Genomic DNA, 143,251 nt, shown 5'->3' on the forward strand with positions numbered 1-143,251 from the left:
ACGTCCCGAAAATTTACGAGGGTGCTCTGTGCATCGTGGCGATCATGTCGGCGGCTCTCGAAGTGTAATTCGAGTCGTTTCGGCCGGGTTCGAGGCACTTGTTATTTTCACAAAAAGTTATCGTTCGTTAAAGAAAATGGGGGGGCAAACGAACTTGAATCACTTCGTGTCACCTGCCGATATGATTGCCTAGAAGTTCCGCACATGCTCGTAAAATTTCGAGCGAAAAAATTTCTCTTCGTATCCGACCATTTTGTTCGGCCTAGGGTTTCGGTCCTGGTTGTGAAAAAATGAAACGTCCCGAAAATTTACGAGGGTGCTCTGTGCATCGTGGCGATCATGTCGGCGGGTCTCGAAGTGTAATTCGACTCGTTTCGGCCGGGATCGGGGCACTTGTTATTTTCACAAAAAGTTATCGTTCGTTAAAGTAAATGGGGGGGCAAAACAACTCGAATCAATTCGTGTCACCTGCCGATATGATTGCCTAGAAGTTCTGCACAAGCTCGTAAAATTTCGAGCGAAAAAATTTCACTTTGCATCCGACCATTTTGTTCGGCCTAGGATTTCGGTCCTGGTTGTGAAAAAATGAAACGTCCCGAAAATTTACGAGGGTGCTCTGTGCATCGTGGCGATCATGTCGGCGGGTCTCGAAGTATAATTCGAGTCGTTTCGGCCGGGTTCGGGGCACTTGTTATTTTCACAAAAAGTTATCGTTCGTTAAAGAAAATGGGGGGGCAAACGAACTTAAATCACTTCGTGTCACCTGCCGATATGATTGCCTAGAAGTTCCGCACATACTCGTAAAATTTCGAGCGAAAAAATTTCACTTCGCATCCGACCATTTTGTTCGGCCTAGGATTTCGGTCCTGGTTGTGAAAAAATGAAACGTCCCGAAAATTTACGAGGGTGCTCTGTGCATCGTGGCGATCATGTCGGCGGCTCTCGAAGTGTAATTCGAGTCGTTTCGGCCGGGTTCGAGGCACTTGTTATTTTCACAAAAAGTTATCGTTCGTTAAAGAAAATGGGGGGGCAAACGAACTTGAATCACTTCGTGTCACCTGCCGATATGATTGCCTAGAAGTTCCGCACATACTCGTAAAATTTCGAGCGAAAAAATTTCACTTCGTATCCGACCATTTTGTTCGGCCTAGGGTTTCGGTCCTGGTTGTGAAAAAATGAAACGTCCCGAAAATTTACGAGGGTGCTCTGTGCATCGTGGCGATCATGTCGGCGGGTCTCGAAGTGTAATTCGACTCGTTTCGGCCGGGATCGGGGCACTTGTTATTTTCACAAAAAGTTATCGTTCGTTAAAGTAAATGGGGGGGCAAAAGAACTCGAATCAATTCGTGTCACCTGCCGATATGATTGCCTAGAAGTTCTGCACAAGCTCGTAAAATTTCGAGCGAAAAAATTTCACTTTGCATCCGACCATTTTGTTCGGCCTAGGGTTTCAGTCCTGGTTGTGAAAAAATGAAACGTCCCGAAAATTTACGAGGGTGCTCTGTGCATCGTGGCGATCATGTCGGCGGGTCTCGAAGTGTAATTCGAGTCGTTTCGGCCGGGATCGGGGCACTTGTTATTTTCACAAAAAGTTATCGTTCGTTAAAGAAAATGGGGGGGCAAACGAACTTGAATCACTTCGTGTCACCTGCCGATATGATTGCCTTGAAGTTCCGCACATGCTCGTAAAATTTCGAGCGAAAAAATTTCACTTCGCCTCCGACCATTTTGTTCGGCCTAGGGTTTCGGTCCTGGTTGTGAAAAAATGAAACGTCCCGAAAATTTACGAGGGTGCTCTGTGCATCGTGGCGATCATGTCGGCGGGTCTCGAAGTGTAATTCGAGTCGTTTCGGCCGGGTTCGGGGCACTTGTTATTTTCACAAAAAGTTATCGTTCGTTAAAGAAAATGGGGGGGCAAACGAACTTGAATCACTTCGTGTCACCTGCCGATATGATTGCCTAGACGTTCCGCACATGCTCGTAAAATTTCGAGCGAAAAAATTTCACTTCGCATCCGACCATTTTGTTCGGCCTAGGGTTTCGGTCCTGGTGGTGAAAAAATGAAACGTCCGCAAAATTTACGAGGGTGCTCTGTGCATCGTGGCGATCATGTCGGCGGGTCTCGAAGTGTAATTCGAGTCGTTTCGGCCGGGATCGGGGCACTTGTTATTTTCACAAAAAGTTATCGTTCGTTAAAGAAAATGGGGGGGCAAACGAACTTGAATCACTTTGTGTCACCTGCCGATATGATTGCCTAGAAGTTCCGCACATGCTCGTAAAATTTCGAGCGAAAAAATTTCACTTCGCCTACGACCATTTTGTTCGGCCTAGGGTTTCGGTCCTGGTTGTGAAAAAATGAAACGTCCCGAAAATTTACGAGGGTGCTCTGTGCATCGTGGCGATCATGTCGGCGGGTCTCGAAGTGTAATTCGAGTCGTTTCGGCCGGGTTCGAGGCACTTGTTATTTTCACAAAAAGTTATCGTTCGTTAAAGAAAATGGGGGGGCAAACGAACTTGAATCACTTCGTGTCCCCTGCCGATATGATTGCCTAGAAGTTCCGCACATGCTCGTAAAATTTCGAGCGAAAAAATTTCACTTCGCATCCGACCATTTTGTTCGGCCTAGGGTTTCGGTCCTGGTTGTGAAAAAATGAAACGTCCCGAAAATTTACGAGGGTGCTCTGTGCATCGTGGCGATCATGTCGGCGGGTCTCGAAGTGTAATTCGACTCGTTTCGGCCGGGATCGGGGCACTTGTTATTTTCACAAAAAGTTATCGTTCGTTAAAGTAAATGGGGGGGCAAAAGAACTCGAATCAATTCGTGTCACCTGCCGATATGATTGCCTAGAAGTTCTGCACAAGCTCGTAAAATTTCGAGCGAAAAAATTTCACTTTGCATCCGACCATTTTGTTCGGCCTAGGGTTTCAGTCCTGGTTGTGAAAAAATGAAACGTCCCGAAAATTTACGAGGGTGCTCTGTGCATCGTGGCGATCATGTCGGCGGGTCTCGAAGTGTAATTCGAGTCGTTTCGGCCGGGATCGGGGCACTTGTTATTTTCACAAAAAGTTATCGTTCGTTAAAGAAAATGGGGGGGCAAACGAACTTGAATCACTTCGTGTCACCTGCCGATATGATTGCCTTGAAGTTCCGCACATGCTCGTAAAATTTCGAGCGAAAAAATTTCACTTCGCCTCCGACCATTTTGTTCGGCCTAGGGTTTCGGTCCTGGTTGTGAAAAAATGAAACGTCCCGAAAATTTACGAGGGTGCTCTGTGCATCGTGGCGATCATGTCGGCGGGTCTCGAAGTGTAATTCGAGTCGTTTCGGCCGGGTTCGGGGCACTTGTTATTTTCACAAAAAGTTATCGTTCGTTAAAGAAAATGGGGGGGCAAACGAACTTGAATCACTTCGTGTCACCTGCCGATATGATTGCCTAGACGTTCCGCACATGCTCGTAAAATTTCGAGCGAAAAAATTTCACTTCGCATCCGACCATTTTGTTCGGCCTAGGGTTTCGGTCCTGGTGGTGAAAAAATGAAACGTCCTCAAAATTTACGAGGGTGCTCTGTGCATCGTGGCGATCATGTCGGCGGGTCTCGAAGTGTAATTCGAGTCGTTTCGGCCGGGATCGGGGCACTTGTTATTTTCACAAAAAGTTATCGTTCGTTAAAGAAAATGGGGGGGCAAACGAACTTGAATCACTTTGTGTCACCTGCCGATATGATTGCCTAGAAGTTCCGCACATGCTCGTAAAATTTCGAGCGAAAAAATTTCACTTCGCCTACGACCATTTTGTTCGGCCTAGGGTTTCGGTCCTGGTTGTGAAAAAATGAAACGTCCCGAAAATTTACGAGGGTGCTCTGTGCATCGTGGCGATCATGTCGGCGGGTCTCGAAGTGTAATTCGAGTCGTTTCGGCCGGGTTCGAGGCACTTGTTATTTTCACAAAAATTTATCGTTCGTTAAAGAAAATGGGGGGGCAAACGAACTTGAATCACTTCGTGTCCCCTGCCGATATGATTGCCTAGAAGTTCCGCACATGCTCGTAAAATTTCGAGCGAAAAAATTTCACTTCGCATCCGACCATTTTGTTCGGCCTAGGGTTTCGGTCCTGGTTGTGAAAAAATGAAACGTCCCGAAAATTTACGAGGGTGCTCTGTGCATCGTGGCGATCATGTCGGCGGGTCTCGAAGTGTAATTCGAGTCGTTTCGGCCGGGATCGGGGCACTTGTTATTTTCACAAAAAGTTATCGTTCGTTAAAGTAAATGGGGGGGCAAAAGAACTCGAATCAATTCGTGTCACCTGCCGATATGATTGCCTAGAAGTTCTGCACAAGCTCGTAAAATTTCGAGCGAAAAAATTTCACTTCGCATCCGACCATTTTTTTCGGCCTAGGGTTTCGGTCCTGGTTGTGAAAAAATGAAACGTCCCGAAAATTTACGAGGGTGCTCTGTGCATCGTGGCGATCATGTCGGCGGCTCTCGAAGTGTAATTCGAGTCGTTTCGGCCGGGTTCGAGGCACTTGTTATTTTCACAAAAAGTTATCGTTCGTTAAAGAAAATGGGGGGGCAAACGAACTTGAATCACTTCGTGTCACCTGCCGATATGATTGCCTAGAAGTTCCGCACATGCTCGTAAAATTTCGAGCGAAAAAATTTCTCTTCGTATCCGACCATTTTGTTCGGCCTAGGGTTTCGGTCCTGGTTGTGAAAAAATGAAACGTCCCGAAAATTTACGAGGGTGCTCTGTGCATCGTGGCGATCATGTCGGCGGGTCTCGAAGTGTAATTCGACTCGTTTCGGCCGGGATCGGGGCACTTGTTATTTTCACAAAAAGTTATCGTTCGTTAAAGTAAATGGGGGGGCAAAACAACTCGAATCAATTCGTGTCACCTGCCGATATGATTGCCTAGAAGTTCTGCACAAGCTCGTAAAATTTCGAGCGAAAAAATTTCACTTTGCATCCGACCATTTTGTTCGGCCTAGGATTTCGGTCCTGGTTGTGAAAAAATGAAACGTCCCGAAAATTTACGAGGGTGCTCTGTGCATCGTGGCGATCATGTCGGCGGGTCTCGAAGTATAATTCGAGTCGTTTCGGCCGGGTTCGGGGCACTTGTTATTTTCACAAAAAGTTATCGTTCGTTAAAGAAAATGGGGGGGCAAACGAACTTAAATCACTTCGTGTCACCTGCCGATATGATTGCCTAGAAGTTCCGCACATGCTCGTAAAATTTCGAGCGAAAAAATTTCACTTCGCATCCGACCATTTTGTTCGGCCTAGGGTTTCGGTCCTGGTTGTGAAAAAATGAAACGTCCCGAAACTTTACGAGGGTGCTCTGTGCATCGTGGCGATCATGTCGGCGGGTCTCGAAGTGTAATTCGAGTCGTTTCGGCCGGGATCGGGGCACTTGTTATTTTCACAAAAAGTTATCGTTCGTTAAAGAAAATGGGGGGGCAAACGAACTTGAATCACTTCGTGTCACCTGCCGATATGATTGCCTTGAAGTTCCGCACATGCTCGTAAAATTTCGAGCGAAAAAATTTCACTTCGCCTCCGACCATTTTGTTCGGCCTAGGGTTTCGGTCCTGGTTGTGAAAAAATGAAACGTCCCGAAAATTTACGAGGGTGCTCTGTGCATCGTGGCGATCATGTCGGCGGCTCTCGAAGTGTAATTCGAGTCGTTTCGGCCGGGTTCGGGGCACTTGTTATTTTCACAAAAAGTTATCGTTTGTTAAAGAAAATGGGGGGGCAAACGAACTTGAATCACTTCGTGTCCCCTGCCGATATGATTGCCTAGAAGTTCCGCACATGCTCGTAAAATTTTGAGCGAAAAAATTTCACTTCGCATCCGACCATTTTGTTCGGCCTAGGGTTTCGGTCCTGGTTGTGAAAAAATGAAACGTCCCGAAAATTTACGAGGGTGCTCTGTGCATCGTGGCGATCATGTCGGCGGGTCTCGAAGTGTAATTCGAGTCGTTTCGGCCGGGATCGGGGCACTTGTTATTTTCACAAAAAGTTATCGTTCGTTAAAGTAAATGGGGGGGCAAAAGAACTCGAATCAATTCGTGTCACCTGCCGATATGATTGCCTAGAAGTTCTGCACAAGCTCGTAAAATTTCGAGCGAAAAAATTTCACTTTGCATCCGACCATTTTGTTCGGCCTAGGGTTTCGGTCCTGGTTGTGAAAAAATAAAACGTCCCGAAAATTTACGAGGGTGCTCTGTGCATCGTGGCGATCATGTCGGCGGCTCTCGAAGTGTAATTCGAGTCGTTTCGGCCGGGTTCGGGGCACTTGTTATTTTCACAAAAAGTTATCGTTCGTTAAAGAAAATGGGGGGGCAAACGAACTTGAATCACTTCGTGTCACCTGCCGATATGATTGCCTAGAAGTTCCGCACATGCTCGTAAAATTTCGAGCGAAAAAATTTCACTTCGCATCCGACCATTTTGTTCGGCCTAGGGTTTCGGTCCTGGTTGTGAAAAAATGAAACGTCCCGAAAATTTACGAGGGTGCTCTGTGCATCGTGGTGATCATGTCGGCGGGTCTCGAAGTGTAATTCGAGTCGTTTCGGCCGGGTTCGGGGCACTTGTTATTTTCACAAAAAGTTATCGTTCGTTAAAGAAAATGGGGGGGCAAACGAACTTAAATCACTTCGTGTCACCTGCCGATATGATTGCCTAGAAGTTCCGCACATGCTCGTAAAATTTCGAGCGAAAAAATTTCACTTCGTATCCGACCATTTTGTTCGGCCTAAGGTTTCGGTCCTGGTTGTGAAAAAATGAAACGTCCCGAAAATTTACGAGGGTGCTCTGTGCATCGTGGCGATCATGTCGGCGGGTCTCGAAGTGTAATTCGAGTCGTTTCGGCCGGGATCGGGGCACTGGTTATTTTCACAAAAAGTTATCGTTCGTTAAAGTAAATGGGGGGGCAAAACAACTCGAATCAATTCGTGTCACCTGCCGATATGATTGCCTAGAAGTTCTGCACAAGCTCGTAAAATTTCGAGCGAAAAAATTTCACTTCGCATCCGACCATTTTGTTCGGCCTAGGGTTTCAGACCTGGTTGTGAAAAAATAAAACGTCCCGAAAATTTACGAGGGTGCTCTGTGCATCGTGGCGATCATGTCGGCGGCTCTCGAAGTGTAATTCGAGTCGTTTCGGCCGGGTTCGGGGCACTTGTTATTTTCACAAAAAGTTATCGTTCGTTAAAGAAAATGGGGGGGCAAACGAACTTGAATCACTTCGTGTCACCTGCCGATATGATTGCCTAGACGTTCCGCACATGCTCGTAAAATTTCGAGCGAAAAAATTTCACTTCGCATCCGACCATTTTGTTCGGCCTAGGGTTTCGGTCCTGGTGGTGAAAAAATGAAACGTCCTGAAAATTTACGAGGGTGCTCTGTGCATCGTGGCGATCATGTCGGCGGGTCTCGAAGTGTAATTCGAGTCGTTTCGGCCGGGATCGGGGCACTTGTTATTTTCACAAAAAGTTATCGTTCGTTAAAGAAAATGGGGGGGCAAACGAACTTGAATCACTTCGTGTCACCTGCCGATATGATTGCCTAGAAGTTCCGCACATGCTCGTAAAATTTCGAGCGAAAAAATTTCACTTCGCCTCCGACCATTTTGTTCGGCCTAGGGTTTCGGTCCTGGTTGTGAAAAAATGAAACGTCCCGAAAATTTACGAGGGTGCTCTGTGCATCGTGGCGATCATGTCGGCGGCTCTCGAAGTGTAATTCGAGTCGTTTCGGCCGGGTTCGGGGCACTTGTTATTTTCACAAAAAGTTATCGTTTGTTAAAGAAAATAGGGGGGCAAACGAACTTGAATCACTTCGTGTCCCCTGCCGATATGATTGCCTAGAAGTTCTGCACATGCTCGTAAAATTTTGAGCGAAAAAATTTCACTTCGCATCCGACCATTTTGTTCGGCCTAGGGTTTCGGTCCTGGTTGTGAAAAAATGAAACGTCCCGAAAATTTACGAGGGTGCTCTGTGCATCGTGGCGATCATGTCGGCGGGTCTCGAAGTGTAATTCGAGTCGTTTCGGCCGGGATCGGGGCACTTGTTATTTTCACAAAAAGTTATCGTTCGTTAAAGTAAATGGGGGGGCAAAAGAACTCGAATCAATTCGTGTCACCTGCCGATATGATTGCCTAGAAGTTCTGCACAAGCTCGTAAAATTTCGAGCGAAAAAATTTCACTTTGCATCCGACCATTTTGTTCGGCCTAGGGTTTCGGTCCTGGTTGTGAAAAAATAAATCGTCCCGAAAATTTACGAGGGTGCTCTGTGCATCGTGGCGATCATGTCGGCGGCTCTCGAAGTGTAATTCGAGTCGTTTCGGCCGGGTTCGGGGTACTTGTTATTTTCACAAAAAGTTATCGTTCGTTAAAGAAAATGGGGGGGCAAACGAACTTGAATCACTTCGTGTCACCTGCCGATATGATTGCATAGAAGTTCCGAACATGCTCGTAAAATTTCGAGCGAAAAAATTTCACTTCGCATCCGACCATTTTGTTCGGCCTAGGGTTTCGGTCCTGGTTGTGAAAAAATGAAACGTCCCGAAAATTTACGAGGGTGCTCTGTGCATCGTGGCGATCATGTCGGCGGGTCTCGAAGTGTAATTCGAGTCGTTTCGGCCGGGATCGGGGCACTTGTTATTTTCACAAAAAGTTATCGTTCGTTAAAGAAAATGGGGGGGCAAACGAACTTGAATCACTTCGTGTCACCTGCCGATATGATTGCCTAGAAGTTCCGCACATGCTCGTAAAATTTCGAGCCAAAAAATTTCACTTCGCCTCCGACCATTTTGTTCGGCCTAGGGTTTCGGTCCTGGTTGTGAAAAAATGAAACGTCCCGAAAATTTACGAGGGTGCTCTGTGCATCGTGGCGATCATGTCGGCGGCTCTCGAAGTGTAATTCGAGTCGTTTCGGCCGGGTTCGGGGCACTTGTTATTTTCACAAAAAGTTATCGTTCGTTAAAGAAAATGGGGGGGCAAAAGAACTTGAATCACTTCGTGTCACCTGCCGATATGATTGCCTAGAAGTTCCGCACATGCTCGTAAAATTTCGAGCGAAAAAATTTCACTTCGCATCCGACCATTTTGTTCGGCCTAGGGTTTCGGTCCTGGTTGTGAAAAAATGAAACGTCCCGAAAATTTACGAGGGTGCTCTGTGCATCGTGGCGATCATGTCGGCGGGTCTCGAAGTGTAATTCGAGTCGTTTCGGCCGGGTTCGGGGCACTTGTTATTTTCACAAAAAGTTATCGTTCGTAAAAGAAAATGGGGGGGCAAACGAACTTGAATCACTTCGTGTCACCTGCCGATATGATTGCCTAGAAGTTCCGCACATGCTCGTAAAATTTCGAGCGAAAAAATTTCACTTCGCCTCCGACCATTTTGTTCGGCCTAGGGTTTCGGTCCTGGTTGTGAAAAAATGAAACGTCCAGAAAATTTACGAGGGTGCTCTGTGCATCGTGGCGATCATGTCGGCGGGTCTCGAAGTGTAATTCGAGTCGTTTCGGCTGGGTTCGGGGCACTGGTTATTTTCACAAAAAGTTATCGTTCGTTAAAGTAAATGGGGGGGCAAAACAACTCGAATCAATTCGTGTCACCTGCCGATATGATTGCCTAGAAGTTCTGCACAAGCTCGTAAAATTTCGAGCGAAAAAATTTCACTTCGCATCCGACCATTTTGTTCGGCCTAGGGTTTCGGTCCTGGTTGTGAAAAAATGAAACGTCCCGAAAATTTACGAGGGTGCTCTGTGCATCGTGGCGATCATGTCGGCGGCTCTCGAAGTGTAATTCGAGTCGTTTCGGCCGGGATCGGGGCACTTGTTATTTTCACAAAAAGTTATCGTTCGTTAAAGAAAATGGGGGGGCAAACGAACTCGAATCACTTCGTGTCACCTGCCGATATGATTGCCTAGAAGTTCCGCACATGCTCGTAAAATTTCGAGCCAAAAAATTTCACTTCGCCTCCGACCATTTTGTTCGGCCTAGGGTTTCGGTCCTGGTTGTGAAAAAATGAAACGTCCCGAAAATTTACGAGGGTCCTCTGTGCATCGTGGCGATCATGTCGGCGGGTCTCGAAGTGTAATTCGAGTCGTTTCGGCCGGGTTCGGGGCACTTGTTATTTTCACAAAAAGTTATCATTCGTTAAAGAAAATGGGGGGGCAAACGAACTTGAATCACTTCGTGTCACCTGCCGATATGATTGCCTAGAAGTTCCGCACATGCTCGTAAAATTTCGAGCGAAAAAATTTCACTTCGCCTCCGACCATTTTGTTCGGCCTAGGGTTTCGGTCCTGGTTGTGAAAAAATGAAACGTCCCGAAAATTTACGAGGGTGCTCTGTGCATCGTGGCGATCATGTCGGCGGGTCTCGAAGTGTAATTCGAATCGTTTCGGCTGGGTTTGGGGCACTTGTTATTTTCACAAAAAGTTATCGTTCGTTAAAGTAAATGGGGGGGCAAAAGAACTCGAATCAATTCGTGTCACCTGCCGATATGATTGCCTAGAAGTTCTGCACAACCTCGTAAAATTTCGAGCGAAAAAATTTCACTTCGCATCCGACCATTTTGTTCGGCCTAGGGTTTCGGTCCTGGTTGTGAAAAAATGAAACATCCCGAAAATTTACGAGGGTGCTCTGTGCATCGTGGCGATCATGTCGGCGGGTCTCGAAGTGTAATTCGAGTCGTTTCGGCCGGGATCGGGGCACTTGTTATTTTCACAAAAAGTTATCGTTCGTTAAAGAAAATGGGGGGGCAAACGAACTTGAATCACTTCGTGTCACCTGCCGATATGATTGCCTAGAAGTTCCGCACATGCTCGTAAAATTTCGAGCGAAAAAATTTCACTTCGCCTCCGACCATTTTGTTCGGCCTAGGGTTTCGGTCCTGGTTGTGAAAAAATGAAACGTCCCGAAAATTTACGAGGGTACTCTGTGCATCGTGGCGATCATGTCGGCGGCTCTCGAAGTGTAATTCGAGTCGTTTCGGCCGGGTTCGGGGCACTTGTTATTTTCACAAAAAGTTATCGTTTGTTAAAGAAAATGGGGGGGCAAACGAACTTGAATCACTTCGTGTCCCCTGCCGATATGATTGCCTAGAAGTTCCGCACATGCTCGTAAAATTTTGAGCGAAAAAATTTCACTTCGCATCCGACCATTTTGTTCGGCCTAGGGTTTCGGTCCTGGTTGTGAAAAAATGAAACGTCCCGAAAATTTACGAGGGTGCTCTGTGCATCGTGGCGATCATGTCGGCGGGTCTCGAAGTGTAATTCGAGTCGTTTCGGCCGGGATCGGGGCACTTGTTATTTTCACAAAAAGTTATCGTTCGTTAAAGTAAATGGGGGGGCAAAAGAACTCGAATCAATTCGTGTCACCTGCCGATATGATTGCCTAGAAGTTCTGCACAAGCTCGTAAAATTTCGAGCGAAAAAATTTCACTTTGCATCCGACCATTTTGTTCGGCCTAGGGTTTCGGTCCTGGTTGTGAAAAAATAAAACGTCCCGAAAATTTACGAGGGTGCTCTGTGCATCGTGGCGATCATGTCGGCGGCTCTCGAAGTGTAATTCGAGTCGTTTCGGCCGGGTTCGGGGCACTTGTTATTTTCACAAAAACTTATCGTTCGTTAAAGAAAATGGGGGGGCAAACGAACTTGAATCACTTCGTGTCACCTGCCGATATGATTGCCTAGAAGTTCCGCACATGCTCGTAAAATTTCGAGCGAAAAAATTTCACTTCGCCTCCGACCATTTTGTTCGGCCTAGGGTTTCGGTCCTGGTTGTGAAAAAATGAAACGTCCCGAAAATTTACGAGGGTGCTCTGTGCATCGTGGCGATCATGTCGGCGGCTCTCGAAGTGTAATTCGAGTCGTTTCGGCCGGGTTCGGGGCACTTGTTATTTTCACAAAAAGTTATCGTTCGTTAAAGAAAATGGGGGGGCAAACGAACTTAAATCACTTCGTGTCAGCTGCCGATATGATTGCCTAGAAGTTCCGCACATGCTCGTAAAATTTCGAGCGAAAAAATTTCACTTCGTATCCGACCATTTTGTTCGGCCTAAGGTTTCGGTCCTGGTTGTGAAAAAATGAAACGTCCCGAAAATTTACGAGGGTGCTCTGTGCATCGTGGCGATCATGTCGGCGGGTCTCGAAGTGTAATTCGAGTCGTTTCGGCCGGGATCGGGGCACTGGTTATTTTCACAAAAAGTTATCGTTCGTTAAAGTAAATGGGGGGGCAAAACAACTCGAATCAATTCGTGTCACCTGCCGATATGATTGCCTAGAAGTTCTGCACAAGCTCGTAAAATTTCGAGCGAAAAAATTTCACTTCGCATCCGACCATTTTGTTCGGCCTAGGGTTTCGGACCTGGTTGTGAAAAAATAAAACGTCTCGAAAATTTACGAGGGTGCTCTGTGCATCGTGGCGATCATGTCGGCGGCTCTCGAAGTGTAATTCGAGTCGTTTCGGCCGGGTTCGGGGCACTTGTTATTTTCACAAAAAGTTATCGTTCGTTAAAGAAAATGGGGGGGCAAACGAACTTGAATCACTTCGTGTCACCTGCCGATATGATTGCCTAGACGTTCCGCACATGCTCGTAAAATTTCGAGCGAAAAAATTTCACTTCGCATCCGACCATTTTGTTCGGCCTAGGGTTTCGGTCCTGGTGGTGAAAAAATGAAACGTCCTGAAAATTTACGAGGGTGCTCTGTGCATCGTGGCGATCATGTCGGCGGGTCTCGAAGTGTAATTCGAGTCGTTTCGGCCGGGATCGGGGCACTTGTTATTTTCACAAAAAGTTATCGTTCGTTAAAGAAAATGGGGGGGCAAACGAACTTGAATCACTTCGTGTCACCTGCCGATATGATTGCCTAGAAGTTCCGCACATGCTCGTAAAATTTCGAGCGAAAAAATTTCACTTCGCCTCCGACCATTTTGTTCGGTCTAGGGTTTCGGTCCTGGTTGTGAAAAAATGAAACGTCCCGAAAATTTACGAGGGTGCTCTGTGCATCGTGGCGATCATGTCGGCGGCTCTCGAAGTGTAATTCGAGTCGTTTCGGCCGGGTTCGGGGCACTTGTTATTTTCACAAAAAGTTATCGTTTGTTAAAGAAAATAGGGGGGCAAACGAACTTGAATCACTTCGTGTCCCCTGCCGATATGATTGCCTAGAAGTTCCGCACATGCTCGTAAAATTTTGAGCGAAAAAATTTCACTTCGCATCCGACCATTTTGTTCGGCCTAGGGTTTCGGTCCTGGTTGTGAAAAAATGAAACGTCCCGAAAATTTACGAGGGTGCTCTGTGCATCGTGGCGATCATGTCGGCGGGTCTCGAAGTGTAATTCGAGTCGTTTCGGCCGGGATCGGGGCACTTGTTATTTGCACAAAAAGTTATCGTTCGTTAAAGTAAATGGGGGGGCAAAAGAACTCGAATCAATTCGTGTCACCTGCCGATATGATTGCCTAGAAGTTCTGCACAAGCTCGTAAAATTTCGAGCGAAAAAATTTCACTTTGCATCCGACCATTTTGTTCGGCCTAGGGTTTCGGTCCTGGTTGTGAAAAAATAAATCGTCCCGAAAATTTACGAGGGTGCTCTGTGCATCGTGGCGATCATGTCGGCGGCTCTCGAAGTGTAATTCGAGTCGTTTCGGCCGGGTTCGGGGTACTTGTTATTTTCACAAAAAGTTATCGTTCGTTAAAGAAAATGGGGGGGCAAACGAACTTGAATCACTTCGTGTCACCTGCCGATATGATTGCCTAGAAGTTCCGAACATGCTCGTAAAATTTCGAGCGAAAAAATTTCACTTCGCATCCGACCATTTTGTTCGGCCTAGGGTTTCGGTCCTGGTTGTGAAAAAATGAAACGTCCCGAAAATTTACGAGGGTGCTCTGTGCATCGTGGCGATCATGTCGGCGGGTCTCGAAGTGTAATTCGAGTCGTTTCGGCCGGGATCGGGGCACTTGTTATTTTCACAAAAAGTTATCGTTCGTTAAAGAAAATGGGGGGGCAAACGAACTTGAATCACTTCGTGTCACCTGCCGATATGATTGCCTAGAAGTTCCGCACATGCTCGTAAAATTTCGAGCCAAAAAATTTCACTTCGCCTCCGACCATTTTGTTCGGCCTAGGGTTTCGGTCCTGGTTGTGAAAAAATGAAACGTCCCGAAAATTTACGAGGGTGCTCTGTGCATCGTGGCGATCATGTCGGCGGCTCTCGAAGTGTAATTCGAGTCGTTTCGGCCGGGTTCGGGGCACTTGTTATTTTCACAAAAAGTTATCGTTCGTTAAAGAAAATGGGGGGGCAAAAGAACTTGAATCACTTCGTGTCACCTGCCGATATGATTGCCTAGAAGTTCCGCACATGCTCGTAAAATTTCGAGCGAAAAAATTTCACTTCGCATCCGACCATTTTGTTCGGCCTAGGGTTTCGGTCCTGGTTGTGAAAAAATGAAACGTCCCGAAAATTTACGAGGGTGCTCTGTGCATCGTGGCGATCATGTCGGCGGGTCTCGAAGTGTAATTCGAGTCGTTTCGGCCGGGTTCGGGGCACTTGTTATTTTCACAAAAAGTTATCGTTCGTTAAAGAAAATGGGGGGGCAAACGAACTTGAATCACTTCGTGTCACCTGCCGATATGATTGCCTAGAAGTTCCGCACATGCTCGTAAAATTTCGAGCGAAAAAATTTCACTTCGCCTCCGACCATTTTGTTCGGCCTAGGGTTTCGGTCCTGGTTGTGAAAAAATGAAACGTCCAGAAAATTTACGAGGGTGCTCTGTGCATCGTGGCGATCATGTCGGCGGGTCTCGAAGTGTAATTCGAGTCGTTTCGGCCGGGTTCGGGGCACTTGTTATTTTCACAAAAAGTTATCGTTCGTTAAAGTAAATGGGGGGGCAAAAGAACTCGAATCAATTCGTGTCACCTGCCGATATGATTGCCTAGAAGTTCTGCACAAGCTCGTAAAATTTCGAGCGAAAAAATTTCACTTCGCATCCGACCATTTTGTTCGGCCTAGGGTTTCGGTCCTGGTTGTGAAAAAATGAAACGTCCCGAAAATTTACGAGGGTGCTCTGTGCATCGTGGCGATCATGTCGGCGGCTCTCGAAGTGTAATTCGAGTCGTTTCGGCCGGGATCGGGGCACTTGTTATTTTCACAAAAAGTTATCGTTCGTTAAAGAAAATGGGGGGGCAAACGAACTTGAATCACTTCGTGTCACCTGCCGATATGATTGCCTAGAAGTTCCGCACATGCTCGTAAAATTTCGAGCCAAAAAATTTCACTTCGCCTCCGACCATTTTGTTCGGCCTAGGGTTTCGGTCCTGGTTGTGAAAAAATGAAACGTCCCGAAAATTTACGAGGGTGCTCTGTGCATCGTGGCGATCATGTCGGCGGGTCTCGAAGTGTAATTCGAGTCGTTTCGGCCGGGTTCGGGGCACTTGTTATTTTCACAAAAAGTTATCATTCGTTAAAGAAAATGGGGGGGCAAACGAACTTGAATCACTTCGTGTCACCTGCCGATATGATTGCCTAGAAGTTCCGCACATGCTCGTAAAATTTCGAGCGAAAAAATTTCACTTCGCCTCCGACCATTTTGTTCGGCCTAGGGTTTCGGTCCTGGTTGTGAAAAAATGAAACGTCCCGAAAATTTACGAGGGTGCTCTGTGCATCGTGGCGATCATGTCGGCGGGTCTCGAAGTGTAATTCGAGTCGTTTCGGCTGGGTTCGGGGCACTTGTTATTTTCACAAAAAGTTATCGTTCGTTAAAGTAAATGGGGGGGCAAAAGAACTCGAATCAATTCGTGTCACCTGCCGATATGATTGCCTAGAAGTTCCGCACATGCTCGTAAAATTTCGAGCGAAAAAATTTCACTTCGCATCCGACCATTTTGTTCGGCCTAGGGTTTCGGTCCTGGTTGTGAAAAAATGAAACGTCCCGAAAATTTACGAGGGTGCTCTGTGCATCGTGGCGATCATGTCGGCGGGTCTCGAAGTGTAATTCGAGTCGTTTCGGCCGGGATCGGGGCACTTGTTATTTTCACAAAAAGTTATCGTTCGTTAAAGTAAATGGGGGGGCAAACGAACTCGAATCACTTCGTGTCACCTGCCGATATGATTGCCTAGAAGTTCTGCACAAGCTCGTAAAATTTCGAGCGAAAAAATTTCACTTCGCATCCGACCATTTTGTTCGGCCTAGAGTTTCGGTCCTGGTTGTGAAAAAATGAAACGTCCCGAAAATTTACGAGGGTGCTCTGTGCATCGTGGCGATCATGTCGGCGGGTCTCGAAGTGTAATTCGAGTCGTTTCGGCCGGGATCGGGGCACTTGTTATTTTCACAAAAAGTTATCGTTCGTTAAAGTAAATGGGGGGGAAAAAGAACTCGAATCAATTCGTGTCACCTGCCGATATGATTGCCTAGAAGTTCTGCACAAGCTCGTAAAATTTCGAGCGAAAAAATTTCACTTCGCATCCGACCATTTTGTTCGGCCTAGGGTTTCGGTCCTGGTTGTGAAAAAATGAAACGTCCCGAAAATTTACGAGGGTGCTCTGTGCATCGTGGCGATCATGTCGGCGGCTCTCGAAGTGTAATTCGACTCGTTTCGGCCGGGTTCGGGGCACTTGTTATTTTCACAAAAAGTTATCGTTCGTTAAAGAAAATGGGGGGGCAAACGAACTTGAATCACTTCGTGTCACCTGCCGATATGATTGCCTAGAAGTTCCGCACATGCTCGTAAAATTTCGAGCGAAAAAATTTCACTTCGCATCCGACCATTTTGTTCGGCCTAGGGTTTCGGTCCTGGTTGTGAAAAAATGAAACGTCCCGAAAATTTACGAGGGTGCTCTGTGCATCGTGGCGATCATGTCGGCGGGTCTCGAAGTGTAATTCGAGTCGTTTCGGCCGGGTTCGGGGCACTTGTTATTTTCACAAAAAGTTATCGTTCGTTAAAGTAAATGGGGGGGCAAAAGAACTCGAATCAATTCGTGTCACCTGCCGATATGATTGCCTAGAAGTTCTGCACAAGCTCGTAAAATTTCGAGCGAAAAAATTTCACTTCGCATCCGACCATTTTGTTCGGCCTAGGGTTTCGGTCCTGGTTGTGAAAAAATGAAACGTCCCGAAAATTTACGAGGGTGCTCTGTGCATCGTGGCGATCATGTCGGCGGCTCTCGAAGTGTAATTCGAGTCGTTTCGGCCGGGATCGGGGCACTTGTTATTTTCACAAAAAGTTATCGTTCGTTAAAGAAAATGGGGGGGCAAACGAACTTGAATCACTTCGTGTCACCTGCCGATATGATTGCCTAGAAGTTCCGCACATGCTCGTAAAATTTCGAGCGAAAAAATTTCACTTCGCATCCGACCATTTTGTTCGGCCTAGGGTTTCGGTCCTGGTTGTGAAAAAATGAAACGTCCCGAAAATTTACGAGGGTGCTCTGTGCATCGTGGCGATCATGTCGGCGGGTCTCGAAGTGTAATTCGAGTCGTTTCGGCCGGGTTCGGGGCACTTGTTATTTTCACAAAAAGTTATCGTTCGTTAAAGAAAATGGGGGGGCAAACGAACTTGAATCACTTCGTGTCCCCTGCCGATATGATTGCCTAGAAGTTCCGCACATGCTCGTAAAATTTCGATTGAAAAAATTTCACTTCGCATCCGACCATTTTGTTCGGCCTAGGGTTTCGGTCCTGGTTGTGAAAAAATGAAACGTCCCGAAAATTTACGAGGGTGCTCTGTGCATCGTGGCGATCATGTCGGCGGCTCTCGAAGTGTAATTCGAGTCGTTTCGGCCGGGATCGGGGCACTTGTTATTTTCACAAAAAGTTATCGTTCGTTAAAGAAAATGGGGGGGCAAACGAACTTGAATCACTTCGTGTCACCTGCCGATATGATTGCCTACAAGTTCCGCACATGCTCGTAAAATTTCGAGCGAAAAAATTTCACTTCGCATCCGACCATTTTGTTCGGCCTAGGGTTTCGGTCCTGGTTGTGAAAAAATGAAACGTCCCGAAAATTTACGAGGGTGCTCTGTGCATCGTGGCGATCATGTCGGCGGGTCTCGAAGTGTAATTCGAGTCGTTTCGGCCGGGTTCGGGGCACTTGTTATTTTCACAAAAAGTTATCGTTCGTTAAAGAAAATGGGGGGGCAAACGAACTTGAATCACTTCGTGTCCCCTGCCGATATGATTGCCTAGAAGTTCCGCACATGCTCGTAAAATTTCGATCGAAAAAATTTCACTTCGCATCCGACCATTTTGTTCGGCCTAGGGTTTCGGTCCTGGTTGTGAAAAAATGAAACGTCCCGAAAATTTACGAGGGTGCTCTGTGCATCGTGGCGATCATGTCGGCGGGTCTCGAAGTGTAATTCGAGTCGTTTCGGCCGGGATCGGGGCACTTGTTATTTTCACAAAAAGTTATCGTTCGTTAAAGTAAATGGGGGGGCAAAAGAACTCGAATCAATTCGTGTCACCTGCCGATATGATTGCCTAGAAGTTCTGCACAAGCTCGTAAAATTTCGAGCGAAAAAATTTCACTTCGCATCCGACCATTTTGTTCGGCCTAGGGTTTCGGTCCTGGTTGTGAAAAAATGAAACGTCCCGAAAATTTACGAGGGTGCTCTGTGCATCGTGGCGATCATGTCGGCGGGTCTCGAAGTGTAATTCGACTCGTTTCGGCCGGGATCGGGGCACTTGTTATTTTCACAAAAAGTTATCGTTCGTTAAAGTAAATGGGGGGGGGGGGCAAACGAACTCGAATCACTTCGTGTCACCTGCCGATATGATTGCCTAGAAGTTCTGCACAAGCTCGTAAAATTTCGAGCGAAAAAATTTCACTTCGCATCCGACCATTTTGTTCGGCCTAGGGTTTCGGTCCTGGTTGTGAAAAAATGAAACGTCCCGAAAATTTACGAGGGTGCTCTGTGCATCGTGGCAATCATGTCGGCGGGTCTCGAAGTGTAATTCGAGTCGTTTCGGCCGGGTTCGGGGCACTTGTTATTTTCACAAAAAGTTATCGTTCGTTAAAGAAAATGGGGGGGCAAACGAACTTGAATCACTTCGTGTCACCTGCCGATATGATTGCCTAGAAGTTCCGCACATGCTCGTAAAATTTCGAGCGAAAAAATTTCACTTCGCATCCGACCATTTTGTTCGGCCTAGGGTTTCGGTCCTGGTTGTGAAAAAATGAAACGTCCCGAAAATTTACGAGGGTGCTCTGTGCATCGTGGCGATCATGTCGGCGGCTCTCGAAGTGTAATTCGAGTCGTTTCGGCCGGGTTCGGGGCACTTGTTATTTTCACAAAAAGTTATCGTTTGTTAAAGAAAATGGGGGGGCAAACGAACTTGAATCACTTCGTGTCCCCTGCCGATATGATTGCCTAGAATTTCCGCACATGCTCGTAAAATTTCGAGCGAAAAAATTTCACTTCGCATCCGACCATTTTGTTCGGCCTAGGGTTTCGGTCCTGGTTGTGAAAAAATGAAACGTCCCGAAAATTTACGAGGGTGCTCTGTGCATCGTGGCGATCATGTCGGCGGGTCTCGAAGTGTAATTCGAGTCGTTTCGGCCGGGATCGGGGCACTTGTTATTTTCACAAAAAGTTATCGTTCGTTAAAGTAAATGGGGGGGCAAAAGAACTCGAATCAATTCGTGTCACCTGCCGATATGATTGCCTAGAAGTTCTGCACAAGCTCGTAAAATTTCGAGCGAAATAATTTCACTTTGCATCCGACCATTTTGTTCGGCCTAGGGTTTCGGTCCTGGTTGTGAAAAAATGAAACGTCCCGAAAATTTACGAGGGTGCTCTGTGCATCGTGGCGATCATGTCGGCGGGTCTCGAAGTGTAATTCGAGTCGTTTCGGCCGGGATCGGGGCACTTGTTATTTTCAGAAAAAGTTATCGTTCGTTAAAGTAAATGGGGGGGCAAAAGAACTCGAATCAATTCGTGTCACCTGCCGATATGATTGCCTAGAAGTTCTGCACAAGCTCGTAAAATTTCGAGCGAAATAATTTCACTTTGCATCCGACCATTTTGTTCGGCCTAGGGTTTCGGTCCTGGTTGTGAAAAAATGAAACGTCCCGAAAATTTACGAGGGTGCTCTGTGCATCGTGGCGATCATGTCGGCGGCTCTCGAAGTGTAATTCGAGTCGTTTCGGCCGGGATCGGGGCACTTGTTATTTTCACAAAAAGTTATCGTTCGTTAAAGACAATGAGGGGGCAAACGAACTTGAATCACTTCGTGTCACCTGCCGATATGATTGCCTAGAAGTTCCGCACATGCTCGTAAAATTTCGAGCGAAAAAATTTCACTTCGCATCCGACCATTTTGTTCGGCCTAGGGTTTCGGTCCTGGTTGTGAAAAAATGAAACGTCCCGAAAATTTACGAGGGTGCTCTGTGCATCGTGGCGATCATGTCGGCGGGTCTCGAAGTGTAATTCGAGTCGTTTCGGCCGGGATCGGGGCACTTGTTATTTTCACAAAAAGTTATCGTTCGTTAAAGTAAATGGGGGGGCAAAAGAACTCGAATCAATTCGTGTCACCTGCCGATATGATTGCCTAGAAGTTCTGCACAAGCTCGTAAAGTTTCGAGCGAAAAAATTTCACTTCGCATCCGACCATTTTGTTCGGCCTAGGGTTTCGGTCCTGGTTGTGAAAAAATGAAACGTCCCGAAAATTTACGAGGGTGCTCTGTGCATCGTGGCGATCATGTCGGCGGGTCTCGAAGTGTAATTCGACTCGTTTCGGCCGGGATCGGGGCACTTGTTATTTTCACAAAAAGTTATCGTTCGTTAAAGTAAATGGGGGGGGGGGGCAAACGAACTCAAATCACTTCGTGTCACCTGCCGATATGATTGCCTAGAAGTTCTGCACAAGCTCGTAAAATTTCGAGCGAAAAAATTTCACTTCGCATCCGACCATTTTGTTCGGCCTAGGGTTTCGGTCCTGGTTGTGAAAAAATGAAACGTCCCGAAAATTTACGAGGGTGCTCTGTGCATCGTGGCGATCATGTCGGCGGGTCTCGAAGTGTAATTCGAGTCGTTTCGGCCGGGTTCGGGGCACTTGTTATTTTCACAAAAAGTTATCGTTTGTTAAAGAAAATGGGGGGGCAAACGAACTTGAATCACTTCGTGTCCCCTGCCGATATGATTGCCTAGAATTTCCGCACATGCTCGTAAAATTTCGAGCGAAAAAATTTCACTTCGCATCCGACCATTTTGTTCGGCCTAGGGTTTCGGTCCTGGTTGTGAAAAAATGAAACGTCCCGAAAATTTACGAGGGTGCTCTGTGCATCGTGGCGATCATGTCGGCGGGTCTCGAAGTGTAATTCGAGTCGTTTCGGCCGGGATCGGGGCACTTGTTATTTTCACAAAAAGTTATCGTTCGTTAAAGTAAATGGGGGGGCAAAAGAACTCGAATCAATTCGTGTCACCTGCCGATATGATTGCCTAGAAGTTCTGCACAAGCTCGTAAAATTTCGAGCGAAATAATTTCACTTTGCATCCGACCATTTTGTTCGGCCTAGGGTTTCGGTCCTGGTTGTGAAAAAATGAAACGTCCCGAAAATTTACGAGGGTGCTCTGTGCATCGTGGCGATCATGTCGGCGGGTCTCGAAGTGTAATTCGAGTCGTTTCGGCCGGGATCGGGGCACTTGTTATTTTCAGAAAAAGTTATCGTTCGTTAAAGTAAATGGGGGGGCAAAAGAACTCGAATCAATTCGTGTCACCTGCCGATATGATTGCCTAGAAGTTCTGCACAAGCTCGTAAAATTTCGAGCGAAATAATTTCACTTTGCATCCGACCATTTTGTTCGGCCTAGGGTTTCGGTCCTGGTTGTGAAAAAATGAAACGTCCCGAAAATTTACGAGGGTGCTCTGTGCATCGTGGCGATCATGTCGGCGGCTCTCGAAGTGTAATTCGAGTCGTTTCGGCCGGGATCGGGGCACTTGTTATTTTCACAAAAAGTTATCGTTCGTTAAAGAAAATGCGGGGGCAAACGAACTTGAATCACTTCGTGTCACCTGCCGATATGATTGCCTAAAAGTTCCGCACATGCTCGTAAAATTTCGAGCGAAAAAATTTCACTTCGCATCCGACCATTTTGTTCGGCCTAGGGTTTCGGTCCTGGTTGTGAAAAAATGAAACGTCCCGAAAATTTACGAGGGTGCTCTGTGCATCGTGGCGATCATGTCGGCGGGTCTCGAAGTGTAATTCGAGTCGTTTCGGCCGGGATCGGGGCACTTGTTATTTTCACAAAAAGTTATCGTTCGTTAAAGTAAATGGGGGGGCAAAAGAACTCGAATCAATTCGTGTCACCTGCCGATATGATTGCCTAGAAGTTCTGCACAAGCTCGTAAAGTTTCGAGCGAAAAAATTTCACTTCGCATCCGACCATTTTGTTCGGCCTAGGGTTTCGGTCCTGGTTGTGAAAAAATGAAACGTCCCGAAAATTTACGAGGGTGCTCTGTGCATCGTGGCGATCATGTCGGCGGGTCTCGAAGTGTAATTCGACTCGTTTCGGCCGGGATCGGGGCACTTGTTATTTTCACAAAAAGTTATCGTTCGTTAAAGTAAATGGGGGGGGGGGCAAACGAACTCAAATCACTTCGTGTCACCTGCCGATATGATTGCCTAGAAGTTCTGCACAAGCTCGTAAAATTTCGAGCGAAAAAATTTCACTTCGCATCCGACCATTTTGTTCGGCCTAGGGTTTCGGTCCTGGTTGTGAAAAAATGAAACGTCCCGAAAATTTACGAGGGTGCTCTGTGCATCGTGGCGATCATGTCGGCGGGTCTCGAAGTGTAATTCGAGTCGTTTCGGCCGGGTTCGGGGCACTTGTTATTTTCACAAAAAGTTATCGTTCGTTAAAGAAAATGGGGGGGCAAACGAACTTGAATCACTTCGTGTCACCTGTCGATATGATTGCCTAGAAGTTCCGCACATGCTCGTAAAATTTCGAGCGAAAAAATTTCACTTCGCATCCGACCATTTTGTTCGGCCTAGGGTTTCGGTCCTGGTTGTGAAAAAATGAAACGTCCCGAAAATTTACGAGGGTGCTCTGTGCATCGTGGCGATCATGTCGGCGGCTCTCGAAGTGTAATTCGAGTCGTTTCGGCCGGGTTCGGGGCACTTGTTATTTTCACAAAAAGTTATCGTTTGTTAAAGAAAATGGGGGGGCAAACGAACTTGAATCACTTCGTGTCCCCTGCCGATATGATTGCCTAGAATTTCCGCACATGCTCGTAAAATTTCGAGCGAAAAAATTTCACTTCGCATCCGACCATTTTGTTCGGCCTAGGGTTTCGGTCCTGGTTGTGAAAAAATGAAACGTCCCGAAAATTTACGAGGGTGCTCTGTGCATCGTGGCGATCATGTCGGCGGGTCTCGAAGTGTAATTCGAGTCGTTTCGGCCGGGATCGGGGCACTTGTTATTTTCAAAAAAAGTTATCGTTCGTTAAAGTAAATGGGGGGGCAAAAGAACTCGAATCAATTCGTGTCACCTGCCGATATGATTGCCTAGAAGTTCTGCACAAGCTCGTAAAATTTCGAGCGAAATAATTTCACTTTGCATCCGACCATTTTGTTCGGCCTAGGGTTTCGGTCCTGGTTGTGAAAAAATGAAACGTCCCGAAAATTTACGAGGGTGCTCTGTGCATCGTGGCGATCATGTCGGCGGGTCTCGAAGTGTAATTCGAGTCGTTTCGGCCGGGATCGGGGCACTTGTTATTTTCAGAAAAAGTTATCGTTCGTTAAAGTAAATGGGGGGGCAAAAGAACTCGAATCAATTCGTGTCACCTGCCGATATGATTGCCTAGAAGTTCTGCACAAGCTCGTAAAATTTCGAGCGAAATAATTTCACTTTGCATCCGACCATTTTGTTCGGCCTAGGGTTTCGGTCCTGGTTGTGAAAAAATGAAACGTCCCGAAAATTTACGAGGGTGCTCTGTGCATCGTGGCGATCATGTCGGCGGCTCTCGAAGTGTAATTCGAGTCGTTTCGGCCGGGATCGGGGCACTTGTTATTTTCACAAAAAGTGATCGTTCGTTAAAGAAAATGAGGGGGCAAACGAACTTGAATCACTTCGTGTCACCTGCCGATATGATTGCCTAGAAGTTCCGCACATGCTCGTAAAATTTCGAGCGAAAAAATTTCACTTCGCATCCGACCATTTTGTTCGGCCTAGGGTTTCGGTCCTGGTTGTGAAAAAATGAAACGTCCCGAAAATTTACGAGGGTGCTCTGTGCATCGTGGCGATCATGTCGGCGGGTCTCGAAGTGTAATTCGAGTCGTTTCGGCCGGGATCGGGGCACTTGTTATTTTCACAAAAAGTTATCGTTCGTTAAAGTAAATGGGGGGGCAAAAGAACTCGAATCAATTCGTGTCACCTGCCGATATGATTGCCTAGAAGTTCTGCACAAGCTCGTAAAGTTTCGAGCGAAAAAATTTCACTTCGCATCCGACCATTTTGTTCGGCCTAGGGTTTCGGTCCTGGTTGTGAAAAAATGAAACGTCCCGAAAATTTACGAGGGTGCTCTGTGCATCGTGGCGATCATGTCGGCGGCTCTCGAAGTGTAATTCGAGTCGTTTCGGCCGGGATCGGGGCACTTGTTATTTTCACAAAAAGTTATCGTTCGTTAAAGAAAATGAGGGGGCAAACGAACTTGAATCACTTCGTGTCACCTGCCGATATGATTGCCTAGAAGTTCCGCACATGCTCGTAAAATTTCGAGCGAAAAAATTTCACTTCGCATCCGACCATTTTGTTCGGCCTAGGGTTTCGGTCCTGGTTGTGAAAAAATAAAACGTCCCGAAAATTTACGAGGGTGCTCTGTGCATCGTGGCGATCATGTCGGCGGGTCTCGAAGTGTAATTCGAGTCGTTTCGGCCGGGATCGGGGCACTTGTTATTTTCACAAAAAGTTATCGTTCGTTAAAGTAAATGGGGGGGCAAACGAACTCGAATCACTTCGTGTCACCTGCCGATATGATTGCCTAGAAGTTCTGCACAAGCTCGTAAAATTTCGAGCGAAAAAATTTCACTTCGCATCCGACCATTTTGTTCGGCCTAGGGTTTCGGTCCTGGTTGTGAAAAAATGAAACGTCCCGAAAATTTACGAGGGTGCTCTGTGCATCGTGGCGATCATGTCGGCGGGTCTCGAAGTGTAATTCGAGTCGTTTCGGCCGGGATCGGGGCACTTGTTATTTTCACAAAAAGTTATCGTTCGTTAAAGTAAATGGGGGGGCAAAAGAACTCGAATCAATTCGTGTCACCTGCCGATATGATTGCCTAGAAGTTCTGTACAAGCTCGTAAAATTTCGAGCGAAAAAATTTCACTTCGCATCCGACCATTTTGTTCGGCCTAGGGTTTCGGTCCTGGTTGTGAAAAAATGAAACGTCCCGAAAATTTACGAGGGTGCTCTGTGCATCGTGGCGATCATGTCGGCGGGTCTCGAAGTGTAATTCGAGTCGTTTCGGCCGGGATCGGGGCACTTATTATTTTCACAAAAAGTTATCGTTCGTTAAAGAAAATCGGGGGGCAAACGAACTTGAATCACTTCGTGTCACCTGCCGATATGATTGCCTAGAAGTTCCGCACATGCTCGTAAAATTTCGAGCGAAAAAATTTCACTTCGCCTCCGACCATTTTGTTCGGCCTAGGGTTTCTGTCCTGGTTGTGAAAAAATGAAACGTCCAGAAAATTTACGAGGGTGCTCTGTGCATCGTGGCGATCATGTCGGCGGGTCTCGAAGTGTAATTCGAGTCGTTTCGGCCGGGATCGGGGCACTTGTTATTTTCACAAAAAGTTATCGTTCGTTAAAGTAAATGGGGGGGCGAAAGAACTCGAATCAATTCGTGTCACCTGCCGATATGATTGCCTAGAAGTTCTGCACAAGCTCGTAAAATTTCGAGCGAAAAAATTTCACTTCGCATCCGACCATTTTGTTCGGCCTAGGGTTTCGGTCCAGGTTGTGAAAAAATGAAACGTCCCGAAAATTTACGAGGGTGGTCTGTGCATCGTGGCGATCATGTCGGCGGGTCTCGAAGTGTAATTCGAGTCGTTTCGGCCAAGATCGGGGCACTAGTTATTTTCACAAAAAGTTATCGTTCGTTAAAGTAAATGGGGGGGCAAAAGAACTCGAATCAATTCGTGTCACCTGCCGATATGATTGCCTAGAAGTTCTGCACAAGCTCGTAGAATTTCGAGCAAAAAAATTTCACTTCGCATCCGACCATTTTGTTCGGCCTAGGGTTTCGGTCCTGGTTGTGAAAAAATGAAACGTCCTGAAAATTTACGAGGGTGCTCTGTGCATCGTGGCGATCATGTCGGCGGCTCTCGAAGTGTAATTCGAGTCGTTTCGGCCGGGATCGGGGCACTTGTTATTTTCACAAAAAGTTATCGTTCGTTAAAGAAAATGGGGGGGGCAAACGAACTTGAATCACTTCGTGTCACCTGCCGATATGATTGCCTAGAAGTTCCGCACATGCTCGTAAAATTTCGAGCGAAAAAATTTCACTTCGCATCCGACCATTTTGTTCGGCCTAGGGTTTCGGTCCTGGTTGTGAAAAAATGAAACGTCCCGAAAATTTACGAGGGTGCTCTGTGCATCGTGGCGATCATGTCGGCGGGTCTCGAAGTGTAATTCGAGTCGTTTCGGCCGGGATCGGGGCACTTGTTATTTTCACAAAAAGTTATCGTTCGTTAAAGAAAATGGGGGGGCAAACGAACTTGAATCACTTCGTGTCACCTGCCGATATGATTGCCTAGAAGTTCCGCACATGCTCGTAAAATTTCGAGCGAAAAAATTTCTCTTCGCATCCGACCATTTTGTTCGGCCTAGGGTTTCGGTCCTGGTTGTGAAAAAATGAAACGTCCCGAAAATTTACGAGGTGCTCTGTGCATCGTGGCGATCATGTCGGCGGGTCTCGAAGTGTAATTCGAGTCGTTTCGGCCGGGTTCGGGGCACTTGTTATTTTCACAAAAAGTTATCGTTCGTTAAAGAAAATGGGGGGGCAAACGAACTTGAATTACTTCGTGTCACCTGCCGATATGATTGCCTAGAAGTTCCGCACATGCTCGTAAAATTTCGAGCGAAAAAATTTCACTTCGCATCCGACCATTTTGTTCGGCCTAGGGTTTCGGTCCTGGTTGTGAAAAAATGAAACGTCCCGAAAATTTACGAGGGTGCTCTGTGCATCGTGGTGATCATGTCGGCGGGTCTCGAAGTGTAATTCGAGTCGTTTCGGCCGGGTTCGAGGCACTTGTTATTTTCACAAAAAGTTATCGTTCGTTAAAGAAAATGGGGGGGCAAACTAACTTCAAGCACTTCGTGTCACCTGCCGATATGATTGCCTAGAAGTTCCGCACATGCTCGTAAAATTTCGAGCGAAAAAATTTCACTTCGCCTCCGACCATTTTGTTCGGCCTAGGGTTTCGGTCCTGGTTGTGAAAAAATGAAACGTCCCAAAAATTTACGAGGGTGCTCTGTGCATCGTGGCGATCATGTCGGCGGGTCTCGAAGTGTAATTCGAGTCGTTTCGGCCGGGTTCGGGGCACTTGTTATTTTCACAAAAAGTTATCGTTCGTTAAAGTAAATGGGGGGGCAAAAGAACTCGAATCAATTCGTGTCACCTGCCGATATGATTGCCTAGAAGTTCTGCACAAGCTCGTAAAGTTTCGAGCGAAAAAATTTCACTTCGCATCCGACAATTTTGTTCGGCCTATGGTTTCGGTCCTGGTTGTGAAAAAATGAAACGTCCCGAAAATTTACGAGGGTGCTCTGTGCATCGTGGCTATCATGTCGGCGGGTCTCGAAGTGTAATTCGAGTCGTTTCGGCCGGGTTCGAGGCACTTGTTATTTTCACAAAAAGTTATCGTTCGTTAAAGAAAATGGGGGGGCAAACTAACTTCAATCACTTCGTGTCACCTGCCGATATGATTGCCTAGAAGTTCCGCACATGCTCGTAAAATTTCGAGCGAAAAAATTTCACTTCGCATCCGACCATTTTGTTCGGCCTAGGGTTTCGGTCCTGGTTGTGAAAAAATGAAACGTCCCGAAAATTTACGAGGGTGCTCTGTGCATCGTGGTGATCATGTCGGCGGGTCTCGAAGTGTAATTCGAGTCGTTTCGGCCGGGTTCGAGGCACTTGTTATTTTCACAAAAAGTTATCGTTCGTTAAAGAAAATGGGGGGGCAAACTAACTTCAATCACTTCGTGTCACCTGCCGATATGATTGCCTAGAAGTTCCGCACATGCTCGTAAAATTTCGAGCGAAAAAATTTCACTTCGCCTCCGACCATTTTGTTCGGCCTAGGGTTTCGGTCCTGGTTGTGAAAAAATGAAACGTCCCGAAAATTTACGAGGGTGCTCTGTGCATCGTGGCGATCATGTCGGCGGGTCTCAAAGTGTAATTCGAGTCGTTTCGGCCGGGTTCGGGGCACTTGTTATTTTCACAAAAAGTTATCGTTCGTTAAAGTAAATGGGGGGGCAAAAGAACTCGAATCAATTCGTGTCACCTGCCGATATGATTGCCTAGAAGTTCTGTACAAGCTCGTAAAATTTCGAGCGAAAAAATTTCACTTCGCATCCGACCATTTTGTTCGGCCTAGTGTTTCGGTCCTGGTTGTGAAAAAATGAAACGTCCCGAAAATTTACGAGGGTGCTCTGTGCATCGTGGCGATCATGTCGGCGGGTCTCGAAGTGTAATTCGAGTCGTTTCGGCCGGGATCGGGGCACTTGTTATTTTCACAAAAAGTTATCGTTCGTTAAAGAAAATCGGGGGGCAAACGAACTTGAATCACTTCGTGTCACCTGCCGATATGATTGCCTAGAAGTTCCGCACATGCTCGTAAAATTTCGAGCGAAAAAATTTCACTTCGCCTCCGACCATTTTGTTCGGCCTAGGGTTTCTGTCCTGGTTGTGAAAAAATGAAACGTCCAGAAAATTTACGAGGGTGCTCTGTGCATCGTGGCGATCATGTCGGCGGGTCTCGAAGTGTAATTCGACTCGTTTCGGCCGGGATCGGGGCACTTGTTATTTTCACAAAAAGTTATCGTTCGTTAAAGTAAATGGGGGGGCAAACGAGCTCGAATCACTTCGTGTCACCTGCCGATATGATTGCCTAGAAGTTCTGCACAAGCTCGTAAAATTTCGAGCGAAAAAATTTCACTTCGCATCCGACCATTTTGTTCGGCCTAGGGTTTCGGTCCTGGTTGTGAAAAAATGAAACGTCCCGAAAATTTACGAGGGTGCTCTGTGCATCGTGGCGATCAAGTCGGCGGGTCTCGAAGTGTAATTCGACTCGTTTCGGCCGGGATCGGGGCACTTGTTATTTTCACAAAAAGTTACCGTTCGTTAAAGTAAATGGGGGGGAAAAAGAACTCGAATCAATTCGTGTCACCTGCCGATATGATTGCCTAGAAGTTCTGCACAAGCTCGTAAAATTTCGAGCGAAAAAATTTCACTTCGCATCCGACCATTTTGTTCGGCCTAGGGTTTCGGTCCTGGTTGTGAAAAAATGAAACGTCCCGAAAATTTACGAGGGTGCTCTGTGCATCGTGGCGATCATGTCGGCGGGTCTCGAAGTGTAATTCGAGTCGTTTCGGCCAAGATCGGGGCACTTGTTATTTTCACAAAAAGTTATCGTTCGTTAAAGTAAATGGGGGGGCAAAAGAACTCGAATCAATTCGTGTCACCTGCCGATATGATTGCCTAGAAGTTCTGCACAAGCTCGTAAAATTTCGAGCGAAAAAATTTCACTTCGCATCCGACCATTTTGTTCGGCCTAGGGTTTCTGTCCTGGTTGTGAAAAAATGAAACGTCCCGAAAATTTACGAGGGTGCTCTGTGCATCGTGGCGATCATGTCGGCGGCTCTCGAAGTGTAATTCGAGTCGTTTCGGCCGGGATCGGGGCACTTGTTATTTTCACAAAAAGTTATCGTTCGTTAAAGAAAATGGTGGGGCAAACGAACTTGAATCACTTCGTGTCACCTGCCGATATGATTGCCTAGAAGTTCCGCACATGCTCGTAAAATTTCGAGCGAAAAAATTTCACTTCGCATCCGACCATTTTGTTCGGCCTAGGGTTTCGGTCCTGGTTGTGAAAAAATGAAACGTCCCGAAAATTTACGAGGGTGCTCTGTGCATCGTGGCGATCATGTCGGCGGGTCTCGAAGTGTAATTCGAGTCGTTTCGGCCGGGATCGGGGCACTTGTTATTTTCACAAAAAGTTATCGTTCGTTAAAGTAAATGGGGGGGCAAAAGAACTCGAATCAATTCGTGTCACCTGCCGATATGATTGCCTAGAAGTTCTGTACAAGCTCGTAAAATTTCGAGCGAAAAAATTTCACTTCGCATCCGACCATTTTGTTCGGCCTAGGGTTTCGGTCCTGGTTGTGAAAAAATGAAACGTCCCGAAAATTTACGAGGGTGCTCTGTGCATCGTGGCGATCATGTCGGCGGGTCTCGAAGTGTAATTCGAGTCGTTTCGGCCGGGTTCGAGGCACTTGTTATTTTTACAAAAAGTTATCGTTCGTTAAAGAAAATGGGGGGGCAAACGAACTTGAATTACTTCGTGTCACCTGCCGATATGATTGCCTAGAAGTTCCGCACATGCTCGTAAAATTTCGAGCGAAAAAATTTCACTTCGCATCCGACCATTTTGTTCGGCCTAGGGTTTCGGTCCTGGTTGTGAAAAAATGAAACGTCCCGAAAATTTACGAGGGTGCTCTGTGCATCGTGGTGATCATGTCGGCGGGTCTCGAAGTGTAATTCGAGTCGTTTCGGCCGGGTTCGAGGCACTTGTTATTTTCACAAAAAGTTATCGTTCGTTAAAGAAAATGGGGGGGCAAACTAACTTCAATCACTTCGTGTCACCTGCCGATATGATTGCCTAGAAGTTCCGCACATGCTCGTAAAATTTCGAGCGAAAAAATTTCACTTCGCCTCCGACCATTTTGTTCGGCCTAGGGTTTCGGTCCTGGTTGTGAAAAAATGAAACGTCCCGAAAATTTACGAGGGTGCTCTGTGCATCGTGGCGATCATGTCGGCGGGTCTCGAAGTGTAATTCGAGTCGTTTCGGCCGGGATCGGGGCACTTGTTATTTTCACAAAAAGTTATCGTTCGTTAAAGAAAATCGGGGGGCAAACAAACTTGAATCACTTCGTGTCACCTGCCGATATGATTGCCTAGAAGTTCCGCACATGCTCGTAAAATTTCGAGCGAAAAAATTTCACTTCGCCTCCGACCATTTTGTTCGGCCTAGGGTTTCTGTCCTGGTTGTGAAAAAATGAAACGTCCAGAAAATTTACGAGGGTGCTCTGTGCATCGTGGCGATCATGTCGGCGGGTCTCGAAGTGTAATTCGACTCGTTTCGGCCGGGATCGGGGCACTTGTTATTTTCACAAAAAGTTATCGTTCGTTAAAGTAAATGGGGGGGCAAACGAACTCGAATCACTTCGTGTCACCTGCCGATATGATTGCCTAGAAGTTCTGCACAAGCTCGTAAAATTTCGAGCGAAAAAATTTCACTTCGCATCCGACCATTTTGTTCGGCCTAGGGTTTCGGTCCTGGTTGTGAAAAAATGAAACGTCCCGAAAATTTACGAGGGTGCTCTGTGCATCGTGGCGATCATGTCGGCGGGTCTCGAAGTGTAATTCGACTCGTTTCGGCCGGGATCGGGGCACTTGTTATTTTCACAAAAAGTTATCGTTCGTTAAAGTAAATGGGGGGGAAAAAGAACTCGAATCAATTCGTGTCACCTGCCGATATGATTGCCTAGAAGTTCTGCACAAGCTCGTAAAATTTCGAGCGAAAAAATTTCACTTCGCATCCGACCATTTTGTTCGGCCTAGGGTTTCGGTCCTGGTTGTGAAAAAATGAAACGTCCCGAAAATTTACGAGGGTGCTCTGTGCATCGTGGCGATCATGTCGGCGGGTCTCGAAGTGTAATTCGAGTCGTTTCGGCCAAGATCGGGGCACTTGTTATTTTCACAAAAAGTTATCGTTCGTTAAAGTAAATGGGGGGGCAAAAGAACTCGAATCAATTCGTGTCACCTGCCGATATGATTGCCTAGAAGTTCTGCACAAGCTCGTAAAATTTCGAGCGAAAAAATTTCACTTCGCATCCGACCATTTTGTTCGGCCTAGGGTTTCTGTCCTGGTTGTGAAAAAATGAAACGTCCCGAAAATTTACGAGGGTGCTCTGTGCGTCGTGGCGATCATGTCGGCGGCTCTCGAAGTGTAATTCGAGTTGTTTCGGCTGGGTTCGAGGCACTTGTTATTTTCACAAAAAGTTATCGTTCGTTAAAGAAAATGGGGGGGCAAACGAACTTGAATCACTTCGTGTCACCTGCCGATATGATTGCCTAGAAGTTCCGCACATGCTCGTAAAATTTCGAGCGAAAAAATTTCACTTCGCATCCGACCATTTTGTTCGGCCTAGGGTTTCGGTCCTGGTTGTGAAAAAATGAAACGTCCCGAAAATTTACGAGGGTGCTCTGTGCATCGTGGCGATCATGTCGGCGGGTCTCGAAGTGTAATTCGAGTCGTTTCGGCCGGGATCGGGGCACTTGTTATTTTCACAAAAAGTTATCGTTCGTTAAAGTAAATGGGGGGGCAAAAGAACTCGAATCAATTCGTGTCACCTGCCGATATGATTGCCTAGAAGTTCTGTACAAGCTCGTAAAATTTCGAGCGAAAAAATTTCACTTCGCATCCGACCATTTTGTTCGGCCTAGGGTTTCGGTCCTGTTTGTGAAAAAATGAAACGTCCCGAAAATTTACGAGGGTCCTCTGTGCATCGTGGCGATCATGGCGGCGGCTCTCGAAGTGTAATTCGAGTCGTTTCGGCCGGGATCGGGGCACTTGTTATTTTCACAAAAAGTTATCGTTCGTTAAAGAAAATGGGGGGGCAAACGAACTTGAATCACTTCGTGTCACCTGCCGATATGATTGCCTAGAAGTTCCGCACATGCTCGTAAAATTTCGAGCGAAAAAATTTCCCTTCGCATCCGACCATTTTGTTCGGCCTAGGGTTTCGGTCCTGGTTGTGAAAAAATGAAACGTCCCGAAAATTTACGAGGGTGCTCTGTGCATCGTGGCGATCATGTCGGCGGGTCTCGAAGTGTAATTCGAGTCGTTTCGGCCGGGATCGGGGCACTTGTTATTTTCACAAAAAGTTATCGTTCGTTAAAGAAAATGGGGGGGCAAACGAACTTGAATCACTTCGTGTCACCTGCCGATATGATTGCCTAGAAGTTCCGCACATGCTCGTAAAATTTCGAGCAAAAAAATTTCTCTTCGCATCCGACCATTTTGTTCGGCCTAGGGTTTCGGTCCTGGTTGTGAAAAAATGAAACGTCCCGAAAATTTACGAGGTGCTCTGTGCATCGTGGCGATCATGTCGGCGGGTCTCGAAGTGTAATTCGAGTCGTTTCGGCCGGGTTCGAGGCACTTGTTATTTTTACAAAAAGTTATCGTTCGTTAAAGAAAATGGGGGGGCAAACGAACTTGAATTACTTCGTGTCACCTGCCGATATGATTGCCTAGAAGTTCCGCACATGCTCGTAAAATTTCGAGCGAAAAAATTTCACTTCGCATCCGACCATTTTGTTCGGCTTAGGGTTTCGGTCCTGGTTGTGAAAAAATGAAACGTCCCGAAAATTTACGAGGGTGCTCTGTGCATCGTGGTGATCATGTCGGCGGGTCTCGAAGTGTAATTCGAGTCGTTTCGGCCGGGTTCGAGGCACTTGTTATTTTCACAAAAAGTTATCGTTCGTTAAGGAAAATGGGGGGGCAAACTAACTTCAATCACTTCGTGTCACCTGCCGATATGATTGCCTAGAAGTTCCGCACATGCTCGTAAAATTTCGAGCGAAAAAATTTCACTTCGCATCCGACCATTTTGTTCGGCCTAGGGTTTCTGTCCTGGTTGTGAAAAAATGAAACGTCCCGAAAATTTACGAGGGTGCTCTGTGCGTCGTGGCGATCATGTCGGCGGCTCTCGAAGTGTAATTCGAGTTGTTTCGGCTGGGTTCGAGGCACTTGTTATTTTCACAAAAAGTTATCGTTCGTTAAAGAAAATGGGGGGGCAAACGAACTTGAATCACTTCGTGTCACCTGCCGATATGATTGCCTAGAAGTTCCGCACATGCTCGTAAAATTTCGAGCGAAAAAATTTCACTTCGCATCCGACCATTTTGTTCGGCCTAGGGTTTCGGTCCTGGTTGTGAAAAAATGAAACGTCCCGAAAATTTACGAGGGTGCTCTGTGCATCGTGGCGATCATGTCGGCGGGTCTCGAAGTGTAATTCGAGTCGTTTCGGCCGGGATCGGGGCACTTGTTATTTTCACAAAAAGTTATCGTTCGTTAAAGTAAATGGGGGGGCAAAAGAACTCGAATCAATTCGTGTCACCTGCCGATATGATTGCCTAGAAGTTCTGTACAAGCTCGTAAAATTTCGAGCGAAAAAATTTCACTTCGCATCCGACCATTTTGTTCGGCCTAGGGTTTCGGTCCTGTTTGTGAAAAAATGAAACGTCCCGAAAATTTACGAGGGTCCTCTGTGCATCGTGGCGATCATGGCGGCGGCTCTCGAAGTGTAATTCGAGTCGTTTCGGCCGGGATCGGGGCACTTGTTATTTTCACAAAAAGTTATCGTTCGTTAAAGAAAATGGGGGGGCAAACGAACTTGAATCACTTCGTGTCACCTGCCGATATGATTGCCTAGAAGTTCCGCACATGCTCGTAAAATTTCGAGCGAAAAAATTTCACTTCGCATCCGACCATTTTGTTCGGCCTAGGGTTTCGGTCCTGGTTGTGAAAAAATGAAACGTCCCGAAAATTTACGAGGGTGCTCTGTGCATCGTGGCGATCATGTCGGCGGGTCTCGAAGTGTAATTCGAGTCGTTTCGGCGGGGATCGGGGCACTTGTTATTTTCACAAACAGTTATCGTTCGTTAAAGTAAATGGGGGGGCAAAAGAACTCGAATCAATTCGTGTCACCTGCCGATATAATTGCCTAGAAGTTCTGCACAAGCTCGTAAAATTTCGAGCGAAAAAATTTCACTTCGCATCCGACCATTTTGTTCGGCCTAGGGTTTCGGTCCTGGTTGTGAAAAAATGAAACGTCCCGAAAATTTACGAGGGTGCTCTGTGCATCGTGGCGATCATGTCGGCGGCTCTCGAAGTGTAATTCGAGTCGTTTCGGCCGGGATCGGGGCACTTGTTATTTTCACAAAAAGTTATCGTTCGCTAAAGAAAATGGGGGGGCAAACGAACTTGAATCACTTCGTGTCACCTGCCGATATGATTGCCTAGAAGTTCCGCACATGCTCGTAAAATTTCGAGCGAAAAAATTTCCCTTCGCATCCGACCATTTTGTTCGGCCTAGGGTTTCGGTCCTGGTTGTGAAAAAATGAAACGTCCCGAAAATTTACGAGGGTGCTCTGTGCATCGTGGCGATCATGTCGGCGGGTCTCGATGTGTAATTCGAGTCGTTTCGGCCGGGATCGGGGCACTTGTTATTTTCACAAAAAGTTATCGTTCGTTAAAGAAAATGGGGGGGCAAACGAACTTGAATCACTTCGTGTCACCTGCCGATATGATTGCCTAGAAGTTCCGCACATGCTCGTAAAATTTCGAGCAAAAAAATTTCTCTTCGCATCCGACCATTTTGTTCGGCCTAGGGTTTCGGTCCTGGTTGTGAAAAAATGAAACGTCCCGAAAATTTACGAGGTGCTCTGTGCATCGTGGCGATCATGTCGGCGGGTCTCGAAGTGTAATTCGAGTCGTTTCGGCCGGGTTCGAGGCACTTGTTATTTTTACAAAAAGTTATCGTTCGTTAAAGAAAATGGGGGGGCAAACGAACTTGAATTACTTCGTGTCACCTGCCGATATGATTGCCTAGAAGTTCCGCACATGCTCGTAAAATTTCGAGCGAAAAAATTTCACTTCGCATCCGACCATTTTGTTCGGCTTAGGGTTTCGGTCCTGGTTGTGAAAAAATGAAACGTCCCGAAAATTTACGAGGGTGCTCTGTGCATCGTGGTGATCATGTCGGCGGGTCTCGAAGTGTAATTCGAGTCGTTTCGGCCGGGTTCGAGGCACTTGTTATTTTCACAAAAAGTTATCGTTCGTTAAGGAAAATGGGGGGGCAAACTAACTTCAATCACTTCGTGTCACCTGCCGATATGATTGCCTAGAAGTTCCGCACATGCTCGTAAAATTTCGAGCGAAAAAATTTCACTTCGCCTCCGACCATTTTGTTCGGCCTAGGGTTTCGGTCCTGGTTGTGAAAAAATGAAACGTCCCGAAAATTTACGAGGGTGCTCTGTGCATCGTGGCGATCATGTCGGCGGGTCTCGAAGTGTAATTCGAGTCGTTTCGGCCGGGATCGGGGCACTTGTTATTTTCACAAAAAGTTATCGGTCGTTAAAGAAAATCGGGGGGCAAACAAACTTGAATCACTTCGTGTCACCTGCCGATATGATTGCCTAGAAGTTCCGCACATGCTCGTAAAATTTCGAGCGAAAAAATTTCACTTCGCCTCCGACCATTTTGTTCGGCCTAGGGTTTCTGTCCTGGTTGTGAAAAAATGAAACGTCCAGAAAATTTACGAGGGTGCTCTGTGCATCGTGGCGATCATGTCGGCGGGTCTCGAAGTGTAATTCGACTCGTTTCGGCCGGGATCGGGGCACTTGTTATTTTCACAAAAAGTTATCGTTCGTTAAAGTAAATGGGGGGGCAAACGAACTCGAATCACTTCGTGTCACCTGCCGATATGATTGCCTAGAAGTTCTGCACAAGCTCGTAAAATTTCGAGCGAAAAAATTTCACTTCGCATCCGACCATTTTGTTCGGCCTAGGGTTTCGGTCCTGGTTGTGAAAAAATGAAACGTCCAGAAAATTTACGAGGGTGCTCTGTGCATCGTGGCGATCATGTCGGCGGGTCTCGAAGTGTAATTCGACTCGTTTCGGCCGGGATCGGGGCACTTGTTATTTTCACAAAAAGTTATCGTTCGTTAAAGTAAATGGGGGGGCAAACGAACTCGAATCACTTCGTGTCACCTGCCGATATGATTGCCTAGAAGTTCTGCACAAGCTCGTAAAATTTCGAGCGAAAAAATTTCACTTCGCATCCGACCATTTTGTTCGGCCTAGGGTTTCGGTCCTGGTTGTGAAAAAATGAAACGTCCCGAAAATTTACGAGGGTGCTCTGTGCGTCGTGGCGATCATGTCGGCGGCTCTCGAAGTGTAATTCGAGTTGTTTCGGCCGGGTTCGAGGCACTTGTTATTTTCACAAAAAGTTATCGTTCGTTAAAGAAAATGGGGGGGCAAACGAACTTGAATCACTTCGTGTCACCTGCCGATATGATTGCCTAGAAGTTCCGCACATGCTCGTAAAATTTCGAGCGAAAAAATTTCACTTCGCATCCGACCATTTTGTTCGGCCTAGGGTTTCGGTCCTGGTTGTGAAAAAATGAAACGTCCCGAAAATTTACGAGGGTGCTCTGTGCATCGTGGCGATCATGTCGGCGGGTCTCGAAGTGTAATTCGAGTCGTTTCGGCCGGGATCGGGGCACTTGTTATTTTCACAAAAAGTTATCGTTCGTTAAAGTAAATGGGGGGGCAAAAGAACTCGAATCAATTCGTGTCACCTGCCGATATGATTGCCTAGAAGTTCTGTACAAGCTCGTAAAATTTCGAGCGAAAAAATTTCACTTCGCATCCGACCATTTTGTTCGGCCTAGGGTTTCGGTCCTGGTTGTGAAAAAATGAAACGTCCCGAAAATTTACGAGGGTCCTCTGTGCATCGTGGCGATCATGTCGGCGGCTCTCGAAGTGTAATTCGAGTCGTTTCGGCCGGGATCGGGGCACTTGTTATTTTCACAAAAAGTTATCGTTCGTTAAAGAAAATGGGGGGGCAAACGAACTTGAATCACTTCGTGTCACCTGCCGATATGATTGCCTAGAAGTTCCGCACATGCTCGTAAAATTTCGAGCGAAAAAATTTCACTTCGCATCCGACCATTTTGTTCGGCCTAGGGTTTCGGTCCTGGTTGTGAAAAAATGAAACGTCCCGAAAATTTACGAGGGTGCTCTGTGCATCGTGGCGATCATGTCGGCGGGTCTCGAAGTGTAATTCGAGTCGTTTCGGCCGGGTTCGGGGCACTTGTTATTTTCACAAACAGTTATCGTTCGTTAAAGTAAATGGGGGGGCAAAAGAACTCGAATCAATTCGTGTCACCTGCCGATATGATTGCCTAGAAGTTCTGCACAAGCTCGTAAAATTTCGAGCGAAAAAATTTCACTTCGCATCCGACCATTTTGTTCGGCCTAGGGTTTCGGTCCTGGTTGTGAAAAAATGAAACGTCCCGAAAATTTACGAGGGTGCTCTGTGCATCGTGGCGATCATGTCGGCGGCTCTCGAAGTGTAATTCGAGTCGTTTCGGCCGGGATCGGGGCACTTGTTATTTTCACAAAAAGTTATCGTTCGTTAAAGAAAATCGGGGGGCAAACGAACTTGAATCACTTCGTGTCACCTGCCGATATGATTGCCTAGAAGTTCCGCACATGCTCGTAAAATTTCGAGCGAAAAAATTTCACTTCGCCTCCGACCATTTTGTTCGGCCTAGGGTTTCTGTCCTGGTTGTGAAAAAATGAAACGTCCAGAAAATTTACGAGGGTGCTCTGTGCATCGTGGCGATCATGTCGGCGGGTCTCGAAGTGTAATTCGACTCGTTTCGGCCGGGATCGGGGCACTTGTTATTTTCACAAAAAGTTATCGTTCGTTAAAGTAAATGGGGGGGCAAACGAACTCGAATCACTTCGTGTCACCTGCCGATATGATTGCCTAGAAGTTCTGCACAAGCTCGTAAAATTTCGAGCGAAAAAATTTCACTTCGCATCCGACCATTTTGTTCGGCCTAGGGTTTCGGTCCTGGTTGTGAAAAAATGAAACGTCCCGAAAATTTACGAGGTGCTCTGTGCATCGTGGCGATCATGTCGGCGGGTCTCGAAGTGTAATTCGAGTCGTTTCGGCCGGGTTCGAGGCACTTGTTATTTTTACAAAAAGTTATCGTTCGTTAAAGAAAATGGGGGGGCAAACGAACTTGAATTACTTCGTGTCACCTGCCGATATGATTGCCTAGAAGTTCCGCACATGCTCGTAAAATTTCGAGCGAAAAAATTTCACTTCGCATCCGACCATTTTGTTCGGCCTAGGGTTTCGGTCCTGGTTGTGAAAAAATGAAACGTCCCGAAAATTTACGAGGGTGCTCTGTGCATCGTGGTGATCATGTCGGCGGGTCTCGAAGTGTAATTCGAGTCGTTTCGGCCGGGTTCGAGGCACTTGTTATTTTCACAAAAAGTTATCGTTCGTTAAAGAAAATGGGGGGGCAAACTAACTTCAATCACTTCGTGTCACCTGCCGATATGATTGCCTAGAAGTTCCGCACATGCTCGTAAAATTTCGAGCGAAAAAATTTCACTTCGCCTCCGACCATTTTGTTCGGCCTAGGGTTTCGGTCCTGGTTGTGAAAAAATGAAACGTCCCGAAAATTTACGAGGGTGCTCTGTGCATCGTGGCGATCATGTCGGCGGGTCTCGAAGTGTAATTCGAGTCGTTTCGGCCGGGTTCGGGGCACTTGTTATTTTCACAAAAAGTTATCGTTCGTTAAAGAAAATCGGTGGGCAAACAAACTCGAATCAATTCGTGTCACCTGCCGATATGATTGCCTAGAAGTTCTGTACAAGCTCGTAAAATTTCGAGCGAAAAAATTTCACTTCGCCTCCGACCATTTTGTTCGGCCTAGGGTTTCTGTCCTGGTTGTGAAAAAATGAAACGTCCAGAAAATTTACGAGGGTGCTCTGTGCATCGTGGCGATCATGTCGGCGGGTCTCGAAGTGTAATTCGACTCGTTTCGGCCGGGATCGGGGCACTTGTTATTTTCACAAAAAGTTATCGTTCGTTAAAGTAAATGGGGGGGCAAACGAACTCGAATCACTTCGTGTCACCTGCCGATATGATTGCCTAGAAGTTCTGCACAAGCTCGTAAAATTTCGAGCGAAAAAATTTCACTTCGCATCCGACCATTTTGTTCGGCCTAGGGTTTCGGTCCTGGTTGTGAAAAAATGAAACGTCCCGAAAATTTACGAGGGTGCTCTGTGCATCGTGGCGATCATGTCGGCGGGTCTCGAAGTGTAATTCGACTAGTTTCGGCCGGGATCGGGGCACTTGTTATTTTCACAAAAAGTTATCGTTCGTTAAAGTAAATGGGGGGGCAAACGAACTCGAATCACTTCGTGTCACCTGCCGATATGATTGCCTAGAAGTTCTGCACAAGCTCGTAAAATTTCGAGCGAAAAAATTTCACTTCGCATCCGACCATTTTGTTCGGCCTAGGGTTTCGGTCCTGGTTGTGAAAAAATGAAACGTCCCGAAAATTTACGAGGGTGCTCTGTGCATCGTGGCGATCATGTCGGCGGGTCTCGAAGTGTAATTCGACTCGTTTCGGCCGGGATCGGGGCACTTGTTATTTTCACAAAAAGTTATCGTTCGTTAAAGTAAATGGGGGGGAAAAAGAACTCGAATCAATTCGTGTCACCTGCCGATATGATTGCCTAGAAGTTCTGCACAAGCTCGTAAAATTTCGAGCGAAAAAATTTCACTTCGCATCCGACCATTTTGTTCGGCCTAGGGTTTCGGTCCTGGTTGTGAAAAAATGAAACGTCCCGAAAATTTACGAGGGTGCTCTGTGCATCGTGGCGATCATGTCGGCGGGTCTCGAAGTGTAATTCGAGTCGTTTCGGCCGGGTTCGGGGCACTTGTTATTTTCACAAAAAGTTATCGTTCGTTAAAGAAAATGGGGGGGCAAACGAACTAGAATCACTTCGTGTCCCCTGCCGATATGATTGCCTAGAAGTTCCGCACATGCTCGTAAAATTTCGAGCGAAAAAATTTCACTTCGTATCCGACCATTTTGTTCGGCCTAGGGTTTCGGTCCTGGTTGTGAAAAAATGAAACGTCCCGAAAATTTACGAGGGTGCTCTGTGCATCGTGGCGATCATGTCGGCGGGTCTCGAAGTGTAATTCGAGTCGTTTCGGCCGGGTTCGGGGCACTTGTTATTTTCACAAAAAGTTATCGTTCGTTAAAGAAAATGGGGGGGCAAACGAACTTGAATCACTTCGTGTCACCTGCCGATATGATTGCCTAGAAGTTCCGCACATGCTCGTAAAATTTCGAGCGAAAAAATTTCACTTCGTATCCGACCATTTTGTTCGGCCTAGGGTTTCGGTCCTGGTTGTGAAAAAATGAAACGTCCCGAAAATTTACGAGGGTGCTCTGTGCATCGTGGCGATCATGTCGGCGGGTCTCGAAGTGTAATTCGACTCGTTTCGGCCGGGATCGGGGCACTTTTTATTTTCACAAAAAGTTATCGTTCGTTAAAGTAAATGGGGGGGCAAACGAACTCGAATCAATTCGTGTCACCTGCCGATATGATTGCCTAGAAGTTCTGCACAAGCTCGTAAAATTTCGAGCGAAAAAATTTCACTTCGCATCCGACCATTTTGTTCGGCCTAGGGTTTCGGTCCTGGTTGTGAAAAAATGAAACGTCCCGAAAATTTACGAGGGTGCTCTGTGCATCGTGGCGATCAAGTCGGCGGCTCTCGAAGTGTAATTCGAGTCGTTTCGGCCGGGTTCGGGGCACTTGTTATTTTCACAAAAAGTTATCGTTCGTTAAAGAAAATGGGGGGGCAAACGAACTTCAATCACTTCGTGTCACCTGCCGATATGATTGCCTAGAAGTTCCGCACATGCTCGTAAAATTTCGAGCGAAAAAATTTCACTTCGTATCCGACCATTTTGTTCGGCCTAGGGTTTCGGTCCTGGTTGTGAAAAAATGAAACGTCCCGAAAATTTACGAGGGTGCTCTGTGCATCGTGGCGATCATGTCGGCGGGTCTCGAAGTGTAATTCGAGTCGTTTCGGCCGGGTTCGGGGCACTTGTTATTTTCACAAAAAGTTATCGTTCGTTCAAGAAAATGGGGTGGCAAACGAACTAGAATCACTTCGTGTCCCCTGCCGATATGATTGCCTAGAAGTTCCGCACATGCTCGTAAAATTTCGAGCGAAAAAATTTCACTTCGCATCCGACCATTTTGTTCGGCCTAGGGTTTCGGTCCTGGTTGTGAAAAAATGAAACGTCCCGAAAATTTACGAGGGTGCTCTGTGCATCGTGGCGATCATGTCGGCGGGTCTCGAAGTGTAATTCGAGTCGTTTCGGCCGGGTTCGGGGCACTTGTTATTTTCAAAAAAAGTTATCGTTCGTTAAAGAAAATGGGGGGGCAAACGAACTTGAATCACTTCGTGTCACCTGCCGATATGATTGCCTAGAAGTTCCGCACATGCTCGTAAAATTTCGAGCGAAAAAATTTCACTTCGCATCCGACCATTTTGTTCGGCCTAGGGTTTCGGTCCTGGTTGTGAAAAAATGAAACGTCCCGAAAATTTACGAGGGTGCTCTGTGCATCGTGGCGATCATGTCGGCGGGTCTCGAAGTGTAATTCGAGTCGTTTCGGCCGGGTTCGGGGCACTTGTTATTTTCACAAAAAGTTATCGTTCGTTAAAGAAAATGGGGGGGCAAACGAACTTGAATTACTTCGTGTCACCTGCCGATATGATTGCCTAGAAGTTCCGCACATGCTCGTCAAAATTTCGAGCGAAAAAATTTCACTTCGCATCCGACCATTTTGTTCGGCCTAGGGTTTCGGTCCTGGTTGTGAAAAAATGAAACGTCCCGAAAATTTACGAGGGTGCTCTGTGCATCGTGGGGATCATGTCGGCGGGTCTCGAAGTGTAATTCGAGTCGTTTCGGCCGGGTTCGGGGCACTTGTTATTTTCACAAAAAGTTATCGTTCGTTAAAGAAAAAGGGGGGGCAAACGAACTTCAATCACTTCGTGTCACCTGCCGATATGATTGCCTAGAAGTTCTGCACAAACTCGTAAAATTTCGAGCGAAAAAATTTCACTTCGCATCCGACCATTTTGTTCGGCCTAAGGTTTCTGTCCTGGTTGTGAAAAAATAAAACGTCCCGAAAATTTACGAGGGTGCTCTGTGCATCGTGGCGATCATGTCGGCGGCTCTCGAAGTGTAATTCGAGTCGTTTCGGCCGGGTTCGAGGCACTTGTTATTTTCACAAAAAGTTATCGTTCGTTAAAGAAAATGGGGGGGCAAACGAACTTGAATCACTTCGTGTCACCTGCCGATATGATTGCCTAGAAGTTCCGCACATGCTCGTAAAATTTCGAGCGAAAAAATTTCAGTTCGCATCCGACCATTTCGTTCGGCCTAGGGTTTCGGTCCTGGTTGTGAAAAAATGAAACGTCCCGAAAATTTACGAGGGTGCTCTGTGCATCGTGGCGATCATGTCGGCGGGTCTCGAAGTGTAATTCGACTCGTTTCGGCCGGGATCGGGGCACTTGTTATTTTCACAAAAAGTTATCGTTCGTTAAAGTAAATGGGGGGGCAAACGAACTCGAATCAATTCGTGTCTCCTGCCGATATGATTGCCTAGAAGTTCTGCACAAGCTCGTAAAATTTCGAGCGAAAAAATTTCACTTCGCATCCGACCATTTTGTTCGGCCTAGGGTTTCTGTCCTGGTTGTGAAAAAATGAAACGTCCCGAAAATTTACGAGGGTGCTCTGTGCATCGTGGCGATCATGTCGGCGGGTCTCGAAGTGTAATTCGACTCGTTTCGGCCGGGATCGGGGCACTTGTTATTTTCACAAAAAGTTATCGTTCGTTAAAGTAAATGGGGGGGCAAACGAACTCGAATCAATTCGTGTCTCCTGCCGATATGATTGCCTAGAAGTTCTGCACAAGCTCGTAAAATTTCGAGCGAAAAAATTTCACTTCGCATCCGACCATTTTGTTCGGCCTAGGGTTTCTGTCCTGGTTGTGAAAAAATGAAACGTCCCGAAAATTTACAAGGGTGCTCTGTGCATCGTGGCGATCATGTCGGCGGGTCTCGAAGTGTAATTCGACTCGTTTCGGCCGGGATCGGGGCACTTGTTATTTTCACAAAAAGTTATCGTTCGTTAAAGAAAATGGGGGGGCAAACGAACTTCAATCACTTCGTGTCACCTGCCGATATGATTGCCTAGAAGTTCCGCACATGCTCGTAAAATTTCGAGCGAAAAAATTTCACTTCGTATCCGACCATTTTGTTCGGCCTAGGGTTTCGGTCCTGGTTGTGAAAAAATGAAACGTCCCGAAAATTTACGAGGGAGCTCTGTGCATCGTGGCGATCATGTCGGCGGGTCTCGAAGTGTAATTCGACTCGTTTCGGCCGGGATCGGGGCACTTGTTATTCTCACAAAAAGTTATCGGTCGTTAAAGAAAAAGGGGGGGCAAACGAACTTCAATCACTTCGTGTCACCTGCCGATATGATTGCCTATAAGTTCTGCACATGCTCGTAAAATTTCGAGCGAAAAAATTTCACTTCGCCTCCGACCATTTTGTTCGGCCTAGGGTTTCGGTCCTGGTTGTGAAAAAATGAAACGTCCCGAAAATTTACGAGGGTGCTCTGTGCATCGTGGCGATCATGTCGGCGGGTCTCGAAGTGTAATTCGAGTCGTTTCGGCCGGGTTCGGGGCACTTGTTATTTTCACAAAAAGTTATCGTTCGTTAAAGAAAATGGGGGGGCAAACGAACTTGAATCACTTCGTGTCACCTGCCGATATGATTGCCTAGAAGTTCCGCACATGCTCGTAAAATTTCGAGCGAAAAAATTTCACTTCGTATCCGACCATTTTGTTCGGCCTAGGGTTTCGGTCCTGGTTGTGAAAAAATGAAACGTCCCAAAAATTTACGAGGGTGCTCTGTGCATCGTGGCGATCATGTTGGCGGGTCTCGAAGTGTAATTCGACTCGTTTCGGCCGGGATCGGGGCACTTGTTATTTTCACAAAAAGTTATCGGTCGTTAAAGTAAATGGGGGGGCAAACGAACTCGAATCAATTCGTGTCACCTGCCGATATGATTGCCTAGAAGTTCTGCACAAGCTCGTAAAATTTCGAGCGAAAAAATTTCACTTCGCATCCGACCATTTTGTTCGGCCTAGGGTTTCGGTCCTGGTTGTGAAAAAATGAAACGTCCCGAAAATTTACGAGGGTGCTCTGTGCATCGTGGCGATCATGTCGGCGGGTCTCGAAGTGTAATTCGAGTCGTTTCGGCCGGGTTCGGGGCACTTGTTATTTTCACAAAAAGTTATCGTTCGTTAAAGAAAATGGGGGGGCAAACGAACTTGAATCACTTCGTGTCACCTGCCGATATGATTGCCTAGAAGTTCCGCACATGCTCGTCAAAATTTAGAGCGAAAAAATTTCACTTCGCATCCGACCATTTTGTTCGGCCTAGGGTTTCGGTCCTGGTTGTGAAAAAATGAAACGTCCCGAAAATTTACGAGGGTGCTCTGTGCATCGTGGGGATCATGTCGGCGGGTCTCGAAGTGTAATTCGAGTCGTTTCGGCCGGGTTCGGGGCACTTGTTATTTTCACAAAAAGTTATCGTTCGTTAAAGAAAAAGGGGGGGCAAACGAACTTCAATCACTTCGTGTCACCTGCCGATATGATTGCCTAGAAGTTCTGCACAAACTCGTAAAATTTCGAGCGAAAAAATTTCACTTCGCATCCGACCATTTTGTTCGGCCTAAGGTTTCTGTCCTGGTTGTGAAAAAATAAAACGTCCCGAAAATTTACGAGGGTGCTCTGTGCATCGTGGCGATCATGTCGGCGGCTCTCGAAGTGTAATTCGAGTCGTTTCGGCCGGGTTCGAGGCACTTGTTATTTTCACAAAAAGTTATCGTTCGTTAAAGAAAATGGGGGGGCAAACGAACTTGAATCACTTCGTGTCACCTGCCGATATGATTGCCTAGAAGTTCCGCACATGCTCGTAAAATTTCGAGCGAAAAAATTTCAGTTCGCATCCGACCATTTCGTTCGGCCTAGGGTTTCGGTCCTGGTTGTGAAAAAATGAAACGTCCCGAAAATTTACGAGGGTGCTCTGTGCATCGTGGCGATCATGTCGGCGGGTCTCGAAGTGTAATTCGACTCGTTTCGGCCGGGATCGGGGCACTTGTTATTTTCACAAAAAGTTATCGTTCGTTAAAGTAAATGGGGGGGCAAACGAACTCGAATCAATTCGTGTCTCCTGCCGATATGATTGCCTAGAAGTTCTGCACAAGCTCGTAAAATTTCGAGCGAAAAAATTTCACTTCGCATCCGACCATTTTGTTCGGCCTAGGGTTTCTGTCCTGGTTGTGAAAAAATGAAACGTCCCGAAAATTTACGAGGGTGCTCTGTGCATCGTGGCGATCATGTCGGCGGCTCTCGAAGTTTAATTCGAGTCGTTTCGGCCGGGTTCGGGGCACTTGTTATTTTCACAAAAAGTTATCGTTCGTTAAAGAAAATGGGGGGGCAAACGAACTTCAATCACTTCGTGTCACCTGCCGATATGATTGCCTAGAAGTTCCGCACATGCTCGTAAAATTTCGAGCGAAAGAATTTCAGTTCGCATCCGACCATTTTGTTCGGCCTAGGGTTTCGGTCCTGGTTGTGAAAAAATGAAACGTCCCGAAAATTTACGAGGGTGCTCTGTGCATCGTGGCGATCATGTCGGCGGGTCTCGAAGTGTAATTCGACTCGTTTCGGCCGGGATCGGGGCACTTGTTATTTTCACAAAAAGTTATCGTTCGTTAAAGTAAATGGGGGGGCAAACGAACTCGAATCAATTCGTGTCACCTGCCGATATGATTGCCTAGAAGTTCTGCACAAGCTCGTAAAATTTCGAGCGAAAAAATTTCACTTCGCATCCGACCATTTTGTTCGGCCTAGGGTTTCTGTCCTGGTTGTGAAAAAATGAAACGTCCCGAAAATTTACGAGGGTGCTCTGTGCATCGTGGCGATCATGTCGGCGGGTCTCGAAGTGTAATTCGACTCGTTTCGGCCGGGATCGGGGCACTTGTTATTTTCACAAAAAGTTATCGTTCGTTAAAGTAAATGGGGGGGCAAACGAACTCGAATCAATTCGTGTCACCTGCCGATATGATTGCCTAGAAGTTCTGCACAAGCTCGTAAAATTTCGAGCGAAAAAATTTCACTTCGCATCCGACCATTTTGTTCGGCCTAGGGTTTCTGTCCTGGTTGTGAAAAAATGAAACGTCCCGAAAATTTACGAGGGTGCTCTGTGCATCGTGGCGATCATGTCGGCGGGTCTCGAAGTGTAATTCGACTCGTTTCGGCCGGGATCGGGGCACTTGTTATTTTCACAAAAAGTTATCGTTCGTTAAAGAAAATGGGGGGGCAAACGAACTTCAATCACTTCGTGTCACCTGCCGATATGATTGCCTAGAAGTTCCGCACATGCTCGTAAAATTTCGAGCGAAAAAATTTCACTTCGTATCCGACCATTTTGTTCGGCCTAGGGTTTCGGTCCTGGTTGTGAAAAAATGAAACGTCCCAAAAATTTACGAGGGTGCTCTGTGCATCGTGGCGATCATGTCGGCGGGTCTCGAAGTGTAATTCGAGTCGTTTCGGCCGGGTTCGGGGCACTTGTTATTTTCACAAAAAGTTATCGTTCGTTAAAGAAAATGGGGGGGCAAACGAACTTGAATCACTTCGTGTCACCTGCCGATATGATTGCCTAGAAGTTCCGCACATGCTCGTAAAATTTCGAGCGAAAAAATTTCACTTCGCATCCGACCATTTTGTTCGGCCTAGGGTTTCGGTCCTGGTTGTGAAAAAATGAAACGTCCCGAAAATTTACGAGGGAGCTCTGTGCATCGTGGCGATCATGTCGGCGGGTCTCGAAGTGTAATTCGACTCGTTTCGGCCGGGATCGGGGCACTTGTTATTTTCACAAAAAGTTATCGTTCGTTAAAGAAAATGGGGGGGCAAACGAACTTGAATCACTTCGTGTCCCCTGCCGATATGATTGCCTAGAAGTTCCGCACTTGCTCGTAAAATTTCGAGCGAAAAAATTTCACTTCGCATCCGACCATTTTGTTCGGCCTAGGGTTTCTGTCCTGGTTGTGAAAAAATGAAACGTCCCGAAAATTTACGAGGGTGCTCTGTGCATCGTGGCGATCATGTCGGCGGGTCTCGAAGTGTAATTCGACTCGTTTCGGCCGGGATCGGGGCACTTGTTATTTTCACAAAAAGTTATCGTTCGTTAAAGTAAATGGGGGGGCAAACGAACTCGAATCAATTCGTGTCACCTGCCGATATGATTGCCTAGAAGTTCTGCACAAGCTCGTAAAATTTCGAGCGAAAAAATTTCACTTCGCATCCGACCATTTTGTTCGGCCTAGGGTTTCTGTCCTGGTTGTGAAAAAATGAAACGTCCCGAAAATTTACGAGGGTGCTCTGTGCATCGTGGCGATCATGTCGGCGGCTCTCGAAGTGTAATTCGAGTCGTTTCGGCCGGGTTCGAGGCACTTGTTATTTTCACAAAAAGTTATCGTTCGTTAAAGAAAATGGGGGGGCAAACGAACTTGAATCACTTCGTGTCACCTGCCGATATGATTGCCTAGAAGTTCCGCACATGCTCGTAAAATTTCGAGCGAAAAAATTTCAGTTCGCATCCGACCATTTCGTTCGGCCTAGGGTTTCGGTCCTGGTTGTGAAAAAATGAAACGTCCCGAAAATTTACGAGGGTGCTCTGTGCATCGTGGCGATCATGTCGGCGGGTCTCGAAGTGTAATTCGACTCGTTTCGGCCGGGATCGGGGCACTTGTTATTTTCACAAAAAGTTATCGTTCGTTAAAGTAAATGGGGGGGCAAACGAACTCGAATCAATTCGTGTCTCCTGCCGATATGATTGCCTAGAAGTTCTGCACAAGCTCGTAAAATTTCGAGCGAAAAAATTTCACTTCGCATCCGACCATTTTGTTCGGCCTAGGGTTTCTGTCCTGGTTGTGAAAAAATGAAACGTCCTGAAAATTTACGAGGGTGCTCTGTGCATCATGGCGATCATGTCGGCGGCTCTCGAAGTGTAATTCGAGTCGTTTCGGCCGGGTTCGAGGCACTTGTTATTTTCACAAAAAGTTATCGTTCGTTAAAGAAAATGGGGGGGCAAACGAACTTGAATCACTTTGTGTCACCTGCCGATATGATTGCCTAGAAGTTCCGCACATGCTCGTAAAATTTCGAGCGAAAAAATTTCACTTCGCATCCGACCATTTTGTTCGGCCTAGGGTTTCGGTCCTGGTTGTGAAAAAATGAAACGTCCCGAAAATTTACGAGGGTGCTCCGTGCATCGTGGCGATCATGTCGGCGGGTCTCGAAGTGTAATTCGAGTCGTTTCGGCCGGGTTCGGGGCACTTGTTATTTTCACAAAAAGTTATCGTTCGTTAAAGAAAATGGGGGGGCAAACGAACTTGAATTACTTCGTGTCACCTGCCGATATGATTGCCTAGAAGTTCCGCACATGCTCGTCAAAATTTCGAGCGAAAAAATTTCACTTCGCATCCGACCATTTTGTTCGGCCTAGGGTTTCGGTCCTGGTTGTGAAAAAATGAAACGTCCCGAAAATTTACGAGGGTGCTCTGTGCATCGTGGGGATCATGTCGGCGGGTCTCGAAGTGTAATTCGAGTCGTTTCGGCCGGGTTCGGGGCACTTGTTATTTTCACAAAAAGTTATCGTTCGTTAAAGAAAAAGGGGGGGCAAACGAACTTCAATCACTTCGTGTCACCTGCCGATATGATTGCCTATAAGTTCCGCACATGCTCGTAAAATTTCGAGCGAAAAAATTTCACTTCGCCTCCGACCATTTTGTTCGGCCTAGGGTTTCGGTCCTGGTTGTGAAAAAATGAAACGTCCCGAAAATTTACGAGGGTGCTCTGTGCATCGTGGCGATCATGTCGGCGGGTCTCGAAGTGTAATTCGAGTCGTTTCGGCCGGGTTCGGGGCACTTGTTATTTTCACAAAAAGTTATCGTTCGTTAAAGAAAATGGGGGGGCAAACGAACTTGAATCACTTCGTGTCACCTGCCGATATGATTGCCTAGAAGTTCCGCACATGCTCGTAAAATTTCGAGCGAAAAAATTTCACTTCGTATCCGACCATTTTGTTCGGCCTAGGGTTTCGGTCCTGGTTGTGAAAAAATGAAACGTCCCAAAAATTTACAAGGGTGCTCTGTGCATCGTGGCGATCATGTTGGCGGGTCTCGAAGTGTAATTCGACTCGTTTCGGCCGGGATCGGGGCACTTGTTATTTTCACAAAAAGTTATCGGTCGTTAAAGTAAATGGGGGGGCAAACGAACTCGAATCAATTCGTGTCACCTGCCGATATGATTGCCTAGAAGTTCTGCACAAGCTCGTAAAATTTCGAGCGAAAAAATTTCACTTCGCATCCGACCATTTTGTTCGGCCTAGGGTTTCGGTCCTGGTTGTGAAAAAATGAAACGTCCCGAAAATTTACGAGGGTGCTCTGTGCATCGTGGCGATCATGTTGGCGGGTCTCGAAGTGTAATTCGAGTCGTTTCGGCCGGGTTCGGGGCACTTGTTATTTTCACAAAAAGTTATCGTTCGTTAAAGAAAATGGGGGGGCAAACGAACTTGAATCACTTCGTGTCACCTGCCGATATGATTGCCTAGAAGTTCCGCACATGCTCGTAAAATTTCGAGCGAAAAAATTTCACTTCGCATCCGACCATTTTGTTCGGCCTAGGGTTTCGGTCCTGGTTGTGAAAAAATGAAACGTCCCGAAAATTTACGAGGGTGCTCTGTGCATCGTGGGGATCATGTCGGCGGGTCTCGAAGTGTAATTCGAGTCGTTTCGGCCGGGTTCGAGGCACTTGTTATTTTCACAAAAAGTTATCGTTCGTTAAAGAAAATGGGGGGGCAAACTAACTTCAATCACTTCGTGTCACCTGCCGATATGATTGCCTAGAAGTTCCGCACATGCTCGTAAAATTTCGAGCGAAAAAATTTCACTTCGCCTCCGACCATTTTGTTCGGCCTAGGGTTTCGGTCCTGGTTGTGAAAAAATGAAACGTCCCGAAAATTTACGAGGGTGCTCTGTGCATCGTGGCGATCATGTCGGCGGGTCTCGAAGTGTAATTCGAGTCGTTTCGGCCGGGTTCGGGGCACTTGTTTTTTTCACAAAAAGTTATCGTTCGTTAAAGTAAATGGGGGGGCAAAAGAACTCGAATCAATTCGTGTCACCTGCCGATATGATTGCCTAGAAGTTCTGTACAAGCTCGTAAAATTTCGAGCGAAAAAATTTCACTTCGCATCCGACCATTTTGTTCGGCCTAGGGTTTCGGTCCTGGTTGTGAAAAAATGAAACGTCCCGAAAATTTACGAGGGTGCTCTGTGCATCGTGGCGATCATGTCGGCGGGTCTCAAAGTGTAATTCGAGTCGTTTCGGCCGGGATCGGGGCACTTGTTATTTTCACAAAAAGTTATCGTTCGTTAAAGAAAATCGGGGGGCAAACGAACTTGAATCACTTCGTGTCACCTGCCGATATGATTGCCTAGAAGTTCCGCACATGCTCGTAAAATTTCGAGCGAAAAAATTTCACTTCGCATCCGACCATTTTGTTCGGCCTAGGGTTTCTGTCCTGGTTGTGAAAAAATGAAACGTCCCGAAAATTTACGAGGGTGCTCTGTGCGTCGTGGCGATCATGTCGGCGGCTCTCGAAGTGTAATTCGAGTTGTTTCGGCCGGGTTCGAGGCACTTGTTATTTTCACAAAAAGTTATAGTTCGTTAAAGAAAATGGGGGGGCAAACGAACTTGAATCACTTCGTGTCACCTGCCGATATGATTGCCTAGAAGTTCCGCACATGCTCGTAAAATTTCGAGCGAAAAAATTTCACTTCGCATCCGACCATTTTGTTCGGCCTAGGGTTTCGGTCCTGGTTGTGAAAAAATGAAACGTCCCGAAAATTTACGAGGGTGCTCTGTGCATCGTGGCGATCATGTCGGCGGGTCTCGAAGTGTAATTCGAGTCGTTTCGGCCGGGTTCGGGGCACTTGTTATTTTCACAAAAAGTTATCGTTCGTTAAAGAAAATGGGGGGGCAAACGAACTAGAATCACTTCGTGTCCCCTGCCGATATGATTGCCTAGAAGTTCCGCACATGCTCGTAAAATTTCGAGCGAAAAAATTTCACTTCGCATCCGACCATTTTGTTCGGCCTAGGGTTTCGGTCCTGGTTGTGAAAAAATGAAACGTCCCGAAAATTTACGAGGGTGCTCTGTGCATCGTGGCGATCATGTCGGCGGGTCTCGAAGTGTAATTCGAGTCGTTTCGGCCGGGTTCGGGGCACTTGTTATTTTCACAAAAAGTTATCGTTCGTTAAAGAAAATGGGGGGGCAAACGAACTTGAATCACTTCGTGTCACCTGCCGATATGATTGCCTAGAAGTTCCGCACATGCTCGTAAAATTTCGAGCGAAAAAATTTCACTTCGTATCCGACCATTTTGTTCGGCCTAGGGTTTCGGTCCTGGTTGTGAAAAAATGAAACGTCCCGAAAATTTACGAGGGTGCTCTGTGCATCGTGGCGATCATGTCGGCGGGTCTCGAAGTGTAATTCGACTCGTTTCGGCCGGGATCGGGGCACTTTTTATTTTCACAAAAAGTTATCGTTCGTTAAAGTAAATGGGGGGTCAAACGAACTCGAATCAATTCGTGTCACCTGCCGATATGATTGCCTAGAAGTTCTGCACAAGCTCGTAAAATTTCGAGCGAAAAAATTTCACTTCGCATCCGACCATTTTGTTCGGCCTAGGGTTTCGGTCCTGGTTGTGAAAAAATGAAACGTCCCGAAAATTTACGAGGGTGCTCTGTGCATCGTGGCGATCATGTCGGCGGGTCTCGAAGTGTAATTCGAGTCGTTTCGGCCGGGTTCGGGGCACTTGTTATTTTCACAAAAAGTTATCGTTCGTTAAAGAAAATGGGGGGGGCAAACGAACTTGAATCACTTCGTATCACCTGCCGATATGATTGCCTAGAAGTTCCGCACATGCTCGTAAAATTTCGAGCGAAAAAATTTCACTTCGCATCCGACCATTTTGTTCGGCCTAGGGTTTCGGTCCTGGTTGTGAAAAAATGAAACGTCCCGAAAATTTACGAGGGTGCTCTGTGCATCGTGGCGATCATGTCGGCGGGTCTCGAAGTGTAATTCGAGTCGTTTCGGCCGGGTTCGGGGCACTTGTTATTTTCACAAAAAGTTATCGTTCGTTCAAGAAAATGGGGGGGCAAACGAACTAGAATCACTTCGTGTCCCCTGCCGATATGATTGCCTAGAAGTTCCGCACATGCTCGTAAAATTTCGAGCGAAAAAATTTCAGTTCGCATCCGACCATTTTGTTCGGCCTAGGGTTTCGGTCCTGGTTGTGAAAAAATGAAACGTCCCGAAAATTTACGAGGGTGCTCTGTGCATCGTGGCGATCATGTCGGCGGGTCTCGAAGTGTAATTCGAGTCGTTTCGGCCGGGTTCGGGGCACTTGTTATTTTCACAAAAAGTTATCGTTCGTTAAAGAAAATGGGGGGGCAAACGAACTAGAATCACTTCGTGTCCCCTGCCGATATGATTGCCTAGAGGTTCCGCACATGCTCGTAAAATTTCGAGCGAAAAAATTTCACTTCGCATCCGACCATTTTGTTCGGCCTAGGGTTTCGGTCCTGGTTGTGAAAAAATGAAACGTCCCGAAAATTTACGAGGGTGCTCTGTGCATCGTGGCGATCATGTCGGCGGGTCTCGAAGTGTAATTCGAGTCGTTTCGGCCGGGTTCGGGGCACTTGTTATTTTCACAAAAAGTTATCGTTCGTTCAAGAAAATGGGGGGGCAAACGAACTAGAATCACTTCGTGTCCCCTGCCGATATGATTGCCTAGAAGTTCCGCACATGCTCGTAAAATTTCGAGCGAAAAAATTTCACTTCGCATCCGACCATTTTGTTCGGCCTAGGGTTTCGGTCCTGGTTGTGAAAAAATGAAACGTCCCGAAAATTTACGAGGGTGCTCTGTGCATCGTGGCGATCATGTCGGCGGGTCTCGAAGTGTAATTCGAGTCGTTTCGGCCGGGTTCGGGGCACTTGTTATTTTCACAAAAAGTTATCGTTCGTTAAAGAAAATGGGGGGGCAAACGAACTAGAATCACTTCGTGTCCCCTGCCGATATGATTGCCTAGAAGTTCCGCACTTGCTCGTAAAATTTCGAGCGAAAAAATTTCACTTCGCATCCGACCATTTTGTTCGGCCTAGGGTTTCGGTCCTGGTTGTGAAAAAATGAAACGTCCCGAAAATTTACGAGGGTGCTCTGTGCATCGTGGCGATCATGTCGGCGGGTCTCGAAGTGTAATTCGAGTCGTTTCGGCCGGGTTCGGGGCACTTGTTATTTTCACAAAAAGTTATCGTTCGTTAAAGAAAATGGGGGGGCAAACGAACTTGAATCACTTCGTGTCACCTGCCGATATGATTGCCTAGAAGTTCCGCACATGCTCGTAAAATTTCGAGCGAAAAAATTTCACTTCGTATCCGACCATTTTGTTCGGCCTAGGGTTTCGGTCCGGGTTGTGAAAAAATGAAACGTCCCGAAAATTTACGAGGGTGCTCTGTGCATCGTGGCGATCATGTCGGCGGGTCTCAAAGTGTAATTCGACTCGTTTCGGCCGGGATCGGGGCACTTTTTATTTTCACAAAAAGTTATCGTTCGTTAAAGTAAATGGGGGGGCAAACGAACTCGAATCAATTCGTGTCACCTGCCGATATGATTGCCTAGAAGTTCTGCACAAGCTCGTAAAATTTCGAGCGAAAAAATTTCACTTCGCATCCGACCATTTTGTTCGGCCTAGGGTTTCGGTCCTGGTTGTGAAAAAATGAAACGTCCCGAAAATTTACGAGGGTGCTCTGTGCATCGTGGCGATCATGTCGGCGGGTCTCGAAGTGTAATTCGAGTCGTTTCGGCCGGGTTCGGGGCACTTGTTATTTTCACAAAAAGTTATCGTTCGTTAAAGAAAATGGGGGGGGCAAACGAACTTAAATCACTTCGTGTCACCTGCCGATATGATTGCCTAGAAGTTCCGCACATGCTTGTAAAATTTCGAGCGAAAAAATTTCACTTCGCATCCGACCATTTTGTTCGGCCTAGGGTTTCGGTCCTGGTTGTGAAAAAATGAAACGTCCCGAAAATTTACGAGGGTGCTCTGTGCATCGTGGCGATCATGTCGGCGGGTCTCGAAGTGTAATTCGAGTCGTTTCGGCCGGGTTCGGGGCACTTGTTATTTTCACAAAAAGTTATCGTTCGTTCAAGAAAATGGGGGGGCAAACGAACTAGAATCACTTCGTGTCCCCTGCCGATATGATTGCCTAGAAGTTCCGCACATGCTCGTAAAATTTCGAGCGAAAAAATTTCACTTCGCATCCGACCATTTTTTTCGGCCTAGGGTTTCGGTCCTGGTTGTGAAAAAATGAAACGTCCCGAAAATTTACGAGGGTGCTCTGTGCATCGTGGCGATCATGTCGGCGGGTCTCGAAGTGTAATTCGAGTCGTTTCGGCCGGGTTCGGGGCACTTGTTATTTTCACAAAAAGTTATCGTTCGTTAAAGTAAATGGGGGGGCAAACGAACTCGAATCACTTCGTGTCACCTGCCGATATGATTGCCTAGAAGTTCTGCACAAGCTCGTAAAATTTCGAGCGAAAAAATTTCACTTCGCATCCGACCATTTTGTTCGGCCTAGGGTTTCGGTCCTGGTTGTGAAAAAATGAAACGTCCCGAAAATTTACGAGGGTGCTCTGTGCATCGTGGCGATCATGTCGGCGGGTCTCGAAGTGTAATTCGACTCGTTTCGGCCGGGATCGGGGCACTTGTTATTTTCACAAAAAGTTATCGTTCGTTAAAGTAAATGGGGGGGAAAAAGAACTCGAATCAATTCGTGTCACCTGCCGATATGATTGCCTAGAAGTTCTGCACAAGCTCGTAAAATTTCGAGCGAAAAAATTTCACTTCGCATCCGACCATTTTGTTCGGCCTAGGGTTTCGGTCCTGGTTGTGAAAAAATGAAACGTCCCGAAAATTTACGAGGGTGCTCTGTGCATCGTGGCGATCATGTCGGCGGGTCTCGAAGTGTAATTCGAGTCGTTTCGGCCAAGATCGGGGCACTTGTTATTTTCACAAAAAGTTATCGTTCGTTAAAGTAAATGGGGGGGCAAACGAACTCGAATCACTTCGTGTCACCTGCCGATATGATTGCCTAGAAGTTCTGCACAAGCTCGTAAAATTTCGAGCGAAAAAATTTCACTTCGCATCCGACCATTTTGTTCGGCCTAGGGTTTCGGTCCTGGTTGTGAAAAAATGAAACGTCCCGAAAATTTACGAGGGTGCTCTGTGCATCGTGGCGATCATGTCGGCGGGTCTCGAAGTGTAATTCGACTCGTTTCGGCCGGGATCGGGGCACTTGTTATTTTCACAAAAAGTTATCGTTCGTTAAAGTAAATGGGGGGGAAAAAGAACTCGAATCAATTCGTGTCACCTGCCGATATGATTGCCTAGAAGTTCTGCACAAGCTCGTAAAATTTCGAGCGAAAAAATTTCACTTCGCATCCGACCATTTTGTTCGGCCTAGGGTTTCGGTCCTGGTTGTGAAAAAATGAAACGTCCCGAAAATTTACGAGGGTGCTCTGTGCATCGTGGCGATCATGTCGGCGGGTCTCGAAGTGTAATTCGAGTCGTTTCGGCCAAGATCGGGGCACTTGTTATTTTCACAAAAAGTTATCGTTCGTTAAAGTAAATGGGGGGGCAAAAGAACTCGAATCAATTCGTGTCACCTGCCGATATGATTGCCTAGAAGTTCTGCACAAGCTCGTAAAATTTCGAGCGAAAAAATTTCACTTCGCATCCGACCATTTTGTTCGGCCTAGGGTTTCTGTCCTGGTTGTGAAAAAATGAAACGTCCCGAAAATTTACGAGGGTGCTCTGTGCGTCGTGGCGATCATGTCGGCGGCTCTCGAAGTGTAATTCGAGTTGTTTCGGCCGGGTTCGAGGCACTTGTTATTTTCACAAAAAGTTATCGTTCGTTAAAGAAAATGGGGGGGCAAACGAACTTGAATCACTTCGTGTCACCTGCCGATATGATTGCCTAGAAGTTCCGCACATGCTCGTAAAATTTCGAGCGAAAAAATTTCACTTCGCATCCGACCATTTTGTTCGGCCTAGGGTTTCGGTCCTGGTTGTGAAAAAATGAAACGTCCCGAAAATTTACGAGGGTGCTCTGTGCATCGTGGCGATCATGTCGGCGGGTCTCGAAGTGTAATTCGAGTCGTTTCGGCCGGGTTCGGGGCACTTGTTATTTTCACAAAAAGTTATCGTTCGTTAAAGAAAATGGGGGGGCAAACGAACTAGAATCACTTCGTGTCCCCTGCCGATATGATTGCCTAGAAGTTCCGCACATGCTCGTAAAATTTCGAGCGAAAAAATTTCACTTCGCATCCGACCATTTTGTTCGGCCTAGGGTTTCGGTCCTGGTTGTGAAAAAATGAAACGTCCCGAAAATTTACGAGGGTGCTCTGTGCATCGTGGCGATCATGTCGGCGGGTCTCGAAGTGTAATTCGAGTCGTTTCGGCCGGGTTCGGGGCACTTGTTATTTTCACAAAAAGTTATCGTTCGTTAAAGAAAATGGGGGGGCAAACGAACTTGAATCACTTCGTGTCACCTGCCGATATGATTGCCTAGAAGTTCCGCACATGCTCGTAAAATTTCGAGCGAAAAAATTTCACTTCGTATCCGACCATTTTGTTCGGCCTAGGGTTTCGGTCCTGGTTGTGAAAAAATGAAACGTCCCGAAAATTTACGAGGGTGCTCTGTGCATCGTGGCGATCATGTCGGCGGGTCTCGAAGTGTAATTCGACTCGTTTCGGCCGGGATCGGGGCACTTTTTATTTTCACAAAAAGTTATCGTTCGTTAAAGTAAATGGGGGGGCAAACGAACTCGAATCAATTCGTGTCACCTGCCGATATGATTGCCTAGAAGTTCTGCACAAGCTCGTAAAATTTCGAGCGAAAAAATTTCACTTCGCATCCGACCATTTTGTTCGGCCTAGGGTTTCGGTCCTGGTTGTGAAAAAATGAAACGTCCCGAAAATTTACGAGGGTGCTCTGTGCATCGTGGCGATCATGTCGGCGGGTCTCGAAGTGTAATTCGAGTCGTTTCGGCCGGGTTCGGGGCACTTGTTATTTTCACAAAAAGTTATCGTTCGTTCAAGAAAATGGGGGGGCAAACGAACTAGAATCACTTCGTGTCCCCTGCCGATATGATTGCCTAGAAGTTCCGCACATGCTCGTAAAATTTCGAGCGAAAAAATTTCACTTCGCATCCGACCATTTTGTTCGGCCTAGGGTTTCGGTCCTGGTTGTGAAAAAATGAAACGTCCCGAAAATTTACGAGGGTGCTCTGTGCATCGTGGCGATCATGTCGGCGGGTCTCGAAGTGTAATTCGAGTCGTTTCGGCCGGGTTCGGGGCACTTGTTATTTTCACAAAAAGTTATCGTTCGTTAAAGAAAATGGGGGGGGCAAACGAACTTGAATCACTTCGTGTCACCTGCCGATATGATTGCCTAGAAGTTCCGCACATGCTCGTAAAATTTCGAGCGAAAAAATTTCACTTCGCATCCGACCATTTTGTTCGGCCTAGGGTTTCGGTCCTGGTTGTGAAAAAATGAAACGTCCCGAAAATTTACGAGGGTGCTCTGTGCATCGTGGCGATCATGTCGGCGGGTCTCGAAGTGTAATTCGAGTCGTTTCGGCCGGGTTCGGGGCACTTGTTATTTTCACAAAAAGTTATCGTTCGTTCAAGAAAATGGGGGGGCAAACGAACTAGAATCACTTCGTGTCCCCTGCCGATATGATTGCCTAGAAGTTCCGCACATGCTCGTAAAATTTCGAGCGAAAAAATTTCACTTCGCATCCGACCATTTTGTTCGGCCTAGGGTTTCGGTCCTGGTTGTGAAAAAATGAAACGTCCCGAAAATTTACGAGGGTGCTCTGTGCATCGTGGCGATCATGTCGGCGGGTCTCGAAGTGTAATTCGAGTCGTTTCGGCCGGGTTCGGGGCACTTGTTATTTTCACAAAAAGTTATCGTTCGTTAAAGAAAATGGGGGGGCAAACGAACTTGAATCACTTCGTGTCACCTGCCGATATGATTGCCTAGAAGTTCCGCACATGCTCGTAAAATTTCGAGCGAAAAAATTTCACTTCGCATCCGACCATTTTGTTCGGCCTAGGGTTTCGGTCCTGGTTGTGAAAAAATGAAACGTCCCGAAAATTTACGAGGGTGCTCTGTGCATCGTGGCGATCTTGTCGGCGGGTCTCGAAGTGTAATTCGAGTCGTTTCGGCCGGGTTCGGGGCACTTGTTATTTTCACAAAAAGTTATCGTTCGTTAAAGAAATTGGGGGGGCAAACGAACTTGAATTACTTCGTGTCACCTGCCGATATGATTGCCTAGAAGTTCCGCACATGCTCGTCAAAATTTCGAGCGAAAAAATTTCACTTCGCATCCGACCATTTTGTTCGGCCTAGGGTTTCGGTCCTGGTTGTGAAAAAATGAAACGTCCCGAAAATTTACGAGGGTGCTCTGTGCATCGTGGGGATCATGTCGGCGGGTCTCGAAGTGTAATTCGAGTCGTTTCGGCCGGGTTCGGGGCACTTGTTATTTTCACAAAAAGTTATCGTTCGTTAAAGAAAAAGGGGGGGCAAACGAACTTCAATCACTTCGTGTCACCTGCCGATATGATTGCCTAGAAGTTCCGCACATGCTCGTAAAATTTCGAGCGAAAAAATTTCACTTCGCCTCCGACCATTTTGTTCGGCCTAGGGTTTCGGTCCTGGTTGTGAAAAAATGAAACGTCCCGAAAATTTACGAGGGTGCTCTGTGCATCGTGGCGATCATGTCGGCGGGTCTCGAAGTGTAATTCGAGTCGTTTCGGCCGGGTTCGGGGCACTTGTTATTTTCACAAAAAGTTATCGTTCGTTAAAGAAAATGGGGGGGCAAACGAACTTGAATCACTTCGTGTCACCTGCCGATATGATTGCCTAGAAGTTCCGCACATGCTCGTAAAATTTCGAGCGAAAAAATTTCACTTCGCATCCGACCATTTTGTTCGGCCTAGGGTTTCGGTCCTGGTTGTGAAAAAATGAAATGTCCCAAAAATTTACGAGGGTGCTCTGTGCATCGTGGCGATCATGTCGGCGGGTCTCGAAGTGTAATTCGACTCGTTTCGGCCGGGATCGGGGCACTTGTTATTTTCACAAAAAGTTATCGGTCGTTAAAGTAAATGGGGGGGCAAACGAACTCGAATCAATTCGTGTCACCTGCCGATATGATTGCCTAGAAGTTCTGCACAAGCTCGTAAAATTTCGAGCGAAAAAATTTCACTTCGCATCCGACCATTTTGTTCGGCCTAGGGTTTCGGTCCTGGTTGTGAAAAAATGAAACGTCCCGAAAATTTACGAGGGTGCTCTGTGCATCGTGGCGATCATGTCGGCGGGTGTCGAAGTGTAATTCGAGTCGTTTCGGCCGGGTTCGGGGCACTTGTTATTTTCACAAAAAGTTATCGTTCGTTAAAGAAAATGGGGGGGCAAACGAACTTGAATCACTTCGTGTCACCTGCCGATATGATTGCCTAGAAGTTCCGCACATGCTCGTAAAATTTCGAGCGAAAAAATTTCACTTCGCATCCGACCATTTTGTTCGGCCTAGGGTTTCGGTCCGGGTTGTGAAAAAATGAAACGTCCCGAAAATTTACGAGGGTGCTCTGTGCATCGTGGCGATCATGTCGGCGGGTCTCGAAGTGTAATTCGAGTCGTTTCGGCCGGGTTCGGGGCACTTGACATTTTCACAAAAAGTTATCGTTCGTTAAAGAAAATGGGGGGGCAAACGAACTTGAATCACTTCGTGTCACCTGCCGATATGATTGCCTAGAAGTTCCGCACATGCTCGTAAAATTTCGAGCGAAAAAATTTCACTTCGCATCCGACCATTTTGTTCGGCCTAGGGTTTCGGTCCTGGTTGTGAAAAAATGAAACGTCCCAAAAATTTACGAGGGTGCTCTGTGCATCGTGGCGATCATGTCGGCGGGTCTCGAAGTGTAATTCGACTCGTTTCGGCCGGGATCGGGGCACTTGTTATTTTCACAAAAAGTTATCGTTCGTTAAAGTAAATGGGGGGGCAAACGAACTCGAATCAATTCGTGTCACCTGCCGATATGATTGCCTAGAAGTTCTGCACAAGCTCGTAAAATTTCGAGCGAAAAAATTTCACTTCGCATCCGACCATTTTGTTCGGCCTAGGGTTTCGGTCCTGGTTCTGAAAAAATGAAACGTCCCGAAAATTTACGAGGGTGCTCTGTGCATCGTGGCGATCATGTCGGCGGGTCTCGAAGTGTAATTCGAGTCGTTTCGGCCGGGTTCGGGGCACTTGTTATTTTCACAAAAAGTTATCGTTCGTTAAAGAAAATGGGGGGGCAAACGAACTTGAATCACTTCGTGTCACCTGCCGATATGATTGCCTAGAAGTTCCGCACATGCTCGTAAAATTTCGAGCGAAAAAATTTCACTTCGCATCCGACCATTTTGTTCGGCCTAGGGTTTCGGTCCTGGTTGTGAAAAAATGAAACGTCCCGAAAATTTACGAGGGTGCTCTGTGCATCGTGGCGATCATGTCGGCGGGTCTCGAAGTGTAATTCGAGTCGTTTCGGCCGGGTTCGGGGCACTTGTTATTTTCACAAAAAGTTATCGTTCGTTAAAGAAAATGGGGGGGCAAACGAACTTGAATCACTTCGTGTCACCTGCCGATATGATTGCCTAGAAGTTCCGCACATGCTCGTAAAATTTCGAGCGAAAAAATTTCACTTCGCATCCGACCATTTTGTTCGGCCTAGGGTTTCGGTCCTGGTTGTGAAAAAATGAAACGTCCCAAAAATTTACGAGGGTGCTCTGTGCATCGTGGCGATCATGTCGGCGGGTCTCGAAGTGTAATTCGACTCGTTTCGGCCGGGATCGGGGCACTTGTTATTTTCACAAAAAGTTATCGTTCGTTAAAGTAAATGGGGGGGCAAACGAACTCGAATCAATTCGTGTCACCTGCCGATATGATTGCCTAGAAGTTCTGCACAAGCTCGTAAAATTTCGAGCGAAAAAATTTCACTTCGCATCCGACCATTTTGTTCGGCCTAGGGTTTCGGTCCTGGTTCTGAAAAAATGAAACGTCCCGAAAATTTACGAGGGTGCTCTGTGCATCGTGGCGATCATGTCGGCGGGTCTCGAAGTGTAATTCGAGTCGTTTCGGCCGGGTTCGGGGCACTTGTTATTTTCACAAAAAGTTATCGTTCGTTAAAGAAAATGGGGGGGCAAACGAACTTGAATCACTTCGTGTCACCTGCCGATATGATTGCCTAGAAGTTCCGCACATGCTCGTAAAATTTCGAGCGAAAAAATTTCACTTCGCATCCGACCATTTTGTTCGGCCTAGGGTTTCGGTCCTGGTTGTGAAAAAATGAAACGTCCCGAAAATTTACGAGGGTGCTCTGTGCATCGTGGCGATCATGTCGGCGGGTCTCGAAGTGTAATTCGAGTCGTTTCGGCCGGGTTCGGGGCACTTGTTATTTTCACAAAAAGTTATCGTTCGTTAAAGAAAATGGGGGGGCAAACGAACTTGAATCACTTCGTGTCACCTGCCGATATGATTGCCTAGAAGTTCCGCACATGCTCGTAAAATTTCGAGCGAAAAAATTTCACTTCGCATCCGACCATTTTGTTCGGCCTAGGGTTTCGGTCCTGGTTGTGAAAAAATGAAATGTCCCAAAAATTTACGAGGGTGCTCTGTGCATCGTGGCGATCATGTCGGCGGGTCTCGAAGTGTAATTCGACTCGTTTCGGCCGGGATCGGGGCACTTGTTATTTTCACAAAAAGTTATCGGTCGTTAAAGTAAATGGGGGGGCAAACGAACTCGAATCAATTCGTGTCACCTGCCGATATGATTGCCTAGAAGTTCTGCACAAGCTCGTAAAATTTCGAGCGAAAAAATTTCACTTCGCATCCGACCATTTTGTTCGGCCTAGGGTTTCGGTCCTGGTTGTGAAAAAATGAAACGTCCCGAAAATTTACGAGGGTGCTCTGTGCATCGTGGCGATCATGTCGGCGGGTGTCGAAGTGTAATTCGAGTCGTTTCGGCCGGGTTCGGGGCACTTGTTATTTTCACAAAAAGTTATCGTTCGTTAAAGAAAATGGGGGGGCAAACGAACTTGAATCACTTCGTGTCACCTGCCGATATGATTGCCTAGAAGTTCCGCACATGCTCGTAAAATTTCGAGCGAAAAAATTTCACTTCGCATCCGACCATTTTGTTCGGCCTAGGGTTTCGGTCCTGGTTGTGAAAAAATGAAACGTCCCGAAAATTTACGAGGGTGCTCTGTGCATCGTGGCGATCATGTCGGCGGGTCTCGAAGTGTAATTCGAGTCGTTTCGGCCGGGTTCGGGGCACTTGACATTTTCACAAAAAGTTATCGTTCGTTAAAGAAAATGGGGGGGCAAACGAACTTGAATCACTTCGTGTCACCTGCCGATATGATTGCCTAGAAGTTCCGCACATGCTCGTAAAATTTCGAGCGAAAAAATTTCACTTCGCATCCGACCATTTTGTTCGGCCTAGGGTTTCGGTCCTGGTTGTGAAAAAATGAAACGTCCCAAAAATTTACGAGGGTGCTCTGTGCATCGTGGCGATCATGTCGGCGGGTCTCGAAGTGTAATTCGACTCGTTTCGGCCGGGATCGGGGCACTTGTTATTTTCACAAAAAGTTATCGTTCGTTAAAGTAAATGGGGGGGCAAACGAACTCGAATCAATTCGTGTCACCTGCCGATATGATTGCCTAGAAGTTCTGCACAAGCTCGTAAAATTTCGAGCGAAAAAATTTCACTTCGCATCCGACCATTTTGTTCGGCCTAGGGTTTCGGTCCTGGTTCTGAAAAAATGAAACGTCCCGAAAATTTACGAGGGTGCTCTGTGCATCGTGGCGATCATGTCGGCGGGTCTCGAAGTGTAATTCGAGTCGTTTCGGCCGGGTTCGGGGCACTTGTTATTTTCACAAAAAGTTATCGTTCGTTAAAGAAAATGGGGGGGCAAACGAACTTGAATCACTTCGTGTCACCTGCCGATATGATTGCCTAGAAGTTCCGCACATGCTCGTAAAATTTCGAGCGAAAAAATTTCACTTCGCATCCGACCAGTTTGTTCGGCCTAGGGTTTCGGTCCTGGTTGTGAAAAAATGAAACGTCCCGAAAATTTACGAGGGTGCTCTGTGCATCGTGGCGATCATGTCGGCGGGTCTCGAAGTGTAATTCGAGTCGTTTCGGCCGGGTTCGGGGCACTTGTTATTTTCACAAAAAGTTATCGTTCGTTAAAGAAAATGGGGGGGCAAACGAACTTGAATGACTTCGTGTCACCTGCCGATATGATTACCTAGAAGTTCCGCACATGCTCGTAAAATTTCGAGCGAAAAAATTTCACTTCGCATCCGACCATTTTGTTCGGCCTAGGGTTTCGGTCCTGGTTGTGAAAAATTGAAACGTCCCGAAAATTTACGAGGGTGCTCTGTGCATCGTGGCGATCATGTCGGCGGGTCTCGAAGTGTAATTCGAGTCGTTTCGGCCGGGTTCGGGGCACTTGTTATTTTCACAAAAAGTTATCGTTCGTTAAAGAAAATGGGGGGGCAAACGAACTTCAATCACTTCGTGTCACCTGCCGATATGATTGCCTAGAAGTTCCGCACATGCTCGTAAAATTTCGAGCGAAAAAATTTCAGTTCGCATCCGACCATTTTGTTCGGCCTAGGGTTTCGGTCCTGGTTGTGAAAAAATGAAACGTCCCGAAAATTTACGAGGGTGCTCTGTGCATCGTGGCGATCATGTCGGCGGGTCTCGAAGTGTAATTCGACTCGTTTCGGCCGGGATCGGGGCACTTGTTATTTTCACAAAAAGTTATCGTTCGTTAAAGTAAATGGGGGGGCAAACGAACTCGAATCAATTCGTGTCACCTGCCGATATGATTGCCTAGAAGTTCTGCACAAGCTCGTAAAATTTCGAGCGAAAAAATTTCACTTCGCATCCGACCATTTTGTTCGGCCAAGGGTTTCTGTCCTGGTTGTGAAAAAATGAAACGTCCTGAAAATTTACGAGGGTGCTCTGTGCATCGTGGCGATCATGTCGGCGGCTCTCGAAGTGTAATTCGAGTCGTTTCGGCCGGGTTCGAGGCACTTGTTATTTTCACAAAAAGTTATCGTTCGTTAAAGAAAATGGGGGGGCAAACGAACTTGAATCACTTCGTGTCACCTGCCGATATGATTGCCTAGAAGTTCCGCACATGCTCGTAAAATTTCGAGCGAAAAAATTTCAGTTCGCATCCGACCATTTCGTTCGGCCTAGGGTTTCGGTCCTGGTTGTGAAAAAATGAAACGTCCCGAAAATTTACGAGGGTGCTCTGTGCATCGTGGCGATCATGTCGGCGGGTCTCGAAGTGTAATTCGACTCGTTTCGGCCGGGATCGGGGCACTTGTTATTTTCACAAAAAGTTATCGTTCGTTAAAGTAAATGGGGGGGCAAACGAACTCGAATCAATTCGTGTCTCCTGCCGATATGATTGCCTAGAAGTTCTGCACAAGCTCGTAAAATTTCGAGCGAAAAAATTTCACTTCGCATCCGACCATTTTGTTCGGCCTAAGGTTTCTGTCCTGGTTGTGAAAAAATGAAACGTCCCGAAAATTTACGAGGCTGCTCTGTGCATCGTGGCGATCATGTCGGCGGCTCTCGAAGTGTAATTCGAGTCGTTTCGGCCGGGTTCGAGGCACTTGTTATTTTCACAAAAAGTTATCGTTCGTTAAAGAAAATGGGGGGGCAAACGAACTTGAATCACTTTGTGTCACCTGCCGATATGATTGCCTAGAAGTTCCGCACATGCTCGTAAAATTTCGAGCGAAAAAATTTCACTTCGCATCCGACCATTTTGTTCGGCCTAGGGTTTCGGTCCTGGTTGTGAAAAAATGAAACGTCCCAAAAATTTACGAGGGTGCTCTGTGCATCGTGGCGATCATGTCGGCGGGTCTCGAAGTGTAATTCGAGTCGTTTCGGCCGGGTTCGGGGCACTTGTTATTTTCACAAAAAGTTATCGTTCGTTAAAGAAAATGGGGGGGCAAACGAACTAGAATCACTTCGTGTCCCCTGCCGATATGATTGCCTAGAAGTTCCGCACATGCTCGTAAAATTTCGAGCGAAAAAATTTCACTTCGTATCCGACCATTTTGTTCGGCCTAGGGTTTCGGTCCTGGTTGTGAAAAAATGAAACGTCCCGAAAATTTACGAGGGTGCTCTGTGCATCGTGGCGATCATGTCGGCGGGTCTCGAAGTGTAATTCGAGTCGTTTCGGCCGGGTTCGGGGCACTTGTTATTTTCACAAAAAGTTATCGTTCGTTAAAGAAAATGGGGGGGCAAACGAACTTGAATGACTTCGTGTCACCTGCCGATATGATTACCTAGAAGTTCCGCACATGCTCGTAAAATTTCGAGCGAAAAAATTTCACTTCGCATCCGACCATTTTGTTCGGCCTAGGGTTTCGGTCCTGGTTGTGAAAAATTGAAACGTCCCGAAAATTTACGAGGGTGCTCTGTGCATCGTGGCGATCATGTCGGCGGCTCTCGAAGTGTAATTCGAGTCGTTTCGGCCGGGTTCGGGGCACTTGTTATTTTCACAAAAAGTTATCGTTCGTTAAAGAAAATGGGGGGGCAAACGAACTTCAATCACTTCGTGTCACCTGCCGATATGATTGCCTAGAAGTTCCGCACATGCTCGTAAAATTTCGAGCGAAAAAATTTCAGTTCGCATCTGACCATTTTGTTCGGCCTAGGGTTTCGGTCCTGGTTGTGAAAAAATGAAACGTCCCGAAAATTTACGAGGGTGCTCTGTGCATCGTGGCAATCATGTCGGCGGGTCTCGAAGTGTAATTCGACTCGTTTCGGCCGGGATCGGGGCACTTGTTATTTTCACAAAAAGTTATCGTTCGTTAAAGTAAATGGGGGGGCAAACGAACTCGAATCAATTCGTGTCACCTGCCGATATGATTGCCTAGAAGTTCTGCACAAGCTCGTAAAATTTCGAGCGAAAAAATTTCACTTCGCATCCGACCATTTTGTTCGGCCTAGGGTTTCGGTCCTGGTTCTGAAAAAATGAAACGTCCCGAAAATTTACGAGGGTGCTCTGTGCATCGTGGCGATCATGTCGGCGGGTCTCGAAGTGTAATTCGAGTCGTTTCGGCCGGGTTCGGGGCACTAGTTATTTTCACAAAAAGTTATCGTTCGTTAAAGAAAATGGGGGGGCAAACGAACTTGAATCACTTCGTGTCACCTGCCGATATGATTGCCTAGAAGTTCCGCACATGCTCGTAAAATTTCGAGCGAAAAAATTTCACTTCGCATCCGACCATTTTGTTCGGCCTAGGGTTTCGGTCCTGGTTGTGAAAAAATGAAACGTCCCGAAAATTTACGAGGGTGCTCTGTGCATCGTGGCGATCATGTCGGCAGGTCTCGAAGTGTAATTCGAGTCGTTTCGGCCGGGTTCGGGGCACTTGTTATTTTCACAAAAAGTTATCGTTCGTTAAAGAAAATGGGGGGGCAAACGAACTAGAATCACTTCGTGTCCCCTGCCGATATGATTGGCTAGAAGTTCCGCACATGCTCGTAAAATTTCGAGCGAAAAAATTTCACTTCGCATCCGACCATTTTGTTCGGCCTAGGGTTTCGGTCCTGGTTGTGAAAAAATGAAACGTCCCGAAAATTTACGAGGGTGCTCTGTGCATCGTGGCGATCATGTCGGCGGGTCTCGAAGTGTAATTCGAGTCGTTTCGGCCGGGTTCGGGGCACTTGTTATTTTCACAAAAAGTTATCGTTCGTTAAAGAAAATGGGGGGGCAAACGAACTTGAATGACTTCGTGTCACCTGCCGATATGATTACCTAGAAGTTCCGCACATGCTCGTAAAATTTCGAGCGAAAAAATTTCACTTCGCATCCGACCATTTTGTTCGGCCTAGGGTTTCGGTCCTGGTTGTGAAAAATTGAAACGTCCCGAAAATTTACGAGGGTGCTCTGTGCATCGTGGCGATCATGTCGGCGGGTCTCGAAGTGTAATTCGAGTCGTTTCGGCCGGGTTCGGGGCACTTGTTATTTTCACAAAAAGTTATCGTTCGTTAAAGAAAATGGGGGGGCAAACGAACTTCAATCACTTCGTGTCACCTGCCGATATGATTGCCTAGAAGTTCCGCACATGCTCGTAAAATTTCGAGCGAAAAAATTTCAGTTCGCATCCGACCATTTTGTTCGGCCTAGGGTTTCGGTCCTGGTTGTGAAAAAATGAAACGTCCCGAAAATTTACGAGGGTGCTCTGTGCATCGTGGCGATCATGTCGGCGGGTCTCGAAGTGTAATTCGACTCGTTTCGGCCGGGATCGGGGCACTTGTTATTTTCACAAAAAGTTATCGTTCGTTAAAGTAAATGGGGGGGCAAACGAACTCGAATCAATTCGTGTCACCTGCCGATATGATTGCCTAGAAGTTCTGCACAAGCTCGTAAAATTTCGAGCGAAAAAATTTCACTTCGCATCCGACCATTTTGTTCGGCCAAGGGTTTCTGTCCTGGTTGTGAAAAAATGAAACGTCCTGAAAATTTACGAGGGTGCTCTGTGCATCGTGGCGATCATGTCGGCGGCTCTCGAAGTGTAATTCGAGTCGTTTCGGCCGGGTTCGAGGCACTTGTTATTTTCACAAAAAGTTATCGTTCGTTAAAGAAAATGGGGGGGCAAACGAACTTGAATCACTTCGTGTCACCTGCCGATATGATTGCCTAGAAGTTCCGCACATGCTCGTAAAATTTCGAGCGAAAAAATTTCAGTTCGCATCCGACCATTTCGTTCGGCCTAGGGTTTCGGTCCTGGTTGTGAAAAAATGAAACGTCCCGAAAATTTACGAGGGTGCTCTGTGCATCGTGGCGATCATGTCGGCGGGTCTCGAAGTGTAATTCGACTCGTTTCGGCCGGGATCGGGGCACTTGTTATTTTCACAAAAAGTTATCGTTCGTTAAAGTAAATGGGGGGGCAAACGAACTCGAATCAATTCGTGTCTCCTGCCGATATGATTGCCTAGAAGTTCTGCACAAGCTCGTAAAATTTCGAGCGAAAAAATTTCACTTCGCATCCGACCATTTTGTTCGGCCTAAGGTTTCTGTCCTGGTTGTGAAAAAATGAAACGTCCCGAAAATTTACGAGGCTGCTCTGTGCATCGTGGCGATCATGTCGGCGGCTCTCGAAGTGTAATTCGAGTCGTTTCGGCCGGGTTCGAGGCACTTGTTATTTTCACAAAAAGTTATCGTTCGTTAAAGAAAATGGGGGGGCAAACGAACTTGAATCACTTTGTGTCACCTGCCGATATGATTGCCTAGAAGTTCCGCACATGCTCGTAAAATTTCGAGCGAAAAAATTTCACTTCGCATCCGACCATTTTGTTCGGCCTAGGGTTTCGGTCCTGGTTGTGAAAAAATGAAACGTCCCAAAAATTTACGAGGGTGCTCTGTGCATCGTGGCGATCATGTCGGCGGGTCTCGAAGTGTAATTCGAGTCGTTTCGGCCGGGTTCGGGGCACTTGTTATTTTCACAAAAAGTTATCGTTCGTTAAAGAAAATGGGGGGGCAAACGAACTAGAATCACTTCGTGTCCCCTGCCGATATGATTGCCTAGAAGTTCCGCACATGCTCGTAAAATTTCGAGCGAAAAAATTTCACTTCGTATCCGACCATTTTGTTCGGCCTAGGGTTTCGGTCCTGGTTGTGAAAAAATGAAACGTCCCGAAAATTTACGAGGGTGCTCTGTGCATCGTGGCGATCATGTCGGCGGGTCTCGAAGTGTAATTCGAGTCGTTTCGGCCGGGTTCGGGGCACTTGTTATTTTCACAAAAAGTTATCGTTCGTTAAAGAAAATGGGGGGGCAAACGAACTTGAATCACTTCGTGTCACCTGCCGATATGATTGCCTAGAAGTTCCGCACATGCTCGTAAAATTTCGAGCGAAAAAATTTCACTTCGTATCCGACTATTTTGTTCGGCCTAGGGTTTCGGTCCTGGTTGTGAAAAAATGAAACGTCCCGAAAATTTACGAGGGTGCTCTGTGCATCGTGGCGATCATGTCGGCGGGTCTCGAAGTGTAATTCGACTCGTTTCGGCCGGGATCGGGGCACTTGTTATTTTCACAAAAAGTTATCGTTCGTTAAAGTAAATGGGGGGGCAAACGAACTCGAATCAATTCGTGTCACCTGCCGATATGATTGCCTAGAAGTTCTGCACAAGCTCGTAAAATTTCGAGCGAAAAAATTTCACTTCGCATCCGACCATTTTGTTCGGCCTAGGGTTTCGGTCCTGGTTGTGAAAAAATGAAACGTCCCAAAAATTTACGAGGGTGCTCTGTGCATCGTGGCGATCATGTCGGCGGGTCTCGAAGTGTAATTCGAGTCGTTTCGGCCGGGTTCGGGGCACTTGTTATTTTCACAAAAAGTTATCGTTCGTTAAAGAAAATGGGGGGGCAAACGAACTAGAATCACTTCGTGTCCCCTGCCGATATGATTGCCTAGAAGTTCCGCACATGCTCGTAAAATTTCGAGCGAAAAAATTTCACTTTGCATCCGACCATTTTGTTCGGCCTAGGGTTTCGGTCCTGGTTGTGAAAAAATGAAACGTCCCAAAAATTTACGAGGGTGCTCTGTGCATCGTGGCGATCATGTCGGCGGGTCTCGAAGTGTAATTCGAGTCGTTTCGGCCGGGTTCGGGGCACTTGTTATTTTCACAAAAAGTTATCGTTCGTTAAAGAAAATGGGGGGGCAAACGAACTTGAATCACTTCGTGTCACCTGCCGATATGATTGCCTAGAAGTTCCGCACATGCTCGTAAAATTTCGAGCGAAAAAATTTCACTTCGTATCCGACCATTTTGTTCGGCCTAGGGTTTCGGTCCTGGTTGTGAAAAAATGAAACGTCCCGAAAATTTACGAGGGTGCTCTGTGCATCGTGGCGATCATGTCGGCGGGTCTCGAAGTGTAATTCGACTCGTTTCGGCCGGGATCGGGGCACTTGTTATTTTCACAAAAAGTTATCGTTCGTTAAAGTAAATGGGGGGGCAAACGAACTCGAATCAATTCGTGTCACCTGCCGATATGATTGCCTAGAAGTTCTGCACAAGCTCGTAAAATTTCGAGCGAAAAAATTTCACTTCGCATCCGACCATTTTGTTCGGCCTAGGGTTTCGGTCCTGGTTGTGAAAAAATGAAACGTCCCGAAAATTTACGAGGGTGCTCTGTGCATCGTGGCGATCATGTCGGCGGCTCTCGAAGTGTAATTCGAGTCGTTTCGGCCGGGTTCGGGGCACTTGTTATTTTCACAAAAAGTTATCGTTCGTTAAAGAAAATGGGGGGGCAAACGAACTTGAATCACTTCGTGTCACCTGCCGATATGATTGCCTAGAAGTTCCGCACTTGCTCGTAAAATTTCGAGCGAAAAAATTTCACTTCGCATCCGACCATTTTGTTCGGCCTAGGGTTTCGGTCCTGGTTGTGAAAAAATGAAACGTCCCGAAAATTTACGAGGGTGCTCTGTGCATCGTGGGGATCATGTCGGCGGGTCTCGAAGTGTAATTCGAGTCGTTTCGGCCGGGTTCGAGGCAGTTGTTATTTTCACAAAAAGTTATCGTTCGTTAAAGAAAATGGGGGGGCAAACTAACTTCAATCACTTCGTGTCACCTGCCGATATGATTGCCTAGAAGTTCCGCACATGCTCGTAAAATTTCGAGCGAAAAAATTTCACTTCGCCTCCGACCATTTTGTTCGGCCTAGGGTTTCGGTCCTGGTTGTGAAAAAATGAAACGTCCCGAAAATTTACGAGGGTGCTCTGTGCATCGTGGCGATCATGTCGGCGGGTCTCGAAGTGTAATTCGAGTCGTTTCGGCCGGGTTCGGGGCACTTGTTATTTTCACAAAAAGTTATCGTTCGTTAAAGTAAATGGGGGGGCAAAAGAACTCGAATCAATTCGTGTCACCTGCCGATATGATTGCCTAGAAGTTCTGTACAAGCTCGTAAAATTTCGAGCGAAAAAATTTCACTTCGCATCCGACCATTTTGTTCGGCCTAGGGTTTCGGTCCTGGTTGTGAAAAAATGAAACGTCCCGAAAATTTACGAGGGTGCTCTGTGCATCGTGGCGATCATGTCGGCGGGTCTCGAAGTGTAATTCGAGTCGTTTCGGCCGGGATCGGGGCACTTGTTATTTTCACAAAAAGTTATCGTTCGTTAAAGAAAATCGGGGGGCAAACGAACTTGAATCACTTCGTGTCACCTGCCGATATGATTGCCTAGAAGTTTCGCACATGCTCGTAAAATTTCGAGCGAAAAAATTTCACTTCGCATCCGACCATTTTGTTCGGCCTAGGGTTTCGGTCCTGGTTGTGAAAAAATGAAACGTCCCGAAAATTTACGAGGGTGCTCTGTGCATCGTGGCGATCATGTCGGCGGGTCTCGAAGTGTAATTCGAGTCGTTTCGGCCAAGATCGGGGCACTTGTTATTTTCACAAAAAGTTATCGTTCGTTAAAGAAAATGGGGGGGCAAACGAACTTGAATCACTTCGTGTCACCTGCCGATATGATTGCCTAGAAGTTCCGCACTTGCTCGTAAAATTTCGAGCGAAAAAATTTCACTTCGCATCCGACCATTTTGTTCGGCCTAGGGTTTCGGTCCTGGTTGTGAAAAAATGAAACGTCCCGAAAATTTACGAGGGTGCTCTGTGCATCGTGGGGATCATGTCGGCGGGTCTCGAAGTGTAATTCGAGTCGTTTCGGCCGGGTTCGAGGCAGTTGTTATTTTCACAAAAAGTTATCGTTCGTTAAAGAAAATGGGGGGGCAAACTAACTTCAATCACTTCGTGTCACCTGCCGATATGATTGCCTAGAAGTTCCGCACATGCTCGTAAAATTTCGAGCGAAAAAATTTCACTTCGCCTCCGACCATTTTGTTCGCCTAGGGTTTCGGTCCTGGTTGTGAAAAAATGAAACGTCCCGAAAATTTACGAGGGTGCTCTGTGCATCGTGGCGATCATGTCGGCGGGTCTCGAAGTGTAATTCGAGTCGTTTCGGCCGGGTTCGGGGCACTTGTTATTTTCACAAAAAGTTATCGTTCGTTAAAGTAAATGGGGGGGCAAAAGAACTCGAATCAATTCGTGTCACCTGCCGATATGATTGCCTAGAAGTTCTGTACAAGCTCGTAAAATTTCGAGCGAAAAAATTTCACTTCGCATCCGACCATTTTGTTCGGCCTAGGGTTTCGGTCCTGGTTGTGAAAAAATGAAACGTCCCGAAAATTTACGAGGGTGCTCTGTGCATCGTGGCGATCATGTCGGCGGGTCTCGAAGTGTAATTCGAGTCGTTTCGGCCGGGATCGGGGCACTTGTTATTTTCACAAAAAGTTATCGTTCGTTAAAGAAAATCGGGGGGCAAACGAACTTGAATCACTTCGTGTCACCTGCCGATATGATTGCCTAGAAGTTTCGCACATGCTCGTAAAATTTCGAGCGAAAAAATTTCACTTCGCATCCGACCATTTTGTTCGGCCTAGGGTTTCGGTCCTGGTTGTGAAAAAATGAAACGTCCCGAAAATTTACGAGGGTGCTCTGTGCATCGTGGCGATCATGTCGGCGGGTCTCGAAGTGTAATTCGAGTCGTTTCGGCCAAGATCGGGGCACTTGTTATTTTCACAAAAAGTTATCGTTCGTTAAAGTAAATGGGGGGGCAAAAGAACTCGAATCAATTCGTGTCACCTGCCGATATGATTGCCTAGAAGTTCTGCACAAGCTCGTAAAATTTCGAGCGAAAAAATTTCACTTCGCATCCGACCATTTTGTTCGGCCTAGGGTTTCTGTCCTGGTTGTGAAAAAATGAAACGTCCCGAAAATTTACGAGGGTGCTCTGTGCGTCGTGGCGATCATGTCGGCGGCTCTCGAAGTGTAATTCGAGTTGTTTCGGCCGGGTTCGGGGCACTTGTTATTTTCACAAAAAGTTATCGTTCGTTAAAGAAAATGGGGGGGCAAACGAACTTGAATCACTTCGTGTCACCTGCCGATATGATTGCCTAGAAGTTCCGCACATGCTCGTAAAATTTCGAGCGAAAAAATTTCACTTCGCATCCGACCATTTTGTTCGGCCTAGGGTTTCGGTCCTGGTTGTGAAAAAATGAAATGTCCCGAAAATTTACGAGGGTGCTCTGTGCATCGTGGCGATCATGTCGGCGGGTCTCGAAGTGTAATTCGAGTCGTTTCGGCCGGGATCGGGGCACTTGTTATTTTCACAAAAAGTTATCGTTCGTTAAAGAAAATCGGGGGGCAAACGAACTTGAATCACTTCGTGTCACCTGCCGATATGATTGCCTAGAAGTTCCGCACATGCTCGTAAAATTTCGAGCGAAAAAATTTCACTTCGCATCCGACCATTTTGTTCGGCCTAGGGTTTCGGTCCTGGTTGTGAAAAAATGAAACGTCCCGAAAATTTACGAGGGTGCTCTGTGCATCGTGGCGATCATGTCGGCGGGTCTCGAAGTGTAATTCGAGTCGTTTCGGCCAAGATCGGGGCACTTGTTATTTTCACAAAAAGTTATCGTTCGTTAAAGTAAATGGGGGGGCAAAAGAACTCGAATCAATTCGTGTCACCTGCCGATATGATTGCCTAGAAGTTCTGCACAAGCTCGTAAAATTTCGAGCGAAAAAATTTCACTTCGCATCCGACCATTTTGTTCGGCCTAGGGTTTCTGTCCTGGTTGTGAAAAAATGAAACGTCCCGAAAATTTACGAGGGTGCTCTGTGCGTCGTGGCGATCATGTCGGCGGCTCTCGAAGTGTAATTCGAGTTGTTTCGGCCGGGTTCGAGGCACTTGTTATTTTCACAAAAAGTTATCGTTCGTTAAAGAAAATGGGGGGGCAAACGAACTTGAATCACTTCGTGTCACCTGCCGATATGATTGCCTAGAAGTTCCGCACATGCTCGTAAAATTTCGAGCGAAAAAATTTCACTTCGCATCCGACCATTTTGTTCGGCCTAGGGTTTCGGTCCTGGTTGTGAAAAAATGAAACGTCCCGAAAATTTACGAGGGTGCTCTGTGCATCGTGGCGATCATGTCGGCGGGTCTCGAAGTGTAATTCGAGTCGTTTCGGCCGGGTTCGGGGCACTTGTTATTTTCACAAAAAGTTATCGTTCGTTAAAGAAAATGGGGGGGCAAACGAACTAGAATCACTTCGTGTCCCCTGCCGATATGATTGCCTAGAAGTTCCGCACATGCTCGTAAAATTTCGAGCGAAAAAATTTCACTTCGCATCCGACCATTTTGTTCGGCCTAGGGTTTCGGTCCTGGTTGTGAAAAAATGAAACGTCCCGAAAATTTACGAGGGTGCTCTGTGCATCGTGGCGATCATGTCGGCGGGTCTCGAAGTGTAATTCGAGTCGTTTCGGCCGGGATCGGGGCACTTGTTATTTTCACAAAAAGTTATCGTTCGTTAAAGAAAATCGGGGGGCAAACGAACTTGAATCACTTCGTGTCACCTGCCGATATGATTGCCTAGAAGTTCCGCACATGCTCGTAAAATTTCGAGCGAAAAAATTTCACTTCGCATCCGACCATTTTGTTCGGCCTAGGGTTTCGGTCCTGGTTGTGAAAAAATGAAACGTCCCGAAAATTTACGAGGGTGCTCTGTGCATCGTGGCGATCATGTCGGCGGGTCTCGAAGTGTAATTCGAGTCGTTTCGGCCAAGATCGGGGCACTTGTTATTTTCACAAAAAGTTATCGTTCGTTAAAGTAAATGGGGGGGCAAAAGAACTCGAATCAATTCGTGTCACCTGCCGATATGATTGCCTAAAAGTTCTGCACAAGCTCGTAAAATTTCGAGCGAAAAAATTTCACTTCGCATCCGACCATTTTGTTCGGCCTAGGGTTTCTGTCCTGGTTGTGAAAAAATGAAACGTCCCGAAAATTTACGAGGGTGCTCTGTGCATCGTGGCGATCATGTCGGCGGCTCTCGAAGTGTAATTCGAGTCGTTTCGGCCGGGTTCGAGGCACTTGTTATTTTCACAAAAAGTTATCGTTCGTTAAAGAAAATGGGGGGGCAAACGAACTTGAATCACTTCGTGTCACCTGCCGATATGATTGCCTAGAAGTTCCGCATATGCTCGTAAAATTTCGAGCGAAAAAATTTCACTTCGCATCCGACCATTTTGTTCGGCCTAGGGTTTCGGTCCTGGTTGTGAAAAAATGAAACGTCCCAAAAATTTACGAGGGTGCTCTGTGCATCGTGGCGATCATGTCGGCGGGTCTCGAAGTGTAATTCGAGTCGTTTCGGCCGGGTTCGGGGCACTTGTTATTTTCACAAAAAGTTATCGTTCGTTAAAGAAAATGGGGCGGCAAACGAACTTGAATCACTTCGTGTCACCTGCCGATATGATTGCCTAGAAGTTCCGCACATGCTCGTAAAATTTCGAGCGAAAAAATTTCACTTCGCATCCGACCATTTTGTTCGGCCTAGGGTTTCGGTCCTGGTTGTGAAAAAATGAAACGTCCCGAAAATTTACGAGGGTGCTCTGTGCATCGTGGCGATCATGTCGGCGGGTCTCGAAGTGTAATTCGAGTCGTTTCGGCCGGGTTCGGGGCACTTGTTATTTTCACAAAAAGTTATCGTTCGTTAAAGAAAATGGGGGGGCAAACGAACTTGAATCACTTCGTGTCACCTGCCGATATGATTGCCTAGAAGTTCCGCACATGCTCGTAAAATTTCGAGCGAAAAAATTTCACTTCGCATCCGACCATTTTGTTCGGCCTAGGGTTTCGGTCCTGGTTGTGAAAAAATGAAACGTCCCGAAAATTTACGAGGGAGCTCTGTGCATCGTGGCGATCATGTCGGCGGGTCTCGAAGTGTAATTCGACTCGTTTCGGCCGGGATCGGGGCACTTGTTATTTTCACAAAAAGTTATCGTTCGTTAAAGAAAATGGGGGGGCAAACGAACTTGAATCACTTCGTGTCCCCTGCCGATATGATTGCCTAGAAGTTCCGCACATGCTCGTAAAATTTCGAGCGAAAAAATTTCACTTCGCATCCGACCATTTTGTTCGGCCTAGGGTTTCGGTCCTGGTTGTGAAAAAATGAAACGTCCCGAAAATTTACGAGGGTGCTCTGTGCATCGTGGCGATCATGTCGGCGGGTCTCGAAGTGTAATTCGAGTCGTTTCGGTCGGGTTCGGGGCACTTGTTATTTTCACAAAAAGTTATCGTTCGTTAAAGAAAATGGGGCGGCAAACGAACTTGAATCACTTCGTGTCACCTGCCGATTTGATTGCCTAGAAGTTCCGCACATGCTCGTAAAATTTCGAGCGAAAAAATTTCACTTCGCATCCGACCATTTTGTTCGGCCTAGGGTTTCGGTCCTGGTTGTGAAAAAATGAAACGTCCCGAAAATTTACGAGGGTGCTCTGTGCATCGTGGCGATCATGTCGGCGGGTCTCGAAGTGTAATTCGAGTCGTTTCGGCCGGGTTCGGGGCACTTGTTATTTTCACAAAAAGTTATCGTTCGTTAAAGAAAATGGGGGGGCAAACGAACTTGAATTACTTCGTGTCACCTGCCGATATGATTGCCTAGAAGTTCCGCACATGCTCGTCAAAATTTCGAGCGAAAAAATTTCACTTCGCATCCGACCATTTTGTTCGGCCTAGGGTTTCGGTCCTGGTTGTGAAAAAATGAAACGTCCCGAAAATTTACGAGGGTGCTCTGTGCATCGTGGGGATCATGTCAGCGGGTCTCGAAGTGTAATTCGAGTCGTTTCGGCCGGGTTCGGGGCACTTGTTATTTTCACAAAAAGTTATCGTTCGTTAAAGAAAAAGGGGGGGCAAACGAACTTCAATCACTTCGTGTCACCTGCCGATATGATTGCCTATAAGTTCCGCACATGCTCGTAAAATTTCGAGCGAAAAAATTTCACTTCGCCTCCGACCATTTTGTTCGGCCTAGGGTTTCGGTCCTGGTTGTGAAAAAATGAAACGTCCCGAAAATTTACGAGGGTGCTCTGTGCATCGTGGCGATCATGTCGGCGGGTCTCGAAGTGTAATTCGAGTCGTTTCGGCCGGGTTCGGGGCACTTGTTATTTTCACAAAAAGTTATCGTTCGTTAAAGAAAATGGGGGGGCAAACGAACTTGAATCACTTCGTGTCACCTGCCGATATGATTGCCTAGAAGTTCCGCACATGCTCGTAAAATTTCGAGCGAAAAAATTTCACTTCGTATCCGACCATTTTGTTCGGCCTAGGGTTTCGGTCCTGGTTGTGAAAAAATGAAACGTCCCAAAAATTTACGAGGGTGCTCTGTGCATCGTGGCGATCATGTGGGCGGGTCTCGAAGTGTAATTCGACTCGTTTCGGCCGGGATCGGGGCACTTGTTATTTTCACAAAAAGTTATCGGTCGTTAAAGTAAATGGGGGGGCAAACGAACTCGAATCAATTCGTGTCACCTGCCGATAAGATTGCCTAGAAGTTCTGCACAAGCTCGTAAAATTTCGAGCGAAAAAATTTCACTTCGCATCCGACCATTTTGTTCGGCCTAGGGTTTCGGTCCTGGTTGTGAAAAAATGAAACGTCCCGAAAATTTACGAGGGTGCTCTGTGCATCGTGGCGATCATGTCGGCGGGTCTCGAAGTGTAATTCGAGTCGTTTCGGCCGGGTTCGGGGCACTTGTTATTTTCACAAAAAGTTATCGTTCGTTAAAGAAAATGGGGGGGCAAACGAACTAGAATCACTTCGTGTCACCTGCCGATATGATTGCCTAGAAGTTCCGCACATGCTCGTAAAATTTCGAGCGAAAAAATTTCACTTCGCATCCGACCATTTTGTTCGGCCTAGGGTTTCGGTCCTGGTTGTGAAAAAATGAAACGTCCCGAAAATTTACGAGGGTGCTCTGTGCATCGTGGCGATCATGTCGGCGGGTCTCGAAGTGTAATTCGAGTCGTTTCGGCCGGGTTCGGGGCACTTGTTATTTTCACAAAAAGTTATCGTTCGTTAAAGAAAAAGGGGGGGCAAACGAACTTCAATCACTTCGTGTCACCTGCCGATATGATTGCCTATAAGTTCCGCACATGCTCGTAAAATTTCGAGCGAAAAAATTTCACTTCGCATCCGACCATTTTGTTCGGCCTAGGGTTTCGGTCCTGGTTGTGAAAAAATGAAACGTCCCGAAAATTTACGAGGGTGCTCTGTGCATCGTGGGGATCATGTCGGCGGGTCTCGAAGTGTAATTCGAGTCGTTTCGGCCGGGTTCGGGGCACTTGTTATTTTCACAAAAAGTTATCGTTCGTTAAAGAAAATGGGGGGGCAAACGAACTTGAATCACTTCGTGTCACCTGCCGATATGATTGCCTAGAAGTTCCGCACATGCTCGTAAAATTTCGAGCGAAAAAATTTCACTTCGTATCCGACCATTTTGTTCGGCCTAGGGTTTCGGTCCTGGTTGTGAAAAAATGAAACGTCCCAAAAATTTACGAGGGTGCTCTGTGCATCGTGGCGATCATGTGGGCGGGTCTCGAAGTGTAATTCGACTCGTTTCGGCCGGGATCGGGGCACTTGTTATTTTCACAAAAAGTTATCGGTCGTTAAAGTAAATGGGGGGGCAAACGAACTCGAATCAATTCGTGTCACCTGCCGATAAGATTGCCTAGAAGTTCTGCACAAGCTCGTAAAATTTCGAGCGAAAAAATTTCACTTCGCATCCGACCATTTTGTTCGGCCTAGGGTTTCGGTCCTGGTTGTGAAAAAATGAAACGTCCCGAAAATTTACGAGGGTGCTCTGTGCATCGTGGCGATCATGTCGGCGGGTCTCGAAGTGTAATTCGAGTCGTTTCGGCCGGGTTCGGGGCACTTGTTATTTTCACAAAAAGTTATCGTTCGTTAAAGAAAATGGGGGGGCAAACGAACTTGAATCACTTCGTGTCACCTGCCGATATGATTGCCTAGAAGTTCCGCACATGCTCGTAAAATTTCGAGCGAAAAAATTTCACTTCGCATCCGACCATTTTGTTCGGCCTAGGGTTTCGGTCCTGGTTGTGAAAAAATGAAACGTCCCGAAAATTTACGAGGGTGCTCTGTGCATCGTGGCGATCATGTCGGCGGGTCTCGAAGTGTAATTCGAGTCGTTTCGGCCGGGTTCGGGGCACTTGTTATTTTCACAAAAAGTTATCGTTCGTTAAAGAAAAAGGGGGGGCAAACGAACTTCAATCACTTCGTGTCACCTGCCGATATGATTGCCTATAAGTTCCGCACATGCTCGTAAAATTTCGAGCGAAAAAATTTCACTTCGCATCCGACCATTTTGTTCGGCCTAGGGTTTCGGTCCTGGTTGTGAAAAAATGAAACGTCCCGAAAATTTACGAGGGTGCTCTGTGCATCGTGGGGATCATGTCGGCGGGTCTCGAAGTGTAATTCGAGTCGTTTCGGCCGGGTTCGGGGCACTTGTTATTTTCACAAAAAGTTATCGTTCGTTAAAGAAAAAGGGGGGGCAAACGAACTTCAATCACTTCGTGTCACCTGCCGATATGATTGCCTAGAAGTTCCGCACATGCTCGTAAAATTTCGAGCGAAAAAATTTCACTTCGCCTCCGACCATTTTGTTCGGCCTAGGGTTTCGGTCCTGGTTGAGAAAAAATGAAACGTCCCGAAAATTTACGAGGGTGCTCTGTGCATCGTGCCGATCATGTCGGCGGGTCTCGAAGTGTAATTCGACTCGTTTCGGCCGGGATCGGGGCACTTGTTATTTTCACAAAAAGTTATCGTTCGTTAAAGAAAATGGGGGGGCAAACGAACTTGAATCACTTCGTGTCCCCTGCCGATATGATTGCCTAGAAGTTCCGCACATGCTCGTAAAATTTCGAGCGAAAAAATTTCACTTCGCATCCGACCATTTTGTTCGGCCTAGGGTTTCGGTCCTGGTTGTGAAAAAATGAAACGTCCCGAAAATTTACGAGGGTGCTCTGTGCATCGTGGCGATCATGTCGGCGGGTCTCGAAGTGTAATTCGAGTCGTTTCGGCCGGGTTCGGGGCACTTGTTATTTTCACAAAAAGTTATCGTTCGTTAAAGAAAATGGGGGGGCAAACGAACTTGAATCACTTCGTGTCACCTGCCGATATGATTGCCTAGAAGTTCCGCACATGCTCGTAAAATTTCGAGCGAAAAAATTTCACTTCGCATCCGACCATTTTGTTCGGCCTAGGGTTTCGGTCCTGGTTGTGAAAAAATGAAACGTCCCGAAAATTTACGAGGGTGCTCTGTGCATCGTGGCGATCATGTCGGCGGGTCTCGAAGTGTAATTCGAGTCGTTTCGGCCGGGTTCGGGGCACTTGTTATTTTCACAAAAAGTTATCGTTCGTTAAAGAAAATGGGGGGGCAAACGAACTTGAATCACTTCGTGTCACCTGCCGATTTGATTGCCTAGAAGTTCCGCACATGCTCGTAAAATTTCGAGCGAAAAAATTTCACTTCGCCTCCGACCATTTTGTTCGGCCTAGGGTTTCGGTCCTGGTTGTGAAAAAATGAAACGTCCCGAAAATTTACGAGGGTGCTCTGTGCATCGTGGCTATCATGTCGGCGGGTCTCGAAGTGTAATTCGAGTCGTTTCGGCCGGGATCGGGGCACTTGTTATTTTCACAAAAAGTTATCGTTCGTTAAAGAAAATGGGGGGGCAAACGAACTAGAATCACTTCGTGTCCCCTGCCGATATGATTGCCTAGAAGTTCCGCACATGTTCGTAAAATTTCGAGCGAAAAAATTTCACTTCGCATCCGACCATTTTGTTCGGCCTAGGGTTTCGGTCCTGGTTGTGAAAAAATGAAACGTCCCGAAAATTTACGAGGGTGCTCTGTGCATCGTGGCGATCATGTCGGCGGGTCTCGAAGTGTAATTCGAGTCGTTCCGGCCGGGTTCGGGGCACTTGTTATTTTCACAAAAAGTTATCGTTCGTTAAAGAAAATGGGGGGGCAAACGAACTTGAATCACTTCGTGTCACCTGCCGATATGATTGCCTAGAAGTTCCGCACATGCTCGTAAAATTTCGAGCGAAAAAATTTCACTTCGTATCCGACCATTTTGTTCGGCCTAGGGTTTCGGTCCTGGTTGTGAAAAAATGAAACGTCCCGAAAATTTACGAGGGTGCTCTGTGCATCGTGGCGATCATGTCGGCGGGTCTCGAAGTGTAATTCGACTCGTTTCGGCCGGGATCGGGGCACTTGTTATTTTCACAAAAAGTTATCGTTCGTTAAAGTAAATGGGGGGGCAAAAGAACTCGAATCAATTCGTGTCACCTGCCGATATGATTGCCAAGAAGTTCTGCACAAGCTCGTAAAATTTCGAGCGAAAAAATTTCACTTCGCATCCGGCCATTTTGTTCGGCCTAGGGTTTCGGTCCTGGTTGTGAAAAAATGAAACGTCCCGAAAATTTACGAGGGTGCTCTGTGCATCGTGGCGATCATGTCGGCGGCTCTCGAAGTGTAATTCGAGTCGTTTCGGCCGGGTTCGGGGCACTTGTTATTTTCACAAAAAGTTATCGTTCGTTAAAGAATATGGGGGGGCAAACGAACTTGAATCACTTCGTGTCACCTGCCGATATGATTGCCTAGAAGTTCCGCACATGCTCGTAAAATTTCGAGCGAAAAAATTTCACTTCGCATCCGACCATTTTGTTCGGCCTAGGGTTTCGGTCCTGGTTGTGAAAAAATGAAACGTCCCGAAAATTTACGAGGGTGCTCTGTGCATCGTGGCGATCATGTCGGCGGGTCTCGAAGTGTAATTCGAGTCGTTTCGGCCGGGATCGGGGCACTTGTTATTTTCACAAAAAGTTATCGTTCGTTAAAGAAAATGGGGGGGCAAACGAACTTGAATCACTTCGTGTCCCCTGCCGATATGATTGCCTAGAAGTTCCGCACATGCTCGTCAAAATTTCGAGCGAAAAAATTTCACTTCGCATCCGACCATTTTGTTCGGCCTAGGGTTTCGGTCCTGGTTGTGAAAAAATGAAACGTCCCGAAAATTTACGAGGGTGCTCTGTGCATCGTGGGGATCATGTCGGCGGGTCTCGAAGTGTAATTCGAGTCGTTTCGGCCGGGTTCGGGGCACTTGTTATTTTCACAAAAAGTTATCGTTCGTTAAAGAAAAAGGGGGGGCAAACGAACTTCAATCACTTCGTGTCACCTGCCGATATGATTGCCTAGAAGTTCCGCACATGCTCGTAAAATTTCGAGCGAAAAAATTTCACTTCGCCTCCGACCATTTTGTTCGGCCTAGGGTTTCGGTCCTGGTTGTGAAAAAATGAAACGTCCCGAAAATTTACGAGGGTGCTCTGTGCATCGTGGCGATCATGTCGGCGGGTCTCGAAGTGTAATTCGAGTCGTTTCGGCCGGGATCGGGGCACTTGTTATTTTCACAAAAAGTTCTCGTTCGTTAAAGAAAATGGGGGGGCAAACGAACTTGAATCACTTCGTGTCCACTGCCGATATGATTGCCTAGAAGTTCCGCACATGCTCGTAAAATTTCGAGCGAAAAAATTTCACTTCGCATCCGACCATTTTGTTCGGCCTAGGGTTTCGGTCCTGGTTGTGAAAAAATGAAACGTCCCGAAAATTTACGAGGGTGCTCTGTGCATCGTGGCGATCATGTCGGCGGGTCTCGAAGTGTAATTCGAGTCGTTTCGGCCGGGTTCGGGGCACTTGTTATTTTCACAAAAAGTTATCGTTCGTTAAAGAAAATGGGGGGGCAAACGAACTTGAATCACTTCGTGTCACCTGCCGATATGATTGCCTAGAAGTTCCGCACATGCTCGTAAAATTTCGAGCGAAAAAATTTCACTTCGCCTCCGACCATTTTGTTCGGCCTAGGGTTTCGGTCCTGGTTGTGAAAAAATGAAACGTCCCGAAAATTTACGAGGGTGCTCTGTGCATCGTGGCGATCATGTCGGCGGGTCTCGAAGTGTAATTCGAGTCGTTTCGGCCGGGTTCGGGGCACTTGTTATTTTCACAAAAAGTTATCGTTCGTTAAAGAAAATGGGGGGGCAAACGAACTTGAATCACTTCGTGTCACCTGCCGATATGATTGCCTAGAAGTTCCGCACATGCTCGTAAAATTTCGAGCGAAAAAATTTCACTTCGTATCCGACCATTTTGTTCGGCCTAGGGTTTCGGTCCTGGTTGTGAAAAAATGAAACGTCCCAAAAATTTACGAGGGTGCTCTGTGCATCGTGGCGATCATGTGGGCGGGTCTCGAAGTGTAATTCGACTCGTTTCGGCCGGGATCGGGGCACTTGTTATTTTCACAAAAAGTTATCGGTCGTTAAAGTAAATGGGGGGGCAAACGAACTCGAATCAATTCGTGTCACCTGCCGATATGATTGCCTAGAAGTTCTGCACAAGCTCGTAAAATTTCGAGCGAAAAAATTTCACTTCGCATCCGACCATTTTGTTCGGCCTAGGGTTTCGGTCCTGGTTGTGAAAAAATGAAACGTCCCGAAAATTTACGAGGGTGCTCTGTGCATCGTGGCGATCATGTCGGCGGGTCTCGAAGTGTAATTCGAGTCGTTTCGGCCGGGTTCGGGGCACTTGTTATTTTGACAAAAAGTTATCGTTCGTTAAAGAAAATGGGGGGGCAAACGAACTTGAATCACTTCGTGTCACCTGCCGATATGATTGCCTAGAAGTTCCGCACATGCTCGTAAAATTTCGAGCGAAAAATTTCACTTCGCATCCGACCATTTTGTTCGGCATAGGGTTTCGGTCCTGGTTGTGAAAAAATGAAACGTCCCGAAAATTTACGAGGGTGCTCTGTGCATCGTGGAGATCATGTCGGCGGGTCTCGAAGTGTAATTCGAGTCGTTTCGGCCGGGTTCGGGGCACTTGTTATTTTCACAAAAAGTTATCGTTCGTTAAAGAAAAAGGGGGGGCAAACGAACTTCAATCACTTCGGGTCACCAGCCGATATGATTGCCTAGAAGTTCTGCACAAGCTCGTAAAATTTCGAGCGAAAAAATTTCACTTCGCATCCGACCATTTTGTTCGGCCTAGGGTTTCGGTCCTGGTTGTGAAAAAATGAAACGTCCCGAAAATTTACGTGGGTGCTCTGTGCATCGTGGCGATCATGTCGGCAGGTCTCGAATTGTAATTCGAGTCGTTTCGGCCGGGTTCGGGGCACTTGTTATTTTCACAAAAAGTTATCGTTCGTTAAAGAAAATGGGGGGGCAAACGAACTTGAATCACTTCGTGTCACCTGCCGATATGATTGCCTAGAAGTTCCGCACATGCTCGTAAAATTTCGAGCGAAAAAATTTCACTTCGCATCCGACCATTTTGTTCGGCCTAGGGTTTCGGTCCTGGTTGTGAAAAAATGAAACGTCCCGAAAATTTACGAGGTGCTCTGTGCATCGTGGCGATCATGTCGGCGGGTGTCGAAGTGTAATTCGAGTCGTTTCGGCCGGGTTCGGGGCACTTGTTATTTTCACAAAAAGTTATCGTTCGTTAAAGAAAATGGGGGGGCAAACGAACTTGAATTACTTCGTGTCACCTGCCGATATGATTGCCTAGAAGTTCCGCACATGCTCGTCAAAATTTCGAGCGAAAAAATTTCACTTCGCATCCGACCATTTTGTTCGGCCTAGGGTTTCGGTCCTGGTTGTGAAAAAATGAAACGTCCCGAAAATTTACGAGGGTGCTCTGTGCATCGTGGGGATCATGTCGGCGGGTCTCGAAGTGTAATTCGAGTCGTTTCGGCCGGGTTCGGGGCACTTGTTATTTTCACAAAATGTTATCGTTCGTTAAAGAAAAAGGGGGGGCAAACGAACTTCAATCACTTCGTGTCACCTGCCGATATGATTGCCTAGAAGTTCCGCACATGCTCGTAAAATTTCGAGCGAAAAAATTTCACTTCGCCTCCGACCATTTTGTTCGGCCTAGGGTTTCGGTCCTGGTTGTGAAAAAATGAAACGTCCCGAAAATTTACGAGGGTGCTCTGTGCATCGTGGCGATCATGTCGGCGGGTCTCGAAGTGTAATTCGACTCGTTTCGGCCGGGATCGGGGCACTTGTTATTTTCACAAAAAGTTATCGTTCGTTAAAGAAAATGGGGGGGCAAACGAACTTGAATCACTTCGTGTCCCCTGCCGATATGATTGCCTAGAAGTTCCGCACATGCTCGTAAAATTTCGAGCGAAAAAATTTCACTTCGCATCCGACCATTTTGTTCGGCCTAGGGTTTCGGTCCTGGTTGTGAAAAAATGAAACGTCCCGAAAATTTACGAGGGTGCTCTGTGCATCGTGGCGATCATGTCGGCGGGTCTCGAAGTGTAATTCGAGTCGTTTCGGCCGGGTTCGGGGCACTTGTTATTTTCACAAAAAGTTATCGTTCGTTAAAGAAAATGGGGGGGCAAACGAACTTGAATCACTTCGTGTCACCTGCCGATATGATTGCCTAGAAGTTCCGCACATGCTCGTAAAATTTCGAGCGAAAAAATTTCACTTCGCATCCGACCATTTTGTTCGGCCTAGGGTTTCGGTCCTGGTTGTGAAAAAATGAAACGTCCCGAAAATTTACGAGGGTGCTCTGTGCATCGTGGCGATCATGTCGGCGGGTCTCGAAGTGTAATTCGAGTCGTTTCGGCCGGGTTCGGGGCACTTGTTATTTTCACAAAAAGTTATCGTTCGTTAAAGAAAATGGGGGGGCAAACGAACTTGAATCACTTCGTGTCACCTGCCGATTTGATTGCCTAGAAGTTCCGCACATGCTCGTAAAATTTCGAGCGAAAAAATTTCACTTCGCCTCCGACCATTTTGTTCGGCCTAGGGTTTCGGTCCTGGTTGTGAAAAAATGAAACGTCCCGAAAATTTACGAGGGTGCTCTGTGCATCGTGGCTATCATGTCGGCGGGTCTCGAAGTGTAATTCGAGTCGTTTCGGCCGGGATCGGGGCACTTGTTATTTTCACAAAAAGTTATCGTTCGTTAAAGAAAATGGGGGGGCAAACGAACTTGAATCACTTCGTGTCCCCTGCCGATATGATTGCCTAGAAGTTCCGCACATGTTCGTAAAATTTCGAGCGAAAAAATTTCACTTCGCATCCGACCATTTTGTTCGGCCTAGGGTTTCGGTCCTGGTTGTGAAAAAATGAAACGTCCCGAAAATTTACGAGGGTGCTCTGTGCATCGTGGCGATCATGTCGGCGGGTCTCGAAGTGTAATTCGAGTCGTTCCGGCCGGGTTCGGGGCACTTGTTATTTTCACAAAAAGTTATCGTTCGTTAAAGAAAATGGGGGGGCAAACGAACTTGAATCACTTCGTGTCACCTGCCGATTTGATTGCCTAGAAGTTCCGCACATGCTCGTAAAATTTCGAGCGACAAAATTTCACTTCGCCTCCGACCATTTTGTTCGGCCTAGGGTTTCGGTCCTGGTTGTGAAAAAATGAAACGTCCCGAAAATTTACGAGGGTGCTCTGTGCATCGTGGCTATCATGTCGGCGGGTCTCGAAGTGTAATTCGAGTCGTTTCGGCCGGGATCGGGGCACTTGTTATTTTCACAAAAAGTTATCGTTCGTTAAAGAAAATGGGGGGGCAAACGAACTTGAATCACTTCGTGTCCCCTGCCGATATGATTGCCTAGAAGTTCCGCACATGCTCGTAAAATTTCGAGCGAAAAAATTTCACTTCGTATCCGACCATTTTGTTCGGCCTAGGGTTTCGGTCCTGGTTGTGAAAAAATGAAACGTCCCGAAAATTTACGAGGGTGCTCTGTGCATCGTGGCGATCATGTCGGCGGCTCTCGAAGTGTAATTCGAGTCGTTTCGGCCGGGTTCGGGGCACTTGTTATTTTCACAAAAAGTTATCGTTCGTTAAAGAATATGGGGGGGCAAACGAACTTGAATCACTTCGTGTCACCTGCCGATATGATTGCCTAAAAGTTCCGCACATGCTCGTAAAATTTCGAGCGAAAAAATTTCACTTCGCATCCGACCATTTTGTTCGGCCTAGGGTTTCGGTCCTGGTTGTGAAAAAATGAAACGTCCCGAAAATTTACGAGGGTGCTCTGTGCATCGTGGCGATCATGTCGACGGGTCTCGAAGTGTAATTCGACTCGTTTCGGCCGGGATCGGGGCACTTGTTATTTTCACAAAAAGTTATCGTTCGTTAAAGTAAATGGGGGGGCAAAAGAACTCGAATCAATTCGTGTCACCTGCCGATATGATTGCCAAGAAGTTCTGCACAAGCTCGTAAAATTTCGAGCGAAAAAATTTCACTTCGCATCCGGCCATTTTGTTCGGCCTAGGGTTTCGGTCCTGGTTGTGAAAAAATGAAACGTCCCGAAAATTTACGAGGGTGCTCTGTGCATCGTGGCGATCATGTCGGCGGCTCTCGAAGTGTAATTCGAGTCGTTTCGGCCGGGTTCGGGGCACTTGTTATTTTCACAAAAAGTTATCGTTCGTTAAAGAATATGGGGGGGCAAACGAACTTGAATCACTTCGTGTCACCTGCCGATATGATTGCCTAGAAGTTCCGCACATGCTCGTAAAATTTCGAGCGAAAAAATTTCACTTCGCATCCGACCATTTTGTTCGGCCTAGGGTTTCGGTCCTGGTTGTGAAAAAATGAAACGTCCCGAAAATTTACGAGGGTGCTCTGTGCATCGTGGCGATCATGTCGGCGGGTCTCGAAGTGTAATTCGAGTCGTTTCGGCCGGGATCGGGGCACTTGTTATTTTCACAAAAAGTTATCGTTCGTTAAAGAATATGGGGGGGCAAACGAACTTGAATCACTTCATGTCACCTGCCGATATGATTGCCTAGAAGTTCCGCACATGCTCGTAAAATTTCGAGCGAAAAATTTTCACTTCGCATCCGACCATTTTGTTCGGCCTAGGGTTTCGGTCCTGGTTGTGAAAAAATGAAACGTCCCGAAAATTTACGAGGGTGCTCTGTGCATCGTGGCGATCATGTCGGCGGGTCTCAAAGTGTAATTCGAGTCGTTCCGGCCGGGTTCGGGGCACTTGTTATTTTCACAAAAAGTTATCGTTCGTTAAAGAAAATGGGGGGGCAAACGAACTTGAATCACTTCGTGTCCCCTGCCGATATGATTGCCTAGAAGTTCCGCACATGCTCGTAAAATTTCGAGCGAAAAAATTTCACTTCGTATCCGACCATTTTGTTCGGCCTAGGGTTTCGGTCCTGGTTGTGAAAAAATGAAACGTCCCGAAAATTTACGAGGGTGCTCTGTGCATCGTGGCGATCATGTCGGCGGGTCTCGAAGTGTAATTCGAGTCGTTTCGGCCGGGTTCGGGGCACTTGTTATTTTCACAAAAAGTTATCGTTCGTTAAAGAAAAAGGGGGGGCAAACGAACTTCAATCACTTCGTGTCACCTGCCGATATGATTGCCTAGAAGTTCCGCACATGCTCGTAAAATTTCGAGCGAAAAAATTTCACTTCGCCTCCGACCATTTTGTTCGGCCTAGGGTTTCGGTCCTGGTTGTGAAAAAATGAAACGTCCCGAAAATTTACGAGGGTGCTCTGTGCATCGTGGCGATCATGTCGGCGGGTCTCGAAGTGTAATTCGAGTCGTTTCGGCCGGGATCGGGGCACTTGTTATTTTCACAAAAAGTTCTCGTTCGTTAAAGAAAATGGGGGGGCAAACGAACTTGAATCACTTCGTGTCCACTGCCGATATGATTGCCTAGAAGTTCCGCACATGCTCGTAAAATTTCGAGCGAAAAAATTTCACTTCGCATCCGACCATTTTGTTCGGCCTAGGGTTTCGGTCCTGGTTGTGAAAAAATGAAACGTCCCGAAAATTTACGAGGGTGCTCTGTGCATCGTGGCGATCATGTCGGCGGGTCTCGAAGTGTAATTCGAGTCGTTTCGGCCGGGTTCGGGGCACTTGTTATTTTCACAAAAAGTTATCGTTCGTTAAAGAAAATGGGGGGGCAAACGAACTTGAATCACTTCGTGTCACCTGCCGATATGATTGCCTAGAAGTTCCGCACATGCTCGTAAAATTTCGAGCGAAAAAATTTCACTTCGCCTCCGACCATTTTGTTCGGCCTAGGGTTTCGGTCCTGGTTGTGAAAAAATGAAACGTCCCGAAAATTTACGAGGGTGCTCTGTGCATCGTGGCGATCATGTCGGCGGGTCTCGAAGTGTAATTCGAGTCGTTTCGGCCGGGTTCGGGGCACTTGTTATTTTCACAAAAAGTTATCGTTCGTTAAAGAAAATGGGGGGGCAAACGAACTTGAATCACTTCGTGTCACCTGCCGATATGATTGCCTAGAAGTTCCGCACATGCTCGTAAAATTTCGAGCGAAAAAATTTCACTTCGTATCCGACCATTTTGTTCGGCCTAGGGTTTCGGTCCTGGTTGTGAAAAAATGAAACGTCCCAAAAATTTACGAGGGTGCTCTGTGCATCGTGGCGATCATGTGGGCGGGTCTCGAAGTGTAATTCGACTCGTTTCGGCCGGGATCGGGGCACTTGTTATTTTCACAAAAAGTTATCGGTCGTTAAAGTAAATGGGGGGGCAAACGAACTCGAATCAATTCGTGTCACCTGCCGATATGATTGCCTAGAAGTTCTGCACAAGCTCGTAAAATTTCGAGCGAAAAAATTTCACTTCGCATCCGACCATTTTGTTCGGCCTAGGGTTTCGGTCCTGGTTGTGAAAAAATGAAACGTCCCGAAAATTTACGAGGGTGCTCTGTGCATCGTGGCGATCATGTCGGCGGGTCTCGAAGTGTAATTCGAGTCGTTTCGGCCGGGTTCGGGGGCACTTGTTATTTTGACAAAAAGTTATCGTTCGTTAAAGAAAATGGGGGGGCAAACGAACTTGAATCACTTCGTGTCACCTGCCGATATGATTGCCTAGAAGTTCCGCACATGCTCGTAAAATTTCGAGCGAAAAATTTCACTTCGCATCCGACCATTTTGTTCGGCATAGGGTTTCGGTCCTGGTTGTGAAAAAATGAAACGTCCCGAAAATTTACGAGGGTGCTCTGTGCATCGTGGAGATCATGTCGGCGGGTCTCGAAGTGTAATTCGAGTCGTTTCGGCCGGGTTCGGGGCACTTGTTATTTTCACAAAAGTTATCGTTCGTTAAAGAAAAAGGGGGGGCAAACGAACTTCAATCACTTCGGGTCACCAGCCGATATGATTGCCTAGAAGTTCTGCACAAGCTCGTAAAATTTCGAGCGAAAAAATTTCACTTCGCATCCGACCATTTTGTTCGGCCTAGGGTTTCGGTCCTGGTTGTGAAAAAATGAAACGTCCCGAAAATTTACGTGGGTGCTCTGTGCATCGTGGCGATCATGTCGGCAGGTCTCGAATTGTAATTCGAGTCGTTTCGGCCGGGTTCGGGGCACTTGTTATTTTCACAAAAGTTATCGTTCGTTAAAGAAAATGGGGGGGCAAACGAACTTGAATCACTTCGTGTCACCTGCCGATATGATTGCCTAGAAGTTCCGCACATGCTCGTAAAATTTCGAGCGAAAAAATTTCACTTCGCATCCGACCATTTTGTTCGGCCTAGGGTTTCGGTCCTGGTTGTGAAAAAATGAAACGTCCCGAAAATTTACGAGGTGCTCTGTGCATCGTGGCGATCATGTCGGCGGGTGTCGAAGTGTAATTCGAGTCGTTTCGGCCGGGTTCGGGGCACTTGTTATTTTCACAAAAAGTTATCGTTCGTTAAAGAAAATGGGGGGGCAAACGAACTTGAATTACTTCGTGTCACCTGCCGATATGATTGCCTAGAAGTTCCGCACATGCTCGTCAAAATTTCGAGCGAAAAAATTTCACTTCGCATCCGACCATTTTGTTCGGCCTAGGGTTTCGGTCCTGGTTGTGAAAAAATGAAACGTCCCGAAAATTTACGAGGGTGCTCTGTGCATCGTGGGGATCATGTCGGCGGGTCTCGAAGTGTAATTCGAGTCGTTTCGGCCGGGTTCGGGGCACTTGTTATTTTCACAAAATGTTATCGTTCGTTAAAGAAAAAGGGGGGGCAAACGAACTTCAATCACTTCGTGTCACCTGCCGATATGATTGCCTAGAAGTTCCGCACATGCTCGTAAAATTTCGAGCGAAAAAATTTCACTTCGCCTCCGACCATTTTGTTCGGCCTAGGGTTTCGGTCCTGGTTGTGAAAAAATGAAACGTCCCGAAAATTTACGAGGGTGCTCTGTGCATCGTGGCGATCATGTCGGCGGGTCTCGAAGTGTAATTCGACTCGTTTCGGCCGGGATCGGGGCACTTGTTATTTTCACAAAAAGTTATCGTTCGTTAAAGAAAATGGGGGGGCAAACGAACTTGAATCACTTCGTGTCCCCTGCCGATATGATTGCCTAGAAGTTCCGCACATGCTCGTAAAATTTCGAGCGAAAAAATTTCACTTCGCATCCGACCATTTTGTTCGGCCTAGGGTTTCGGTCCTGGTTGTGAAAAAATGAAACGTCCCGAAAATTTACGAGGGTGCTCTGTGCATCGTGGCGATCATGTCGGCGGGTCTCGAAGTGTAATTCGAGTCGTTTCGGCCGGGTTCGGGGCACTTGTTATTTTCACAAAAAGTTATCGTTCGTTAAAGAAAATGGGGGGGCAAACGAACTTGAATCACTTCGTGTCACCTGCCGATATGATTGCCTAGAAGTTCCGCACATGCTCGTAAAATTTCGAGCGAAAAAATTTCACTTCGCATCCGACCATTTTGTTCGGCCTAGGGTTTCGGTCCTGGTTGTGAAAAAATGAAACGTCCCGAAAATTTACGAGGGTGCTCTGTGCATCGTGGCGATCATGTCGGCGGGTCTCGAAGTGTAATTCGAGTCGTTTCGGCCGGGTTCGGGGCACTTGTTATTTTCACAAAAAGTTATCGTTCGTTAAAGAAAATGGGGGGGCAAACGAACTTGAATCACTTCGTGTCACCTGCCGATTTGATTGCCTAGAAGTTCCGCACATGCTCGTAAAATTTCGAGCGAAAAAATTTCACTTCGCCTCCGACCATTTTGTTCGGCCTAGGGTTTCGGTCCTGGTTGTGAAAAAATGAAACGTCCCGAAAATTTACGAGGGTGCTCTGTGCATCGTGGCTATCATGTCGGCGGGTCTCGAAGTGTAATTCGAGTCGTTTCGGCCGGGATCGGGGCACTTGTTATTTTCACAAAAAGTTATCGTTCGTTAAAGAAAATGGGGGGGCAAACGAACTTGAATCACTTCGTGTCCCCTGCCGATATGATTGCCTAGAAGTTCCGCACATGTTCGTAAAATTTCGAGCGAAAAAATTTCACTTCGCATCCGACCATTTTGTTCGGCCTAGGGTTTCGGTCCTGGTTGTGAAAAAATGAAACGTCCCGAAAATTTACGAGGGTGCTCTGTGCATCGTGGCGATCATGTCGGCGGGTCTCGAAGTGTAATTCGAGTCGTTCCGGCCGGGTTCGGGGCACTTGTTATTTTCACAAAAAGTTATCGTTCGTTAAAGAAAATGGGGGGGCAAACGAACTTGAATCACTTCGTGTCACCTGCCGATTTGATTGCCTAGAAGTTCCGCACATGCTCGTAAAATTTCGAGCGAAAAAATTTCACTTCGCCTCCGACCATTTTGTTCGGCCTAGGGTTTCGGTCCTGGTTGTGAAAAAATGAAACGTCCCGAAAATTTACGAGGGTGCTCTGTGCATCGTGGCTATCATGTCGGCGGGTCTCGAAGTGTAATTCGAGTCGTTTCGGCCGGGATCGGGGCACTTGTTATTTTCACAAAAAGTTATCGTTCGTTAAAGAAAATGGGGGGGCAAACGAACTTGAATCACTTCGTGTCCCCTGCCGATATGATTGCCTAGAAGTTCCGCACATGCTCGTAAAATTTCGAGCGAAAAAATTTCACTTCGTATCCGACCATTTTGTTCGGCCTAGGGTTTCGGTCCTGGTTGTGAAAAAATGAAACGTCCCGAAAATTTACGAGGGTGCTCTGTGCATCGTGGCGATCATGTCGGCGGCTCTCGAAGTGTAATTCGAGTCGTTTCGGCCGGGTTCGGGGCACTTGTTATTTTCACAAAAAGTTATCGTTCGTTAAAGAATATGGGGGGGCAAACGAACTTGAATCACTTCGTGTCACCTGCCGATATGATTGCCTAAAAGTTCCGCACATGCTCGTAAAATTTCGAGCGAAAAAATTTCACTTCGCATCCGACCATTTTGTTCGGCCTAGGGTTTCGGTCCTGGTTGTGAAAAAATGAAACGTCCCGAAAATTTACGAGGGTGCTCTGTGCATCGTGGCGATCATGTCGACGGGTCTCGAAGTGTAATTCGACTCGTTTCGGCCGGGATCGGGGCACTTGTTATTTTCACAAAAAGTTATCGTTCGTTAAAGTAAATGGGGGGGCAAAAGAACTCGAATCAATTCGTGTCACCTGCCGATATGATTGCCAAGAAGTTCTGCACAAGCTCGTAAAATTTCGAGCGAAAAAATTTCACTTCGCATCCGGCCATTTTGTTCGGCCTAGGGTTTCGGTCCTGGTTGTGAAAAAATGAAACGTCCCGAAAATTTACGAGGGTGCTCTGTGCATCGTGGCGATCATGTCGGCGGCTCTCGAAGTGTAATTCGAGTCGTTTCGGCCGGGTTCGGGGCACTTGTTATTTTCACAAAAAGTTATCGTTCGTTAAAGAATATGGGGGGGCAAACGAACTTGAATCACTTCGTGTCACCTGCCGATATGATTGCCTAGAAGTTCCGCACATGCTCGTAAAATTTCGAGCGAAAAAATTTCACTTCGCATCCGACCATTTTGTTCGGCCTAGGGTTTCGGTCCTGGTTGTGAAAAAATGAAACGTCCCGAAAATTTACGAGGGTGCTCTGTGCATCGTGGCGATCATGTCGGCGGGTCTCGAAGTGTAATTCGAGTCGTTTCGGCCGGGATCGGGGCACTTGTTATTTTCACAAAAAGTTATCGTTCGTTAAAGAATATGGGGGGGCAAACGAACTTGAATCACTTCATGTCACCTGCCGATATGATTGCCTAGAAGTTCCGCACATGCTCGTAAAATTTCGAGCGAAAAATTTTCACTTCGCATCCGACCATTTTGTTCGGCCTAGGGTTTCGGTCCTGGTTGTGAAAAAATGAAACGTCCCGAAAATTTACGAGGGTGCTCTGTGCATCGTGGCGATCATGTCGGCGGGTCTCAAAGTGTAATTCGAGTCGTTCCGGCCGGGTTCGGGGCACTTGTTATTTTCACAAAAAGTTATCGTTCGTTAAAGAAAATGGGGGGGCAAACGAACTTGAATCACTTCGTGTCCCCTGCCGATATGATTGCCTAGAAGTTCCGCACATGCTCGTAAAATTTCGAGCGAAAAAATTTCACTTCGTATCCGACCATTTTGTTCGGCCTAGGGTTTCGGTCCTGGTTGTGAAAAAATGAAACGTCCCGAAAATTTACGAGGGTGCTCTGTGCATCGTGGCGATCATGTCGGCGGGTCTCGAAGTGTAATTCGAGTCGTTTCGGCCGGGTTCGGGGCACTTGTTATTTTCACAAAAAGTTATCGTTCGTTAAAGAAAAAGGGGGGGCAAACGAACTTCAATCACTTCGTGTCACCTGCCGATATGATTGCCTAGAAGTTCCGCACATGCTCGTAAAATTTCGAGCGAAAAAATTTCACTTCGCCTCCGACCATTTTGTTCGGCCTAGGGTTTCGGTCCTGGTTGTGAAAAAATGAAACGTCCCGAAAATTTACGAGGGTGCTCTGTGCATCGTGGCGATCATGTCGGCGGGTCTCGAAGTGTAATTCGAGTCGTTTCGGCCGGGATCGGGGCACTTGTTATTTTCACAAAAAGTTCTCGTTCGTTAAAGAAAATGGGGGGGCAAACGAACTTGAATCACTTCGTGTCCACTGCCGATATGATTGCCTAGAAGTTCCGCACATGCTCGTAAAATTTCGAGCGAAAAAATTTCACTTCGCATCCGACCATTTTGTTCGGCCTAGGGTTTCGGTCCTGGTTGTGAAAAAATGAAACGTCCCGAAAATTTACGAGGGTGCTCTGTGCATCGTGGCGATCATGTCGGCGGGTCTCGAAGTGTAATTCGAGTCGTTTCGGCCGGGTTCGGGGCACTTGTTATTTTCACAAAAAGTTATCGTTCGTTAAAGAAAATGGGGGGGCAAACGAACTTGAATCACTTCGTGTCACCTGCCGATATGATTGCCTAGAAGTTCCGCACATGCTCGTAAAATTTCGAGCGAAAAAATTTCACTTCGCCTCCGACCATTTTGTTCGGCCTAGGGTTTCGGTCCTGGTTGTGAAAAAATGAAACGTCCCGAAAATTTACGAGGGTGCTCTGTGCATCGTGGCGATCATGTCGGCGGGTCTCGAAGTGTAATTCGAGTCGTTTCGGCCGGGTTCGGGGCACTTGTTATTTTCACAAAAAGTTATCGTTCGTTAAAGAAAATGGGGGGGCAAACGAACTTGAATCACTTCGTGTCACCTGCCGATATGATTGCCTAGAAGTTCCGCACATGCTCGTAAAATTTCGAGCGAAAAAATTTCACTTCGTATCCGACCATTTTGTTCGGCCTAGGGTTTCGGTCCTGGTTGTGAAAAAATGAAACGTCCCAAAAATTTACGAGGGTGCTCTGTGCATCGTGGCGATCATGTGGGCGGGTCTCGAAGTGTAATTCGACTCGTTTCGGCCGGGATCGGGGCACTTGTTATTTTCACAAAAAGTTATCGGTCGTTAAAGTAAATGGGGGGGCAAACGAACTCGAATCAATTCGTGTCACCTGCCGATATGATTGCCTAGAAGTTCTGCACAAGCTCGTAAAATTTCGAGCGAAAAAATTTCACTTCGCATCCGACCATTTTGTTCGGCCTAGGGTTTCGGTCCTGGTTGTGAAAAAATGAAACGTCCCGAAAATTTACGAGGGTGCTCTGTGCATCGTGGCGATCATGTCGGCGGGTCTCGAAGTGTAATTCGAGTCGTTTCGGCCGGGTTCGGGGCACTTGTTATTTTGACAAAAAGTTATCGTTCGTTAAAGAAAATGGGGGGGCAAACGAACTTGAATCACTTCGTGTCACCTGCCGATATGATTGCCTAGAAGTTCCGCACATGCTCGTAAAATTTCGAGCGAAAAATTTCACTTCGCATCCGACCATTTTGTTCGGCATAGGGTTTCGGTCCTGGTTGTGAAAAAATGAAACGTCCCGAAAATTTACGAGGGTGCTCTGTGCATCGTGGAGATCATGTCGGCGGGTCTCGAAGTGTAATTCGAGTCGTTTCGGCCGGGTTCGGGGCACTTGTTATTTTCACAAAAAGTTATCGTTCGTTAAAGAAAAAGGGGGGGCAAACGAACTTCAATCACTTCGGGTCACCAGCCGATATGATTGCCTAGAAGTTCTGCACAAGCTCGTAAAATTTCGAGCGAAAAAATTTCACTTCGCATCCGACCATTTTGTTCGGCCTAGGGTTTCGGTCCTGGTTGTGAAAAAATGAAACGTCCCGAAAATTTACGTGGGTGCTCTGTGCATCGTGGCGATCATGTCGGCAGGTCTCGAATTGTAATTCGAGTCGTTTCGGCCGGGTTCGGGGCACTTGTTATTTTCACAAAAAGTTATCGTTCGTTAAAGAAAATGGGGGGGCAAACGAACTTGAATCACTTCGTGTCACCTGCCGATATGATTGCCTAGAAGTTCCGCACATGCTCGTAAAATTTCGAGCGAAAAAATTTCACTTCGCATCCGACCATTTTGTTCGGCCTAGGGTTTCGGTCCTGGTTGTGAAAAAATGAAACGTCCCGAAAATTTACGAGGTGCTCTGTGCATCGTGGCGATCATGTCGGCGGGTGTCGAAGTGTAATTCGAGTCGTTTCGGCCGGGTTCGGGGCACTTGTTATTTTCACAAAAAGTTATCGTTCGTTAAAGAAAATGGGGGGGCAAACGAACTTGAATTACTTCGTGTCACCTGCCGATATGATTGCCTAGAAGTTCCGCACATGCTCGTCAAAATTTCGAGCGAAAAAATTTCACTTCGCATCCGACCATTTTGTTCGGCCTAGGGTTTCGGTCCTGGTTGTGAAAAAATGAAACGTCCCGAAAATTTACGAGGGTGCTCTGTGCATCGTGGGGATCATGTCGGCGGGTCTCGAAGTGTAATTCGAGTCGTTTCGGCCGGGTTCGGGGCACTTGTTATTTTCACAAAATGTTATCGTTCGTTAAAGAAAAAGGGGGGGCAAACGAACTTCAATCACTTCGTGTCACCTGCCGATATGATTGCCTAGAAGTTCCGCACATGCTCGTAAAATTTCGAGCGAAAAAATTTCACTTCGCCTCCGACCATTTTGTTCGGCCTAGGGTTTCGGTCCTGGTTGTGAAAAAATGAAACGTCCCGAAAATTTACGAGGGTGCTCTGTGCATCGTGGCGATCATGTCGGCGGGTCTCGAAGTGTAATTCGACTCGTTTCGGCCGGGATCGGGGCACTTGTTATTTTCACAAAAAGTTATCGTTCGTTAAAGAAAATGGGGGGGCAAACGAACTTGAATCACTTCGTGTCCCCTGCCGATATGATTGCCTAGAAGTTCCGCACATGCTCGTAAAATTTCGAGCGAAAAAATTTCACTTCGCATCCGACCATTTTGTTCGGCCTAGGGTTTCGGTCCTGGTTGTGAAAAAATGAAACGTCCCGAAAATTTACGAGGGTGCTCTGTGCATCGTGGCGATCATGTCGGCGGGTCTCGAAGTGTAATTCGAGTCGTTTCGGCCGGGTTCGGGGCACTTGTTATTTTCACAAAAAGTTATCGTTCGTTAAAGAAAATGGGGGGGCAAACGAACTTGAATCACTTCGTGTCACCTGCCGATATGATTGCCTAGAAGTTCCGCACATGCTCGTAAAATTTCGAGCGAAAAAATTTCACTTCGCATCCGACCATTTTGTTCGGCCTAGGGTTTCGGTCCTGGTTGTGAAAAAATGAAACGTCCCGAAAATTTACGAGGGTGCTCTGTGCATCGTGGCGATCATGTCGGCGGGTCTCGAAGTGTAATTCGAGTCGTTTCGGCCGGGTTCGGGGCACTTGTTATTTTCACAAAAAGTTATCGTTCGTTAAAGAAAATGGGGGGGCAAACGAACTTGAATCACTTCGTGTCACCTGCCGATTTGATTGCCTAGAAGTTCCGCACATGCTCGTAAAATTTCGAGCGAAAAAATTTCACTTCGCCTCCGACCATTTTGTTCGGCCTAGGGTTTCGGTCCTGGTTGTGAAAAAATGAAACGTCCCGAAAATTTACGAGGGTGCTCTGTGCATCGTGGCTATCATGTCGGCGGGTCTCGAAGTGTAATTCGAGTCGTTTCGGCCGGGATCGGGGCACTTGTTATTTTCACAAAAAGTTATCGTTCGTTAAAGAAAATGGGGGGGCAAACGAACTTGAATCACTTCGTGTCCCCTGCCGATATGATTGCCTAGAAGTTCCGCACATGTTCGTAAAATTTCGAGCGAAAAAATTTCACTTCGCATCCGACCATTTTGTTCGGCCTAGGGTTTCGGTCCTGGTTGTGAAAAAATGAAACGTCCCGAAAATTTACGAGGGTGCTCTGTGCATCGTGGCGATCATGTCGGCGGGTCTCGAAGTGTAATTCGAGTCGTTCCGGCCGGGTTCGGGGCACTTGTTATTTTCACAAAAAGTTATCGTTCGTTAAAGAAAATGGGGGGGCAAACGAACTTGAATCACTTCGTGTCACCTGCCGATTTGATTGCCTAGAAGTTCCGCACATGCTCGTAAAATTTCGAGCGAAAAAATTTCACTTCGCCTCCGACCATTTTGTTCGGCCTAGGGTTTCGGTCCTGGTTGTGAAAAAATGAAACGTCCCGAAAATTTACGAGGGTGCTCTGTGCATCGTGGCTATCATGTCGGCGGGTCTCGATGTGTAATTCGAGTCGTTTCGGCCGGGATCGGGGCACTTGTTATTTTCACAAAAAGTTATCGTTCGTTAAAGAAAATGGGGGGGCAAACGAACTTGAATCACTTCGTGTCCCCTGCCGATATGATTGCCTAGAAGTTCCGCACATGCTCGTAAAATTTCGAGCGAAAAAATTTCACTTCGTATCCGACCATTTTGTTCGGCCTAGGGTTTCGGTCCTGGTTGTGAAAAAATGAAACGTCCCGAAAATTTACGAGGGTGCTCTGTGCATCGTGGCGATCATGTCGGCGGCTCTCGAAGTGTAATTCGAGTCGTTTCGGCCGGGTTCGGGGCACTTGTTATTTTCACAAAAAGTTATCGTTCGTTAAAGAATATGGGGGGGCAAACGAACTTGAATCACTTCGTGTCACCTGCCGATATGATTGCCTAAAAGTTCCGCACATGCTCGTAAAATTTCGAGCGAAAAAATTTCACTTCGCATCCGACCATTTTGTTCGGCCTAGGGTTTCGGTCCTGGTTGTGAAAAAATGAAACGTCCCGAAAATTTACGAGGGTGCTCTGTGCATCGTGGCGATCATGTCGGCGGGTCTCGAAGTGTAATTCGACTCGTTTCGGCCGGGATCGGGGCACTTGTTATTTTCACAAAAAGTTATCGTTCGTTAAAGTAAATGGGGGGGCAAAAGAACTCGAATCAATTCGTGTCACCTGCCGATATGATTGCCAAGAAGTTCTGCACAAGCTCGTAAAATTTCGAGCGAAAAAATTTCACTTCGCATCCGGCCATTTTGTTCGGCCTAGGGTTTCGGTCCTGGTTGTGAAAAAATGAAACGTCCCGAAAATTTACGAGGGTGCTCTGTGCATCGTGGCGATCATGTCGGCGGCTCTCGAAGTGTAATTCGAGTCGTTTCGGCCGGGTTCGGGGCACTTGTTATTTTCACAAAAAGTTATCGTTCGTTAAAGAATATGGGGGGGCAAACGAACTTGAATCACTTCGTGTCACCTGCCGATATGATTGCCTAGAAGTTCCGCACATGCTCGTAAAATTTCGAGCGAAAAAATTTCACTTCGCATCCGACCATTTTGTTCGGCCTAGGGTTTCGGTCCTGGTTGTGAAAAAATGAAACGTCCCGAAAATTTACGAGGGTGCTCTGTGCATCGTGGCGATCATGTCGGCGGGTCTCGAAGTGTAATTCGAGTCGTTTCGGCCGGGATCGGGGCACTTGTTATTTTCACAAAAAGTTATCGTTCGTTAAAGAATATGGGGGGGCAAACGAACTTGAATCACTTCATGTCACCTGCCGATATGATTGCCTAGAAGTTCCGCACATGCTCGTAAAATTTCGAGCGAAAAATTTTCACTTCGCATCCGACCATTTTGTTCGGCCTAGGGTTTCGGTCCTGGTTGTGAAAAAATGAAACGTCCCGAAAATTTACGAGGGTGCTCTGTGCATCGTGGCGATCATGTCGGCGGGTCTCAAAGTGTAATTCGAGTCGTTCCGGCCGGGTTCGGGGCACTTGTTATTTTCACAAAAAGTTATCGTTCGTTAAAGAAAATGGGGGGGCAAACGAACTTGAATCACTTCGTGTCCCCTGCCGATATGATTGCCTAGAAGTTCCGCACATGCTCGTAAAATTTCGAGCGAAAAAATTTCACTTCGTATCCGACCATTTTGTTCGGCCTAGGGTTTCGGTCCTGGTTGTGAAAAAATGAAACGTCCCGAAAATTTACGAGGGTGCTCTGTGCATCGTGGCGATCATGTCGGCGGGTCTCGAAGTGTAATTCGAGTCGTTTCGGCCGGGTTCGGGGCACTTGTTATTTTCACAAAAAGTTATCGTTCGTTAAAGAAAATGGGGGGGCAAACGAACTTGAATCACTTCGTGTCCCCTGCCGATATGATTGCCTAGAAGTTCCGCACATGTTCGTAAAATTTCGAGCGAAAAAATTTCACTTCGCATCCGACCATTTTGTTCGGCCTAGGGTTTCGGTCCTGGTTGTGAAAAAATGAAACGTCCCGAAAATTTACGAGGGTGCTCTGTGCATCGTGGCGATCATGTCGGCGGGTCTCGAAGTGTAATTCGAGTCGTTTCGGCCGGGTTCGGGGCACTTGTTATTTTCACAAAAAGTTATCGTTCGTTAAAGAAAATGGGGGGGGCAAACGAACTTGAATCACTTCGTGTCACCTGCCGATATGATTGCCTAGAAGTTCCGCACATGCTCGTAAAATTTCGAGCGAAAAAATTTCACTTCGCATCCGACCATTTTGTTCGGCCTAGGGTTTCGGTCCTGGTTGTGAAAAAATGAAACGTCCCGAAAATTTACGAGGGTGCTCTGTGCATCGTGGCGATCATGTCGGCGGGTCTCGAAGTGTGATTCGAGTCGTTTCGGCCGGGTTCGGGGCACTTGTTATTTTCACAAAAAGTTATCGTTCGTTAAAGAAAATGGGGGGGCAAACGAACTTGAATCACTTCGTGTCACCTGCCGATATGATTGCCTAGAAGTTCCGCACATGCTCGTAAAATTTCGAGCGAAAAAATTTCACTTCGTATCCGACCATTTTGTTCGGCTTAGGGTTTCGGTCCTGGTTGTGAAAAAATGAAACGTCCCGAAAATTTACGAGGGTGCTCTGTGCATCGTGGCGATCATGTCGGCGGGTCTCGAAGTGTAATTCGACTCGTTTCGGCCGGGATCGGGGCACTTGTTATTTTCACAAAAAGCTATCGTTCGTTAAAGTAAATGGGGGGGCAAAAGAACTCGAATCAATTCGTGTCACCTGCCGATATGATTGCCTAGAAGTTCTGCACAAGCTCGTAAAATTTCGAGCGAAAAAATTTCACTTCGAATCGACCATTTTGTTCGGCCTAGGGTTTCGGTCCTGGTTGTGAAAAAATGAAACGTCCCGAAAATTTATGAGGGTGCTCTGTGCATCGTGGCGATCATGTCGGCGGCTCTCGAAGTGTAATTCGAGTCGTTTCGGCCGGGTTCGGGGCACTTGTTATTTTCACAAAAAGTTATCGTTCGTTAAAGAAAATGGGGGGGCAAACGAACTTGAATCACTTCGTGTCACCTGCCGATATGATTGCCTAGAAGTTCCGCACATGCTCGTAAAATTTCGAGCGAAAAAATTTCACTTCGTATCCGACCATTTTGTTCGGCCTGGGGTTTCGGTCCTGGTTGAGAAAAAATGAAACGTCCCGAAAATTTACGAGGGTGCTCTGTGCATCGTGGCGATCATGTCGGCGGGTCTCGAAGTGTGATTCGAGTCGTTTCGGCCGGGTTCGGGGCACTTGTTATTTTCACAAAAAGTTATCGTTCGTTAAAGAAAAAGGGGGGGCAAACGAACTTGAATCACTTCGTGTCACCTGCCGATATGATTGCCTAGAAGTTCCGCACATGCTCGTAAAATTTCGAGCGAAAAAATTTCACTTCGCCTCCGACCACTTTGTTCGGCCTAGGGTTTCGGTCCTGGTTGTGAAAAAATGAAACGTCCCGAAAATTTACGAGGGTGCTCTGTGCATCGTGGCGATCAAGTCGGCGGGTCTCGAAGTGTAATTCGAGTCGTTTCGGCCGGGTTCGGGGCACTTGTTATTTTCACAAAAAGTTATCGTTCGTTAAAGAAAATGGGGGGGCAAACGAACTTGAATCACTTCGTGTCCCCTGCCGATATGATTGCCTAGAAGTTCCGCACATGCTCGTAAAATTTCGAGCGAAAAAATTTCACTTCGCATCCGACCATTTTGTTCGGCCTAGGGTTTCGGTCCTGGTTGTGAAAAAATGAAACGTCCCGAAAATTTACGAGGGTGCTCTGTGCATCGTGGCGATCATGTCGGCGGGTCTCGAAGTGTAATTCGAGTCGTTTCGGCCGGGTTCGGGGCACTTGTTATTTTCACAAAAAGTTATCGTTCGTTAAAGAAAATGGGGGGGCAAACGAACTTGAATCACTTCGTGTCCCCTGCCGATATGATTGCCTAGAAGTTCCGCACATGCTCGTAAAATTTCGAGCGAAAAAATTTCACTTCGCATCCGACCATTTTGTTCGGCCTAGGGTTTCGGTCCTGGTTGTGAAAAAATGAAACGTCCCGAAAATTTACGAGGGTGCTCTGTGCATCGTGGCGATCATGTCGGCGGGTCTCGAAGTGTAATTCGAGTCGTTTCGGCCGGGTTCGGGGCACTTGTTATTTTCACAAAAAGTTATCGTTCGTTAAAGAAAATGGGGGGGGCAAACGAACTTGAATCACTTCGTGTCACCTGCCGATATGATTGCCTAGAAGTTCCGCACATGCTCGTAAAATTTCGAGCGAAAAAATTTCACTTCGCATCCGACCATTTTGTTCGGCCTAGGGTTTCGGTCCTGGTTGTGAAAAAATGAAACGTCCCGAAAATTTACGAGGGTGCTCTGTGCATCGTGGCGATCATGTCGGCGGGTCTCGAAGTGTGATTCGAGTCGTTTCGGCCGGGTTCGGGGCACTTGTTATTTTCACAAAAAGTTATCGTTCGTTAAAGAAAATGGGGGGGCAAACGAACTTGAATCACTTCGTGTCACCTGCCGATATGATTGCCTAGAAGTTCCGCACATGCTCGTAAAATTTCGAGCGAAAAAATTTCACTTCGTATCCGACCATTTTGTTCGGCTTAGGGTTTCGGTCCTGGTTGTGAAAAAATGAAACGTCCCGAAAATTTACGAGGGTGCTCTGTGCATCGTGGCGATCATGTCGGCGGGTCTCGAAGTGTAATTCGACTCGTTTCGGCCGGGATCGGGGCACTTGTTATTTTCACAAAAAGCTATCGTTCGTTAAAGTAAATGGGGGGGCAAAAGAACTCGAATCAATTCGTGTCACCTGCCGATATGATTGCCTAGAAGTTCTGCACAAGCTCGTAAAATTTCGAGCGAAAAAATTTCACTTCGAATCGACCATTTTGTTCGGCCTAGGGTTTCGGTCCTGGTTGTGAAAAAATGAAACGTCCCGAAAATTTATGAGGGTGCTCTGTGCATCGTGGCGATCATGTCGGCGGCTCTCGAAGTGTAATTCGAGTCGTTTCGGCCGGGTTCGGGGCACTTGTTATTTTCACAAAAAGTTATCGTTCGTTAAAGAATATGGGGGGGCAAACGAACTTGAATCACTTCATGTCACCTGCCGATATGATTGCCTAGAAGTTCCGCACATGCTCGTAAAATTTCGAGCGAAAAATTTTCACTTCGCATCCGACCATTTTGTTCGGCCTAGGGTTTCGGTCCTGGTTGTGAAAAAATGAAACGTCCCGAAAATTTACGAGGGTGCTCTGTGCATCGTGGCGATCATGTCGGCGGGTCTCGAAGTGTAATTCGAGTCGTTCCGGCCGGGTTCGGGGCACTTGTTATTTTCACAAAAAGTTATCGTTCGTTAAAGAAAATGGGGGGGCAAACGAACTTGAATCACTTCGTGTCACCTGCCGATATGATTGCGTAGAAGTTCCGCACATGCTCGTAAAATTTCGAGCGAAAAAATTTCACTTCGTATCCGACCATTTTGTTCGGCCTAGGGTTTCGGTCCTGGTTGTGAAAAAATGAAACGTCCCGAAAATTTACGAGGGTGCTCTGTGCATCGTGGCGATCATGTCGGCGGCTCTCGAAGTGTAATTCGAGTCGTTTCGGCCGGGTTCGGGGCACTTGTTATTTTCACAAAAAGTTATCATTCGTTAAAGAAAATGGGGGGGCAAACGAACTTGAATCACTTCGTGTCCCCTGCCGATATGATTGCCTAGAAGTTCCGCACATGTTCGTAAAATTTCGAGCGAAAAAATTTCACTTCGCATCCGACCATTTTGTTCGGCCTAGGGTTTCGGTCCTGGTTGTGAAAAAATGAAACGTCCCGAAAATTTACGAGGGTGCTCTGTGCATCGTGGCGATCATGTCGGCGGGTCTCGAAGTGTAATTCGAGTCGTTTCGGCCGGGTTCGGGGCACTTGTTATTTTCACAAAAAGTTATCGTTCGTTAAAGAAAATGGGGGGGGCAAACGAACTTGAATCACTTCGTGTCACCTGCCGATATGATTGCCTAGAAGTTCCGCACATGCTCGTAAAATTTCGAGCGAAAAAATTTCACTTCGTATCCGACCATTTTGTTCGGCCTAGGGTTTCGGTCCTGGTTGTCAAAAAATGAAACGTCCCAAAAATTTACGAGGGTGCTCTGTGCATCGTGGCGATCATGTCGGCGGGTCTCGAAGTGTAATTCGACTCGTTTCCGCCGGGATCGGGGCACTTGTTATTTTCACAAAAAGTTATCATTCGTTAAAGAAAATGGGGGGGCAAACGAACTTGAATCACTTCGTGTCCCCTGCCGATATGATTGCCTAGAAGTTCCGCACATGTTCGTAAAATTTCGAGCGAAAAAATTTCACTTCGCATCCGACCATTTTGTTCGGCCTAGGGTTTCGGTCCTGGTTGTGAAAAAATGAAACGTCCCGAAAATTTACGAGGGTGCTCTGTGCATCGTGGCGATCATGTCGGCGGGTCTCGAAGTGTAATTCGAGTCGTTTCGGCCGGGTTCGGGGCACTTGTTATTTTCACAAAAAGTTATCGTTCGTTAAAGAAAATGGGGGGGGCAAACGAACTTGAATCACTTCGTGTCACCTGCCGATATGATTGCCTAGAAGTTCCGCACATGCTCGTAAAATTTCGAGCGAAAAAATTTCCCTTCGTATCCGACCATTTTGTTCGGCCTAGGGTTTCGGTCCTGGTTGTCAAAAAATGAAACGTCCCAAAAATTTACGAGGGTGCTCTGTGCATCGTGGCGATCATGTCGGCGGGTCTCGAAGTGTAATTCGACTCGTTTCCGCCGGGATCGGGGCACTTGTTATTTTCACAAAAAGTTATCGTTCGTTAAAGAAAATGGGGGGGCAAACGAACTTGAATCACTTCGTGTCACCTGCCGATATGATTGCCTAGAAGTTCCGCACATGCTCGTAAAATTTCGAGCGAAAAAATTTCACTTCGCATCCGACCATTTTGTTCGGCCTAGGGTTTCGGTCCTGGTTGTGAAAAAATGAAACGTCCCGAAAATTTACGAGGGTGCTCTGTGCATCGTGGCGATCATGTCGGCGGGTCTCGAAGTGTAATTCGAGTCGTTTCGGCCGGGATCGGGGCACTTGTTATTTTCACAAAAAGTTATCGTTCGTTAAAGAAAATGGGGGGGCAAACGAACTTGAATCACTTCGTGTCACCTGCCGATATGATTGCCTAGAAGTTCCGCACATGCTCGTAAAATTTCGAGCGAAAAAATTTCACTTCGCCTCCGACCATTTTGTTCGGCCTAGGGTTTCGGTCCTGGTTGTGAAAAAATGAAACGTCCCGAAAATTTACGAGGGTGCTCTGTGCATCGTGGCGATCATGTCGGCGGGTCTCGAAGTGTAATTCGAGTCGTTTCGCCCGGGTTCGGTGCACTTGTTATTTTCACAAAAAGTTATCGTTCGTTAAAGAAAATGGGGGGGCAAACGAACTTGAATCACTTCGTGTCACCTGCCGATATGATTGCCTAGAAGTTCCGCACATGCTCGTAAAATTTCGAGCGAAAAAATTTCACTTCGCCTCCGACCACTTTGTTCGGCCTAGGGTTTCGGTCCTGGTTGTGAAAAAATGAAACGTCCCGAAAATTTACGATGGTGCTCTGTGCATCGTGGCGATCATGTCGGCGGGTCTCGAAGTGTAATTCGAGTCGTTTCGGCCGGGTTCGGGGCACTTGTTATTTTCACAAAAAGTTATCGTTCGTTAAAGAAAATGGGGGGGCAAACGAACTTGAATCACTTCGTGTCCCCTGCCGATATGATTGCCTAGAAGTTCCGCACATGCTCGTAAAATTTCGAGCGAAAAAATTTCACTTCGCATCCGACCATTTTGTTCGGCCTAGGGTTTCGGTCCTGGTTGTGAAAAAATGAAACGTCCCGAAAATTTACGAGGGTGCTCTGTGCATCGTGGCGATCATGTCGGCGGGTCTCGAAGTGTAATTCGAGTCGTTTCGGCCGGGTTCGGGGCACTTGTTATTTTCACAAAAAGTTATCGTTCGTTAAAGAAAATGGGGGGGCAAACGAACTTGAATCACTTCGTGTCACCTGCCGATATGATTGCCTAGAAGTTCCGCACATGCTCGTAAAATTTTGAGCGAAAAAATTTCACTTCGCATCCGACCATTTTGTTCGGCCTAGGGTTTCGGTCCTGGTTGTGAAAAAATGAAACGTCCCGAAAATTTACGAGGGTGCTCTGTGCATCGTGGCGATCATGTCGGCGGGTCTCGAAGTGTAATTCGAGTCGTTTCGGCCGGGATCGGGGCACTTGTTATTTTCACAAAAAGTTATCGTTCGTTAAAGAAAACGGGGGGGCAAACGAACTTGAATCACTTCGTGTCACCTGCCGATATGATTGCCTAGAAGTTCCGCACATGCTCGTAAAATTTCGAGCGAAAAAATTTCACTTCGCCTCCGACCACTTTGTTCGGCCTAGGGTTTCGGTCCTGGTTGTGAAAAAATGAAACGTCCCGAAAATTTACGATGGTGCTCTGTGCATCGTGGCGATCATGTCGGCGGGTCTCGAAGTGTAATTCGAGTCGTTTCGGCCGGGTTCGGGGCACTTGTTATTTTCACAAAAAGTTATCGTTCGTTAAAGAAAATGGGGGGGGCAAACGAACTTGAATCACTTCGTGTCCCCTGCCGATATGATTGCCTAGAATTTCCGCACATGCTCGTAAAATTTCGAGCGAAAAAATTTCACTTCGCATCCGACCATTTTGTTCGGCCTAGGGTTTCGGTCCTGGTTGTGAAAAAATGAAACGTCCCGAAAATTTACGAGGGTGCTCTGTGCATCGTGGCGATCATGTCGGCGGGTCTCGAAGTGTAATTCGAGTCGTTTCGGCCGGGTTCGGGGCACTTGTTATTTTCACAAAAAGTTATCGTTCGTTAAAGAAAATGGGGGGGCAAACGAACTTGAATCACTTCGTGTCACCTGCCGATATGATTGCCTAGAAGTTCCGCACATGCTCGTAAAATTTTGAGCGAAAAAATTTCACTTCGCATCCGACCATTTTGTTCGGCCTAAGGTTTCGGTCCTGGTTGTGAAAAAATGAAACGTCCCGAAAATTTACGAGGGTGCTCTGTGCATCGTGGCGATCATGTCGGCGGGTCTCGAAGTGTAATTCGAGTCGTTTCGGCCGGGATCGGGGCACTTGTTATTTTCACAAAAAGTTATCGTTCGTTAAAGAAAACGGGGGGGCAAACGAACTTGAATCACTTCGTGTCACCTGCCGATATGATTGCCTAGAAGTTCCGCACATGCTCGTAAAATTTCGAGCGAAAAAATTTCACTTCGCCTCCGACCACTTTGTTCGGCCTAGGGTTTCGGTCCTGGTTGTGAAAAAATGAAACGTCCCGAAAATTTACGATGGTGCTCTGTGCATCGTGGCGATCATGTCGGCGGGTCTCGAAGTGTAATTCGAGTCGTTTCGGCCGGGTTCGGGGCACTTGTTATTTTCACAAAAAGTTATCGTTCGTTAAAGAAAATGGGGGGGCAAACGAACTTGAATCACTTCGTGTCCCCTGCCGATATGATTGCCTAGAAGTTCCGCACATGCTCGTAAAATTTCGAGCGAAAAAATTTCACTTCGCATCCGACCATTTTGTTCGGCCTAGGGTTTCGGTCCTGGTTGTGAAAAAATGAAACGTCCCGAAAATTTACGAGGGTGCTCTGTGCATCGTGGCGATCATGTCGGCGGGTCTCGAAGTGTAATTCGAGTCGTTTCGGCCGGGTTCGGGGCACTTGTTATTTTCACAAAAAGTTATCGTTCGTTAAAGAAAATGGGGGGGCAAACGAACTTGAATCACTTCGTGTCACCTGCCGATATGATTGCCTAGAAGTTCCGCACATGCTCGTAAAATTTCGAGCGAAAAAATTTCACTTCGTATCCGACCATTTTGTTCGGCCTAGGGTTTCGGTCCTGGTTGTGAAAAAATGAAACGTCCCGAAAATTTACGAGGGTGCTCTGTGCATCGTGGCGATCATGTCGGCGGGTCTCGAAGTGTAATTCGACTCGTTTCGGCCGGGATCGGGGCACTTGTTATTTTCACAAAAAGCTATCGTTCGTTAAAGTAAATGGGGGGGCAAAAGAACTCGAATCAATTCGTGTCACCTGCCGATATGATTGCCTAGAAGTTCTGCACAAGCTCGTAAAATTTCGAGCGAAAAAATTTCACTTCGCATCCGACCATTTTGTTCGGCCTAGGGTTTCGGTCCTGGTTGTGAAAAAATGAAACGTCCCGAAAATTTATGAGGGTGCTCTGTGCATCGTGGCGATCATGTCGGCGGCTCTCGAAGTGTAATTCGAGTCGTTTCGGCCGGGTTCGGGGCACTTGTTATTTTCACAAAAAGTTATCGTTCGTTAAAGAATATGGGGGGGCAAACGAACTTGAATCACTTCATGTCACCTGCCGATATGATTGCCTAGAAGTTCCGCACATGCTCGTAAAATTTCGAGCGAAAAATTTTCACTTCGCATCCGACCATTTTGTTCGGCCTAGGGTTTCGGTCCTGGTTGTGAAAAAATGAAACGTCCCGAAAATTTACGAGGGTGCTCTGTGCATCGTGGCGATCATGTCGGCGGGTCTCGAAGTGTAATTCGAGTCGTTCCGGCCGGGTTCGGGGCACTTGTTATTTTCACAAAAAGTTATCGTTCGTTAAAGAAAATGGGGGGGCAAACGAACTTGAATCACTTCGTGTCACCTGCCGATATGATTGCCTAGAAGTTCCGCACATGCTCGTAAAATTTCGAGCGAAAAAATTTCACTTCGTATCCGACCATTTTGTTCGGCCTAGGGTTTCGGTCCTGGTTGTGAAAAAATGAAACGTCCCGAAAATTTACGAGGGTGCTCTGTGCATCGTGGCGATCATGTCGGCGGCTCTCGAAGTGTAATTCGAGTCGTTTCGGCCGGGTTCGGGGCACTTGTTATTTTCACAAAAAGTTATCGTTCGTTAAAGAAAATGGGGGGGCAAACGAACTTGAATCACTTCGTGTCCCCTGCCGATATGATTGCCTAGAAGTTCCGCACATGTTCGTAAAATTTCGAGCGAAAAAATTTCACTTCGCATCCGACCATTTTGTTCGGCCTAGGGTTTCGGTCCTGGTTGTGAAAAAATGAAACGTCCCGAAAATTTACGAGGGTGCTCTGTGCATCGTGGCGATCATGTCGGCGGGTCTCGAAGTGTAATTCGAGTCGTTTCGGCCGGGTTCGGGGCACTTGTTATTTTCACAAAAAGTTATCGTTCGTTAAAGAAAATGGGGGGGGCAAACGAACTTGAATCACTTCGTGTCACCTGCCGATATGATTGCCTAGAAGTTCCGCACATGCTCGTAAAATTTCGAGCGAAAAAATTTCACTTCGTATCCGACCATTTTGTTCGGCCTAGGGTTTCGGTCCTGGTTGTCAAAAAATGAAACGTCCCAAAAATTTACGAGGGTGCTCTGTGCATCGTGGCGATCATGTCGGCGGGTCTCGAAGTGTAATTCGACTCGTTTCCGCCGGGATCGGGGCACTTGTTATTTTCACAAAAAGTTATCATTCGTTAAAGAAAATGGGGGGGCAAACGAACTTGAATCACTTCGTGTCCCCTGCCGATATGATTGCCTAGAAGTTCCGCACATGTTCGTAAAATTTCGAGCGAAAAAATTTCACTTCGCATCCGACCATTTTGTTCGGCCTAGGGTTTCGGTCCTGGTTGTGAAAAAATGAAACGTCCCGAAAATTTACGAGGGTGCTCTGTGCATCGTGGCGATCATGTCGGCGGGTCTCGAAGTGTAATTCGAGTCGTTTCGGCCGGGTTCGGGGCACTTGTTATTTTCACAAAAAGTTATCGTTCGTTAAAGAAAATGGGGGGGGCAAACGAACTTGAATCACTTCGTGTCACCTGCCGATATGATTGCCTAGAAGTTCCGCACATGCTCGTAAAATTTCGAGCGAAAAAATTTCCCTTCGTATCCGACCATTTTGTTCGGCCTAGGGTTTCGGTCCTGGTTGTCAAAAAATGAAACGTCCCAAAAATTTACGAGGGTGCTCTGTGCATCGTGGCGATCATGTCGGCGGGTCTCGAAGTGTAATTCGACTCGTTTCCGCCGGGATCGGGGCACTTGTTATTTTCACAAAAAGTTATCGTTCGTTAAAGAAAATGGGGGGGCAAACGAACTTGAATCACTTCGTGTCACCTGCCGATATGATTGCCTAGAAGTTCCGCACATGCTCGTAAAATTTCGAGCGAAAAAATTTCACTTCGCATCCGACCATTTTGTTCGGCCTAGGGTTTCGGTCCTGGTTGTGAAAAAATGAAACGTCCCGAAAATTTACGAGGGTGCTCTGTGCATCGTGGCGATCATGTCGGCGGGTCTCGAAGTGTAATTCGAGTCGTTTCGGCCGGGATCGGGGCACTTGTTATTTTCACAAAAAGTTATCGTTCGTTAAAGAAAATGGGGGGGCAAACGAACTTGAATCACTTCGTGTCACCTGCCGATATGATTGCCTAGAAGTTCCGCACATGCTCGTAAAATTTCGAGCGAAAAAATTTCACTTCGCCTCCGACCATTTTGTTCGGCCTAGGGTTTCGGTCCTGGTTGTGAAAAAATGAAACGTCCCGAAAATTTACGAGGGTGCTCTGTGCATCGTGGCGATCATGTCGGCGGGTCTCGAAGTGTAATTCGAGTCGTTTCGCCCGGGTTCGGTGCACTTGTTATTTTCACAAAAAGTTATCGTTCGTTAAAGAAAATGGGGGGGCAAACGAACTTGAATCACTTCGTGTCACCTGCCGATATGATTGCCTAGAAGTTCCGCACATGCTCGTAAAATTTCGAGCGAAAAAATTTCACTTCGCCTCCGACCACTTTGTTCGGCCTAGGGTTTCGGTCCTGGTTGTGAAAAAATGAAACGTCCCGAAAATTTACGATGGTGCTCTGTGCATCGTGGCGATCATGTCGGCGGGTCTCGAAGTGTAATTCGAGTCGTTTCGGCCGGGTTCGGGGCACTTGTTATTTTCACAAAAAGTTATCGTTCGTTAAAGAAAATGGGGGGGCAAACGAACTTGAATCACTTCGTGTCCCCTGCCGATATGATTGCCTAGAAGTTCCGCACATGCTCGTAAAATTTCGAGCGAAAAAATTTCACTTCGCATCCGACCATTTTGTTCGGCCTAGGGTTTCGGTCCTGGTTGTGAAAAAATGAAACGTCCCGAAAATTTACGAGGGTGCTCTGTGCATCGTGGCGATCATGTCGGCGGGTCTCGAAGTGTAATTCGAGTCGTTTCGCCCGGGTTCGGTGCACTTGTTATTTTCACAAAAAGTTATCGTTCGTTAAAGAAAATGGGGGGGCAAACGAACTTGAATCACTTCGTGTCACCTGCCGATATGATTGCCTAGAAGTTCCGCACATGCTCGTAAAATTTCGAGCGAAAAAATTTCACTTCGCCTCCGACCACTTTGTTCGGCCTAGGGTTTCGGTCCTGGTTGTGAAAAAATGAAACGTCCCGAAAATTTACGATGGTGCTCTGTGCATCGTGGCGATCATGTCGGCGGGTCTCGAAGTGTAATTCGAGTCGTTTCGGCCGGGTTCGGGGCACTTGTTATTTTCACAAAAAGTTATCGTTCGTTAAAGAAAATGGGGGGGGCAAACGAACTTGAATCACTTCGTGTCACCTGCCGATATGATTGCCTAGAAGTTCCGCACATGCTCGTAAAATTTCGAGCGAAAAAATTTCCCTTCGTATCCGACCATTTTGTTCGGCCTAGGGTTTCGGTCCTGGTTGTCAAAAAATGAAACGTCCCAAAAATTTACGAGGGTGCTCTGTGCATCGTGGCGATCATGTCGGCGGGTCTCGAAGTGTAATTCGACTCGTTTCCGCCGGGATCGGGGCACTTGTTATTTTCACAAAAAGTTATCATTCGTTAAAGAAAATGGGGGGGCAAACGAACTTGAATCACTTCGTGTCCCCTGCCGATATGATTGCCTAGAAGTTCCGCACATGTTCGTAAAATTTCGAGCGAAAAAATTTCACTTCGCATCCGACCATTTTGTTCGGCCTAGGGTTTCGGTCCTGGTTGTGAAAAAATGAAACGTCCCGAAAATTTACGAGGGTGCTCTGTGCATCGTGGCGATCATGTCGGCGGGTCTCGAAGTGTAATTCGAGTCGTTTCGGCCGGGTTCGGGGCACTTGTTATTTTCACAAAAAGTTATCGTTCGTTAAAGAAAATGGGGGGGGCAAACGAACTTGAATCACTTCGTGTCACCTGCCGATATGATTGCCTAGAAGTTCCGCACATGCTCGTAAAATTTCGAGCGAAAAAATTTCCCTTCGTATCCGACCATTTTGTTCGGCCTAGGGTTTCGGTCCTGGTTGTCAAAAAATGAAACGTCCCAAAAATTTACGAGGGTGCTCTGTGCATCGTGGCGATCATGTCGGCGGGTCTCGAAGTGTAATTCGACTCGTTTCCGCCGGGATCGGGGCACTTGTTATTTTCACAAAAAGTTATCGTTCGTTAAAGAAAATGGGGGGGCAAACGAACTTGAATCACTTCGTGTCACCTGCCGATATGATTGCCTAGAAGTTCCGCACATGCTCGTAAAATTTCGAGCGAAAAAATTTCACTTCGCATCCGACCATTTTGTTCGGCCTAGGGTTTCGGTCCTGGTTGTGAAAAAATGAAACGTCCCGAAAATTTACGAGGGTGCTCTGTGCATCGTGGCGATCATGTCGGCGGGTCTCGAAGTGTAATTCGAGTCGTTTCGGCCGGGATCGGGGCACTTGTTATTTTCACAAAAAGTTATCGTTCGTTAAAGAAAATGGGGGGGCAAACGAACTTGAATCACTTCGTGTCACCTGCCGATATGATTGCCTAGAAGTTCCGCACATGCTCGTAAAATTTCGAGCGAAAAAATTTCACTTCGCCTCCGACCATTTTGTTCGGCCTAGGGTTTCGGTCCTGGTTGTGAAAAAATGAAACGTCCCGAAAATTTACGAGGGTGCTCTGTGCATCGTGGCGATCATGTCGGCGGGTCTCGAAGTGTAATTCGAGTCGTTTCGCCCGGGTTCGGTGCACTTGTTATTTTCACAAAAAGTTATCGTTCGTTAAAGAAAATGGGGGGGCAAACGAACTTGAATCACTTCGTGTCACCTGCCGATATGATTGCCTAGAAGTTCCGCACATGCTCGTAAAATTTCGAGCGAAAAAATTTCACTTCGCCTCCGACCACTTTGTTCGGCCTAGGGTTTCGGTCCTGGTTGTGAAAAAATGAAACGTCCCGAAAATTTACGATGGTGCTCTGTGCATCGTGGCGATCATGTCGGCGGGTCTCGAAGTGTAATTCGAGTCGTTTCGGCCGGGTTCGGGGCACTTGTTATTTTCACAAAAAGTTATCGTTCGTTAAAGAAAATGGGGGGGCAAACGAACTTGAATCACTTCGTGTCCCCTGCCGATATGATTGCCTAGAAGTTCCGCACATGCTCGTAAAATTTCGAGCGAAAAAATTTCACTTCGCATCCGACCATTTTGTTCGGCCTAGGGTTTCGGTCCTGGTTGTGAAAAAATGAAACGTCCCGAAAATTTACGAGGGTGCTCTGTGCATCGTGGCGATCATGTCGGCGGGTCTCGAAGTGTAATTCGAGTCGTTTCGGCCGGGTTCGGGGCACTTGTTATTTTCACAAAAAGTTATCGTTCGTTAAAGAAAATGGGGGGGCAAACGAACTTGAATCACTTCGTGTCACCTGCCGATATGATTGCCTAGAAGTTCCGCACATGCTCGTAAAATTTTGAGCGAAAAAATTTCACTTCGCATCCGACCATTTTGTTCGGCCTAGGGTTTCGGTCCTGGTTGTGAAAAAATGAAACGTCCCGAAAATTTACGAGGGTGCTCTGTGCATCGTGGCGATCATGTCGGCGGGTCTCGAAGTGTAATTCGAGTCGTTTCGGCCGGGATCGGGGCACTTGTTATTTTCACAAAAAGTTATCGTTCGTTAAAGAAAACGGGGGGGCAAACGAACTTGAATCACTTCGTGTCACCTGCCGATATGATTGCCTAGAAGTTCCGCACATGCTCGTAAAATTTCGAGCGAAAAAATTTCACTTCGCCTCCGACCACTTTGTTCGGCCTAGGGTTTCGGTCCTGGTTGTGAAAAAATGAAACGTCCCGAAAATTTACGATGGTGCTCTGTGCATCGTGGCGATCATGTCGGCGGGTCTCGAAGTGTAATTCGAGTCGTTTCGGCCGGGTTCGGGGCACTTGTTATTTTCACAAAAAGTTATCGTTCGTTAAAGAAAATGGGGGGGGCAAACGAACTTGAATCACTTCGTGTCCCCTGCCGATATGATTGCCTAGAATTTCCGCACATGCTCGTAAAATTTCGAGCGAAAAAATTTCACTTCGCATCCGACCATTTTGTTCGGCCTAGGGTTTCGGTCCTGGTTGTGAAAAAATGAAACGTCCCGAAAATTTACGAGGGTGCTCTGTGCATCGTGGCGATCATGTCGGCGGGTCTCGAAGTGTAATTCGAGTCGTTTCGGCCGGGTTCGGGGCACTTGTTATTTTCACAAAAAGTTATCGTTCGTTAAAGAAAATGGGGGGGCAAACGAACTTGAATCACTTCGTGTCACCTGCCGATATGATTGCCTAGAAGTTCCGCACATGCTCGTAAAATTTTGAGCGAAAAAATTTCACTTCGCATCCGACCATTTTGTTCGGCCTAAGGTTTCGGTCCTGGTTGTGAAAAAATGAAACGTCCCGAAAATTTACGAGGGTGCTCTGTGCATCGTGGCGATCATGTCGGCGGGTCTCGAAGTGTAATTCGAGTCGTTTCGGCCGGGATCGGGGCACTTGTTATTTTCACAAAAAGTTATCGTTCGTTAAAGAAAACGGGGGGGCAAACGAACTTGAATCACTTCGTGTCACCTGCCGATATGATTGCCTAGAAGTTCCGCACATGCTCGTAAAATTTCGAGCGAAAAAATTTCACTTCGCCTCCGACCACTTTGTTCGGCCTAGGGTTTCGGTCCTGGTTGTGAAAAAATGAAACGTCCCGAAAATTTACGATGGTGCTCTGTGCATCGTGGCGATCATGTCGGCGGGTCTCGAAGTGTAATTCGAGTCGTTTCGGCCGGGTTCGGGGCACTTGTTATTTTCACAAAAAGTTATCGTTCGTTAAAGAAAATGGGGGGGGCAAACGAACTTGAATCACTTCGTGTCCCCTGCCGATATGATTGCCTAGAATTTCCGCACATGCTCGTAAAATTTCGAGCGAAAAAATTTCACTTCGCATCCGACCATTTTGTTCGGCCTAGGGTTTCGGTCCTGGTTGTGAAAAAATGAAACGTCCCGAAAATTTACGAGGGTGCTCTGTGCATCGTGGCGATCATGTCGGCGGGTCTCGAAGTGTAATTCGAGTCGTTTCGGCCGGGTTCGGGGCACTTGTTATTTTCACAAAAAGTTATCGTTCGTTAAAGAAAATGGGGGGGCAAACGAACTTGAATCACTTCGTGTCACCTGCCGATATGATTGCCTAGAAGTTCCGCACATGCTCGTAAAATTTTGAGCGAAAAAATTTCACTTCGCATCCGACCATTTTGTTCGGCCTAGGGTTTCGGTCCTGTTTGTGAAAAAATGAAACGTCCCGAAAATTTTCGAGGGTGCTCTGTGCATCGTGGCGATCATGTCGGCGGGTCTCGAAGTGTAATTCGAGTCGTTTCGGCCGGGTTCGGGGCACTTGTTATTTTCACAAAAAGTTATCGTTCGTTAAAGAAAATGGGGGGGCAAACGAACTTGAATCACTTCGTGTCACCTGCCGATATGATTGCCTAGAAGTTCCGCACATGCTCGTAAAATTTTGAGCGAAAAAATTTCACTTCGCATCCGACCATTTTGTTCGGCCTAGGGTTTCGGTCCTGGTTGTGAAAAAATGAAACGTCCCGAAAATTTACGAGGGTGCTCTGTGCATCGTGGCGATCATGTCGGCGGGTCTCGAAGTGTAATTCGAGTCGTTTCGGCCGGGTTCGGGGCACTTGTTATTTTCACAAAAAGTTATCGTTCGTTAAAGAAAATGGGGGGGGCAAACGAACTTGAATCACTTCGTGTCACCTGCCGATATGATTGCCTAGAAGTTCCGCACATGCTCGTAAAATTTCGAGCGAAAAAATTTCACTTCGCCTCCGACCACTTTGTTCGGCCTAGGGTTTCGGTCCTGGTTGTGAAAAAATGAAACGTCCCGAAAATTTACGATGGTGCTCTGTGCATCGTGGCGATCATGTCGGCGGGTCTCGAAGTGTAATTCGAGTCGTTTCGGCCGGGTTCGGGGCACTTGTTATTTTCACAAAAAGTTATCGTTCGTTAAAGAAAATGGGGGGGCAAACGAACTTGAATCACTTCGTGTCCCCTGCCGATATGATTGCCTAGAAGTTCCGCACATGCTCGTAAAATTTCGAGCGAAAAAATTTCACTTCGCATCCGACCATTTTGTTCGGCCTAGGGTTTCGGTCCTGGTTGTGAAAAAATGAAACGTCCCGAAAATTTACGAGGGTGCTCTGTGCATCGTGGCGATCATGTCGGCGGGTCTCGAAGTGTAATTCGAGTCGTTTCGGCCGGGTTCGGGGCACTTGTTATTTTCACAAAAAGTTATCGTTCGTTAAAGAAAATGGGGGGGCAAACGAACTTGAATCACTTCGTGTCACCTGCCGATATGATTGCCTAGAAGTTCCGCACATGCTCGTAAAATTTCGAGCGAAAAAATTTCACTTCGTATCCGACCATTTTGTTCGGCCTAGGGTTTCGGTCCTGGTTGTGAAAAAATGAAACGTCCCGAAAATTTACGAGGGTGCTCTGTGCATCGTGGCGATCATGTCGGCGGGTCTCGAAGTGTAATTCGACTCGTTTCGGCCGGGATCGGGGCACTTGTTATTTTCACAAAAAGCTATCGTTCGTTAAAGTAAATGGGGGGGCAAAAGAACTCGAATCAATTCGTGTCACCTGCCGATATGATTGCCTAGAAGTTCTGCACAAGCTCGTAAAATTTCGAGCGAAAAAATTTCACTTCGAATCGACCATTTTGTTCGGCCTAGGGTTTCGGTCCTGGTTGTGAAAAAATGAAACGTCCCGAAAATTTATGAGGGTGCTCTGTGCATCGTGGCGATCATGTCGGCGGCTCTCGAAGTGTAATTCGAGTCGTTTCGGCCGGGTTCGGGGCACTTGTTATTTTCACAAAAAGTTATCGTTCGTTAAAGAATATGGGGGGGCAAACGAACTTGAATCACTTCATGTCACCTGCCGATATGATTGCCTAGAAGTTCCGCACATGCTCGTAAAATTTCGAGCGAAAAATTTTCACTTCGCATCCGACCATTTTGTTCGGCCTAGGGTTTCGGTCCTGGTTGTGAAAAAATGAAACGTCCCGAAAATTTACGAGGGTGCTCTGTGCATCGTGGCGATCATGTCGGCGGGTCTCGAAGTGTAATTCGAGTCGTTCCGGCCGGGTTCGGGGCACTTGTTATTTTCACAAAAAGTTATCGTTCGTTAAAGAAAATGGGGGGGCAAACGAACTTGAATCACTTCGTGTCACCTGCCGATATGATTGCCTAGAAGTTCCGCACATGCTCGTAAAATTTCGAGCGAAAAAATTTCACTTCGTATCCGACCATTTTGTTCGGCCTAGGGTTTCGGTCCTGGTTGTGAAAAAATGAAACGTCCCGAAAATTTACGAGGGTGCTCTGTGCATCGTGGCGATCATGTCGGCGGCTCTCGAAGTGTAATTCGAGTCGTTTCGGCCGGGTTCGGGGCACTTGTTATTTTCACAAAAAGTTATCGTTCGTTAAAGAAAATGGGGGGGCAAACGAACTTGAATCACTTCGTGTCCCCTGCCGATATGATTGCCTAGAAGTTCCGCACATGTTCGTAAAATTTCGAGCGAAAAAATTTCACTTCGCATCCGACCATTTTGTTCGGCCTAGGGTTTCGGTCCTGGTTGTGAAAAAATGAAACGTCCCGAAAATTTACGAGGGTGCTCTGTGCATCGTGGCGATCATGTCGGCGGGTCTCGAAGTGTAATTCGAGTCGTTTCGGCCGGGTTCGGGGCACTTGTTATTTTCACAAAAAGTTATCGTTCGTTAAAGAAAATGGGGGGGGCAAACGAACTTGAATCACTTCGTGTCACCTGCCGATATGATTGCCTAGAAGTTCCGCACATGCTCGTAAAATTTCGAGCGAAAAAATTTCACTTCGTATCCGACCATTTTGTTCGGCCTAGGGTTTCGGTCCTGGTTGTCAAAAAATGAAACGTCCCAAAAATTTACGAGGGTGCTCTGTGCATCGTGGCGATCATGTCGGCGGGTCTCGAAGTGTAATTCGAGTCGTTTCGGCCGGGATCGGGGCACTTGTTATTTTCACAAAAAGTTATCGTTCGTTAAAGAAAATGGGGGGGCAAACGAACTTGAATCACTTCGTGTCACCTGCCGATATGATTGCCTAGAAGTTCCGCACATGCTCGTAAAATTTCGAGCGAAAAAATTTCACTTCGCCTCCGACCATTTTGTTCGGCCTAGGGTTTCGGTCCTGGTTGTGAAAAAATGAAACGTCCCGAAAATTTACGAGGGTGCTCTGTGCATCGTGGCGATCATGTCGGCGGGTCTCGAAGTGTAATTCGAGTCGTTTCGCCCGGGTTCGGGGCACTTGTTATTTTCACAAAAAGTTATCGTTCGTTAAAGAAAATGGGGGGGCAAACGAACTTGAATCACTTCGTGTCACCTGCCGATATGATTGCCTAGAAGTTCCGCACATGCTCGTAAAATTTTGAGCGAAAAAATTTCACTTCGCATCCGACCATTTTGTTCGGCCTAGGGTTTCGGTCCTGGTTGTGAAAAAATGAAACGTCCCGAAAATTTACGAGGGTGCTCTGTGCATCGTGGCGATCATGTCGGCGGGTCTCGAAGTGTAATTCGAGTCGTTTCGGCCGGGATCGGGGCACTTGTTATTTTCACAAAACGTTATCGTTCGTTAAAGAAAATGGGGGGGCAAACGAACTTGAATCACTTCGTGTCACCTGCCGATATGATTGCCTAGAAGTTCCGCACATGCTCGTAAAATTTCGAGCGAAAAAATTTCACTTCGCCTCCGACCACTTTGTTCGGCCTAGGGTTTCGGTCCTGGTTGTGAAAAAATGAAACGTCCCGAAAATTTACGATGGTGCTCTGTGCATCGTGGCGATCAAGTCGGCGGGTCTCGAAGTGTAATTCGAGTCGTTTCGGCCGGGTTCGGGGCACTTGTTATTTTCACAAAAAGTTATCGTTCGTTAAAGAAAATGGGGGGGCAAACGAACTTGAATCACTTCGTGTCCCCTGCCGATATGATTGCCTAGAAGTTCCGCACATGCTCGTAAAATTTCGAGCGAAAAAATTTCACTTCGCATCCGACCATTTTGTTCGGCCTAGGGTTTCGGTCCTGGTTGTGAAAAAATGAAACGTCCCGAAAATTTACGAGGGTGCTCTGTGCATCGTGGCGATCATGTCGGCGGGTCTCGAAGTGTAATTCGAGTCGTTTCGGCCGGGTTCGGGGCACTTGTTATTTTCACAAAAAGTTATCGTTCGTTAAAGAAAATGGGGGGGCAAACGAACTTGAATCACTTCGTGTCACCTGCCGATATGATTGCCTAGAAGTTCCGCACATGCTCGTAAAATTTTGAGCGAAAAAATTTCACTTCGCATCCGACCATTTTGTTCGGCCTAGGGTTTCGGTCCTGGTTGTGAAAAAATGAAACGTCCCGAAAATTTACGAGGGTGCTCTGTGCATCGTGGCGATCATGTCGGCGGGTCTCGAAGTGTAATTCGAGTCGTTTCGGCCGGTTTCGGGGCACTTGTTATTTTCACAAAAAGTTATCGTTCGTTAAAGAAAATGGGGGGGCAAACGAACTTGAATCACTTCGTGTCACCTGCCGATATTATTGCCTAGAAGTTCCGCACATGCTCGTAAAATTTCGAGCGAAAAAATTTCACTTCGCCTCCGACCATTTTGTTCGGCCTAGGGTTTCGGTCCTGGTTGTGAAAAAATGAAACGTCCCGAAAATTTACGAGGGTGCTCTGTGCATCGTGGCGATCATGTCGGCGGGTCTCGAAGTGTAATTCGAGTCGTTTCGGCCGGGATCGGGGCACTTGTTATTTTCACAAAAAGTTATCGTTCGTTAAAGAAAATGGGGGGGCAAACGAACTTGAATCACTTCGTGTCACCTGCCGATATGATTGCCTAGAAGTTCCGCACATGCTCGTAAAATTTTGAGCGAAAAAATTTCACTTCGCATCCGACCATTTTGTTCGGCCTAGGGTTTCGGTCCTGGTTGTGAAAAAATGAAACGTCCCGAAAATTTACGAGGGTGCTCTGTGCATCGTGGCGATCATGTCGGCGGGTCTCGAAGTGTAATTCGAGTCGTTTCGGCCGGGATCGGGGCACTTGTTATTTTCACAAAAAGTTATCGTTCGTTAAAGAAAATGGGGGGGCAAACGAACTTGAATCACTTCGTGTCACCTGCCGATATGATTGCCTAGAAGTTCCGCACATGCTCGTAAAATTTCGAGCGAAAAAATTTCACTTCGCATCCGACCATTTTGTTCGGCCTAGGGTTTCGGTCCTGGTTGTGAAAAAATGAAACGTCCCGAAAATTTACGAGGGTGCTCTGTGCATCGTGGCGATCATGTCGGCGGGTCTCGAAGTGTAATTCGAGTCGTTTCGGCCGGGTTCGGGGCACTTGTTATTTTCACAAAAAGTTATCGTTCGTTAAAGAAAATGGGGGGGCAAACGAACTTGAATCACTTCGTGTCACCTGCCGATATGATTGCCTAGAAGTTCCGCACATGCTCGTAAAATTTCGAGCGAAAAAATTTCACTTCGTATCCGACCATTTTGTTCGGCCTGGGGTTTCGGTCCTGGTTGTGAAAAAATGAAACGTCCCGAAAATTTACGAGGGTGCTCTGTGCATCGTGGCGATCATGTCGGCGGGTCTCGAAGTGTAATTCGACTCGTTTCGGCCGGGATCGGGGCACTTGTTATTTTCACAAAAAGTTATCGTTCGTTAAAGTAAATGGGGGGGCAAAAGAACTCGAATGAATTCGTGTCACCTGCCGATATGATTGCCTAGAAGTTCTGCACAAGCTCGTAAAATTTCGAGCGAAAAAATTTCACTTCGAATCGACCATTTTGTTCGGCCTAGGGTTTCGGTTCTGGTTGTGAAAAAATGAAACGTCCCGAAAATTTACGAGGGTGCTATGTGCATCGTGGCGATCATGTCGGCGGCTCTCGAAGTGTAATTCGAGTCGTTTCGGCCGGGTTCGGGGCACTTGTTATTTTCACAAAAAGTTATCGTTCGTTAAAGAATATGGGGGGGCAAACGAACTTGAATCACTTCATGTCACCTGCCGATATGATTGCCTAGAAGTTCCGCACATGCTCGTAAAATTTCGAGCGAAAAAATTTCACTTCGCATCCGACCATTTTGTTCGGCCTAGGGTTTCGGTCCTGGTTGTGAAAAAATGAAACGTCCCGAAAATTTACGAGGGTGCTCTGTGCATCGTGGCGATCATGTCGGCGGCTCTCGAAGTGTAATTCGAGTCGTTCCGGCCGGGTTCGGGGCACTTGTTATTTTCACAAAAAGTTATCGTTCGTTAAAGAAAATGGGGGGGCAAACGAACTTGAATCACTTCGTGTCACCTGCCGATATGATTGCCTAGAAGTTCCGCACATGCTCGTAAAATTTCGAGCGAAAAAATTTCACTTCATATCCGACCATTTTGTTCGGCCTAGGGTTTCGGTCCTGGTTGTGAAAAAATGAAACGTCCCGAAAATTTACGAGGGTGCTCTGTGCATCGTGGCGATCATGTCGGCGGGTCTCGAAGTGTAATTCGAGTCGTTTCGGCCGGGTTCGGGGCACTTGTTATTTTCATAAAAAGTTATCGTTCGTTAAAGAAAATGGGGGGGCAAACGAACTTGAATCACTTCGTGTCACCTGCCGATATGATTGTCTAGAAGTTCCGCACATGCTCGTAAAATTTCGAGCGAAAAAATTTCACTTCGTATCCGACCATTTTGTTCGGCCTAGGGTTTCGGTCCTGGTTGTCAAAAAATGAAACGTCCCAAAAATTTACGAGGGTGCTCTGTGCATCGTGGCGATCATGTCGGCGGGTCTCGAAGTGTAATTCGACTCGTTTCCGCCGGGATCGGGGCACTTGTTATTTTCACAAAAAGTTATCGTTCGTTAAAGTAAATGGGGGGGCAAAAGAACTCGAATCAATTCGTGTCACCTGCCGATATGATTGCCTAGAAGTTCTGCACAAGCTCGTAAAATTTCGAGCGAAAAAATTTCACTTCGCATCCGACCATTTTGTTCGGCCTAGGGTTTCGGTCCTGGTTGTGAAAAAATGAAACGTCCCGAAAATTTACGAGGGTGCTCTGTGCATCGTGGCGATCATGTCGGCGGCTCTAGAAGTGTAATTCGAGTCGTTTCGGCCAGGTTCGGGGCACTTGTTATTTTCACAAAAAGTTATCGTTCGTTAAAGAAAATGGGGGGGCAAACGAACTTGAATCACTTCGTGTCCCCTGCCGATATGATTGCCTAGAAGTTCCGCACATGCTCGTAAAATTTCGAGCGAAAAAATTTCACTTCGCATCCGACCATTTTGTTCGGCCTAGGGTTTCGGTCCTGGCTGTGAAAAAATGAAACGTCCCGAAAATTTACGAGGGTGCTCTGTGCATCGTGGCGATCATGTCGGCGGGTCTCGAAGTGTAATTCGAGTCGTTTCGGCCGGGATCGGGGCACTTGTTATTTTCACAAAAAGTTATCGTTCGTTAAAGTAAATGGGGGGGCAAAAGAACTCGAATCAATTCGTGTCACCTGCCGATATGATTGCCTAGAAGTTCTGCACAAGCTCGTAAAATTTCGAGCGAAAAAATTTCACTTCGCATCCGACCATTTTGTTCGGCCTAGGGTTTCGGTCCTGGTTGTGAAAAAATGAAACGTCCCAAAAATTTACGAGGGTGCTACGTGCATCGTGGCGATCATGTCGGCGGCTCTAGAAGTGTAATTCGAGTCGTTTCGGCCGGGTTCGGGGCACTTGTTATTTTCACAAAAAGTTATCGTTCGTTAAAGAAAATGGGGGGGCAAACGAACTTGAATCACTTCGTGTCACCTGCCGATATGATTGCCTAGAAGTTCCGCACATGCTCGTAAAATTTCGAGCGAAAAAATTTCACTTCGCATCCGACCATTTTGTTCGGCCTAGGGTTTCGGTCCTGGTTGTGAAAAAATGAAATGTCCCGAAAATTTACGAGGGTGCTCTGTGCATCGTGGCGATCATGTCGGCGGGTCTCGAAGTGTAATTCGAGTCGTTTCGGCCGGGTTCGGGGCACTTGTTATTTTTACAAAAAGTTATCGTTCGTTAAAGAAAATGGGGGGGCAAACGAACTTGAATCACTTCGTGTCACCTGCCGATATGATTGCCTAGAAGTTCCGCACATGCTCGTAAAATTTCGAGCGAAAAAATTTCACTTCGTATCCGACCATTTTGTTCGGCCTAGGGTTTCGGTCCTGGTTGTCAAAAAATGAAACGTCCCAAAAATTTACGAGGGTGCTCTGTGCATCGTGGCGATCATGTCGGCGGGTCTCGAAGTGTAATTCGACTCGTTTCCGCCGGGATCGGGGCACTTGTTATTTTCACAAAAAGTTATCGTTCGTTAAAGTAAATGGGGGGGCAAAAGAACTCGAATCAATTCGTGTCACCTGCCGATATGATTGCCTAGAAGTTCTGCACAAGCTCGTAAAATTTCGAGCGAAAAAATTTCACTTCGCATCCGACCATTTTGTTCGGCCTAGGGTTTCGGTCCTGGTTGTGAAAAAATGAAACGTCCCGAAAATTTACGAGGGTGCTATGTGCATCGTGGCGATCATGTCGGCGGCTCTAGAAGTGTAATTCGAGTCGTTTCGGCCGGGTTCGGGGCACTTGTTATTTTCACAAAAAGTTATCGTTCGTTAAAGAAAATGGGGGGGCAAACGAACTTGAATCACTTCGTGTCCCCTGCCGATATGATTGCCTAGAAGTTCCGCACATGCTCGTAAAATTTCGAGCGAAAAAATTTCACTTCGCATCCGACCATTTTGTTCGGCCTAGGGTTTCGGTCCTGGCTGTGAAAAAATGAAACGTCCCGAAAATTTACGAGGGTGCTCTGTGCATCGTGGCGATCATGTCGGCGGGTCTCGAAGTGTAATTCGAGTCGTTTCGGCCGGGATCGGGGCACTTGTTATTTTCGCAAAAAGTTATCGTTCGTTAAAGTAAATGGGGGGGCAAAAGAACTCGAATCAATTCGTGTCACCTGCCGATATGATTGCCTAGAAGTTCTGCACAAGCTCGTAAAATTTCGAGCGAAAAAATTTCACTTCGCCTCCGACCATTTTGTTCGGCCTAGGGTTTCGGTCCTGGTTGTGAAAAAATGAAATGTCCCGAAAATTTACGAGGGTGCTCTATGCATCGTGGCGATCATGTCGGCGGGTCTCGAAGTGTAATTCGAGTCGTTTCGGCCGGGTTCGGGGCACTTGTTATTTTCACAAAAAGTTATCGTTCGTTAAAGAAAATGGGGGGGCAAACGAACTTGAATCACTTCGTGTCACCTGCCGATATGATTGCCTAGAAGTTCCGCACATGCTCGTAAAATTTCGAGCGAAAAAATTTCACTTCGTATCCGACCATTTTGTTCGGCCTAGGGTTTCGGTCCTGGTTGTCAAAAAATGAAACGTCCCAAAAATTTACGAGGGTGCTCTGTGCATCGTGGCGATCATGTCGGCGGGTCTCGAAGTGTAATTCGACTCGTTTCCGCCGGGATCGGGGCACTTGTTATTTTCACAAAAAGTTATCGTTCGTTAAAGTAAATGGGGGGGCAAAAGAACTCGAATCAATTCGTGTCACCTGCCGATATGATTGCCTAGAAGTTCTGCACAAGCTCGTAAAATTTCGAGCGAAAAAATTTCACTTCGCATCCGACCATTTTGTTCGGACTAGGGTTTCGGTCCTGGTTGTGAAAAAATGAAACGTCCCGAAAATTTACGAGGGTGCTCTGTGCATCGTGGCGATCATGTCGGCGGCTCTAGAAGTGTAATTCGAGTCGTTTCGGCCAGGTTCGGGGCACTTGTTATTTTCACAAAAAGTTATCGTTCGTTAAAGAAAATGGGGGGGCAAACGAACTTGAATCACTTCGTGTCCCCTGCCGATATGATTGCCTAGAAGTTCCGCACATGCTCGTAAAATTTCGAGCGAAAAAATTTCACTTCGCATCCGACCATTTTGTTCGGCCTAGGGTTTCGGTCCTGGCTGTGAAAAAATGAAACGTCCCGAAAATTTACGAGGGTGCTCTGTGCATCGTGGCGATCATGTCGGCGGGTCTCGAAGTGTAATTCGAGTCGTTTCGGCCGGGATCGGGGCACTTGTTATTTTCCCAAAAAGTTATCGTTCGTTAAAGTAAATGGGGGGGCAAAAGAACTCGAATCAATTCGTGTCACCTGCCGATATGATTGCCTAGAAGTTCTGCACAAGCTCGTAAAATTTCGAGCGAAAAAATTTCACTTCGCATCCGACCATTTTGTTCGGCCTAGGGTTTCGGTCCTGGTTGTGAAAAAATGAAACGTCCCGAAAATTTACGAGGGTGCTATGTGCATCGTGGCGATCATGTCGGCGGCTCTAGAAGTGTAATTCGAGTCGTTTCGGCCGGGTTCGGGGCACTTGTTATTTTCACAAAAAGTTATCGTTCGTTAAAGAAAATGGGGGGGCAAACGAACTTGAATCACTTCGTGTCCCCTGCCGATATGATTGCCTAGAAGTTCCGCACATGCTCGTAAAATTTCGAGCGAAAAAATTTCACTTCGCATCCGACCATTTTGTTCGGCCTAGGGTTTCGGTCCTGGCTGTGAAAAAATGAAACGTCCCGAAAATTTACGAGGGTGCTCTGTGCATCGTGGCGATCATGTCGGCGGGTCTCGAAGTGTAATTCGAGTCGTTTCGGCCGGGATCGGGGCACTTGTTATTTTCGCAAAAAGTTATCGTTCGTTAAAGTAAATGGGGGGGCAAAAGAACTCGAATCAATTCGTGTCACCTGCCGATATGATTGCCTAGAAGTTCTGCACAAGCTCGTAAAATTTCGAGCGAAAAAATTTCACTTCGCCTCCGACCATTTTGTTCGGCCTAGGGTTTCGGTCCTGGTTGTGAAAAAATGAAATGTCCCGAAAATTTACGAGGGTGCTCTATGCATCGTGGCGATCATGTCGGCGGGTCTCGAAGTGTAATTCGAGTCGTTTCGGCCGGGTTCGGGGCACTTGTTATTTTCACAAAAAGTTATCGTTCGTTAAAGAAAATGGGGGGGCAAACGAACTTGAATCACTTCGTGTCACCTGCCGATATGATTGCCTAGAAGTTCCGCACATGCTCGTAAAATTTCGAGCGAAAAAATTTCACTTCGCATCCGACCATTTTGTTCGGCCTAGGGTTTCGGTCCTGGTTGTGAAAAAATGAAACGTCCCTAAAATTTACGAGGGTGCTCTGTGCATCGTGGCGATCATGTCGGCAGCTCTAGAAGTGTAATTCGAATCGTTTCGGCCAGGTTCGGGGCACTTGTTATTTTCACAAAAAGTTATCGTTCGTTAAAGAAAATGGGGGGGCAAACGAACTTGAATCACTTCGTGTCCCCTGCCGATATGATTGCCTAGAAGTTCCGCACATGCTCGTAAAATTTCGAGCGAAAAAATTTCACTTCGCATCCGACCATTTTGTTCGGCCTAGGGTTTCGGTCCTGGCTGTGAAAAAATGAAACGTCCCGAAAATTTACGAGGGTGCTCTGTGCATCGTGGCGATCATGTCGGCGGGTCTCGAAGTGTAATTCGAGTCGTTTCGGCCGGGATCGGGGCACTTGTTATTTTCACAAAAAGTTATCGTTCGTTAAAGTAAATGGGGGGGCAAAAGAACTCGAATCAATTCGTGTCACCTGCCGATATGATTGCCTAGAAGTTCTGCACAAGCTCGTAAAATTTCGAGCGAAAAAATTTCACTTCGCATCCGACCATTTTGTTCGGCCTAGGGTTTCGGTCCTGGTTGTGAAAAAATGAAACGTCCCGAAAATTTACGAGGGTGCTCTGTGCATCGTGGCGATCATGTCGGCGGCTCTCGAAGTGTAATTCGAGTCGTTTCGGCCGGGTTCGGGGCACTTGTTATTTTTACAAAAAGTTATCGTTCGTTAAAGAAAATGGGGGGGCAAACGAACTTGAATCACTTCGTGTCCCCTGCCGATATGATTGCCTAGAAGTTCCGCACATGCTCGTAAAATTTCGAGCGAAAAAATTTCACTTCGCATCCGACCATTTTGTTCGGCCTAGGGTTTCGGTCCTGGTTGTGAAAAAATGAAACGTCCCGAAAATTTACGAGGGTGCTCTGTGCATCGTGGCGATCATGTCGGCGGCTCTCGAAGTGTAATTCGAGTCGTTTCGGCCGGGTTCGGGGCACTTGTTATTTTCACAAAAAGTTATCGTTCGTTAAAGAAAATGGGGGGGGCAAACGAACTTGAATCACTTCGTGTCCCCTGCCGATATGATTGCCTAGAAGTTCCGCACATGCTCGTAAAATTTCGAGCGAAAAAATTTCACTTCGCATCCGACCATTTTGTTCGGCCTAGGGTTTCGGTCCTGGCTGTGAAAAAATGAAACGTCCCGAAAATTTACGAGGGTGCTCTGTGCATCGTGGCGATCATGTCGGCGGGTCTCGAAGTGTAATTCGAGTCGTTTCGGCCGGGATCGGGGCACTTGTTATTTTCACAAAAAGTTATCGTTCGTTAAAGAAAATGGGGGGGCAAACGAACTTGAATCACTTCGTGTCCCCTGCCGATATGATTGCCTAGAAGTTCCGCACATGCTCGTAAAATTTCGAGCGAAAAAATTTCACTTCGCATCCGACCATTTTGTTCGGCCTAGGGTTTCGGTCCTGGCTGTGAAAAAATGAAACGTCCCGAAAATTTACGAGGGTGCTCTGTGCATCGTGGCGATCATGTCGGCGGGTCTCGAAGTGTAATTCGAGTCGTTTCGGCCGGGATCGGGGCACTTGTTATTTTCACAAAAAGTTATCGTTCGTTAAAGTAAATGGGGGGGCAAAAGAACTCGAATCAATTCGTGTCACCTGCCGATATGATTGCCTAGAAGTTCTGCACAAGCTCGTAAAATTTCGAGCGAAAAAATTTCACTTCGCATCCGACCATTTTGTTCGGCCTAGGGTTTCGGTCCTGGTTGTGAAAAAATGAAACGTCCCGAAAATTTACGAGGGTGCTCTGTGCATCGTGGCGATCATGTCGGCGGCTCTCGAAGTGTAATTCGAGTCGTTTCGGCCGGGTTCGGGGCACTTGTTATTTTTACAAAAAGTTATCGTTCGTTAAAGAAAATGGGGGGGCAAACGAACTTGAATCACTTCGTGTCCCCTGCCGATATGATTGCCTAGAAGTTCCGCACATGCTCGTAAAATTTCGAGCGAAAAAATTTCACTTCGCATCCGACCATTTTGTTCGGCCTAGGGTTTCGGTCCTGGTTGTGAAAAAATGAAACGTCCCGAAAATTTACGAGGGTGCTCTGTGCATCGTGGCGATCATGTCGGCGGCTCTCGAAGTGTAATTCGAGTCGTTTCGGCCGGGTTCGGGGCACTTGTTATTTTCACAAAAAGTTATCGTTCGTTAAAGAAAATGGGGGGGGCAAACGAACTTGAATCACTTCGTGTCCCCTGCCGATATGATTGCCTAGAAGTTCCGCACATGCTCGTAAAATTTCGAGCGAAAAAATTTCACTTCGCATCCGACCATTTTGTTCGGCCTAGGGTTTCGGTCCTGGCTGTGAAAAAATGAAACGTCCCGAAAATTTACGAGGGTGCTCTGTGCATCGTGGCGATCATGTCGGCGGGTCTCGAAGTGTAATTCGAGTCGTTTCGGCCGGGATCGGGGCACTTGTTATTTTCACAAAAAGTTATCGTTCGTTAAAGAAAATGGGGGGGCAAACGAACTTGAATCACTTCGTGTCCCCTGCCGATATGATTGCCTAGAAGTTCCGCACATGCTCGTAAAATTTCGAGCGAAAAAATTTCACTTCGCATCCGACCATTTTGTTCGGCCTAGGGTTTCGGTCCTGGCTGTGAAAAAATGAAACGTCCCGAAAATTTACGAGGGTGCTCTGTGCATCGTGGCGATCATGTCGGCGGGTCTCGAAGTGTAATTCGAGTCGTTTCGGCCGGGATCGGGGCACTTGTTATTTTCACAAAAAGTTATCGTTCGTTAAAGTAAATGGGGGGGCAAAAGAACTCGAATCAATTCGTGTCACCTGCCGATATGATTGCCTAGAAGTTCTGCACAAGCTCGTAAAATTTCGAGCGAAAAAATTTCACTTCGCATCCGACCATTTTGTTCGGCCTAGGGTTTCGGTCCTGGTTGTGAAAAAATGAAACGTCCCGAAAATTTACGAGGGTGCTCTGTGCATCGTGGCGATCATGTCGGCGGCTCTCGAAGTGTAATTCGAGTCGTTTCGGCCGGGTTCGGGGCACTTGTTATTTTTACAAAAAGTTATCGTTCGTTAAAGAAAATGGGGGGGCAAACGAACTTGAATCACTTCGTGTCCCCTGCCGATATGATTGCCTAGAAGTTCCGCACATGCTCGTAAAATTTCGAGCGAAAAAATTTCACTTCGCATCCGACCATTTTGTTCGGCCTAGGGTTTCGGTCCTGGTTGTGAAAAAATGAAACGTCCCGAAAATTTACGAGGGTGCTCTGTGCATCGTGGCGATCATGTCGGCGGCTCTCGAAGTGTAATTCGAGTCGTTTCGGCCGGGTTCGGGGCACTTGTTATTTTCACAAAAAGTTATCGTTCGTTAAAGAAAATGGGGGGGGCAAACGAACTTGAATCACTTCGTGTCCCCTGCCGATATGATTGCCTAGAAGTTCCGCACATGCTCGTAAAATTTCGAGCGAAAAAATTTCACTTCGCATCCGACCATTTTGTTCGGCCTAGGGTTTCGGTCCTGGCTGTGAAAAAATGAAACGTCCCGAAAATTTACGAGGGTGCTCTGTGCATCGTGGCGATCATGTCGGCGGGTCTCGAAGTGTAATTCGAGTCGTTTCGGCCGGGATCGGGGCACTTGTTATTTTCACAAAAAGTTATCGTTCGTTAAAGAAAATGGGGGGGCAAACGAACTTGAATCACTTCGTGTCCCCTGCCGATATGATTGCCTAGAAGTTCTGCACAAGCTCGTAAAATTTCGAGCGAAAAAATTTCACTTCGCATCCGACCATTTTGTTCGGCCTATGGTTTCGGTCCTGGTTGTGAAAAAATGAAACGTCCCGAAAATTTACGAGGGTGCTCTGTGCATCGTGGCGATCATGTCGGCGGCTTTCGAAGTGTAATTCGAGTCGTTCCGGCCGGGTTCGGGGCACTTGTTATTTTCACAAAAAGTTATCGTTCGTTAAAGAAAATGGGGGGGCAAACGAACTTGAATCACTTCGTGTCACCTGCCGATATGATTGCCTAGAAGTTCCGCACATGCTCGTAAAATTTCGAGCGAAAAAATTTCACTTCGTATCCGACCATTTTGTTCGGCCTAGGGTTTCGGTCCTGGTTGTCAAAAAATGAAACGTCCCAAAAATTTACGAGGGTGCTCTGTGCATCGTGGCGATCATGTCGGCGGGTCTCGAAGTGTAATTCGACTCGTTTCCGCCGGGATCGGGGCACTTGTTATTTTCACAAAAAGTTATCGTTCGTTAAAGAAAATGGGGGGGCAAACGAACTTGAATCACTTCGTGTCACCTGCCGATATGATTGCCTAGAAGTTCTGCACAAGCTCGTAAAATTTCGAGCGAAAAAATTTCACTTCGCATCCGACCATTTTGTTCGGCCTAGGGTTTCGGTCCTGGTTGTGAAAAAATGAAACGTCCCGAAAATTTACGAGGGTGCTCTGTGCATCGTGGCGATCATGTCGGCGGGTCTCGAAGTGTAATTCGAGTCGTTTCGGCCGGGTTCGGGGCACTTGTTATTTTCACAAAAAGTTATCGTTCGTTAAAGAAAATGGGGGGGCAAACGAACTTGAATCACTTCGTGTCCCCTGCCGATATGATTGCCTAGAAGTTCCGCACATGCTCGTAAAATTTCGAGCGAAAAAATTTCACTTCGCATCCGACCATTTTGTTCGGCCTAGGGTTTCGGTCCTGGTTGTGAAAAAATGAAACGTCCCGAAAATTTACGAGGGTGCTCTGTGCATCGTGGCGATCATGTCGGCGGCTCTAGAAGTGTAATTCGAATCGTTTCGGCCAGGTTCGGGGCACTTGTTATTTTCACAAAAAGTTATCGTTCGTTAAAGAAAATGGGGGGGCAAACGAACTTGAATCACTTCGTGTCCCCTGCCGATATGATTGCCTAGAAGTTCCGCACATGCTCGTAAAATTTCGAGCGAAAAAATTTCACTTCGCATCCGACCATTTTGTTCGGCCTAGGGTTTCGGTCCTGGCTGTGAAAAAATGAAACGTCCCGAAAATTTACGAGGGTGCTCTGTGCATCGTGGCGATCATGTCGGCGGGTCTCGAAGTGTAATTCGAGTCGTTTCGGCCGGGATCGGGGCACTTGTTATTTTCACAAAAAGTTATCGTTCGTTAAAGTAAATGGGGGGGCAAAAGAACTCGAATCAATTCGTGTCACCTGCCGATATGATTGCCTAGAAGTTCTGCACAAGCTCATAAAATTTCGAGCGAAAAAATTTCACTTCGCATCCGACCATTTTGTTCGGCCTAGGGTTTCGGTCCTGGTTGTGAAAAAATGAAACGTCCCGAAAATTTACGAGGGTGCTCTGTGCATCGTGGCGATCATGTCGGCGGCTCTAGAAGTGTAATTCAAATCGTTTCGGCCAGGTTCGGGGCACTTGTTATTTTCACAAAAAGTTATCGTTCGTTAAAGAAAATGGGGGGGCAAACGAACTTGAATCACTTCGTGTCCCCTGCCGATATGATTGCCTAGAAGTTCCGCACATGCTCGTAAAATTTCGAGCGAAAAAATTTCACTTCGCATCCGACCATTTTGTTCGGCCTAGGGTTTCGGTCCTGGCTGTGAAAAAATGAAATGTCCCGAAAATTTACGAGGGTGCTCTGTGCATCGTGGCGATCATGTCGGCGGGTCTCGAAGTGTAATTCGAGTCGTTTCGGCCGGGTTCGGGGCACTTGTTATTTTCACAAAAAGTTATCGTTCGTTAAAGAAAATGGGGGGGCAAACGAACTTGAATCACTTCGTGTCACCTGCCGAAATGATTGCCTAGAAGTTCCGCACATGCTCGTAAAATTTCGAGCGAAAAAATTTCACTTCGCATCCGACCATTTTGTTCGGCCTAGGGTTTCGGTCCTGGTTGTGAAAAAATGAAACGTCCCGAAAATTTACGAGGGTGCTCTGTGCATCGTGGCGATCATGTCGGCGGCTCTAGAAGTGTAATTCGAATCGTTTCGGCCAGGTTCGGGGCACTTGTTATTTTCACAAAAAGTTATCGTTCGTTAAAGAAAATGGGGGGGCAAACGAACTTGAATCACTTCGTGTCCCCTGCCGATATGATTGCCTAGAAGTTCCGCACATGCTCGTAAAATTTCGAGCGAAAAAATTTCACTTCGCATCCGACCATTTTGTTCGGCCTAGGGTTTCGGTCCTGGCTGTGAAAAAATGAAACGTCCCGAAAATTTACGAGGGTGCTCTGTGCATCGTGGCGATCATGTCGGCGGGTCTCGAAGTGTAATTCGACTCGTTTCGGCCGGGATCGGGGCACTTGTTATTTTCACAAAAAGTTATCGTTCGTTAAAGTAAATGGGGGGGCAAAAGAACTCGAATCAATTCGTGTCACCTGCCGATATGATTGCCTAGAAGTTCTGCACAAGCTCGTAAAATTTCGAGCGAAAAAATTTCACTTCGCATCCGACCATTTTGTTCGTCCTAGGGTTTCGGTCCTGGTTGTGAAAAAATGAAACGTCCCGAAAATTTACGTGGGTGCTCTGTGCATCGTGGCGATCATGTCGGCGGCTCTCGAAGTGTAATTCGAGTCGTTTCGGCCGGGTTCGGGGCACTTGTTATTTTTACAAAAAGTTATCGTTCGTTAAAGAAAATGGGGGGGCAAACGAACTTGAATCACTTCGTGTCCCCTGCCGATATGATTGCCTAGAAGTTCCGCACATGCTCGTAAAATTTCGAGCGAAAAAATTTCACTTCGCATCCGACCATTTTGTTCGGCCTAGGGTTTCGGTCCTGGTTGTGAAAAAATGAAACGTCCCGAAAATTTACGAGGGTGCTCTGTGCATCGTGGCGATCATGTCGGCGGCTCTCGAAGTGTAATTCGAGTCGTTTCGGCCGGGTTCGGGGCACTTGTTATTTTCACAAAAAGTTATCGTTCGTTAAAGAAAATGGGGGGGCAAACGAACTTGAATCACTTCGTGTCACCTGCCGATATGATTGCCTAGAAGTTCCGCACATGCTCGTAAAATTTCGAGCGAAAAAATTTCTCTTCGTATCCGACCATTTTGTTCGGCCTAGGGTTTCGGTCCTGGTTGTGAAAAAATGAAACGTCCCGAAAATTTACGAGGGTGCTCTGTGCATCGTGGCGATCATGTCGGCGGGTCTCGAAGTGTAATTCGACTCGTTTCGGCCGGGATCGGGGCACTTGTTATTTTCACAAAAAGTTATCGTTCGTTAAAGTAAATGGGGGGGCAAAAGAACTCGAATCAATTCGTGTCACCTGCCGATATGATTGCCTAGAAGTTCTGCACAAGCTCGTAAAATTTCGAGCGAAAAAATTTCACTTCGCATCCGACCATTTTGTTCGGCCTAGGGTTTCGGTCCTGGTTGTGAAAAAATGAAACGTCCCGAAAATTTACGAGGGTGCTCTGTGCATCGTGGCGATCATGTCGGCGGGTCTCGAAGTGTAATTCGACTCGTTTCGGCCGGGATCGGGGCACTTGTTATTTTCACAAAAAGTTATCGTTCGTTAAAGTAAATGGGGGGGCAAAAGAACTCGAATCAATTCGTGTCACCTGCCGATATGATTGCCTAGAAGTTCTGCACAAGCTCGTAAAATTTCGAGCGAAAAAATTTCACTTCGCATCCGACCATTTTGTTCGGCCTAGGGTTTCGGTCCTGGTTGTGAAAAAATGAAACGTCCCGAAAATTTACGAGGGTGCTCTGTGCATCGTGGCGATCATGTCGGCGGCTCTCGAAGTGTAATTCGAGTCGTTTCGGCCGGGTTCGGGGCACTTGTTATTTTCACAAAAAGTTATCGTTCGTTAAAGAAAATGGGGGGGCAAACGAACTGGAATCACTTCGTGTCTCCTGCCGATATGATTGCCTAGAAGTTCCGCACATGCTCGTAAAATTTCGAGCGAAAAAATTCACTTCGCATCCGACCATTTTGTTCGGCCTAGGGTTTCGGTCCTGGTTGTGAAAAAATGAAACGTCCCGAAAATTTACGAGGGTGCTCTGTGCATCGTGGCGATCATGTCGGCGGCTCTCGAAGTGTAATTCGAGTCGTTTCGGCCGGGTTCGGGGCACTTGTTATTTTCACAAAAAGTTATCGTTCGTTAAAGAAAATGGGGGGGCAAACAAACTTGAATCACTTCGTGTCACCTGCCGATATGATTGCCTAGAAGTTCCGCACATGCTCGTAAAATTTCGAGCGAAAAAATTTCACTTCGTATCCGACCATTTTGTTCGGCCTAGGGTTTCGGTCCTGGTTGTGAAAAAATGAAACGTCTCAAAAATTTACGAGGGTGCTCTGTGCATCGTGGCGATCATGTCGGCGGGTCTCGAAGTGTAATTCGACACGTTTCGGCCGGGATCGGGGCATTTGTTATTTTCACAAAAAGTTATCGTTCGTTAAAGAAAATGGGGGGGCAAACGAACTTGAATCTCTTCGTGTCACCTGCCGATATGATTGCCTAGAAGTTCCGCACATGCTCGTAAAATTTCGAGCGAAAAAATTTCACTTCGTATCCGACCATTTTGTTCGGCCTAGGGTTTCGGTCCTGGTTGTGAAAAAATGAAACGTCCCGAAAATTTACGAGGGTGCTCTGTGCATCGTGGCGATCATGTCGGCGGCTCTAGAAGTGTAATTCGAGTCGTTTCGGCCAGGTTCGGGGCACTAGTTATTTTCACAAAAAGTTATCGTTCGTTAAATAAAATGGGGGGGCAAACGAACTTGAATCACTTCGTGTCACCTGCCGATATGATTGCCTAGAAGTTCCGCACTTGCTCGTAAAATTTCGAGCGAAAAAATTTCACTTCGCATCCGACCATTTTGTTCGGCCTAGGGTTTCGGTCCTGGTTGTGAAAAAATGAAACGTCCCGAAAATTTACGAGGGTGCTCTGTGCATCGTGGCGATCATGTCGGCGGGCCTCGAAGTGAAATTCGACTCGTTTCGGCCGGGATCGGGGCACTTGTTATTTTCACAAAAAGTTATCGTTCGTTAAAGAAAATGGGGGGGCAAACGAACTTGAATCACTTCGTGTCACCTGCCGATATGATTGCCTAGAAGTTCCGCACATGCTCGTAAAATTTCGAGCGAAAAAATTTCACTTCGCCTCCGACCATTTTGTTCGGCCTAGGGTTTTGGTCCTGGTTGTGAAAAAATGAAACGTCCCGAAAATTTACGAGGGTGCTCTGTGCATCGTGGCGATCATGTCGGCGGGTCTCGAAGTGTAATTCGAGTCGTTTCGGCCGGGTTCGGGGCACTTGTTATTTTCACAAAAAGTTATCGTTCGTTAAAGAAAATGGGGGGGCAAACGAACTTGAATCACTTCGTGTCCCCTGCCGATATGATTGCCTAGAAGTTCCGCACATGCTCGTTAAATTTCGAGCGAAAAAATTTCACTTCGCATCCGACCATTTTGTTCGGCCTAGGGTTTCGGTCCTGGCTGTGAAAAAATGAAACGTCCCGAAAATTTACGAGGGTGCTCTGTGCATCGTGGCGATCATGTCGGCGGGTCTCGAAGTGTAATTCGAGTCGTTTCGGCCGGGTTCGGGGCACTTGTTATTTTCACAAAAAGTTATCGTTCGTTAAAGAAAATGGGGGGGCAAACGAACTTGAATCACTTCGTGTCCCCTGCCGATATGATTGCCTAGAAGTTCCGCACATGCTCGTAAAATTTCGAGCGAAAAAATTTCACTTCGGATCCGACCATTTTGTTCGGCCTAGGGTTTCGGTCCTGGTTGTGAAAAAATGAAACGTCCCGAAAATTTACGAGGGTGCTCTGTGCATCGTGGCGATCATGTCGGCGGGTCTCGAAGTGTAATTCGACTCGTTTCGGCCGGGATCGGGGCACTTGTTATTTTCACAAAAAGTTATCGTTCGTTAAAGTAAATGGGGGGGCAAACAAACTCGAATCAATTCGTGTCACCTGCCGATATGATTGCCTAGAAGTTCTGCACAAGCTCGTAAAATTTCGAGCGAAAAAATTTCACTTCGCATCCGACCATTTTGTTCGGCCTAGGGTTTCGGTCCTGGTTGTGAAAAAATGAAACGTCCCGAAAATTTACGAGGGTGCTCTGTGCATCGTGGCGATCATGTCGGCGGCTCTCGAAGTGTAATTCGAGTCGTTTCGGCCGGGTTCGGGGCACTTGTTATTTTCACAAAAAGTTATCGTTCGTTAAAGAAAATGGGGGGGCAAACGAACTTGAATCACTTCGTGTCACCTGCCGATATGATTGCCTAGAAGTTCCGCACATGCTCGTAAAATTTCGAGCGAAAAAATTTCACTTCGTATCCGACCATTTTGTTCGGCCTAGGGTTTCGGTCCTGGTTGTGAAAAAATGAAACGTCCCAAAAATTTACGAGGGTGGTCTGTGCATCCTGGCGATCATGTCGGCGGGTCTCGAAGTGTAATTCGACACGTTTCGGCCGGGATCGGGGCATTTGTTATTTTTACAAAAAGTTATCGTTCGTTAAAGAAAATGGGGGGGGCAAACGAACTTGAATCACTTCGTGTCCCCTGCCGATATGATTGCCTAGAAGTTCCGCACATGCTCGTAAAATTTCGAGCGAAAAAATTTCACTTCGCATCCGACCATTTTGTTCGGCCTAGGGTTTCGGTCCTGGTTGTGAAAAAATGAAACGTCCCGAAAATTTACGAGGGTGCGCTGTTCATCGTGGCGATCATGTCGGCGGGTCTCGAAGTGTAATTCGAGTCGTTTCGGCCGGGTTCGGGGCACTTGTTATTTTCACAAAAAGTTATCGTTCGTTAAAGAAAATGGGGGGGCAAACGAACTTGAATCACTTCGTGTCCCCTGCCGATATGATTGCCTAGAAGTTCCGCACATGCTCGTAAAATTTCGAGCGAAAAAATTTCACTTCGCATCCGACCATTTTGTTCGGCCTAGGGTTTCGGTCCTGGCTGTGAAAAAATGAAACGTCCCGAAAATTTACGAGGGTGCTCTGTGCATCGTGGCGATCATGTCGGCGGGTCTCGAAGTGTAATTCGAGTCGTTTCGGCCGGGTTCGGGGCACTTGTTATTTTCACAAAAAGTTATCGTTCGTTAAAGAAAATGGGGGGGCAAACGAACTTGAATCACTTCGTGTCCCCTGCCGATATGATTGCCTAGAAGTTCCGCACATGCTCGTAAAATTTCGAGCGAAAAAATTTCACTTCGCATCCGACCATTTTGTTCGGCCTAGGGTTTCGGTCCTGGTTGTGAAAAAATGAAACGTCCCGAAAATTTACGAGGGTGCTCTGTGCATCGTGGCGATCATGTCGGCGGCTCTCGAAGTGTAATTCGAGTCGTTTCGGCCGGGTTCGGGGCACTTGTTATTTTCACAAAAAGTTATCGTTCGTTAAAGAAAATGGGGGGGCAAACGAACTTGAATCACTTCGTGTCACCTGCCGATATGATTGCCTAGAAGTTCCGCACATGCTCGTAAAATTTCGAGCGAAAAAATTTCATTTCGCATCCGACCATTTTGTTCGGCCTAGAGTTTCGGTCCTGGCTGTGAAAAAATGAAACGTCCCGAAAATTTACGAGGGTGCTCTGTGCATCGTGGCGATCATGTCGGCGGGTCTCGAAGTGTAATTCGAGTCGTTTCGGCCGGGATCGGGGCACTTGTTATTTTCACAAAAAGTTATCGTTCGTTAAAGTAAATGGGGGGGCAAAAGAACTCGAATCAATTCGTGTCACCTGCCGATATGATTGCCTAGAAGTTCTGCACAAGCTCGTAAAATTTCGAGCGAAAAAATTTCATTTCGCATCCGACCATTTTGTTCGGCCTAGGGTTTCGGTCCTGGTTGTGAAAAAATGAAACGTCCCGAAAATTTACGGGGGTGCTCTGTGCATCGTGGCGATCATGTCGGCGGCTCTCGAAGTGTAATTCGAGTCGTTTCGGCCGGGTTCGGGGCACTTGTTATTTTCACAAAAAGTTATCGTTCGTTAAAGAAAATGGGGGGGCAAACGAACTTGAATCACTTCGTGTCCCCTGCCGATATGATTGCCTAGAAGTTCCGCACATGCTCGTAAAATTTCAAGCGAAAAAATTTCACTTCGCATCCGACCATTTTGTTCGGCCTAGGGTTTCGGTCCTGGTTGTGAAAAAATGAAACGTCCCGAAAATTTACGAGGGTGCTCTGTGCATCGTGGCGATCATGTCGGCGGGTCTCGAAGTGTAATTCGACTCGTTTCGGCCGGGATCGGGGCACTTGTTATTTTCACAAAAAGTTATCGTTCGTTAAAGTAAATGGGGGGGCAAACAAACTCGAATCAATTCGTGTCACCTGCCGATATGATTGCCTAGAAGTTCTGCACAAGCTCGTAAAATTTCGAGCGAAAAAATTTCACTTCGCATCCGACCATTTTGTTCGGCCTAGGGTTTCGGTCCTGGTTGTGAAAAAATGAAACGTCCCGAAAATTTACGAGGGTGCTCTGTGCATCGTGGCGATCATGTCGGCGGCTCTCGAAGTGTAATTCGAGTCGTTTCGGCCGGGTTCGGGGCACTTGTTATTTTCACAAAAAGTTATCGTTCGTTAAAGAAAATGGGGGGGCAAACGAACTTGAATCACTTCGTGTCACCTGCCGATATGATTGCCTAGAAGTTCCGCACATGCTCGTAAAATTTCGAGCGAAAAAATTTCACTTCGTATCCGACCATTTTGTTCGGCCTAGGGTTTCGGTCCTGGTTGTGAAAAAATGAAACGTCCCGAAAATTTACGAGGTTGCTCTGTGCATCGTGGCGATCATGTCGGCGGGTCTCGAAGTGTAATTCGACTCGTTTCGGCCGGGATCGGGGCACTTGTTATTTTCACAAAAAGTTATCGTTCGTTAAAGTAAATGGGGGGGCAAAAGAACTCGAATCAATTCGTGTCACCTGCCGATATGATTGCCTAGAAGTTCTGCACAAGCTCGTAAAATTTCGAGCGAAAAAATTTCACTTCGCATCCGACCATTTTGTTCGGCCTAGGGTTTCGGTCCTGGTTGTGAAAAAATGAAACGTCCCGAAAATTTACGAGGGTGCTCTGTGCATTGTGGCGATCATGTCGGCGGGTCTCGAAGTGTAATTCGACTCGTTTCGGCCGGGATCGGGGCACTTGTTATTTTCACAAAAAGTTATCGTTCGTTAAAGTAAATGGGGGGGCAAAAGAACTCGAATCAATTCGTGTCACCTGCCGATATGATTGCCTAGAAGTTCTGCACAAGCTCGTAAAATTTCGAGCGAAAAAATTTCACTTCGCATCCGACCATTTTGTTCGGCCTAGGGTTTCGGTCCTGGTTGTGAAAAAATGAAACGTCCCGAAAATTTACGAGGGTGCTCTGTGCATCGTGGCGATCATGTCGGCGGCTCTCGAAGTGTAATTCGAGTCGTTTCGGCCGGGTTCGGGGCACTTGTTATTTTCACAAAAAGTTATCGTTCGTTAAAGAAAATGGGGGGGCAAACGAACTGGAATCACTTCGTGTCTCCTGCCGATATGATTGCCTAGAAGTTCCGCACATGCTCGTAAAATTTCGAGCGAAAAAATTTCACTTCGGATCCGACCATTTTGTTCGGCCTAGGGTTTCGGTCCTGGTTGTGAAAAAATGAAACGTCCCGAAAATTTACGAGGGTGCTCTGTGCATCGTGGCGATCATGTCGGCGGGTCTCGAAGTGTAATTCGACTCGTTTCGGCCGGGATCGGGGCACTTGTTATTTTCACAAAAAGTTATCGTTCGTTAAAGTAAATGGGGGGGCAAACGAACTCGAATCAATTCGTGTCACCTGCCGATATGATTGCCTAGAAGTTCTGCACAAGCTCGTAAAATTTCGAGCGAAAAAATTTCACTTCGCATCCGACCATTTTGTTCGGCCTAGGGTTTCGGTCCTGGTTGTGAAAAAATGAAACGTCCCGAAAATTTACGAGGGTGCTCTGTGCATCGTGGCGATCATGTCGGCGGCTCTAGAAGTGTAATTCGAGTCGTTTCGGCCAGGTTCGGGGCACTTGTTATTTTCACAAAAAGTTATCGTTCGTTAAAGAAAATGGGGGGGCAAACGAACTTGAATCACTTCGTGTCACCTGCCGATATGATTGCCTAGAAGTTCCGCACATGCTCGTAAAATTTCGAGCGAAAAAATTTCACTTCGCCTCCGACCATTTTGTTCGGCCTAGGGTTTTGGTCCGGGTTGTGAAAAAATGAAACGTTCCGAAAATTTACGAGGGTGCTCTGTGCATCGTGGCGATCATGTCGGCGGGTCTCGAAGTGTAATTCGAGTCGTTTCGGCCGGGTTCGGGGCACTTGTTATTTTCACAAAAAGTTATCGTTCGTTAAAGAAAATGGGGGGGCAAACGAACTTGAATCACTTCGTGTCACCTGCCGATATGATTGCCTAGAAGTTCCGCACATGCTCGTAAAATTTCGAGCGAAAAAATTTCACTTCGGATCCGACCATTTTGTTCGGCCTAGGGTTTCGGTCCTGGTTGTGAAAAAATGAAACGTCCCGAAAATTTACGAGGGTGCTCTGTGCATCGTGGCGATCATGTCGGCGGGTCTCGAAGTGTAATTCGACTCGTTTCGGCCGGGATCGGGGCACTTGTTATTTTCACAAAAAGTTATCGTTCGTTAAAGTAAATGGGGGGGCAAA

This window comes from Corylus avellana, chromosome 6 (genome assembly GCF_965113065.1).
Source record: "Corylus avellana chromosome 6, dhCorAvel1.hap1.2, whole genome shotgun sequence".
NCBI classification, from domain to species: Eukaryota; Viridiplantae; Streptophyta; class Magnoliopsida; order Fagales; family Betulaceae; genus Corylus; species Corylus avellana.